The 144,179-nt window shown below is 36.4% G+C and overlaps 2 protein-coding genes and 1 pseudogene across 6 annotated transcripts; 1 reads left to right on the plus strand and 2 right to left on the minus strand.

The window, feature by feature from the left end:
* Positions 1-19,004: 19,004 nt before the first annotated feature.
* LOC121316662 lies at positions 19,005-26,654 on the minus strand (annotated as a pseudogene).
* Positions 26,655-33,655: 7,001 nt separating this feature from the next.
* hbs1l (HBS1-like translational GTPase) lies at positions 33,656-90,430 on the minus strand. 3 transcript variants are annotated; one of them, XM_041252454.1, is made up of 19 exons: positions 90,278-90,430; positions 89,610-89,675; positions 88,425-88,568; positions 86,951-87,145; positions 73,284-73,343; positions 56,065-56,173; positions 47,878-48,131; positions 43,899-44,064; positions 41,984-42,101; positions 41,252-41,398; positions 41,050-41,124; positions 40,516-40,633; positions 39,861-39,929; positions 39,634-39,738; positions 38,846-38,936; positions 38,297-38,405; positions 37,985-38,085; positions 37,530-37,674; positions 33,656-34,553 (listed from the first exon to the last, which is right to left on the minus strand). In XM_041252454.1, the coding sequence occupies exons 1-19, from the start codon at positions 90,318-90,320 to the stop codon at positions 34,542-34,544; spliced, it is 2,127 nt and encodes a 708-aa protein (XP_041108388.1). In that variant the 5' UTR covers positions 90,321-90,430; the 3' UTR covers positions 33,656-34,541. The 3 variants fall into 3 exon arrangements, with proteins under 3 accessions (XP_041108388.1, XP_041108389.1, XP_041108390.1); XM_041252455.1 differs by lacking the exon at positions 73,284-73,343; XM_041252456.1 differs by lacking the exons at positions 33,656-34,553; positions 37,530-37,674; positions 37,985-38,085; ... (10 more) ...; positions 56,065-56,173; positions 73,284-73,343 and adding an exon at positions 83,117-86,158.
* A 16,475-nt stretch (positions 90,431-106,905) lies between these two features.
* myb (v-myb avian myeloblastosis viral oncogene homolog) lies at positions 106,906-119,652 on the plus strand. 3 transcript variants are annotated; one of them, XM_041252458.1, is made up of 16 exons: positions 106,906-107,060; positions 109,306-109,423; positions 109,866-109,937; positions 110,812-110,904; positions 111,122-111,342; positions 111,762-111,993; positions 112,404-112,484; positions 112,849-112,953; positions 114,265-114,501; positions 114,993-115,355; positions 115,963-116,105; positions 116,512-116,626; positions 116,844-116,966; positions 117,055-117,156; positions 117,879-117,986; positions 118,389-119,652. In XM_041252458.1, the coding sequence occupies exons 1-16, from the start codon at positions 107,035-107,037 to the stop codon at positions 118,500-118,502; spliced, it is 2,253 nt and encodes a 750-aa protein (XP_041108392.1). In that variant the 5' UTR covers positions 106,906-107,034; the 3' UTR covers positions 118,503-119,652. The 3 variants fall into 3 exon arrangements, with proteins under 3 accessions (XP_041108392.1, XP_041108391.1, XP_041108393.1); XM_041252457.1 differs by having other exon boundaries at positions 106,910-107,060; positions 118,386-119,652; XM_041252459.1 differs by lacking the exon at positions 114,993-115,355 and having other exon boundaries at positions 106,914-107,060; positions 118,386-119,652.
* Positions 119,653-144,179: the final 24,527 nt, after the last annotated feature.

Below are 144,179 nucleotides of genomic sequence, written 5' to 3' on the forward strand. Positions count from 1 at the left end.
CCACTGTAGACCAGCGTAGTAAATCCGCATGAGGGAATTAATAAAAGAGACATTTTACTGCAAAGTTCAGTAATTCAGTCCCTTGGCAGATTAGACTACGAGAGAGGGTAGTTTTTGAATAGTGAGTTGTTACGTACTGGGTTACAGGAATATTGGCAGATCAAAAGTGGTTACAGTCTAGGCTGCTGTAACTCGAACTGCAACCTCACTACCTATAATGAGTCTGTGAGACACGTAACTACTGCTGCCAGTGTAACAATCCATGTGATTGGCCCCAGCTAATGTATTGAGTTTGTAGTGCCTAAGGCAACTAGTGTGTTGCTCTCTCAAAGGACCAGTTACTTTACACAAGGTTAATTTGGATACACTAAATTCTAGCACAGTTAGGTCCTGGTACTTCTAAACAGGTAGCTGGGCAGGAATGAGGAGGAAGGAGTCTAATGAGCCTACATACTACTATACAGTAACACAGTATGTACATAAGAAGATTTAAGTGTAGTCTAAATATACCAAAAATTACTCCATATAGAGTAATTATCCCTAAATGTTGATACTTGTGATAATAAACAAGCCAATAATCGTGGTCAGAATGTCTTTACCAAGTTTCATCACAAGTGGTTAAGTGGTTTGCTTTATGTGACAAACAACAAGTGTGACTTACAGATGTATAGATGGGTACTACATAACTACATCAAGTAAAAAAGGGGATGTTTTGCTTTCTCTACACCTTAACTCTTGATACAACTCTCCATAATGCCTAAGACATCAACATTCACTCTCTGTCCTTTTGAATTCTCTGAGCTTGTTTTGACAGAAAATGAGCAGACAGCATCAGTTGGTATTAGGCATCAAACACCTAATGAACATATGGGGTTTTAGTCTTTACAATGAAGAAAAGCTGGCCTTGTTCATATACATATACAACGAGAGACATAACACTATGTAACACAATTTTTGTTCCTGGGTAATAAGTGTTATTTCCTAAATGCTTATGCCTCAAAAGTATAGAAAATGACTATTATTCCCCACAAACTTTGCTTTTGTGACCAGGACAGTGATATTTTGAAATTTACCTATTTCCAATGAGAAAACGGTCTTTTCGTTCACATAAAGTCAGAAAAAAACAACATATGAGTCCAAATTAACATGCATTTATACTAAAGTAATACAAAAATGACTACAAAAGATTTAGAAGTGAGTAGTTTTTCGGGATTTACGATTATACTGTAAATCACTTTCACGAATCAGCCCCCAAATGTAGTCTCCCATCATGTTCTCGTTATATTGTCCTTGGTAGCGGCATTCAAAGTCCAGTATATCCTGGTGGGAGCGCTCGCCTTGCTCCTCGGAGTAGTCTCCCATGTTCTCCTTGAATCTATCAAGATGAGCATCAAGGATATAGACTTTGAGGGACATTCTACAGCCCATTATGCTGTAGTTCTTCACCAGAGTCTCAACCAGCTCCACATAGTTTTCGGCCTTGTGATTGCCCAGGAAGCCCCAGACCACTGCAACAAAGCTGTTCCAAGCCGCTTTCTCCTTACTAGTGAGCTTCTTGGGGAATTCTTGTACTCCAGGATCTTCTTTATCTGTGGTCCGACGCAGGTACTGGCTTTGACCTTTGCCTCAGACAGCTTAGGGAAGAAGTCTTGAAGGTACTTGAAGGCTGCCGACTCCTTATCTAGAACTCTGACAAATTGTTTCATAAGGCCCAATTTGATGTGCAGTGGTGGCATCAGCACCTTCCGGGGGTCCACCAGTGGCTCCCACTTGACGTTGTTCCTCCCCACAGAGAACTCGGTCCGCTGTGGCCAGTCCCGCCTGTGGTAGTGCGCCTTGGTGTCCCTGCTGTCCCAAAGGCAAAGATAGCAGGGAAACTTGGTAAAACTGCCTTGGAGACCCATCAGGAATGCCACCATTGCAGCCTCTTGATGCCATCTCAGAAAAATGCAGATATGTATCAACTTAGGCAGCTGGAACTAAACTGAACTGGTGGGCTTAAGGCTTATATTACTGGAAAGTTCTAGAAAGTTCTAGAAGTTACTCCAAGTTTACTCAGCACTGAATCTATCTGGAATGTTCTGGAAAATAGGTACATTTCAAAATATCACTGTCCAAAGTGTGGGGAATAATAGCCATTTTCTATACTTTTGAGGCATAAGCAATTAGGAAATAACTTACTACCCAGGAACAAAAAAAGAAAAAAAATTGTTACACGGTGTAATTGATCACTCAGCAGGTGTTAGGTGGAACATAACCGAATCCCCACATGTGAGTACTGTGCTTCAGACCTGTATGCTTTGCACAATAGGACAAAATCTTTTTTTTTTTTATTTGAGCCACTAAGTTTACTTTTTTCATTTGTATACTGTTCCAGCTGTCACTGCCAAAATAAAAGCCACAATATGTTGCAAAACTTGACATTAGGTAAAACCCAGAAATAAAAAGGAAATATTAAACATTAAAGCTGCCTGTTCTGTCCTAGCTGCCCATTACAACCCCCGGAACCCAGAGTGTTATGTCTCTGCACTGCACCTCTCAATTAATTCTCTCCATTGTACTCACCACAGAGACAAGTCAGATCAATAAGATGTAGCGTTCATTTTTAATGCTGGTGCTCCTCCAGTACTAAATGTTTCAGTGCAACACGAGAGTAGAGAGGTGCAGAGCAGAGCATTGGTGAAGAAAGGCTGAGAAGTTTAGCATGCATACAGGACAATAATTAAACATGCTGCCTTCAGCTAAGCTTTTTTTTTAATTATACTTAATGAAACTTGTTATTGTAGTCATACAGCACGCACAGAAGCAATTTAGAAATTAATGTCTGTGCTGAGTAACGAACCTGTCTTCTTACAGATGCATTTACAAAGCTTGAGCGTGATTTTAGAACACAACTTCGCTTTATGTGGTGAACAATGACTACTGTACAGTAGATTACTATGGTAACAATTACAGAAAATGAGAACAAAGCATTACAAAAAAAACTGTCAAAGCACAGAAATGTAATACTAGAGTTGTTTTTTTTTTCATCAATGAACTCTATTATTTAACTCATGCGAATTGTGTAAAAGGTCAACAGGAAGTTTCAATTGAAATAGTATTTAAATTACAGATTCAATTACTCTATTTCTAAAAGATCAGTTTTCAATGGTCAACTCATTATCAAGTAAAATAACTTGCTTTTTACATAATTTAGAATAGAAAACTACAGAGTTACGTGTTTCAGAACAATAAAACCAAAACAAATTAATAAGCAAAGAAAGGGCACCAATTGTTTTGCATACAGATGGCATGGTCAAGCACCATGAAAAATCAGGCAAGTCAATGAAAAATCGAAGTTCGATGCTTATCCCATCCCCCAGGTAGATGAATGGCTGGAGCATCTAGGCACAGCTCATTTTATGACGACCATGGATTTAACAAAGTGGTACTGGTAGATACCCCTAAGCCTGGAATCCAGAGAAAGGACTGCATTTTCGACTCCCTTCGGTTTGTTCCAATTTAGGAACATGCCCTTTGGGTTGCACAGAGAGCCAGCTACTTTCCAGCAGATGATGGATTGCATTTTGCGGCAGTACATTGCTGCTTACATAAATGACGTGGTTATCCACAATGAGGACTGGCCGGGTCATCTATGTAAGGTAGTGGCAGTACTGCAATCCTTGCGGGAGGCTGGGCTCACTGCTAACCCAAATAAATGTGCCATTGGGAAGAGTAAGTAGGAGTATTTGAGGTATCGAGTAGGGAGTGGCCTGAGCAGACCACTAATTTCAAAGGTGAAAGCCTTGTTTGACTGGCTGATCCCTACGACCAAAACCCAGGTGCGTTCCTTCTTGGGACTAGCGGGCTACTACAGGAAGTTCATCTTGAACTTCACCACGCTCTCTACTCCTTTGATGGACCTCACCCGGAAGGCTGCCCCATATATGGTCCAGTGGATGGAGTCGTGTCAGAGGGCCTTTCTTGCCTGGAAGCAAAGGCTGCAGACGGATGCGTCAGAGACAGGCCTCGGGGTAGTGTTGTCTCAGGAGATGCAGGGAAGCTAGCAACCGGTCCTGTACATCAGCAGGAAGCTCCTTCCCTGTGATAAAAACTATAGTATCATTGAGAAGGAGTGTCTCACAGTAAAATGGGCAGTCAAGTTACTCCGGTACTACTTTCTGGGGTGACACCTGACCCCGGTGACAGATCACGCCCCCTTAGCATGGCTTGACTGGATGAAGGTGCCATTCTGAGGGGGGAGGATGTGTAACAGGGCAAGATCTGTGCTGGCTATCTGATGCATGCATGATCCTGTAAGGGGGGGTCGGGAACCCTGTAAGATCCACCTGTTGATTAAGGCAGTGACATGAAGAGGTTGGGAGAGGGTTGTTGTCTTGCCCTCTTTCTGAGTGGTCGGGAGGTGGGCCTTGAGGGGTTGCTCATCCTATAAAAATAATGCTTTTCTATTCCTTAGCCCTGCCCATCTAGGAAGAATGACAACAGGAGCTCTGTTCGTAAACTGGAGTTCAAACCACCACAGAACACCAGAGACAGGCAAGCAAGGCTGAGGAAGACAGCCGGACTTAAAAGAAAATATTATTAATCACCCATCTGAGGGTGGATGTGTGTAATTAGGGAGGAAAACCCTGGGCAACCCCACAGTGTATAGTAGGGACTAGCAAAGCTTAAGCTAATGACCCAAGCCATGTGAGTAGCGATGGTGGAGGACACTGCAAGAGCAACAACTCTTATTAGTAGTTTTGTTTTGTTTTATTTTACTTTTTGCTTTTGCATTTTGTATTATTATTTGACGCACATGTGTGTCCGCATGAAGTATTCTGCTCCCTCTATTGGAGGGCACTAGCAATAAAGTGCATCCTAGCAGTGTGTTTCATCTCCAACTTTCTGTCTTGTGTCCAGTGAATTCCCACACCCTCCCACAGTCCAAAATAAGGTTGCTTTAACCATTAATGACCTGATACATAAGTATGTATGTTCCCTGGAATTAACAAACGTCACTGCACAGATTGACTCATCCATTCCAGTTCTTTCTCAGAATAGTCTGTCTTCAGTGATTTGGCAACTGTTTTGCAAACGATCAAGCCAAACCTGTCCAACTGTTTAGTTTAGTTTGCGAAGTGGGTTATTTTTCAAGAGATAGGATTTAAATCAATGTGAGAGTGAGGTCAATCACAGAATCAGTTGTTGACTTCTAAAGACAAAAACAGTGAGGCATTACAGGAATGTTTTTACAAAACATCCAACTGAAAACATTAGGCAATATGTGGACTATTTTTTTTTATTTTTTTGTCCAATATTAAAAATATGTTTAACTCTTAAAATTTATATTTGTCAAATATTACAAGGACCTACTATAACCTTTTGTTTATAGTACTGGAAAAGGTCTTTGCAAAGAACAGAAAGAGAAATAATTAACAAGAAAACAAAAGAAAACAACACATGCACAATTCACTGCAATATCTTCTGCTACACTACCTTAGCCTCTGCAAACTAAAGAGAACCTGGTTACAACTGCCTAGCTTTATTAACAGTATTCTATTTTGTATCCCATAATTGTAAAATAAAAATAAAAAATCCAACATATTATTTTATTTTATTGTTTTACTCCATAGGCAGCATGGGGGAGATTTGGTTAAGTTCTGTTCCACCTAGCACCTGATGAATGGATCATTATGTCATCCACTGTATATGTATATGAACAAGGCCAACTTTAAAGTAATTTGAAAGAAACAAAAGCCAACTTTGCCATCAGTCCCAACAAAATCTCTCCCTACTTCACAGAGTTTATTACAGTGTATTACAATCACATGAGCAGGCTAAAAGAGTCAGACATTTCCTGCTACATAGAGAAGCTGTCTGCAAATGTCATAGCCTGCCTTTAGATATTATCCATGTCCAAATGTCCATTCAACCCCCTCTCCTGCCCCCCCCCCCAAAAAAAAAGCTAAAAAAAAATTGTATTCACTTCTTTAGGTCAGTCAGGAGTCAATCTTGAACAGAAACCTTATCCCTGAAAGGGAAATGATACTTCCAGTGTCAGGAAGCTGCTTTGTATCTTTGTTGGCTGATATCCGACAATGCTATAACCAACAGCCTTCTTTTGCCTTTTATTAAATTGTACCTTGAGTAATTACTCATTTTTTTCTGCCCTTCAAGTGAATAATAACAAGGCCCCTCTAAATTGATGAATTGTTGCATGATAACAGTAGCATTCGCTTAAATAGTTGCATAAGAACCTTCCTCACGTTAAAATTACAGATGGAAATAGGTCTTTACATCACCTACCACATGACCTGGGGAAATAGTCTATATATACTTTACAAAAGAACAGCAGCATGGATGTCATGAACAGGCTCAACTTAAGTTACAGTATTAAAGCAGCTTCAGGTTTCTAGTCATTTGCATATGTGGGAGGAGTGTGGTCTTCATTTGCACTACTTTCAGAGTGAGTACTAAACTGCTTATGCAATTGATAGACTTTGTGGTTATTTCACCAGGGTTTGACATATGCACTAATCCTAAGAGGTCAATGGAGGCATATTTGTAATTTAAAACCCAGAGAGCATTTGGGGTTATTTCATTTCCTGTTTTTTGGCAGGTTATATAATAACATTTTATGTCATTTTAGTGCCTGTAATGTAAGAGATTTCAATATACTTTAAAGAAATGCAAACCAATGTTTTAAAATAAAGTGTATTTGCTCTTGTTAGTTTCTGTAACATTCTTATTGAACTAAGAATATGATCATGTATTTCACAAGTGTTGCATTCTGGTACCTTTGCTGTAGGTCACATGGTCTAATGGGAGTGAGTTGTTAACTGTTTAAATAACTTAGCTATAATTTTTCTTTTCATTTTCGACATCCTGACAACTTTTTATACTTTATCTTTAAAGTCTGTTTCAAAGTTCTTTTCAAAATGTCTGCTTAAGGGTTGGGTCAGAGATTTAAATCACTGCAGGAAGAGAGATAATAAATTAAAAAAAAAAAAAAAAAAACAAGTGCTCTGACTTTTCCGCTGTGTCACCTGTTTGACAAGGAGGGCAATAATCCTTACATTATCAGTGCACTAGAGCGGCCATTTTGAAAATAGTTTTTTTTAACAGACTTTAAAGTTATAAGTGTAAAAAGTTGCCAGGATGTTAACAATGAAAAGAAAAATTACAGGTAGTTATTTAAACAGTTGTAGCAACACGTTGGGATGTGTGACGTTATATTTCTCTGAACTCCGCTACTTACTCTTCAACAATAAATTAAAGATATAAAAAAAACAAAGAATCAAAATATAAAGGTGAATTTTAAAGCCTTAGGCATGACTTCTCTAATTGTTACTAATCCATGCTACTGTGTTTAAAACCTGCTTGGGGTGGTTGGGCTGTGGGGGAGTTAGAGGCAAGGTAACCACCAAACTTCTAAGCATGTATCATTACTGTTTTTGTAATTAGGACTTATATCGATCCAGAATCTTATCAGCTTTCTTGTGACTTTTGTAAAGTGAAAAAAATAAGCTATATTACATTTACTCAAGTATTAAGCAATTTTACCAAAGCTTAAGTGAGTTTCATCTCTTTTAGATGACTGACAGATCAGAAGCCAAACAGTTATCTGTCTCTACTTACAATCTGTCCAACAACTGTACTGTCTTGTCTCGATTTACAGTAACTGTCTATAGTACATAGTGTTCATTATGTAGAATCTGCACCTCTAAAAAGCATTGAGGCCAGTGCAAGACTGCCCCTTGAGGTGTAAAAGAGGTAAAGGTAAAACTATAAGATACTTTAGAATTCCAAATGAATTGTTCTCAAGTTATGGAGAACGTAAAAGTGGTAAAGAACATGAGGAAACATTAGCAGCCTCTGTAAGTGCCTGCACATGTGTGCCTAATAAAGTTGTTTTCATCTGATTGTTTATCCCTCAAGCTCCAGTTATGTTTAGATCAATGATCACATCCTGCAATAAATGCCAATTTTGTTACCGGTAGTTGTTTTCATAAAAGACCTGGAGAAAGTCATGACTGCATAATCTAGTTACTGTCTGGATTGAAACTAAACTACATTGACTGAAATGTAAATGGCAGAATTTCTCACTGCCACTGCCCTGAGCCACCCCGTGTGGAGCTTTACTGAGTTCAGCAGCAGGTCTGTAATAAGTGAGGCAAACAATACGTTTGTTGTTACAATAGCACCCACTTGTGTTTTTTCTCACTGCCTTTGTTGCCATTGATAACTTTGTGCTTTAGTATGCATACAGCAATGCTTTGCAAAAAAAAGTTTTGCATCACCCTACAGAATTAACAAATTATGTTAATTCTATGGCTGAATAACATTACGTTAACATATTGAATTACATATTGTAGATTTCCATATACTTAATAATAAACTGAATAAAATAGAAAAATGTGACATTACTGTACTACTATTACAGCTCCAGTAGACTTTTGAGAACTAATTCTGTAGTTTATTTGACTACATGATGTTAAATAAAATATATATAAATAAAATATATATATATATATGTGTGTGTGTGTGTGTGTGTGTGTGTGTGTGTGTGTGTGTGTGTGTGTCTGTGTCTGTGTGTGTGTGATGCTAATCTTTTGACCATAGCTGTATAGTGTAAAGTACTTTATTATATATAAAGCATGTACTAGCATGTTTTATGGTGTCCACATTTATCTAATGTTTACCATACCTTATTTGCACATACAGTATTTAAAATAATTAAAACTGCAGGTCACTAAAACGTAATTAAAGAACACTCCTTTTCTGCTTCCTAAAATTAAAAGAGGTTCCCCCACTGTGGTGGTCAAAAATAATAAACACCTACATACCAGTTTTGATGGTACAATCCAAATCGGAGTCTCTGGTAACCTGTACTTATTTGAAATGTTTGTAGAGTCAGGTCACACACATTTCTTGCTCAAGTGTTTGATTTCAGTCAGTCATCCCTGTGATGCAATGAAGAGAACATTAGGGGCTTCTATTACAAACACCGTACTACTAAGGCTAACACTTTTTTCTAATGAAAATGCTGACAAAGACAACAGTGCATCCTATGACGGTGGCCATAAACACGGGTTTAAAGCTGCTGAATGACTGACCTTGCTTTTAAGACTTAATATATATTACAGCCTTAACCTTACACTATATTATAGAAGCATGAATAACTGCCTGACATGTATTTAAAATAAAGACACTGGTAAGTAATGTTATAAACTACTTATTTACGTATCTGATTTGCTTTTGTTTTCAGGTATTCAGAATTATTGTCAGCAGGCAGTCTTTAAAAATAAATTCAAAAACAATTCTAGTTGCACTGATACAGTCCTTCAATCAGTAACAAATAAAAAACTAACTTAGCGTTTGTGTGATTTGTAATTTTATTGGATGCAGAGCTCCACAAAAAAAGATGGGAGGAGGACAAGATATACTATTGTGGGCATCACAGTGATTAAAGTTCTGTGCTGCTGATGACTTCATAATTGAAAGAAATGGAAAAAGAACATGCACGATAAAAATAGTCAAAAAATAACCAAACCGTCAAAGACAGCATATAACTGTTACATGCTTCCAAAACAAGGAAAATCTGGCAGCACTTTTAAGGGGGAGTAGTCTAAAGTCGCTTGAGAGACGTATGCATTATCTATTACCTCAATTCAATGTACACCACTTGCAAAAATATAATCTATATACTTTTGATAAGTATCTTTCACACCACAGGTGACACAGGAGCGACACAAAATAAATATAATTGAATCCTATTTTTTTTATTTGTTGTGCACAACTAGGGAATTGGCCAATCAGAGAACAGCTTCAATGAACGCGGTCCAGAAGGGTGAGTGGCATCACCTCTGGAGTCTGGAGAGTGGCAGCCTTAACCCTACACTAAGCCCTGAGTATGAGTAAAGATCTGTTCAACAACATGCAAGCATCCTCGGTTTGTAGATTTAAACTGGTTCTTTCTCATCTCTCATATGCAGCAAAGGCTCAAAGTAGTGGATGACATGCTAAAAATATACAGCTGAGCAGGTAGGGGACCTCAGTAGCAGGCCATAACAGCAGGGGGACCTGGCATTGCAAGCCACAGTAGATGACACATAGATAGAGAAAGTGACACATTTATTAAAACTGTTGAAAGTTTTAACTTTATTAAAACAGAAAAAGTTTACCGTAATGGTTGAGGTAGAAAACTTTAGGTACCCCAAATTGTTTTTTAATAGTTTGTTTTATTCTTTTTATAAGTTGATATTACCTTCAAAATCATATTTTTTGGTCTTTTTGTAGCCAAAACAAGAAGGCTTAGATATTACCGTATATAAAACCTCACAAAAAAGTCACAAGGGTAGAACATACAATGTTGTTACCTATATCTAACTCTGCTAGGGCTTCTACTTTCCGTTTCCTATTTCTTCCATTTCCTAGAGTTTTTAAACATTTTCAGGCTGTCATAGATCAGTGTTTTTTATATATATGTTATTATGCAGCCCAAGGTCAATTTACTTGTTAATTCTGATATTATCCAAAATACCCTCCTGGGGTTTCGATGTGTTGAGGCATCCAGAGAACTGCTCAAATCAAATAGCAGCACACATGGGAATCTCTACCTCCTGCAACAAAATACAGTAAATGGCACCATGAACAGGGTTCTTCATGGTTCTTTCACATTTCGTTTTCATAGCTGTTTTACCTGTTTTATTGGTTATAAGCTAAACTCATATAAACCCTACTTATAGTTAATCTAATGGGAATATTTAGACTTTTCAATAAGTCAAGGGTAACCACCAGGCTCGATTGAACTAAAATCCAGAAATACTTAGCTTAGAGGAGCAGTCTGCTCTTCTCCTCCAATAGCTTAAAACAGTATTACAATAGCTTGTTCAATCTTTATCTTTCCTCCTCGACCCAGCCTCCTCTTTTGTGTCTCTGTTTCCACAAAGAGCGTGGTTCCTTTGGAGGAGGATGGCTCCTTTCGAGGTTGAAAGATGAAAGGCTGCTGGGTACAACTATTCTATTAAAGTATTACATGTATTTCTCTAATCATGCTGTTGTCTTGCATCTTACATTTTCCAGATGATGATGATGTCACGTTCTCACTCATAAAAGCCTCGTGACTTTGTGTATTATGGTTCTTATTGCCACAAGCCCAGTAGACAGAGAGTTGGCAGCTAATTATCATCAAGAGGAAGATGACTGTATCGGTCTGACAATAACGTGATAGAGGTTCAAGGATATACGGGAAGACGCTCTGGTACAATATGATAAGAAGTCATTAGTTATCTTTTGTTAAGAGTTAAATTTAGCTTAAACAACAGTGAAAGTTTAGTTATGGAAAGAGTAGCAAGCCTGCAATCAAATGGAAAGGGCCTGTAAAGATTAGACATATCTTGTAGGAATTGTTTATTTTATTGATTTCAGCTAGTCAAAGTCTTTTCTAAGGGGTGGATACCACTGAAATTGGCATAAAAACACCACCAGGCAGAGAACTACAGCGCACAAACATAGTTTCACTTTTTGACATCCCTATGGGCCCTTTTAATAAAAACCACAGCACCAATAATACTGCAGTAATTTTGAACATAGTACAACTGCAAAATATGTGTATCCATAATAATGATGTAATGCAGTTACTGTGTCACAAATGATACCTTAACCTGCAATAAACTTCTTCCAGTATATTTTGTAAGGGTATAACTTAAGAAAAAAAAATGTAGTGAAAGCAGTTTGGTATAATTGGCCGAGTTTCCACACAGCTTCGAAAGTTGGTACACTCTCTCCACTGACTGATTTATGAGATGGAGCACGCACATACCACGCACATTCCTCACTGTATAAGTGTGTAGCCAGACTATGCCACAAAATGCACCTTTGGAATTTTGTTTTAATTTTTTTAATCACCTAAAACACGCACAGGTTCGTTATATCAGACAAAATATTATATTAGACAAAAACAAAGAGAGATCACCAAGAGGTAAAGGTGTAACAATTTATTTATAATAAAATCTCTTTACCAATAAGTTACAGGTTATAGTCTATGCATGAAATGTACAAAACTTGCAAATATCAGGCAGGTCTATTCCATAGACAAGAAGATAGATTCTAATACAGTACAAAGAAACAGATCAAAGGAAAACTTTTACAGCCACTTTCATTTAAACAAGGGCAAGTTATTGACAGAGAGTTATTCAGAACAGAGACCATTAATAACCAAATCAAGAACCAATAAACTATAATCTTTATATAAAATGCAATTACTCAATCAAATATTCTATTAGCAGCAATAAGGTAATTAAAGATAGATTTCAGGATGGAGAGTTACAATTAACAGCAATGAGGTAGTTAAATATAGAGTTCAGCACTGATAAATTCTAATTGGCCACAACTCATGGAATCAGAATAGTGGTTAAACAAGTATTACACTACAAAACCATTACATATTAAACTACAAACCAATTAGTGCACTCTAAACCAAGGAAATGGTCACAGTACAAATGCACACATGTAAAAGTAATAAAAAGTAAATTCAAACCAAAAACCAAAGTGTTTTACAAAAAACAAAAATAAAAAAGAAGCAAAGCAAACCACTCTTCAATAAACTTTAATTGTAAGAAATTGTAAGGTTCACTTTAACACAAAAAATGTAGTCATAATCAATCCCCTTCTAGTAATCTAAACCCAACGTGCACGTTTTCTCCCTAAGAGCAGCTCACAAGGCTTCGGGAATACAGACACACGCATGGGACTCGAGACAAAAAGTTTATAAGCGTAACTCCACCCACGGTCTCCCAACTAAGGTTTAGTCTGTTTACAAACGCCCATGGGGAGTGTTAGATACCGCATTATCTCAGTCTCTTCACACAGCATGTACAGGCTGGTTACAACTCCACATCGCTTAACAGCAAGTACAATGCTTTAAGTTAACTACTAAAAATAGTTTGGGTCGAAACAAAAACTAAAAAAAAAACAATTATGCTACCGCCATCAACGGGGTGTTGGATTGTGTGGAATTCCTGTACCCTCGGTTATCTGTCTGTCTGTGCCCTGTCTGCACTGCTCGTCCAGCTGTTCTTCTTCTGATTAGAGGAAGTTGGCGCATGCCATCTAATAACAGATGATGAGAGCCCTCTAACTCCCTTCTACAATATCTTCGTGTATTGTAATATGGGTCTTTCCTTCCCTTTTTGTTTTCCCTTCCCCTCCTTCAGTATACTCTATATTGATCAAATATCCACCTGTAATGCCTTCGACTGATTTATTAATATCGCTCTTTGTTGTTTGAATTTATTACATTCTAATATATAATGTTGAACAGTTTCTAATCTTGACATTCTCCACATAATCAATTTACACGTCTCCCTATTCTAAACAGATGCTGACTCAATGCTGTATGTCCAATTCGCAATCTGTTCATTGTAATTTCTTCCACCCTATTCAATTCCCCTCTAAATGTTCAATTTTCAATTCCTCGCTAACCTGACCTCTGGCTGTATATCCTAATAAAACCTTCCTGTGTGATTGGGTTCCCATTGGTTTTACCATAGCTCCATCATTGTTTGTTTAGTTGTTGCATTTATTTTGTATTTACTCCTGCCTGGCACATAGGGAGTACCATATCCACTTCCTTTCTCAATAACCAATTTTTTGCCATCAAAACTACCTGTTCATTATCTAGCACCCCAGAATGGCTTGGTACCCATTCCCATTCTAATATATATATATAGTATATAATATATATATATATATATGTCTCTGATTACACATTCATTTATTGCTATTAAAATATTATATATAATATCTTCTCTGACTCCACTCCCTGTCTCAATAGCATTCAGTGAACTCAACGAATCAGTGAACAGGTCTGCTCTGTCTGGTTTTATTTCCATTACTGTATCGCATCTAACAATGCCAGTGCTTCATCAGTAAATATAGACAGGTGATTGCCATAACCACTTTTCCTGACCATGGATCCTTTGATGCTCCCTTCATTCCTTTCAAATATTAATTTGCCTGTTTTTTAATTAATTCTTTCCCACTGCGCTTATCTATAATTTCTGTAAATTATTTACGCATTTTTGATTTTACAAACGTCCATATGGGTATTCAGATAGGATCAACGTTTTCCACCTGCTATAATTCATTTATCTTCAAATCTCCTATCCACTTCCCTACATGAAATCCAAAAGTACCTCCCCTTTTTTCCATTAAATCCATTTATACTGTCAATACTAATTTTCATTTACACAATTTCTGACTGGATGCTCCATACTCAATGCCTGAAGTTTACTCCAATATTTAATATTTAATAATACCCTCCTAAGTTCTAATGGCATTTCTCCCATCAAAACCTTGCAGAACTTTCTACTATAACTAAAGGCCATACCAAGCAATGATTTATTATTTAAAATCTGCTAAAAGTAGTCCTGGCAAACTTATTTAACCAAATTGGAAAGAATAAGCATACAGTAGGAGGGGGTTAGAGACCTCTTCATTCATTCATTAGTTTTTTTTTTTTATGTGACACCATTTATTCAGTGTTTCAGATTATTGCTGTTTGACTCATAAAAAGTGTTTTATAGTTAAGCTGTTTTATAAGCAAGGTTATAAAAAAGACTGAAGCGACTACAAATAACAAAATTACAAAGTACAAAAAACATGAAAAAGGAAAAAAAATGTCGGTTCAACAGATTTGTTGAAAAAGACAAACACGGGACTTAACATCAGCTTGCTGCAAGACTTGGGCTACATAATGAAGTGCTGTGCGAATGTTTTAGACATGTTGCATTTTTCTACGTTGATGCATTACGGGCATCAAAAATTCCTCCACTAGTGTTTTCTACTATTATAACAACCTTGACTTGCATAAAGGAGGAAAAACATTGAGTGTAATAGCTTGCTTCACTTGACTTTCAAGGTGTGGTATCCGAAGCATAATCAACAAGAACAGAGAAACATCATCTGTAATTGACAAACAATCTTTGATAATTGTTCCATAGTCCAGTTTCTGTGTTCTTGTGCATATTTGAGCTTTTTAGTTTAGTTCCCCTATTTTAACAGAGGTATTCTTACTGCAACACATCCTTTATGTCCTGATTTCAAGAGTAACCTTTGTAGTTGATTTGAAGGACAATGACACCTGTGCCTTCTGCCAGTTCTGTTGTCAATTCAACACTTGTCTACTTTTTATTCCTTAAGGATGTTATCTTCAAGTATTGCTCATCCTTGTTAGACAACTTTTTGGATTTCTCAGTTTAAGAAAGCTGCACGATATCAATAGTCACACAAGGCCAAATTGGAACAGACAGAAACATTTAAATGTACCCTCCCGTATTTTAATATAATTAGGTTATTTGCATTTGGAAGGAAAAGGTGATACTTATTTGTCTTTTTCTGTGGAAACTGCCCCATTGTTTATTTATTTGCACTGTACCACAGTGTATATACATACTATAGGGAGCCAGATGGAAAAATTATTGAGACTACTCTAGTTCAGAGTCCTCTTGCTTTGTTCTGATCCTCCTGGCACCAAGACACCAAAGCAATGTTCCAGACCATGTCTTGGGTGGGTCACACTAATAGGAGCTACGTGACACCCCAGCTTATCTTCCAGGCCAGACTAACAAAACAATCATTTCCACTAGGAATTCCCTTACACGTACAGAATAACAGAATATGATTTTATCACGGTGGAGTGCTGTAACTCAGTTCTGATGCTGAAACCAGCACGCCCGCATTCTGCCCTTTTCGCATTTCAGGATTTATGAAAGCACTCTGTTCTTGCAAGTCAACACAAAATTAAGCAAACCACATGCCCGGACATAACCTTTTTTTGAAAGTATTCAAAACTAATTAAATATGGAACTGGGTTATCAGTGGCAGTTCACATCAATTCTACAGCACATGTACAAAGAGCACAAAAAAAACTTAACAGCCACAGTTCCAATACTTCAGGCAAAAACACCAAATAAGAATATATGTATTTATTATACAAATCGCAGATTAAAGTATTGCAACCCTACACTTAATATAAGATAATTCAATAAAAGGCCAAAATACACAATTTCTAGTACTTCAACAAAGAATCTTTATACAAAAAAACGAAAGCACCTCAGCAGTTAGCAGTTCAAATATTTGTTAATGACAAAAGCATTGGCACCAATACCTTAAAAGTCTACAAATTTAATAAAACTAATGAAAAAACATATCAAATTGATTGAAAACCATTACACAGTAACTAAGCTGCTTTATAAAGTCAATAGCCAGAAAAAAATAAGTATTTCCAACATCTGTTGAAAAAGAACTTTTTGAAAACACAGCAAATGATGGTTGAGACAAAGAAGCTGGACTCATGTCTGAGGAAAGCACTTGTAGCAAACTACAACAAAAGAAATGGCTACAGAACAGTATCAAATATGGAATACCAAAATCCACATTCAGAGCAATGATCAAGAAGTGCCACATAACATATTCAACTGAAACACTTAAAAAAGTGGGCATCCAAAGAAAATACGATACAGCAGGTGGGTTAAAAAAAGATTAACAGCCAAGGGCTTAAAGACAGATTGAGATGCATCCGGTATAATAGCGCATGAAAGAACTGTACAAAGGCACCTGAAAACACAAGAGTATACATGTTGACCTCACTGCAAACCTCTTTTAAAGAAAGTTCATAAAACAAACCATCTCAAATTTGCAAATAAATATAAACAGACACTTGAAAAATTTAACAAGAGAAAAGCTGAATTGCCCAATCCCTATTATCAGCACTAAAGCAAATAGCAGGCTTTATTTCTAAAGAAAAAAACAAACTGATGAAAATATAACTTTTTGGACCACAGTATGTTTGAAGAAAAAACCCTACATGAAGAAAATCTTGTGCCTACAGTTAAACATTGAGGGGGTTTGAGCTTGATAAGGGGGTGTTTTAGCAGTTCAGGGACTGAACACATTCATGTGGATGATGATTGAATGAATGCAGCCATGTATCAAAACATTATACAAAGTACAGCGATACCATCTGCTCATAGGCTGATTGGCAACATGACACCGACCCAAAGCATACGACTAAGTCAACTCTGGAATTCTTGAGAAAATAACAGTTCTGGAATGGCCTTTGCAATCACCAAATCTCAATCCAATAGAAATGCTTTGGACTGATCTGAAAAAAAGCTGTAGCCAAGCATTGTGTATCCAATCTGTCTGATCTGAAGAATGGCCTCAAATTTCACCAAGATGATGTAACATACTGGTTAAGAATTATCATAAATGTCTCAAAGCCGGAATAAAAGCAAAAGGAGAACACACAGAATTCTAAAGCAGGGATGCCAAAACTTTTGTCATTAACAAATATTTTAAATTAGATAAGCTTGTTTGTTTTCTACAAAGATTATTTGTTTAATTACTAGAAATCAGGTAATTTGTGTGTTTTATTAAAAAGTGGTTAAAGTTTACTAAATGCTTGTCCTTAATCTGTTACCTTGAATTATGGTATAAGTGTAGGGTGCTAATACTTTTGTCTGCAACCCTATACTCTAGCTTCTGAGGAATTAGTAAGGCAATTGGTTGAATTCTGTGAACAACTATTGTTATTGTAAATTGTAAAGAAAAGGCAGTTCAGTCAAGTCATGGCCCATAGGCAACAAAATGCTTGTACATCCCACATCATATTTGAGAACAGTTGTGTATAGTTTTAAATGCTTTTCTTAGGTGTACACCATACAGTTCAGCAAACATGTTGATGTATATATATATCCTGTGTTGTCACAACACAGATAAGACATTTTCAGCAGTATTCTTCATGTTAGTGACACAGAAGTGATGCCATAGATTGTTTGATTACGTGAGAGAAATTGGTATGCACAACAAGTGAAAGGCCAATCCATGTTTAAACAATGAAACTCACAACAACCTTAGCCCCACCACCAGTGCCAAGGTTGGGTCAACACGATTTACAGAAAAACACACAGTAACTGCAGATTATTTCAACCCACATTCAACACTGTCGCTGATAAACACTACTCTTTGAACTACCTAATGTTACCTTTAGTGCTAATCAGGGTATGTGAAACCATTTGTTAGTTCTAATTCAGACGATACAGATTCAAAGTGCTATCAGGCTTGAAGTGTTTGGCCACCACTGCATTTCTTCTGTGAGCTGTATTTTATGTGTATGTTGCATGTGCTTTTATGGAAAGGGATTAACATGTAAATGAGCAGTTAAGGTGAATAATGTGTTTCACATCTGTAAGCATTCTTCATATCTTACATAATCATAGTTTAAAGTTTAAATATTAATGAGACAATTTTGTAGTTATTATGTAAAGACTTTAGTTTACTAATCCATCATAAACAGTCAATACTGCACCTATAAATGTGCTATAAAGGATGCTATATTCAACATTTAATAATAAATTGCAAAGTAAGCACATATAAGCATTGTAAAAAGGTATGGTAAAAAATCAGAAAACATGTCAAACATGTTAACTACAGTGTAGCCACCGGAAAAGCACGGGGAAACTACAAAATCACTGTGCAAATTTACAGTGGTGAACTCTTAAGAGACTTAGAGGTGTTTATTTTCTTTAAAATCTTAAAAGGAGTTGACAAAGTTAATCCCAATTTAAGTGCACCACAGAAAATAGGAACAGATAAGAGGACACAGCTGGAAATTTAGTGGAGACAGACTCCACTCTTTTACACAGGGCTAAGGTTATTGAATGGGTTACCCAGCCATTTTGTTGATGCTGAATCATTGCAATAGTATAAGACCCGACTTGACAAAGGTTTGAACCGAATAAGTACTGATGGGCTGAATGGCTTTCTTTTTTTTAATGATGAAAAGAAACAAGATTGGATTTGGATCCTTAAGGTTTGACCAGTATTTTTTTCTTCATTAGTTTTCCTTATTGTGGTGTAAGAGGATCGGCACTTTGATTATGTTTGCATTTTCCACCATATCGGACCCCCAGTGCAACACTAGCAATTTAAAACAATTACAGAGCTATACAGTTTAATCACTGGTCCAAGGACAGCCTGACCTCCACAGTGGTTTCTCTTAGGGGGACCTGGGGATCATGAATAATGAGCAAACATTCAATGTTCTTCCAGAGGAGGAAGCCAGTATCACCTGCCCATGCCTTAAGAGACTGCATCAGCAAACAGAGGCCCTTCAGAAGCCACATTAACAGACAACTCTGAAGACCTTAAAAAGCTGACTGTATAAAGTAGTTATCATAGTACTTTAACATTTCATTTTTGCCATTTAATGAGATAATTGGCTAGTTCAAATCAGCCATGTATTTAGTTTAATTTACACAGGGTTCTATTTACAAAATGTGAATGTATGTTATTTAAAAAAAAAAAAAAGTCTGATTTCATAAATTAAATAAAGATAGCTAATCAAGAATGTTTTCTAGACTGCTAAATAATCCAATTACAGATTCATGAATAACTAACTGGATAACAAACTTAATACAAAACAGAAAAACTGTTTTGTGCATAAAGCCCCTCCTCTGGTATGCAATGAGTTTATGCGTATGTGCAGAAAGATGCATGATGTGCCAGTTCTATATGCAGTATATGTGAAACCCTGAAGAAAATCCCATAGCTTGTTTTGTGCCAGTGTGGACTTTATGCCAGCCCTGTATATCCATAATGCCTTTTCTAGGTTCTCCTTGCTAATAAGTGTGCCCATTTTGGCTGTGGTATCCGAGGGAACTCAAGTTTTCCAGTTTCGGGCAGCTTCTACAAACCTCTGCAGGATCTCATTGAAGTTACTCTTCTGTACAAAGATCCTGCTGGTGCATAGACAGACCTCCCCCTGTCAATCAGGTAATACATAATGAATGGAAGCTACATTGAAGAATAGTACACCAACTCCAAACCAATCGAAAGCATTTGACAGCGTAAGACAGGTTGAAATTTGGAGAACCAGTTCTTTGGTTCAACTCATACCCCCAGTCAGGTTTTGTTTTATATTTGCACTAAAGCTTTATGAAATATCAGTCGATATTTTCATTTACACAATAGAATTCATGTGGAAGTACTGCATAAATATGACTACACTGTGCCAAGAGCTCCATCTTGTGGTCATTTCAATTTATTACTCTATGACCTCACAAACATCTTTTATTTTTTAAATTCACAGTACAGTAATATCCGACTGCGGTGGGACCAGAGTAAGGGCTACGTAAAAAGTCGGATGAATAAATCCTGTTTTAAATATCATTAGACACAGCTGTAACAATTACTATATTCACACTCAGCTTTTACTAGAGCCCTCCCCCAAATCCCTTGTTTAGACAGATACAGGGTATTAATGCTTGACAGAGCAGCCATCTGCCATGTGGGTGCCTGCATTCGAGAAGGAGGTTGAAGTTGATACACCCGCTAGGCAAACATGATTTATTTACATATCAACACTACTACTGTTCAATAATAAACTGATGCTGCTGAAGAGGCTAGCCATGGAGGGTAAACGGTTAGGGCAGATACACATCTGATTACTGTATTACTAAATCAGCCATTTATTGGTAAAATATTGGCAAAAGTGATTCTACTGATGAAAATCAGTCTTTTAAAATTATAATTATCCCTAAATAAATTAAGCAAAAATATATACAACTTAGTTTGTTTCAAAGGAATATTTCTATTGGACGATAAGTCACCCAGTTGTATATTCTGTACAATTTTTAAAAGGTATTGTGGATCACTTCTCTAACCTTGTACATAAAAACAGTAAAGGATGGATTGCATTCATTATGTTAATTACATGTGTAACTGCAGCTCTAAATTATCTCTCCTGACACAGAATAGGAAAGTCACACTGCTGGTATTAATAAAAGCATGTGTTTCTTTCTGTACCTTGTGTGTATTTCTGAAGCAAATGTTCCAGATGATATTCTAACTTTTTTAATTCAAGTGTCAATTTTATTGTAACGCTTCTAGATACCCTAAATACCTCAAATCAGACTGCATAGCTGGGCTGAATCTATTTGATTGTGTTTTTTTTTATTGTTACCAACTTTTACATGTAGCAAACAGTACATTAGATCACTAAACTGGGGCCAAATCTTAGAACTGTGGTTTCTTTGAATTGGTTTAAACAGAGCACAAGCAATCTAGTGGATACATTTATTTTCTTTTTTTCAAGGACGCTGAAGATAAATTCAAGTCAGACGATGTCTGCTCTGCTGTAAAGCATCGATCTGCAGCAGATAAAAAACTTTTTGGTTTACCTGGTTAGAGAAGCTGGACCTGACAGTGGTGGGGATGCACTCATCCAGTTTGTTGTCATCAAAGATGATGGCAGGGTTCTTATCCCCCAGCTCCAGGGACAGCCTCTTGCAGTAGGGGGCGCTCTACTGGGTGATGTTCTGTGTAGTGGCTGTGGAGAAACAAGAGCCTCCCCGGCATTGGGGCCCGTCCCAAACACGATGTTCACCACCCCGGCAGGAACCCTTGTGGGAAACAGGCCTTATGTTAGGCAATCAGAAACTACTATTACAGACATATGAGTAACACCTACAGTTATCATTCTGCATGACTGCTCAGTGATCTGAAGTATGTAAATAGGACAAACTTGTTATACATCAAATTAGGCTAACTTTAGGTTTCTAGGTCATCCATGTTTAGCCATGTTTCATGCATTCAAGCATACAACATAGTAATATACAGTAATACTTTTTCTAACATGCTGCAGCAAAAGCATGAATAAAGATCAAACACATAAGCCTGTATGACTATTGTGCTATATAGAAAACTAGTGATTTCTGTATTTACTGTGGGCTTAAAATGTGTCAGCTTTTTCAGAGAAACTAAAGAAGTCAAAGAGTTTAAAGACCCTTTTTTTTTTTTTTTTTTTTTTTAGCACTTTTCCAGTATTTTCAACTATTTTGCTAACCACTCTCCATACAGCTCTCTGAAATCCTCTTCAATAAGTCAACTGATAATGCAACAACACACTAATGCAACAATTTTACTAAGAAAACACTGTGTAACAATTTTTTTTTTTTTTTTTTTTTGTTCCTGGGTAGTAAGTGTTATTTCCTAATTGCTTATGCCTCAAAAGTATAGAAAATGGCTATTATTCCCCACAAACTTTGCTTTTGTGACCAGGACAGTGATATTTAGAAATTTACCTATTTTCTGGAACATTCCAGATAGATTCAGTGCTGAGTAAACTTGGAGTAACTTCTAGAACTTTCTAGAACTTTCCAGTAATATAAATAGTAGTATAAATACAGGGACCTTAAGCCCACCAGTTCAGTTTAGTTCCAGCTGCCTAAGTGGATAGATATCTGCATTTTTCTGAGATGGCATCAAGAGGCTGCAAGCATAGGGCAGACGCATTTTGCTATGTCTGCGGCCAATTTATCAAGACAAGAGCGAAAAAGTACTCCATGGAAGCATCTGCTAAGATGTGTGAGGCCTACAAGGCATATTTCGGGGATCAAGACAAGCCCTGGGCACTTCATTTCACCTGCGAGCACTGCAAAAAAACTCTGGAAGGTAAGATGGACAATTGTTGCTCGGAATTTTATGTTATAAAATTTGTTAACATTTTTAAAATTGTAAAAGTTTTTAATTTTAAAATGTTTTACAATTTTCAATGTTATTGAAAAAATATATCATATATGAAAAATGTTGCGAGAATCTCTTACACATTAGTCATGGGTGAAATAAATGTATTTTTGTAGGATGGTACAGAGGGGAAAAGAGAGCCATGAAGTTCGCTATCCCAAGAATTTGGCGGGAACCCACTGACCACTCAAGCAACTGCTACTTCTGCATGGTGGACCCTTCCAAACGTCGGACTGGCAAGAATGCACCTGCTATCACGTATCCGGACCTTCCTTCATCCATCGGTCCCCGTACCCACTCCTCTGGCGAGAGAGCAGCCGTCTTTAGAAGAGAGCAGCAAGTCAGAGAGTGAGGAAGACGTTGTAAATCCAGATGACAATTTCAGAGGTGGAGCTGAGGAGAGAAACCCATACTACTGCAACCAAAAATACCTCAACGACTTGATTAGAGATCTTGGTCTAACCAAGTCCAATGCCGAGCTTTTGATGTCTAGGCTCAAGCAGTGGAACTTGTTGGATGAAAGTGTGCAAGACGCAGATCAGAGGAAGCGTCACCAACCTTTTTCCAGTTTCTTCACCCGTCAAGATGGGCTCTACTTCTGCCACAATGTGACCAGTCTGTTCGAGGCAATCGGAATCGCCTGTAACCAGAGTGAGTGGCGCCTCTTCACTGACAGATCATCCAGGAGCCTCAAAGCAGTGCATAGGAGACTTCAAAATGGTGGCATTCCTGATGGGTCTCCAAGGCGGTTTTGCCAAGTTTCCCTGCTATCTTTGCCTTTGGGACAGCAGGGACACCAAGGCACACTACCACAGGCGGGACTGGCCACAGTGGACCGAGTTCTCTGTGAGGAGGAACAACGTCAAGTGGGAGCCACTGGTGGACCCCCGGAAGGTGCTGATGCCACCACTGCACATCAAATTGGGCCTTATGAAACAATTTGTCAGAGCTCTAGATAAGAAGTCGGCAGCCTTCAAGTACCTTCAAGACTTCTTCCCTAAGCTGTCTGAGGCAAAGGTTAAAGCCGGTGTCTTCGTCTGACCACAAATAAAGAAGATTCTGGAGTGCAATGAATTCCCCAAGAAGCTCACTAGTAAGGAGAAAGCGGCTTGGAACAGCTTTGTCGCAGTGGTTCAGGGCTTCCTGGGCAATCACAAGGCCAAAAACTATGTGGAGCTGGTTGAGACTCTGGTGAAGAACTACGGCACAATGGGCTGTAGGATGTCCGTCAAAGTCCATATCCTTGATGCTCATCTTGATAAATTCAAGGAGAACATGGGAGCATACTCGGAGGAGCAAGGCGAGCGCTTCCACCAGGATATACTGGACTTTGAACGTCGCTACCAAGGACAATATAACGAGAACATGATGGGAGACTGCATTTGGGGGCTGATTCGTGAAAGTGATTTACAGTATAATCGTAAATCTCGAAAAACTACTCACTTCTAAATCTTTTGTAGTCATGTTTGTATTACTTTGGTATAAATAAATGTTAATTTGGATTCATATTTTGTTTTTTTCTGACTTTATGTGAATGAAAAGACACAAATTTGCCCATTTTCTCATTGGAAATAGGTAAATTTTAAAATATCACTGTCCTGGTCACAAAAGCAAAGTTTGTGGGGAATAATAGCCATTTTCTATACTTTTGAGGCATAAGCAATTAAGAAATAACACTTACTACCCAGGAACAAAAATTGTGTTACACAGTGTTATCATTGAATACAGCTGTGCACGCTATTTAAAAGTGTGTGGTCTGGTCTGAATCATTGACACAGATTAAAATGTTCCATGACCACAACATTGCTGCAATTCTAGGTCACAATATGCAGTTGGCATTTCAAATGGTTTATGAGATATTAGCAGTCATAATAGTGACGGGTCTACAAAATAACAGTTTCTTCACTGGAGTGCGCACTATACAGTGCATAAGCCCATGTGGTCCATCTGAGTGCATTCGGTTGTATTGTGGAGGACAGAGGATGCAAAGATTCTGAAGTGCCTTGCATTGTGATTGGATGCACTCACGATAAGCATCAAATAAAAAAAAAAAACATTATATTCCAGTGTACAGGATGTTAGCAGAGGTTTGTGTTGAACTTTGGGCCCGCAGATTAACCCCCTGAACCGGAGATCAGTTACTGCAGTGATACTTCTTAGTAAAACACCCCTGACCACTAAATATTATTAAGACAAGTTTTACACTGTGTCTTAAAAAAGGCACACGTGAACTGTTTGCACATTTTTGTTTTACAGATATAAGGTATAAAGTGCCACTCCCGCCATCATCTACAGGGAAAGGGCTACTTTATGTGTCATATTTCATTCAATTAATTGATTTTACCTTTTTGTTTCAAATTTCTACTTGGTTTATCATAACTATAAAAAAAAAAAAAATACACCATTAAGTCCACTATTATTAATCCTGAAACACCAGCCTGTAAATGAACATTACTGGAGTGCTCCTGGTACACTAGTGCTTAATCAAGTCTTCTGACCTTGCTCTTTAGCCTCTGCTTGTGCAAACTCTTTCAGGTGGGGGTCAATGACTTTAGCCAGTTTGTCCAGGACTTGAGACCTCTCCTGGGGGCTCTTAAAGGACCAGGCAGGAAAGCCTCCTTGGCTGCCTTCATCGCAGTTTCAACTTTTGAGAAAATTAGTTTATTCACTGTATTCATCATGAATGTTGGAGCACACAACTACAAAAAAGTATATAAGTATTGGGTTATGTGAGAGGTTCTGGCAAATGTGTGTCACATGCTGATCACCACATTAGTGTGAAATACTGTATTCAACAACTCCTCACATTCAACACCTTAATACACAATACAGGCCAGCCTCTATCTTCACTAAGTTTGGTCACTAAAGGAAAGAACATTATATCTGTGTTTCCCAGGTACCAACCTAGCAATATTGCCAAAGAGATTACATTTGATTGTTCAAGTAAAACACTTGGTCACACTTTATCAGAAGTGCACTTGGATTGGATGTAGTTCAAAGACTTGCATAACCCTCTTTTGGGCTTGTGCTATATTTAGTTTGGTACAAATAAATTATTAACATCTAAGCTGTTTAAATATGACCTGTATTCATTCAGTGCACAGTACCAACGGTTGCCTGTGAATCATCACAAAATTTATTTCCAATGATAAGCATACATGCCTATATCAAAAATACAGTTTTTATTTTAACATCATAATATGACTTACTGTATATTTTTCAAAGGTAGATTTCAAAGGGAAAATACAAATAGAGATTATATAAATCTGCATAATTCCACATAGGCTGCTGACTGGCATGTTGGTATTTTACAGACATTCATAATATGCTTATTTAAAAAAAAAAACACACACACACACACCAAAAAAACAGTACTACTGTATGCTTTGCCATCAAAATTGTATAGTTATTTTCTAGTATATTGCTTAATTACAGTTGTTCAAATGCACACACAGCATGCTTTCAAGATAAGGGACCTACTGGGTAACAGATTACCACATTTATGACAGAAACTCGAGATTTCAAACCGTTATGTTGTGATCACGAGATAAATGATCTCGCGATCTAGACATAACCATTTTATTTTTCATGTCCTGAAAGAGCCACTGTATGTTTTAAACTGATCATGAATAAATCAGTTTGAGAAATAAGGCTTATCAAATCAAGCTTCAATTATGCTACCTGGGCTGTCCATACTGTTGATTCTGTTCAGGAAGCCCCAGGCCTCCAGACTTCTAAGTGGACATGTGGCTGGTTTGGAGAAAATATGGACAAGACAGTATCCTATTCTACACCTTCAGTAAACTGCAGTTCTCTACTAAAGAATGTTGCAGTAGAAATGTGATGGCAAACATGACACTCTCTAACAAAAGTATAATGTTTGTCATTGTATGCAACAAAATAATTCCAATACTAAAAATACATGCAATCCCATCTCACCTCCTCTTTGTCACTGTAAGGCACTTTGCAGTAGACCTTTCTAACTGAAGGGTCGTATGTATCCACTGTATATATTTTTTGCAAGGCATAAAATTGCCTCCAGGATAATTCTCCAGCATTAAGTATGTCCTCTGATCTGCCATAGTAGGCAGGACTGTTTTTTTTGTTTGTTTGTTTTTTTGGTATTTACCTTACTAGTAGATAAATGTAGCACAACAAAATGTTATGGCCCATCTAACATACATGTAGTATTAAAACTAAATTAGTTTCTTCCTTGGCTGGGGGCGGAAACTTATCAATGGCTTATCAATTCTACAATTGCTCCAGAAAAGGGGAGGGGCATTTAACACGCTACAGTCTGAAATCAAAGCCTTTTGCATTTTTTTTTTCTTCTAGAGAACAGGTTGAAAGAGGGCATGGGCACTATTTTCATAGGAATTTAGGTTTATATTATTATATCATAAATATACGTACGTATATTTATTTATTGAAAAATAAATAATAATATGTTTAAAAAGCACATGTCTGCTTTTGAAATTCATAGAACGGAGTAGATTTACTCAATCCACTTAAGTTTTGAAAATCAAGCCCTGTGTGCCACCCATCTGTGCAACCTGTTGGAGATTCCAGAAACTGCTGGTGAGAGCATCCAAGTCAGGTATTTGAACAAACACGTTATAGCCTCTTACTGGGCATCCAGCAGGAACTCAAATCCCAGTCAAGGTTTACAACAATTAGTAAATAGAAAACAAAGAGTTACAGTACAGTAAAAGGTTAATGGACATATTTTCTTGGACCAGTATAACCATCTCCTCAAACAGCACTAAGTCTTCACAAATAAATAACAAGCCACATGCTCTGACTGGCATACATTAGTGCTGGTAAATGCTGGAATTACCATCACGGTAACCATAGAAAGTTCCTAAACCTGTCCCCACCTCATTTGTTGTACAGCTGCTATACTTGGTTATACAATTTGGGGAAGGACTTTTATGCAATCTTCTTTTTAAGTTTTGAAAACCACATGCAAACTATTCTAGTTGTTTTCATTTTTTCTTTCTGATTTCATTGGTGTTGGTATGTATAACTTTTGAAGATTCTTAAAAAAAAAAAAAAAAAAGCAACACATTTTCTTTAGGAACGATGATTAATTGTATATTGTAAGAAATGATTTGATTTAGTAGTTAAAAAGTGTTTTGAAATTCCATTGTCAGCACCTTCTGTCAGAACAGTTTGAAGCCCTGGTGCAGAAGCACTACTCTTTCAGCTGGGTTACATTCCATTTCAGGTATCAAATTACATGTATTTGGTCTCCCAAGTTAGCCCCCAGTACTCTTCACAATTGGCCCTGCACATCTTTTCTGGCCAAGATTTGGGTATGGAGGCCATTCTGTGGCTAATGAGGAATGCTCAAAAGACACTGTAGGGAAGCATACATTATCACTGCTTGTTTTACCCCAGATAAAAAGGTGTTTGTAATGAGGTAGTGCACAAGTTGGTTATACAGCAGGTCTGACTGCTCATACAAACTGTGCCTGTGCACTGGGTTGCATAACTTCTCCATTAGGAACACTTATTGTGCTAAATAAGGCTCCACCCACTTTTGAATAGCCAAATCAGGTGTGATGAGCTCCTCCGAAAGACACTGCAGAATGGCTTGCAAGCTCCTCGACATTTCTTTAACGAGAGTTAACAAAACCACATGCTGGCTAACGCTTTCAACAAAAACAATCTTGGTTCCTCTACCCAACATCTGTCTACTCTCAGTTTAACCCTTTAAGGACCAGTCATTTGGGACCTGTCATTATTACTCTACACACTTTTTTTTGTTGTTTTTCAAAGAGCAGCTTATCATTTCATCTTTACAACTGATAATAGCTTTACAATCTTTTTTTTAAATGAATTTACTCATCCTGTTTTGAAGGAACTATATGCTTTTCGTGAGCATACAGTTAACACTGCTGATCTGCAGTTATTTTCTGCCCCTGTAATGATTTTATAAGCATTGCATATTGAAAGCCAGTTAAATATCAATAACTTCTCATGTAGTATTTAACAGTACCACAAACCAGGAACATTTAATCAGTATTCTGCCTAAGATAATGCTCACTAAAGTTAATCTTTTTGTTTCCCAAAGCATTCCGTTCTATTTCCTTTTCTCTCATGAACACATTCATATGCTAGGGGTTGGTTAAGCTGATATTAAGTACAGATATCTGATATTTAAAAACACATGTTTGCAAGTCTTTGCCTTCACACACTGAAACACTGTTCACTTCTTTAAGTATGATTAGCACAATAGCAAATGCACAGAACTATAATTACTGACATGTTAATGCTAAGCCGAAAATATATAAAAAAATGCACTGCTTTTAAACATATGTGTACACAATTCAGCTCCTAAATAGGTCATCTAATATATGGCAGTTGCTTTTTTCTTATCAATGCACATGCACGTATGTAATGCGAGTGTGGTTAATATGAGATACGTCCACTTTAGAAATGAGTTGAAGTGAAATGTGGTCCTTTATCAGTGTTACTGTCACAACCATGTTGATGTATAGTAATGCATAAACATCTCTGCCCCATGCCTTGTATTTAAACTTTTATGGGGTGCTTATACTCGGGGACAAGTGAAAGTTCACATTTTCTTAAAACCAGTGTGGTGTAGCCAAGTATCTGTCCCTGAGCCTATCTGTATCATCAGCACCTGGCATGAGCACTAATAAATAAGGCCCAGTTGTATTACATGTAAACACCACAAGATGGCAGCATAACAAAGTAAAAAGGAATAGCCGTCTTTTACTCGTTAGGCGTTTTACCTAGTAACACAGTCCACATTTACGGCTTTAAACATAATTAATGATGCCTGAGCAAGAGCTGTAAAACTCCATGTATAAAAACAGTTCATACTTTTTTTGGCAGTGAATTTCTGCAGACAATCATTAAATACCTCAATTATCCTAAACTACAGCAGCATAGTCTTACTGCTTTTTGTTTCAGACCATCGTCATATGCAAATTAATAATAATTTGGTATCTTTATTTAGTAACTTTCAGTACTGTTTTGCTTAACAGAAGACAGAGAAAGTTATACTGTATTGCTAAATGACAAACTAGTCTTCCAAAAGTACTATATATTAACTGGAAGCCACGCACTGCAGGTGTTTGAAACTAATTCACCTTCTATACTGGTTTTCTCCAAAACAAACTGAAACATCGCAATATCTTAAGTTGGTTAAAAAGCTGAATTGAATACATTTAAAATATAGCATTTACCATGCCAGAAAATACAAAATTAGAGCCATCCTCATGAATAAGTAAAAATATTGGTGCAATATACAGTAGAAGTATATCCACATAAACCCACAATCTTCTCAATAACTTGCTCTAAAGAATGTCCTTATCAAGTTTCATCCCAATTGGACAAGCATACTGGTGCTTCCACTGCATCTCTGTCACCGGTAATATGCATCTCCAGCAGATACAGTGTGTTACGCTGCTTACACTGTACACACACAGGACAGTACATGGACAAATGAACAAACTGATAGAAGCTACGTGTTTATGTGTTCATGGATCAATACCGGCCTGCACAATAAGTTTATGAACAGTGGCAAGTAGCTCATTTCTTTAACAATGCTGCTAACAATTGAAAAAGGCATGCCGAGTGTGTACAGCCAGATGTGATGTCCTGACACCAAAAAACAATTAAAAAATATGTTAGCAATGATTAAAAGTATACCAAACTTTTTATTTTAAAATAGGACCCCCTTAACCCTTTGCTAATATAACTTTCACTCCTGCCAATGCTGCTGCAGTTTTGTTCGCTAAAATAACTATTGTTATGGTAATGACACTTCAAGATTTAAACAGTGATTTAAATAAATGTATAAAGAAAGAAACCATTTATAATGACACTACACAGATTCCAAAATATGTTTTATTAGAATTCATAAAACTTTAAAACACATTGGTGCTGATGTGAGGATAGGCGTAGTGCCAACAATTGTAGCTGCAAAACGCAAACTGCCTCACGCCCAGGCAATTATTTTGCACTGTGGCCTATATAAACTTAAGAGCAATGAAAATTACTCAACACGCACAAATAATGAGCTTCAATCATGATAATGAAGAGCGCCGCCTGTGCATAGGGCTATTTAGCGGCTGCACTTACAGCCCAGAGGTGAGGCGAGTTAGTAGGGCAGAGAGCAGGGAGCAGAGGCGTTGTGTGAGATTTGTGGAACATGAAAATCAAAGCAAATAATATGTCAGAGGAAAAAAGTTTTTTTTTTGTTGTTTTTTGTGGTGCGGAGTGTCATACAACACATTCGCTTGTCACATTGTGTCCGGTGGTAGAGGCCTTTACGCTAAAAAAAAAACAAAACAAAAAAAGTGTACATACAGTAAAGCGTTAGGCTGTGCACTGCCTGGCCACTTTAATCTGTGCATTTATATCCTTTGGATTTGGTGGGGTTGAGGCCTTTATTGATCATTTCACCTTACATAACCCCCTTAAACTAAATATCTTAGCATTGTTAAATAGAGCAAAATATTTTTTTATTATATATGAATTATTAATAGGCAAATATTTCCATCACAAGGCCATCTTACAAGGGAATAGATACCCCAAAATATTGTGATGACCTGTGCCCTTGATGAATAATCAATTTATTCATCGAAAGAACACTGCCCCTGTTCCTTCAGCTAATTAGCTGATCTCCGAACACATAATATACACTATACAAAAACATATTAGAAATGTTCATTATTGTAACCGACATCTTGTTTACCGCATTTTGGTGCCTCCATAGTAAACTTCAGGAGTCAAGGATGTTTTATGGTTGAAACCAGGAGAACAATTGTCAAATGGCTATCTTGGCACCATGCTGATCTATGTTACAAAAATGTTTGTATTTTAGATAATAAATACAACAGCGCATTGAAAAATCTTCCTGTCATAAGACAATGTTTGATGCATGGGTCCCCACACATCCCAAGAGCACAATGAAGCACTGGTTTTCCACTACATTTTTCTCTTTATTTACTTACATATCTGTGGTGAAAACATTCTAATTAAACTTTACCTTCATTTTAGACCTCTACTTAAACAATTGCTGAAAGTTTGTAAACATCTTCGTTTCACCATCATATTCTGCAAAAAAAATAAATGTATAGTCAAAAACTATGGCCATAATGTTAGGTGAATAGTATCTATGAAGGAATAGTTTGTAAACAATTAGTAAAATGGGCCAGTGACCAATGAACATCTACTGGGAATCAAGTTTCCTTTTGCATTGCTGTCAAAATACACTGGTTGTTCTGGATGGCGCCATCTCACACAACTGTGTTTTTACTTTCCTGATCTAGCCAGAGTTACATACTGTATATGGAGACGGAGAATCTACCAACTTAAGAACTGCACCTGGAGTCAGACAGATAGAAGTGAATAACAGAGTTTGAATAATAACAAAAGAACCACTCAGAAGGACTGCAAACACCAGAATAGGCAAGAGGACATGTTAAAAGTGAAAATGTAATTTGAAGCTTCTCACTCCTTTAGATTTGGTTCTTTGTTACCAAACGACATCAGCACTCTCCCACTAGATGACTTCTCTGTCTTTATTAAGGTCACTGCTCATATAATTTAGTGGAATTTGCATATGGGGCCCAAACTGCATTCCTTGTAAAGAGGGGAACTCCCCTTTAACTAGATGACAAACACCATATAGCCTGTGTTTTTTTTTTCCAATATTGTACCAAGATTAATGTGATAATGAAACCGAACAAGAACATTAAAAACAGGCAATGTTCCTGTTGTGTTGAGATGCAAGAAGTGAGGGCACTGTGGGAAATCAGTGCAGCACATCTCACAAGAAACAAAGTTTGTGTTTCCCTGGAAAGATATGTATTAATCACTACCAAAAAATATTATGCTTGATTTAAACCAGGGCTGTCCAACTGATGGCTCTTAAGCCAAGCATTGCTCACTGACCTCACCAAAGCGACTCTTGATTGAAAAGACTACAGGGGAATCAACAGTCTTTTGTAGAAGTACAGTTAAAATGCAGAAAAAAAAGCTTTGTTTAAACATGTTTAACAAACACAAAACATACTGAAGCTATGTCTTGGTGCAGCCTGGTTAAACCATAAAACCAAAAAAAAACAAAAAAACACTAAATTAGAATCATTTAAAACTATTAAGAAACTTAGTCAAATAGACATGTTTTTGGCTAGTGGCTTCTTCACCTATTTTAAAGTCAACTACAATGCAGTCAGGGGCTTTTTAAATGGAGCATGTTATGCAGGTGTTCAGTGTTCTATGATAGACTGAAACTAGTTGATGTCACTGTACATGTATTTTTGTTTTAAGTGCGTGCTCTCAGAACTATTTTGAGAAAGCCTTTATGAGTGAGGTGTTTGAACACCTTCATATATCCATTGTGTGGCAAGAGGTCAGCTATTGTCTCCTAATCTTTTATCATTCAGTTTGTCTTTGAATACATTTCCAAAACTAAAATCCTTAAAGTATACATCCAGTGCTACTTATTGAAAACACTTTACCTAAGAAAATATACCCTAAATGTAGTCTTAAAGTTTAACTTTACACAATGTTTAAAATACCCTTCCCCACTAGATAAAAACGTTAGATCTAAGGATTAGCAACTGTGAGTCATACATGTACATTCCTAGGGAAAGCTGTATTAGCTCCATGTACATCATTCACATACTCTGTTTGATTAGGAATACAAACAGATTAGTTAAACTGTCAAAGGGAGCATAATAAGAGAACTTGGAAGCTTGGTTCTGCTGCTTGAGGGTGTGGTTCTTGAAGGCCAGTATTCCATTTGAAGCACACTGTAGTTTTTATATGGTATAAAATATGCAGGACTAAGCTGAACATCATGTATTCTAAATTACAGGAATGCTTTAGGTAGCTTCCGAGCACTTCATCCCTTTGATTTAGATGCAGAATGTTATATAAACGGGGCAGAAATTCTATAATCAAGTTAAAAAGAACAACTAACTTTACTACTAGAATCAATCCTGATTCATGAATCAAAGTTCTGAGGTAGGTAATACCAACTAAGTAAATGAGGCATTTCATGTGTGTTATTAGCAAAGTAACCAAAAAGAGACGTTTATGCTTAAACCAGGGTATACTTTTTTATTGTTCATTCATTCATTTCCCCACATTTATAGCTTTAGAGTTTTTCACATCTTCCCCTGAAAGTACATTGAAATTGTGCACTTGCCACTTCCCTTTCTGGCTCCTGTATACACTACATACAATTCTCTCAAACATAGTTTCTTACTTTAGAAATGAACTTGGAAGTAGTCTGACTACCAGTTAGTTAAATATATATATATATATATATATATATATATATATATATATATATATATATATATATATATATATATATACATACATACATACATACATACATACATACATACATACATACATACATACTGAAGAAATATCTGGATTCAGGTAGCCGTTTTCTACTCAAATCTGGGACTGTGTCTCTGAGATAAGTGTCCAGCCAGTTACTTTATGTTTATCTGCAAATTAAAGAACAAAACAAAAAACAAACAAACAAAAAAAAGCAGTCCTCAATTATGCAAAATTAAGTCACACTATCAGAAAACCAAAGCAGTAGCATGGCAAATTATGTGAGAAGCCTAGAGCTAATCTCGAATTACACTGGGTTGATTCGATGTTGCACTATTTCCCATTGCAGTCCTGTTTCAGTGTTAAGGGATCCTTGCTAATAATTGTTTTGCTTTTCACGTGCAGAGTTTTGCCAGAGAGAGCGTTGAAGACTTCAGCACTGAGGTCACACTGGTCAGCTGCAAATCCATAGAGGTACAATGATATATAATATCATAAATGGACAAAATCATATTCACTGGAAGTCCGTTTTGAAGAAATTTGAACAATTGCACTTTTGTTTTGTTAACTGGAGCTCTTGGATGATTAAAGCTGGGAGGTTCCCTCTCACTGAGCTGGGCTGATAAGTCACATCATTCTTTGATCTAGGGGAATAAAATGGGCTCTTAGTCATTTCAGTTAAAGAAGCGGTAAAACACTGCACACAGTACTTTTACTTTTTTGTAAACACACTCACTCAATAGTAGGAGATACATGTTCAGTTACAGTTAAAAAGTCCCATAATCAAACATTCAGATAAATGCTTCATATTGACACAGTACAGTAGTAATACATAGCGCTTATTTTTTAAATAAAAAAGGTTCTGCATAAATTTGTGAAACACGTGGTATAGAATCGTTCATGTTTACCCATTCACTTCTCTTTTAAAAGTTCTACATAGTAATCCGTCGCGTATTCGCCCGTCACATATCCACCATAACCATTCATCGCCATGATCAACCTCTTCAGCAACATTAGTTTATCACTGAACAGAGAAGATTAGTTCACAGTGTGCAGATCTCACCAAAGTTTCCGTACACTGTATTGCATGAACTCAGTGCACTGCCATTGCTGGTGCGCCAGGGCCAGATTAACCTTTTGTGGGCCTGGCGCCAAACAGATCTGTGGGTCCCCATTTGTGGAACCATTGTAAAAGACTGGAGATTGACACAAAAGTTGTCTTTGACCCATCACATTTTTGAGTGCAGCTTAATTTTTTCATCATTTTCTTAGTCAATAGTTCTTCCTCTATGCTTACTCTCCCGCTCTGCCTCTCACCCGCGCCTGCATCAGTGCGTGCACAGGCAAAATGCGCCGAATCAGTATGTTCAAAACACTCATGCAAAAAAGCACTCTACAGTACATTAAGTTCAAAACATTTATCTTGTTTTTTACAGTAATGGTATTACATTTGTATTTTTTCCCCCCAAATGTTTTTCAGCTAAAGTGAACTGAATTAACCAACATAACAATGTACCAATAGAAACTGTAACTATACAAACGTACTGTATATCAAAATACAGAGTTGAAATACAAAGCAAACAAAAATAAAAATTACACATTAAATAAAAACACATGCACGCACACACCCCCAATACAGTAAATTGGAATCTATGGCTAACGGATTACCTTCTTTCAAGCATACTGGTTTGAGTTCTTTTGCTCCAAAAACAACAATCATTCTCGAGGGATTACAAATGTTTGTGTTTTTTAATGTTATCTTGTTTAATTATTTTTTTAATGAACAAAAAAAATGTTTAATTGATATTCTAACAATAGTAACATACTGATGTACATGCTGATAGAATGTGTATTTTGTGGCTCACATTTGTCGTTTTTTTTGTGTACCTTGTTTGTACATTAGTTGGCCATATGTAATGAAAAAACACTGACATTGTCTCAGAAAATTAGCCTTTCTTCCAATGTACCCTTTAAGTGCATCTAGGCATTTCCCATTTGATAAATAACTGAATATTTCTTGAATGTTAGTATCTGCTTTTCCAACACTACTACTACCTATCGAATTGAAAATCTGCACATGGTTGGATTGTGATGTTGCACATAATATCAACAACAAACCCGAGGCAGAATTGCATTGTTTAGTTAGCTAAATAGTAACTAGCGCTAACACCTTTAATCAAATACAGAATGACATTCATTGTTAGACAAATTTAGATTAGCAGTATTATTAAATACGTTTTACTCACGTTTAGAAGAAAATAGATATTGATGAAATAAAACTAATAGGCTAAATTTATTATAGGTAGCTGTTTTTATTTATTTAAGCATTTATTATAAGATATGGTATCTGTATGTATTAGTGTTACGCTGTTTATTGATATGATGGTGTTTGAAGGTAGTGTTTTCGGCTTACATAGCTGTAGTGTTTTGGTCTTGAAAAGGAGTGTTTTGAATGAGAATTCAAAGCGCAGCAGTGTTTTGAACGTACGCTCATTACATTCTAGTGTTATCAACTTCAGTCGCTCCCTTTATCCAGACTGGTTTTCTGTCCTCTCTCTCTCTCTCTCACTTCCCTCAGCGGAATCTCCAGGGGGATCACACAGTGAATAAAATGCTTGGGTAGTGGTTATAATGGTGGTCGTCTCCTTCTCCCCCTCATAGCAAGCTTGTGGCCCTTATTTACTGCCCCACCCCCTCTCGCTTCTGAGAATCCGGTTGGCGGAGACCTCTCGGTAGCCTTCGCCTCTCGCCCAATCAGCGCTCCCACATATTTATGTCGTTATGGGTCTCTTCCAAATGTCAGCCCGGCGCCGTGGCGCCACTGTAAACCCAGCCCTGTGTGAGCTGTTCAGTGTGTTGATATGTAAATAAATCCTGTTCGCCTTTTTGCGAACAGGATCAACTTCAACCTCCGTCTAGCTCTCCTGCCTGTCACTCAGCAGCGAATGCATGCACCCACACGGCAGACGGCTACCCTGTCACAAGCATTAATACCCTGTATCTTTTAAAACAAGGGATTTAGAGGAGCTCCCTAATAAAAGATGAATCTCAAAACAATAATTGTGTGAATATTATTATGGTAATGGTATTTAAAACAGGACTTGTTTAACTGCATTTTTACATATCTGCCCTTACTCTGGTCCCACCACAGTTGGATATGGTATGGATTACCGTACTGCAAATATTGTTTGTTTAGGGAATCTTAAGCTAAGCAAAGGATCCCCCCCCTCACCAAATACACCTTGTTCACATTATAGAAAATCCAACAAAACAATGAACAAGCTTTGGAGACGCCACAACATTTTAGCAGGTATTTTTGAACATTTTTAAGTGACTAGAAATGATTAGTACCTTCACAAACATTTATCAGCAATGCAATTACCGTGGTAATTGTATTTATTTATTTATTTATTACCTTAAAACACATTTTTATATCGGTTGTATACCATGAGAATTATTTTGTTCTTTTAAGGATAATTTGCCTGGGCACTTGCTTAAAGGGTATTCATTGTTGATTTATGTTTGCTATTTTATAAATGATAAAAGGTACCTTTGTTCACCAAAAATGATTACAATTTAAGTGTACAGAAAAGGCAACCATGAAACCTGAAAGACATTACCTCTGTGACAACGCCTGCAGCTATAGTGGATCCGACATAGCGCAGCATAAAGCGTCCTAGCTCTTTAAAGTCTTTGTAGAGTTCAAGAGAAACTGGTCTCTGAGTCTGTAGTTCCACCAATGCATTCTGACCTTTAGTCAAGCACCTAGAATTCACAAGGTACTCATTACTTTTCAAAAATGGTATATTCATGTAAGACACAACACATTTAAAAGGGTAATAGATTAACAATTATTTTTGTTCATACACGAGCCTTAAGTGACTGAATAATAACTACAAAAAACATATAAATATACTAACAGTAAAATGTACTGTGTAAAACTAATGATGGTTATACACAGCTCTTGAGGGAACTTGGAGGTCAAGACAGAGTTTCATTTTTTAAAATGCAGTCAGAAAACACACAACAGTAGCCTACATAAGTAGTCTGTGTTTGTTACGTCCACATCACTTACTTTGGCTTCTTCTTCAGCACTTCTCCGCTACTTTTGTGTAGAACACTTACTAATTTTCTAATAGTGGCGGGTTCGCTGACAGTTTGGTAATGCAACAACACCTAAAATTGGTTTATTAATATAGGAAGAAAAAAAGAAAGGTTAACTTTCAGATTACACACTTTTGGTACCAGAAATAATAATAAAAAATAACAACAAATAAATAAAAGAAAATGTCAAGGATTTAATTCAATAATTTACGATAACTTATTGAATTTCCAATTCACACTCTTGTAGGTATGGCTTGTGTGGATTGTCGTCTCCCAAACTTACAGGAAATCCTTGTGTTATTGGGACTTCAATATTGAACAGGAGGATCCTTGCCCGAAATCGAGTGCATGCTTTAATAGGCTCCTTTGGATCACAAAACACACACCCAACACTGAAAACAGAAAAGGGAAGTATCAGCTGTATGAAACTCAAAGTTCTTTATTGAATTAACTGATAACATATTACTTCACTGAAATCAAACAATAATTTTTTTTTAACAAGTTTAATTTAGACATGATATTTGATGAATGGAGTGGGAAAGTTGTATTTATAGGGGAGAATCTGACATCAACGTTAATTTGCTTGTTGTTCAACCAACACGGCATTATCTTTTGTTTTCACTTTTCCTTTACAGAACGGTCAGTAATACTCACTGATTGAAAAATAGCTAATCAAAAGAACAATATGCTCAAGAGCCAAAGACAGAACACAAGAGAGGGACAACCCAAGTTGGAAGACTTCATGGTTTTGAGACGTTTACTTCAGGATATGCAATGTCATGTTGTTCTTGACGACAAGTAACTAGGTCTGATGAAATGAGTGTGCACCAACTTGATTTTGATGATATCCATGCCAGTCACTGTGAGACTAACGTGATCTCCGGCTGCTGCCCAGTCTATTGGCTCGTCATGCAACGTGATAGCTGGAAATGAGTCACAACAAGAACTGCTTGGTCACCGAATTCAGTTTTCAGATAATGATAGTAGCAGTTTTATACCTGCCAGAGCTTGCTCTGACTCACAAGATTTCACTATGAACAGACAGAAACTAAAAACATGTGGCCAACATATTATGCACATCTGGGAAGCAGATTCTTTGTCTTCCTCCCCACGTAAAAGGCTCATGTTTTTCCTAATTCTTACTTCTGCCTAAAACTAACTGAGAGAACAAAGCTGAGGAAATGGAAAATGCCCTTTCTTATGTACAAATTAACATGTGCTATTAGGACACCTTTCTATCTTTTATATGTGTTGCTGCCCCTTGTGCACTAATATTTTTCTTTGCCTTAATTGACCAAAAGAGGGCACACTATTGTACAGTTCTTGAATAACGGAAGACTGTATAATTTTTTTTTTTTAAATCTATAAATTAGCATTTAACAGTTTTACATCTAGTATTTTAAAATCATGGTATACAGAGAACATTATAAAAAGCACATTTTAGGTCATTAAGACATTTACAATTGAATCAATTCAGTTAGAACTGCAGTTCCATCACATAATTAAAGTCAAGGAATCAATAGTTTGTCTATTGAAAGGGAACAGAGAACAATAAAAATGTAATCGACTAATTTCCATTACACAAGGGAAGGGATATAATTTCAAATTTAACAGGAGTACCTTTAATTGTACAGGATTCATTCGGGGGCATTGCTAATATCCGGTCCCCTGTCTGTACATAACCTGCTTCGATCTTCCCAGTCACACAGAACCCTGATCCCTGATCTGTAAAGAAACTGACAGGTTTGTCACTGTGGAAGGTACCTAAACAAGTACTGTATTACTCAATATATTTAAACCAACAACTTCATCCTGAAAGAGGAGAGTGGGAGTTTTATCACACACACCTTTAAAAACATCAGACACACACAGTCTAAAAGGTTTATCCACTGGTCTTTGTGGTGACTTAAAGGCATCTAAAAAAAACAAAAAAAACAAAAAGAAAGAAAGAAAGTTAGGTTAACATACACTACCAAAGAGAAACAAAAAAAGAATCAATTTTATCTATTACACCACCCCCTAATTTGAAAAGCCCAATTTACATACTGCCTCACTACAGCAACCTACTTAATTTTTTAGAGGACAGAAAATCAGCAGGCTAACTATTATTTATTTATTTATTTATTAGCAGACACCCGTATCCGGGCGACTTAGTTGTTGCCAAAATAAAGCTATTGAATCCTGGAGGCTACACAATCTGCAAGTGGGATTTCAACCAGGCTCTTATGGCTCTTACTCCATATGGCAGTACTACGGCAAGTCATTGGGGAGTCTACAAAATATTTTTCAATAAGCTGTGGTTTAACAATAACTAAAATCAAAATATTGCTCATCCATAAGAGAAATCGTTTAATTTACTACTTTAAAGAAGTACGTTAATATGGTCTTTAATATGGTTGAAGGATCCTGTTACAATCATTATTATTTAAAATATTTTGGACATGGTCACTGCTGCTTAATCTCAAGACATGCATTCACATTGCCACACAGAGACTCTCTCACCAATCTGTTCCAGAAGACAAGGTCCTTCATACCATGCGGTGAGCTTGGGTTCTTTACTCTTGGTGGTCACGTTTTCACCAGAGAGCCCACTAGTGGGGATATAGGACACATCAGAGTCCTACAGGGAAAAACACAAAAACCCTGCATGTAAATCCAGTCTGATTACTGGAACACTTTTCGAAAATACACAAATGAAAAACTGTCTTAGATTTAGGTAAGTTGTTTAAGGTATAGCATAATCAGCCATGGATAGTTAGACAACTTGTTATGTACAGGCAGCATAAAAGGCTATAAAAACATGGGCATGTATATTCAATATGTCTAACTTCTAAGATTATTAAGGCATCACACCTGACATTCCTAGCTAACAGAATACAAAGATTTACCATGTGCCAGCATCATTTTTTAATGTGTTTTTTTTCTTTTGTATGGTGCATTATTAACTTTTGTAATCATCCTGTCTGATCTTGTCCAATGGAAAGGCGGAACAGCAAAAATATAGTATAGAATATGCTTCTATCCTGTGGCTCTTACCTTGAACCCAGCTTGTTTCAAGAACTGTCCAAGTTTAGTGGAAATTTCCTTAAACCTGTCCTGTTGCCAGTTTACCTGTGAACCACACATGTGTTATTAACCCTGGGAAAATACACAGTAGTGGGCAAATGGTGTACATTTTCTCACAAGCAATAGGAAGTTGTGGCGCATCCTGCAGTGCAGAGATAAGCCTTCAGGTTACCTGATCCATTTTATTGACAGCGACTGCCAGCTGGGTGACGCCAAGAGAGCGAACCAGCAGCCCGTGCTCCCTCGTCTGCCCGCCTGCATCAAAACCTGCCTCGAACTCCCCGCGGCTGGCATCGACCACAAGTACTGCCACATCAGCCTGCCGGAGAAAACAAAACACCCTGACAGCACGTGCAGAGGGCATCCTCAAAACACCTGGCAATTGTGCAGAGGGAACCTCTTTATCTACATTAGCTAGGAGGGCACCATGTTTGCAGATGAAGATCCCAATTAAAACAGTTCATAGTTCCATGAGTCGTACATAACTGTGTGTGGCAATATTTTTGGGGGTAAAAAAAATAAAATAAAAATTAACTTTGTGGAATGTTATTCAACTCCTCATGCAACACAGCCAACAGTTATTATCTAAAGGCTCCAAACATAAATTAATCTGTATGAATGTATAATCGTACTTCATAGAAATTAAGAATCATGAGTAGTATAAATGGTGAGATAATTCTAGAGTGATACACCCTTATGGTAATGTAAGATTGCGGTTACATAATCAAACAAACAGTGTGATAAATGTCTGCGTTTGTGGTATTTTTGTGTATGTGTCCATTAGGCAGTCTGCATGTTTTGAATACTGTTAACTCTCCCACCACTTCCCCTAGTGTGTCAACCACCACGTGATGGTAAAGCTCAAATATTATCTTATGAACAGACTGCAAGAAATCTTTTGTACCTGAGCAGCTCCAGTGATCATGTTGGGTATAAAGTCTTTATGACCAGGTGCATCCATTAATGTGATCACTTTTGTCTTTGTCTCAAACTTGGTCATTCCAACATCCATGGTCACACCCCTATGATAACAAAACAAGAAAATCAACAAAAAATATACAAAATACAATTACTCAGTAATGTTTTTGGGCTATGTTAAGAAAAAAAAAAAATACAAAACTGCAATGTACACCTATTAAATGTGTTGAGTTTCATAATAAACAATTTGGCAATGGTATTTTGGTCCAACTAATACATTATTTCTATTTGCACAAAAGTCTAGATGAATGGTTCTCAAACTTCGCTGCACTGCGACCCCCTTCGAGCACTAATGACTACGCGACCCCACTGCCCAGTGTTATTGCAGAATAGTTAGTATTGATAAGTAAAACAAGACAATATAAACACAACTAATGTATAACCATTGGTTATTTTTAATTCATTGATTAAAGAAAAGGGCTTGTAACCAGGAGGTCCCCGGTTCAAATCCTAGCTCACTCACTAATTCACTGTGTGACCTTGAGCAAGTCACTTAACCTTGTGCTCCGTCTTTCGGATGAGACATTGTTGTAAGTGACTCTGATGCAGCTGATGTATAGTTCACACACCCTAGTCTCTGTAAGTCGCTTGTAGAAAGGCGTCTGCTAAATAAACAAATAATAATAATACAAATAGCAAGATTTTTTTTTTTTTTTTTTTTTATAGCCAACAGTAAAAGACATTGTTATTAGTATTTATATTATTATAATAATAATAACAATAATAATATTGTTTACTTAATGGGAGGGATGGCTTGCATGGATGAACCTGGAAAAGGCATGTGTGCTTTCAGAGCTGCAGATGACAGCACTTGGTATTCTTGTCGCAGAGAAATCCAAAAGTAATCAAGAGGTTGTTGAGAAAATATGAGCTTCAGTGTCTCGTCAAATGTCCATTCAATTCTTCTCCCGCCGCACGTGGCAAATTAGTACTTGCAGTCTCTTCTGCAATAAAGGGGTTTCTAATCCACCCCACTACTTTCCAATCCTTTTCAGGGAAGTACTCTCCAAACTGAACCTGAATGCTTCCAGGTGGCTGGTGATAAATGGTTGTAACTTTAACAAGGCACCCTCATCTCGTAAAAAAAAAAGACAATGCTTCCAGGCTGCCACAGTTTATGTGATCGTACCACAAGGACAGCTTCTTGATTCAGTTTTCGATTTGGTCAGTGAGAGAAAGGACAGATGTATCTCATCCTTGGAGTGTTATGAATGTTTATGCAATCAGAGTTTTATGAATATTTAAGCAATCAAAAATATCTGCCAGGTAAGTTAGAAAACTAAGCTTTAGCATCTACAAGCTTTTCGGGTTCTTTTCTTTTATTATTGCTGATTGGGTCCTTGTTGTCGGCACTTCTTTAGCTGCAGTGATACCTGATTCCCTTCATTACTCCCGTCTCCAACACTTCTTCAGAGAACTGTCAAATTTAGACATGAGACTAGGGTGTGTGAACTATGCGTCAGCTGCAGTAGCTGAGCTGGGATTTGAACTGGTTACCTCCAAGTTGGTTGTTAGGTAACCAGTTCAGAACATTCAGATAGGTTTCAGGTAGGATTAGGGTTAGGACAATTTTTTTAGCAGAATTTTTTATTTTTTTATTTTTAATTGCGCAGATATTCAGGACCCCATTTGGGGTCGCAACCCACAGTTTGATAACCATTGCTCTAGACTAAACCGATGTTCATTTTGCACATCAACAGCTGTTGCTTAAATAAACATAGGACCTGACACATAAAAACATGTATATTTTAAGTATATTCACCCACCTATCATAGTCCCACTATCATAGTCACTAAAAAAATAAAAAAGCAAAAAACAGATGTATCTGGTGGACGAAGTACCTGTCTCTTTCTTCCCCAGTCTCATCCAGTACCCAGGCATATGCAAAGGAAGCCTTTCCAGCCTTCTTGGATTCTTGTTCATACTTGTGCATTGTCCTTTTGTTAACATTACCCAGCAAGTAAAGAAGATGGCCCATTAAAGTGCTTTTACCTGCATCTACATGACCTGCAATTAGATTAAAAGTATAACAAGTAACCATAAATGATTTATGCTGATGCACAAAATACGGTAAATACCTGTATGTACAAATGCAAAATAAATGTTCTCTAGGGTGTGGTTGAGAACAAAACAGAGTGACTAATCTGCAGTATGCGCAGGGGGTGTCCCTGCCTGTTGCACTGACAAAGACATACATATCTCCATCAATTTAGCACATTTTAAATATATGTTTCATAATAAATGTGCATATACGAACAATATTACATGACATACTGTATTTGCTCCACATTACTCACTTCAGGAATAGCTAAATACCAGTATTAAAAAAAATAAGTCTACAAAAAGCTTAACTGACCTAGAAAAAAAATGCACTTGCTTTTTAAAGTGTAAAAGAAAAAAAAGTGTCATCAATTTGAAATATTCCCATAAAAAAAGACAAATACAGGCTACTTATACCTTTACATCAACACCTAACACATTATGAAAATACAGCATCAAATTAAACACTGAATATTCTACACAATGTAACGGCAATGATTTAGTGTCCATTTTACTCTGGATACGCGCAGCACACATTAATAAAAAAATATTTCAAAATAATTTAGAAAAAAAGCTTTTGGACTCTAATCTGTTGTTCCCACTATTCACTGAAGAAAGTTGATACATTACTGTCAGTATTTATTACAGGTATACTAAAATAAATCCCTTGGTTAGCATTGGAAAAAGACACTGTTAGGAACAAGACAGTGATCTTTAAGAAAGTATACATCCACAGATTCATGTATAAATACTGTATATCTTAGGACCCCAACCTGAAAGATCAGGTCGACCACATTGAGTTGGGGTTAATTTACATTTTTGGAAGTCCAAAATCTTTTTGTGTTCGGGGTGTTTTGTCTTGCGAATGACACCATCGTGATGCAGAAAATTCACTTAAGCTGAAGATCACCCGAAAACAACGCAAGTCAAGCAGTGAACAGCAACGTCACTGTGCACGTCTTCCAGTTAAAGCTACAGTACCACATTAGCTGCATAGTACACAACAGGGTACTATCATTTTTGCATTACATTTGTTTAGTTCAAACAAATTAACATTAATAAAATAATCTGAAAAGTGCAACTGGTCCAGAATGCTGCTGCTGCAAGAATACTGACAAGCACAAAACAAACGGAACATATTACATCTGTCTCAGAAACTTTGCAATGGATACCTTTCAAATATCAGGTTACTTTTAAGATTCTTCTGCTGACCTTCAAGGCTGTCTGGGGAACCGGCCCTAAATATTTAATCGGACTTGCTGCATGCCTACATCCCGAGGCGTCAGCTGCGCTCCTCGTGCTCAAAACTGCTGGTTGTTCCCTTGACCAGGTGTGTCACTCTGGGAGGTTGGAGTTTCTCCACTAATACTCCTAAACTTTGGAACCTGTTGCCACTAGTTGTGAGAGGATCTCATTCGCTTGAGAAATGTAAAGCACTGCTAAAAAAACTATGGCTCTCAACTAATCGCAAATTAACTTCTGCAATTAACGCATTCATATTCTTGGAAAGCACGTTAAATCACTCCTGTCTTGTCCCTCTTAGCACACCGTAATTTATCTGCTGCAGCACCATTTTAGTGCATGCCAGGGCTGAATGAGTGCAGTGGTCATCGTCTGAATATACAATTGGTCACAGAATGACATTATATAGCAAAGCACTCAAACTAAAAGGACTTGTGAATGGGACTTTTTTTCTAAACTTTGATGGTTTTAGACAAAAAAGGGTTACTTGTATCTATTGTCAAAGTGAGTTCCAGCATCACAGAAGTGTATCTAGTCTGCTGTACCACCTGCGTGCTAAAATTGCTTTCCCTTCTCAAAATATACTCTAGTAGTTTTTCTGCTACAGACAACAACAATACAATAAACAAAACAGTTTAGACAGAGCACTCTTTAGAAATTCAGGATCGCTGCATACCCACAAATCAAACTACGTACGATACTGTAAGTATAACCAGTGCTACTGGATAGCTACCAACTGCACCCCGTTTATATTGTAGCTTTGTTTTATTCAATAACCACATTTATTTATTTTTACAATTATAGACAATATAACCAACTCAGTGAATGTTTTGCTTTATTTAGCCAATTTCAAATTAATATGAGAATCTAAAATTATTAGAGAACACTCAGATGTTCGTTACCCAGATACACGTCAGTCGCGTTTTAGCGCCCTGAATTAAGAATAAAATCAATCCCCATTATATATATATTAGATACTGTGATGTATTTTATTTATTTTTTTATCTGATCTTTTGTTGCTTTTGTGCATTTTCATTTGCAAGTGAACTGTGACATTAGGGCCTTATTGAGCACTACATTCTGAAATTTTGAATAATGTCTTGGGATACTGTTTTAATTCCGGAAACTTTTTTTTTTTTTTTTTTTTATTAAATCTATTGGTTTTGCTAAATTGCATTGCCTTTTATGTTTTACACAGTTCTGTGCATGGCTAACATTTAGATTTCATTTTGCTGTTAGGTTACTAATGGGAAAATTTACACTGCTACAATACGTATACATTTAAAAGTATGTACTGTATTACAGTTAACACGTTGTCTCTAGTTTTGGCAAGTGATACTTTCAGAATCTCATCGTTCTGAATTAAAATACAACTTCTGTTGAAAATATAGTATTGTACCAACAAAACCAATATAGTACATCTAAATGGAAGCCTACTTATACACAACTCTTTCAGATATGTATTTTTGATAATGTCTTTTTTTAATTCCCTGAAAAACGGACAAGGGTTGGAACGGGCCAAAATGAAATAATCAGATATGTGGAACACTCTGTCACTGATGTCAACATTTTATAGGGTTGGATATGTGAGTGCGGACTGTATTATAATTTAAATGGCAATGAAAAATATCAGTTTATGAGTAAAGGAAACCAATTACTGTAAATGCAGTAAGGTGAGTAACAAACTAACTCCATTGGGATTTAGCAGTTGGTTCAAACAATTTAACCACAATGCTGGATTGTAAATGAATATAAAACTATAAAGATAATCCAGAAAGAAAAAAGGGTTTTTTATACTGGGTTGTTTTTTGGATGATGATGATGATAACAACAAAACAAACTTAAATGAAATGGATGCAGTAACTATCAATTAAATGTGCAATTAAAGAAAATAAATCTCAGTTAAATCTCAAGATTAATTGCGATTTATTTTTTTTAATCTCTTGACAGCCCTGCTAAAAACACATTAGTTTTTCCTTGCTTTTGGTAATAGGGAGATTTATTTTGTTTTTTTTTTATTAATGTAAATTGTTTTGTAATGTTTATAGTCATGTTTTTATTTTAGTTGTGAGATTGTACTTTAATTTTTTTTTTTTTTTTTCCTGTAAATCACATTGCCATGAAAGGCGCTACATAAAAATACATTGATTGATTGACTGAAATATTGTAACCTGGCCAAAACAATAGAAAATACATTCCAACAATGTGGAATTGTTACACTACTCAGAATATTGTATTCATGTTATTTGTTAGAATTAAACAAATGCAGAATACTCAGGTTGCTATTTGAGGTGTTATTTTATTCTACAGCAAAAACGATGGTACTAAGTTGTGTTCTTCGCTGCTAATGTGGTACTGTAGCTTTAATTGGAAGACCGACTAGTACTGATGTTGCTGCTGATGTTGTGTTTGGGTCATTCGCAAGACAACCCCACCCTGAACATGAAAACATTTGACTAAAAATCTGAATTAACCCTTTTAAAAAAAATGTTGGGGTCCTAACATATACACAAAGAGACAGACAGACAAAAACATTACCTATAACAACAAGGTTCAGCAGAAGCTTTCCTCCTTGTCTTTTCTCCAGTTCTGCTTTGATGTTGATCTGCTGCTTGGCTTTGCTGGACATTCTGACAGGGGTTGGCACAGTTGGAGACTCCTCGGAGAGGTTCTGGCTGGGGGGAGGTGAAAATGCAACTTTGGACGGAGCATCTGGGAGTACTGGTGGGGGAACTGCTTCAGGAACTTGACCCCTGCGGGAAGCACTGCCCAGTACCCCATTCTCTTCAGTACTGGAATATACAAACGAAAAAAATATATAAATAAATGTTATACCATATCCGACAACATGTATTTAAAAACATGATTTAAATTGTAACTGCCACAGGGAAACAATACTGAACATATAAAAATTGTTGAACATATAGAAAGGCAAAGACTTATCTGAAGTGTTTACATAAAAGTGCAATAAACTATTCAGAAGGTTAATTTCATGACTCAGAAATGTTTGTTTGTTACTACTCAGGTAATACTAAGAATTTTATTTTCTGGTCACAAAAAACAAACATGCATATTTCATTTTGGTGTAAAGATCTTGATAAATCTGTCCCAGTCTATCAACATCTATAACATCTACAAAGAAGAGAGTGAACAATTCTTATATTGGAAATCATACATAACAGGTTGTGAAACAATATAAGTTAATAGAGTATCAAATATTCAATTATTATTTTGCGAGAACGTTTACAAAAAACAAATGCATAGAAGTCTGTTTCTAAATTTCTTTAGCTCACTACATTATAAATAAAATTTATATATAGATTAGATGTTCGTCTATATATATATATATATATATATATATATATATATATATATATATATATATATATATATATATATATATATATATATCCCTTATATAATATATGATAATGACATTTTGCATGTATGTTATTCCATGAAAATAAAGTATGACTGTAAAAATAACACTTAACTAATTATTTATCCTAGGGAATGCCTTCTGTAGTTACTTGGTGCTGTAAAACGTGCATACAGAAAGGTGGTTTATTACTGATCTTTTCTAGTTTTGCTTCAACAATATAAATTATCAGTGCCTCCTAAGCAAGTAAAAGCTTAGGAAAAAAAGTACATTGCAGAAAAGCAACCAGATCAATGCTTTGTCACTGCCAGTGATTTACTTCCTTGCAGCCTTTATATAGATGACATTTGAGGCCCCAAAGACCAAAGTATCTTAAAGAAAAAAAAAAAGGTTAAACTTGTTATCCACTGCTTCCCACACCACTTGAGCAAGAACAAAAGTGAAAACAGTACACAAACCTTTTTTTTAGCCCTTTGCACGCTAGTTTGACCAAAAAATAGATATCAAGCTACTGGGGGAAAAAATGGCCCTACCATATTGAATTAATACCTTTAAACAGGGTTCAAATACTTCTCGTTTTCCAAACTCCACCCATAAAAGCTAATGTTTTTAATTTGCTTAGCTAATATGACTCTTTTTGACAAGTACTTTACTGGACCTTAGTAGATGCTTAAATTGGTCCAATTAACTAATTTAGAGTATGGTTAGAACAAAAACCAGGAGGGACACCAGCCCTCCATGACCTGAGTTGTGCACCACTACCCTGCTAAAAAAAAGTATTAAAATATATAACAATTTCTCCAGCTGCTAATCTGTAGTGTAACCTCTTGCTAACCAAAGAAAATCGAGGCAACTATTTTAACTCTAGTTATACTTGACTAGTATATGTAGCTCAAGTTCAACTGGGTACAAATTCAGTTAAAACAGTCTGTGGGAAAACAGCTTAAACCACAATTTCTTCCTTTTCCTTCCACCAAGGTGCAGTAGCTGGTTATTAATTTACAATCTGGATAGAGCAGTAGAATTGATAAGATTAACCTGATGAAACAAAGGAAATAATACATCTGGTGTTACATTTCTGCACACAAGTTTTTCAGCTGTACTAATTCACCAGGTTTGGTTATTAGATTTACAATTACAAATGTAAAAAGATTTATATAGGACTGAAAGAAACTACACTTTACAGAGCAGATGATAACCAAACATCATGACATCTGAGACAGCCACTTTCTTTCGTATCAGTATTTTAAAATCAAAGTTTTTGGTTAAACCTCAAATATACATGTGTTTAAGTTTATATATTAAGTTTGCTTGATCAATCCAAGCACATTACCTATTTAAAATGTCCTATACAGCCTACATTCATAAAATGTGATTTCCAATCTCCGATATCCAACAAGCTATTAAGATTGTGCCTTATAATACTCGGGAGGAGAAACCTGGAATGATAATCATGTTCTGTAGAAGGTGGCAATGGGAGGTCAGCAGGACACCACCTTACTTATTAAACATTGACCAAGCTCAAGTGAACCTGCAATGTGGACACGGTAACTGCTGGTAAGTGCTTACCTCCAAGCACTGCCTAAACTGGCATAAGAGCTTCAAAAATATAAAATAAACCTACCCTTACTGTAGAACGCCATCAATGAAGATAATCAAACCAACCTTCTTGCGTTAACTCGTCACACTGCTTAAATATAAATATACTACAGAAAGTTTCATTTGTATTATTTCTTGACTTTTACTTTTTTCAAACTTATTTGTGTAGTAATTCACCAGGCTTTTATCAGCATCTAGTTTGTTTGTGCAATGCACCGGCAGGGAAATGTGTGCAGGAAAAAAAAAACAAAACAAAAAAAACTCGCCCTTTGCAAGAAATGTCTCTTTCTGTCACAGCTGATGTGAGGCAGTGATATGCAATGTAACAAAAGAATCATATCGACGTAGCATCACCTGTTTTATACAGAATATTCTTTCTCCTATCTCTTACTGAAATTCACTCCTATTGCAGGTACTTTTTTTTTTTTTTTTTTTTTTTTTTTTTTTAAATATACGTATATATTTACATATCAGTGAGTAAAAATGTTTTTGGTATATTAATGCAGACAGTCTATACTTTACCGGGACCTGGAAATGCATCAGATACTGTGTCGCCAAAAGAAATAATATAATCATGTATAATAATGTAGATGTGTGCTATTGGCACCCTTGATAAAGATGAACAAAAAAGGCTGTATGTGTGCTTGGGGTCATTGTCTTGCTGGAAGATCCACTTGTGGCCAAGTTTCAGCCTCCTGGCAGAGGCAACCAGGTTTTTGGCTAAAATGTCCTGGTACTTGGTAGAGTTCATGATGCCGCTGAACTTAACAAGGGGCCCAGAATTAGTGGAAGCAAAACAGCCCCATAACATCAAAGATCCACCACCATATTTTACAGTAGGTATGAGGTTCTTTTCTGCATAAGCATCCTTCTTTCAACACCAAACCCACCGCTGGTTTGCATGGCCAAATAGCTCTATTTTTGTCTCATCTGACCATAGCACCAGGTTCCAATCCAACTGCCAATGCTGTTTAGCAAACTCCAGGTGCTTACATTTGTTGGTTGCTCAATAAATGCTTTTAACCAAGCATTACTACAATTACTTGCAACCAAGTAATTCTCCAACTGTGGCCCTTGGATTCTTCTTTGCCTTCCGAACCGTCTTCCTCACTGTGCGTGGGGGCACGATGCACTTGCGTCCTGTACTAGGAAGATTTACTACTGTTCCACTGCCTGATTATATATATATATAGCCACACACATAGACATAATGTTATTTACACTTTAAATAGTGAGCATATAGGTTTGTTGATTGTCTGAGTAGTATTGTTCCTTGGGATAACAACATACTGAGCTGAAGTCATGTGATTTCATAAAAACGCCAGGTGCTCAGTGTTTGGTATTTCAATTGATTTAGAACTGCCAAAATCAGTTGATTAAGAATCTGTACAAATAGCCATTTGAAAAGACATGATTTTAATTAAAGCAAGAAGAGAGAACGATACGACCATGCCCCGCTTGAGTAATGAAGATTGCCTGGTTGAAGGCGGTCTGTCTGTGAGAGAATTTGCCCCCCTACAATGAGATGTTCTGCTTCAACAATCAGCAGACGAGTCCAGAGAAACCAGGAAACCGGTTCTGTGAGGAAAGGCCATGTCCTGGAAGGCAGAGGGTTACCTCACCGGCTCAGGACCGTCACATCCGACTGATCCAGGAAGAAATAACCTGTGCATCAACAGAATGACGGTAGCTCGCTGTCTGCATGAAAATGATTTACATGCTCGGAAGCCGTTCTGGGATAACATGTTCACAGCTGAGAGAAGAAATCGCAGCGAGAGTGGTGGAGTTGTTTTATTCACTGATGTTTGCCGTTTTGCCCTTGACAGACCTGACAGAAGACAAAATGTGTGGAAATGCTACAGTGAGTGTTCTGCTGACTGTTGTGTTCAAGCCAACTAGTGTGATGATGTGGGGAGGAATCTCCTTTAACACAAGAATGCCTTTGGTGCAGACTGAGGGCAACCTTACTGTTCAGCAATACATTGACGAAGTCCCTGAGGGAACAGTTTTTCCATTTCTGCAAGCCAATCGAGAAGTGTCAATTTTCCAGCAGGAAAATGGAAGACCAAGCAGTGCTAGGAATACAATTGCAAGACTTATAGAAAACAATGTCGAGATCTTGCCGTGGCCAACTTTTTCTACTGTCCAATAGTACAGCTGTGGGACCAAATCGCCAGTGCCACCCACAGGAGACAACCGCTACCAGCCAATCTTTACCAGTTGGCTGCAGCTGCACAGGAAGAGTGGCGGAACATCCCACAGCAGTCTATCCAGAGGCTGCTCAGGTCTATGTTGCCAGGACTGTGTTAATACACAGGGAGGACATACCCAATGCTAAGTTTGTAATGTTTTAATTTTGACAGTGTGTCATGTTTGATCTGTATTTTTGTTCATATTTTCTAAATCCATTAGACCCGAGTGCTGCGTGTATATATATATATATATATATATATATATATATATATATATATATATATATATATATATATATATATATATATATATATATATATATATATATACACTTATTATGTGTACATCCTGTGTTATACAGTTCCAAAAGACAAAACATTTAATTTGTATTCAATAATTTGTTTTAAGTTTTGTTTGTTGAAATGAAATGTACATTTCCATTTATTGTGAATTTCTGCATTGAAAGTGGCACCTCATAAATAGAGGGCAGAGTACAAGTTGGTAAAGTGTTTTTCTGGGCTGAGTTTCTTGAAATTAAGGAAGGAAATGATGCAGCTGCAATGGAGGCTGGATTCGCATTAGAGCAGAGTTTAAGTTAGTATAAAATTGAACTTTGCGGTTTTGTTTTGCAATGTTGTCCAGTAGATTAGCATACTTTCAGATCTCTGTTTGGTTACACATATTTCCATTGATGCCAGCCCAGCTTCTGAAAATGGATGTACCGCTGTACTTCTCAAGCAGCGTTGCAAGAGGCTTTGTTGCTTAGTTTAGGCATCATGTCACCGAGGAAATGTATTCCCATCGGTTCACGGGAGTACCAGTAGGGTCTAGTGTTCAGGACTTGCTGAGGAGCACTGAGTGGGTGCAGGTAACAGGCTGTTACATCAGGAGGGCATTTTGACAAAAGCTCTGCACCGGACAACTAGGGTCTCCGTACTAAAAAAATTAAGACTTAATTCTGGTCGCCAGTTGAACTTCTTGCACTGGCATAAAATTCTCTCAGAACGTTGTTGGGGTTTTCTGGAAACGTATTTCCTTAAAATGAATGTCCATATTTTTTTATTTAAGACAGTCTTTAAATATATTAAAATCCAATGTTTTCTTTTATTTCATTTAGCTGTGCCTCATGTAATCTTGTGTGGATTACTGTCTTCACTAGGAACCTTGGTGCTGTATCAATTCTCTAGAGTTTCATCCCCAAATAAATAAAAAGGGTGGAATGTCATTCAGTTTGTTGCAGTGGTCTTATAGCTAATCAATAAAATGGCAGCTTGTCATGGAATTTTGTCACGGAATTGTTACAGTGTTGTGCGTATTAGTTGCGAACCGTGCACATACGCTATATATACACACACACTACTTCCCTGGTACCGCTTTCATTTTAAGTTACACTTGTTTTCCATAACAGCAGCAAGTATAATATTGTAATACAATAGTGCTGTCTACAGGGCAGAATCTCATCTACAACATAAGTGCTGGCCAAATACCCAAAACATGTGGCGCTCGCTGTCAGTGTTAAAAGTCTCACAGGACCACCTCAAACAGTGAAACTGCTCAACCAGTTTGGCCATTCCATCTCTTACAAAAGAATTATTGGAAGTAGAAACATCCATGGCTCAAAAGCAGTTTGCGCTTGAAGAAAAATTAGTATTTCTCCCTAGCAATGTTCAGCAAGGGGTCTTTGCAACAACGTGTGGGGACAGCAATGACATTCTTGAGGAAACTTTCAGCAGCAGGAACACCACACCACACTAATGGCATCATAATCCAAAGAGAGGTAGAAATGTACGCTTTCAAGTCCTTCAGAACCACAGACATGGCACAAGCAACGTTCACTATCCCATTACTCCAGTGGATTGCGGCCTTACAGAGCTAGTAGTAAAGGAGATCCACCTGTTTGCACATCTGGCATGCATGCACTGGAAAAACCTCCTCACGCTGAGTCATACAGTCAATCACTGGATTTTGCATGGTTTCTGCTTCATCTGGGTAATAGTGATTCCATTTGACAAAACTATGACAGAACTGCTATTGATAAAACTATGATTAAGACTGGTTCAAATTCATGAACAAGATGTGGAAATTATGACGCTATTTTAATAATTAGTCATTTAGCAGACACTTTTATCCAAAACGACTTACAAAGACTAGGGGGTGAACTATGTCACAACAACTGCTGTTGCAGTCACTTGCAACAGGACCTCTGTTTTACGTCTCACCCGAAAATTACAAATTACACCGGACCATGCTGGACATGGCTGGACGGTGGTTGAAGGGGATCTCACTTTTAATTAGATGGATAATTTGCCTGCTCCAAATGCCTTAATGGAGCTTGTCAACTGTGGCTATTCAGGGAAATGTAATGGAGTCTGTTGCTCCTGCATCACCAACAAGCTGGCCTGTACAGAACTCTGCAAGTGTGGACAGAGCTGTGAAAACTCTACACCACCACCCACTCACAAACACTCACTCTCTCTCACACACACTTGTATAAAAAGAAGATTTACAGTTCAGCGTTCATTTAGAACTAGAGGACAACAGTCCTTTCATCGATTGTGACTCCTTTATTTATTTTGACCTTGCAGCTGCCGTAAAAGGATCAGACTGTTTTAATCAATCATTATTAACTGCTTTATTAATAGAAGTACACATTCTTTGTTTAAAATCAGAGCTTGATCCCAGCGTCCTGCTTTTATCATCTTTACTTACCAGCTGACTACAGTATTTAACCATGAATGCAATTCATACAGTACTAAAAAAAACCTAAAATCAAGAGAAGTAGTATTATTATTTTTATAAACATGATAAATAACATTTGTCTAAGTAAACTGATATTGTAGAAGTTAGCACTGTGTAGCTTGGTAAAACTGAATCCATCATTGAAAATGTACTTAAAAAAAGAAACTTATTTTCAGACACGAAAAGTAAATTCAGAATATACTGTTGCCAAACCAAAGAGACACAAACTCAGCTTGGCAACAGGCAAACATTTCATAGACATGTTAGGAAAAAAAACAAAAAAACTGATAGGGGGTATAACCTGAACATTTCTGGTCTTGGCACATAGACTATGCTATTTTAATAAGATTTAAGTAGCAATCTCTTTAAAAAGAAGCCCGGGGAATCCCCAGCCCCGAACAGTTCACTGAACAGTTCTTTACTATAAAGGAGTGGTTTATAGAAATGTCTTTCTATTTTCACCAGAACATTTACAGGGTTAATGCTGCTTCCTGTGTGTGCAAATTAAACCAAAACACAAAAAATGGGCAAGGATCTCATTGCACAGACTACTCTAGAAAGAGAAAGGTTAAACTTTGGAAAAGTGCAAAATTCACATTCCATATTGCTTTCTTAAGAAGCATGGACATTTCTTTAAAAATAACTGTGGTCACAAAATGACATGTGCTATGTAAAAGTTCTGTAGGTATCCTTTTCTTTTGCAGTAGCTTCTGCTTTCCTTATGGAAAGCATTTATAAAGCAATGAGATAAAAAAAAATGGTTATAGGTTAGGACTGGAAGTATAACATAAATATAAAAAGGGAAACATGTTTACCTTGGAACATCAAATCCCATTGTCTGCTTTTTTCCAGACACAGTCATTCTGGCAACTTTAGGCACGATTTCTGAGTCAATTTCAGTCACCGGTGGATCTCTTGATCTTCCTATAAAATAAGTCACAAACACTATCACTGAATTATCCAATAAAAATACTTTTGGGAGGAATAGATTGTTTGATCAAATGCTTCAAAATTGGGATGCAAGAATCAACGTTTTTGGTCCACACACAAATGTCCCCGAATCCAATCTACCATAAAAAGTAAGCAGCAGGTTTTGAGCAGTTGAAACCGTTCTGTTGAGATAAATGGTAAGAGACCTCTCCAGCATTAGACATGCTAAGAAGAATCTAAAATAAATAAATGTTGGAAAAAATGTTAACAAAAAATATATTGCTGTTGCAAGTTTTATCAATGAAAGTTAATAATTATTTTAACATGGAGACAATAAATAGCTAATTATCTGAAACATCAAGGCATCAATACACATGGGCATCTACAGTAAGATTTTCCCCTTAGAAACAGCTGCAAGATACACTTCTCCTTACACTTGTCATCACAGATACATATCAAGAAGCTTCAAAAGCCGCCTTTGCAAACTGCTTTGCAGAACCATCAAGTCATAATGGCACCTTGACTCATAGTTTGTGAAAAGGTGTTGCTATCTGATCCACAAGGTAGTCTACAGAGGAAGGGGTTAAATTTGCAACATGTACCGACTGTTACTCTTAATGCTGCAATATACAAAAAAAGAACAATAATTGGTATAGAAGATTGAGAAAAAACAATTAACTATAAAGATAGCAGACATTTTGACTTGCCTGCAAAAACATGCAATGAGTCTATGAAATGACTAATTCTTTCCTTTTTTAGCTACACAATTTTTATTTTTAAATTGTGTGCAGTTATTTTACCCCTGATTTTCTCCCCAATTTGGAAGGTCCAATAATTTCTTCTCCTCACTGCAGCAATTCCCCACTCTGCCCAGGAGATCCGAAGGTTCATTGAGCATCCTATCATATTATCCCATTTTATTAAAATTGTTTAAGCAGTTGTAACTTACAGTATGTGTACATAAAGATGGATAAACAGACAGCTATTATCCCCAGATTCTGATACTCCACCATATCCTTGTCACCTGGGATATGCATCTCTAGTATACAGTGTAAATACTGTGGTCAGCAGAATGGTTAGAGAGGACTTCTCACCCTAGTGCTTTTCAGATATAAAGCTGTAACTACCAACATAACTACCAACATTTAAATAAAAACAGTTTGAATAGTGCTAGTGGAACTGCTTAGTCAAAAAGTCAAGAAAAATGCCCAAAGAAATTACTTGTGTTTTGACTCCATTTGCCAATGCATGACTCAGGTACTCAAAGCTTGCTTCAAACACCTTCAAATACTGAGGATAGCAAACTGCTCTACATTGCATTACAATCTTCACATTGACACAAAGGAAATGACTCAGAACCCCTGAGAAACCTAAACCAATATTTAACCATGAAAGTTAAAGAATTGTGATGAATCACTCCATATGGGCTTCCATTTTAAAAAAATAGTATCACAAACAATGGATTATATAATGCTGGCTGAATTAAATATCCTCACTTGACATTGTTAGCAATAATTGTATTATATGGTGCGAGGGAAGAATTGGTTAAAAAAAAAAAAATAGCTTCCAAAAAAGTTGAAAGACCAAGCACTGCATGAACCATATCAACCATATGTCACTGCAAAAACATGTTAGCATGAGCATTTTAAACATAACAGTAAACAACTTGCATTTCTGACTGTACCCAATGAAATACTTTTTTTTTTTTTTTCAGAGTTTTACTTAATATAAGTTTTACTAAAAAACAAGTGTACTGGTAAGAAAACAAAACTTATATTCTTAGTTGTGTGTGCGTGCGTGTGTGTATGTGTTTGTTTGTCAGCCTTGGGAAATTCCAGGGAACAAAAAGAAAAGTGACATCAATTTAAGGGAGTTTCCATGGGGAGGTTCTGGGGAAAGGGACCTTGGAGTATACAGCTGTAAGACACAACATTTGAGCAATAGGAGTCATACAAAAATAAGTGCACCTTTTAAATTAGGTAAAAGATACATACATGTTGGTATATATTTGCTATCATAATAACTGGGTGGGAGATGTGCTCTTTTTACAGCAAACAAAACCAAAAAAAAAAAGGGTTCTGAATAGTCTGGTGAAACATTCAATGCGGTACCTGTTTTTTTTCATTTCAGAAGCCCATGTTTGAGATTAAATGTAGAATACATAGCTACAAAGTAATTCTGCATGAGTAGTGAATGGTATTGCTTTTTAATTATAATTTTTTTTTATACAACCACAACAACCAATAGTAAATCAAACAAGTTTCTTTTTTTTTTTTTTTTTTTAAACAAAGTTTTACTTGACTTGTAGGATTTATAAGCGATAGAGTCCGTCGATGCGGGCTCTACCGTGTGGTAGATGATGGGAATTGGAGTTATGTGCCCTGAGCGGTAGGCAAGGGCGCTAACAAAGGTCAAGGTCATCTACCACATGGTAGAGCACGTATCGAGAGGGCTCTATCGCTATTAGAAAACAATGTATTTCTTTATTTTCTCTTTAAAAAGAAAAACCTTTAAAACCTATATTTACCTTGAACTTCTGATATTTCGCCGGGTAACCATCCGCTGAGGAAAATAGTCCCCAACATAATTAGAATAGAAAAACGACACACACATAGAGAAAACAGTTTATTATTATTATTATGATATTGCCAGATAAATTAACTGTAGGATTGTTGAATACTATATTGTTGTGTAGTACAGAGTCAGACTCAAAACCTCTTGTTGGAGGCGGAGCGTCAGTCAAGTTGGCAGGGAGCGGATTGGCTGGTGTGGGAAGAACTGAAAGCCGTTTGACTGGCTGGTTTTGAGACAGGGAGCTGTTTGGGTCCAGCTTGTAACATAATTGTTGACAAAGCATGTCTTTCTTGTGGTTTGCTGTCCAGCAGCTGCGAATTGAGCCTTCTTTACGGTGTCCTGTCACAGACATGATTTTCCTCGTCTCTAGACCAGCGTCAGAAAGTATCAATGTTTATGTAGCTTTTTATGTTATAAGATTAGTTGTAGATTAGAATGTTAAGAGAAAAAGCTGGTATTTATGTGCGGACTGATTAAAAATTTAATTCACAGTTAAGCAGTTCAACGTTCCAGCAGGCATCTATGCAAAATAGAAGCCCTCTAGATCTGGAAGCTGATTGGCTGTTCACACGCAATCGTTTTCTAATCCTAAACTTTCAACTGGTCATCCAATCTGTATTAAGTTATAGATTAGCCGAGATCAAACTGCCATGAAAAACTTCTGCTAAAGAATGACAATTTTATGAGTGTATATCAAGATATACAGCAACATTCGGACAAACAAATAGACGAGCAACTACCCTATATCCCTTTTAGCAAGAACTAGCATTTATTCAAAATGATTCTAAACTAACAACCATTTGTAGGAATCATTCAATTCATTAAAAGCTGCTGATACAATCTGTGAGAGGCAATCTAGTAGGCAAAGAAACCAATGTCTTTTTTTCAGCAATTGGCAAAGTGATGTTATCTTTCATAGATGAAAAGATGTTCCTTTTATATAATTGAGGGAATGAATCATATCATGCGAATTAAAGCAAATTCCATTGTAAGCAAATTCCATCATCTTCCAGAACACTAATATTTTAAACTCTGTGTACCTGTCATGGGACAGGCTGGTCCGAATCCATCAAACCACCAAGTTGATTGGAATCTTATACATCTCCACTGGCACATCTGACCGTGAGGGGTCACTACGGTACAGGTATGGATGGTTCTCCACTGGCTATTTATCGAGTCGAGCAAGAACCAAACCGTGAAACTCCAGCCTCAGAATCCATCTACATCTACAAAAGATTTAGAAGTGAGTAGTTTTTTTAGATTTATGATTATACTGTATTTACAGTATAATCGTAAATCTCGAAAAACTACTCACTTCTAAATCTTTTGTAGTCATTTTTGTATTTAGTATAAATACATGTAAATTTGGATTCATATGTTGTTTTTTTCTGACTTTATGTGAACGAAAAGACACACATTTGCCTGTTTTCCCATTGGAAATAGTGATATTTTGAAATATCACTGTCCTGGTCACAAAAGCAAAGTTTGTGGGGAATAATAGCCATTTTCTATACTTTTGAGGCATAAGCAATTAGGAAATAACACTTACTACCCAGGAACAAAAATTGTGTTACATAGTGTTATCGATGTTGCAGCCTCAAAAAAAAATCAACCAGGTTAGTTCTCCCTTTCCTAAAACCATGTTGACGGTCTCCCAGGATACTGTTACATATAGGAATTTTCCATTTGGATCTTATAGTTTCCATAAGTTTGCATATAATAGGTCTGTAGTTACCTGGTTCGGTTTTGTCTCCCTTTTTGTGGATCGGTATTACATTTGCAATTTTCTAGTCTGTCGGTATAACCCCTGTGTCAAGAGACTGTTGCATGATCTTGGTTATCGGTTTGTAAATAACTTCTTTCATTTCTTTGAGTACTACTGGGAGGATCTCGTCCGGCCCAGGGGATTTGTTTATTTTAAGAGCCCCTAGTCCCTTTAACACTTCTGCCTCGGTTATGCTAAAGTTATTTAAAACTGGACAGGAACTGGATGACATGTGGGGCATGTTGTCCATATCCTCCTTTGTAAAACTTGTGAAAAGTAATCATTTAATATATTTGCTATTTTTTTTCCTTCATCTACGATTTTTCCATTTGTATCTCTTAGACATTTAACCTCCTCTTTGAATGTTCTCTTGCTGTTGTAATATTGGAAAAACATTTTGGAATTGGTGTAAGCCCCCTTAGCAATGTTCATTTCTATTTCTCTCTTGGCCTTTCTAACTTCCTTTTTGACTTGCGTTTGCAGTTCCGTGTACTCTTTCTGTGTACTTTGTTTTTGGTCCCTTTTAAACGCTCTGTAAAGTGCCTTTTTTTGCTGAATATTTTTTTTAATTGATCTATTAAACCATTTTGCCAATTTAGTTTTACATTTAGATTTGTCTACTTTAGGGATATTATTGTTTTGTGCCTCTAGTACTACATTTCTGAAGAACAGCCATCCTTTTTCTGTGGATGTTTTCTCTATTTTACTCCAATCTACTTCTGTTAGTCTCTGTTTCATACCTTCATAGTTTGCGTTTCTAAAATTGTAAACTTTAGCTTTAGACATTACTTTAGGGGTTTTAAAAAGCACTTCAAATGAGACCATGTTGTGGTCTGAGTTTACTAGTGGTTCTCTGACCTCTGTTTTAGTTATTCTGTCTTTGTTATTTGAAAAGACTAAATCAAGGCATGCCTCCCCTCTAGTCGGTGCCTTGACAAATTGTGTTAAGAAGCAGTCATTTGTCATTTCCACCATTTCAATTTCATCCGTCGTGCTACCCGCCGGGTTTTCCCACTTTATATGGTGGAAGTTGAAATCCCCCATTAGCATGGCTTCTTTTTTGCTACACGCATTTTTAATGTCATTGTATAACAGATTATTTTTCTCACCGTCTGAATCTGGTGGTCTATAGCATGCTCCTATTATTACGCCCTTTGAATTTTTGTCCGTTATTCTGACCCATATTGATCCAGCTTTATTTTCTTTGTCCAGGTTTAACACCTGGGCTTCAAGACTGTTTCTTACATATAGCGTTACCCCTCCACCTCTTCTGTCCTGCTTGTCTTTCCTATACAGTGTATACCCACAAATATTATATTCATCCTCATCACTCTCAGACAACCAAGTTTCTGTAACACCTATCACATCATAGTTAATTGTTCGTGCAGTAGGTTCAAGTTCTAAAATTTTGTTTCTCATACTTCTAGCATTTAGAAGTATGAGAATTACATTTAAATTTAATGGTTGTCTTACCTGAGTTGTTGTCCTTGTTTTGATGCATTCTCCCGTCTGTTTTTTTGTTGATTTCTCCCCCCTTCCTTTCTAGTTTAAATGCTTCTGAACCTGCCTGATGATCTTTTCTCCAAGTAGACTGGTTCCCTTTTTATTTAAGTGCAGTCAGTCCCATCTATACAGATAGTCCTTGTTGTAGAATGTGGTCCAATGATCAAGATAGGTGAAGCCTTCCCGTGTGCACCACGTCTTCAGCCATGCATTTAGATTAATTATTTCCAGCTGTCCATATGGTCCTTTGCAAGTTGCTGGCAGCATCCCAAAAAATATCACAGTTTTGGTCTTGTCTTTTAATTTCCTTCCTAGCTCTCTGAATTTGTTTTGCAGGGATTTTGGTCTGTCTTCCAATGTTGTTTGTACCGATGTGGATGACTACTACCGGGTCATCTCCTGTTCGCTCTAGGAGCCTGTCCACGTTCTCAGTGATGTGCGTGACAGAAGCTCCTGGAAGGCAGCACACTTGTAGTAAGGGGGTCCAAACTGCGAATTGAACTTGCTGTGTTTCTCAGTATGGAGTCCCCAACAATCATGACCTCCCTTCTTTTTGCTGTCTGGTCACCACTGTTAATAGGGTCCTGGATGTTGTTTTCTGATTAAAGCAATTAAAGATGTAATTTCTCCTTACTGCTTCTAAACCGCTCTGCACTTTTCCACATCTGTACTTCTCCCACGCTGTCGCTTCCACTCGCTGTCGCTGGGAAGACTGCCTCGTTTATAGCTGCGTTGTTCTGCTGTGCTGTTGGCTCCTCCCCTTTCCCGTGTCTCAGAAAGGCGCTGAATTTGAATCAACTGCTCCAAGTTTCAGCTTGTTATCAGAAAAAACATACGCAGCTGTTTGACTGAGCTGCAGTGTTTTCCCAATGTCCTGTGTTTTCTGATTAAAGCAATTAAAGATGTAATTTCTCCTTACTGCTTCTAAACTGCTCTGCACTTTTCCACACCTGTACTTCTCCCATGCTGTCGCATTCCACTCGAAACAACCATTGACAACAGGGAGTTCTATTAAGCTGTCCATTCAGAGACGAGGAATGCAGTTACGTGGAGCGGAGTTGTGGAAGCTCGCTAACGCTTCACTTCCCAAACTGTGTGTGGATGAGAGGAGTCGATGCTTGAAAGCTGTTGCATTTAAAACGTGAGTTAAAGAAAAAAAAACATTTACTTAATCAGTTTACTTAAAATAATATATTTTTCCCCATCAGTTATAGCCTTATATAAATACTGTTGTGCAGTCAAGTGTTTGGGTTTTCTACTGTTGAATCCCTAGGGCAGTCTGACACTGTCAATCCAGTTGTTTGAACTGTCGAAGGAGGAGGTGGAGCTAGACAACGACTTGGATAATGACCACTAAACCATTTCTGCTGGCACTCGCATGAGATCCTAATGATAACAGTTATGTGAATCCCTGATAATATGGATTGATCTAAAATCAACACAGTCAGCAACAGTATGTTTATTTCACCTACAGGAAGCAAGAGAAAGGCAGAGGTGTGTAGAATACAGCTCAAACAAGACAATACATCAGCAACTGGTTATTTAACCTTTGATAGGATTTTAACTAAAAAGGTCTACAAGCTCAGAGACAAACACCACACCTTAAAACCACAAGACAAACCCAATGCCCAGGTTGGGCTTGTGGTCAGACTTGTAAAAGATACGGTTCATGCTGGGGGAAATAGAATACCGCAAGTAATTACAGTTCCGCTACACCTCAAGTGCAGAAAGCAAGGACAAACTCAGTTCATGTTACTGTCTTTCCTGTTTTTGATTATAATTAGATCTTTTTTTAATCCAAAAAGAAAAAGACAATGCTTTTTATTGTTAAACTATAGAAATGGCTAACTTGAAAGGATATTAAAAAATATATATTTTTGGTCTTGTCACCCTTTCTAGAAGAGACAATCCCACTCATTTCAACAATATTTTTTACAAATCTTTAAGAAAACAACCCTCCAAAAAATCAAAACAGTCTTGGTATTTCCACAGCTCAAAAACTACACCCACAAAGATAGCCCACAGGGAGACAAAGTGGTTGTCTACACTTCCGCAGCAGCACTGACCGAAAATCAAACTGTTGCAATAGTAAAAGTAGCCAACTTGCACACAACGCTTTCAAAAGTTAAAACTGCAATACCACGCTCGATTTAACTGAACACTTTTCTCTGTGAAAGCACATAAAACAGACACAGACTGACTGAACTACTGGTAAGTGCAGAAATTTGCATTGCAAATGGATGCCTTCTCTGACTGGGCTGTAAATGATCTGTCCCTCAAATGTTCAGACCGATTCAACTACATTGGAACACTAGCTATTTACAATAGTCCTATCCTACCCTAACATTTATCATACAAATCCTTAAAGCGCATTTTAGGCTTAACAAAATCAACTTCACAGGACCTTTTAAACCAAACATAACATACTGTAAATGGAAAGACAGCCAGTGTACAGTATGCATAAGATGTATTATACAGTATATTCTATGAAATCACCTCTTGAGTTGAAATGTTATTTTAACATTAAGTTAATAAGAGGACTGCTGAGCATAGAACAAGAAACATATTTTAACAAAAACCACCGACTTCTAATTTAAGAAGCAATTGCTGGAGTCCGGTTATAAAATCTTGACTGCATACCTGGACTACTAACTTAGAAAAAAGAAATAAAAAAAAGGTGATTTCCTAGCTAACAAACCACAAGCGGGGATTTCCAAGGTAAACATATTTTTGCTCAACTTAATGACTGCTAGTTTCACTTTTTTACATGTACCAAACAAAAGCTCTTTCATAAAAAACATCAAACTACTAAGTTTCTAAAGTACTGATCTGGTGCAGTGTATTGACATCACCATGCACTGTCATCTGGAAATTAGGGTCAGATTAATTAGGCAGTTTACTGTTAAACTAGTCAGTGGTGATTTTAGGAACAAAAATAAAGCTTCCCGGTAGCATTGTGCAAGGGGATGGACAAAACGGCAAAATGGTAAAAGCAGTCAAATAAATGTGGAAAATGGAGTAGCCTAATTGATGCAAACGGAGGTTAAAACGAACGTGAACCGGTACAAATGATTTAAAAAAATAGAAAACTTTTAAAAAGATAACTTAACAGCGTATAGTGTCTCTCAATAAGTTAAAACAATGTGGCAGTAAAAAGCTTATCACCTGTAATGGAACTTGATGCGTCAAACAGACTAACAAAAACTGTACTGTAAAAACCTAAAAAGCTACACAACCCAAGTACAGCAGCCATATTGGGTCAGAGGCCAGTACATCAAACAGTCTCTGAGATATTAGGTTTAGAGTGTAGTGGTAATATCACCAAGGATTCCCCCACAACCTTGCAAGCTGATCCCAAGCATAACCTGAACAGTTTGGGTCCCTTAATAATTGGACAGAAGTGGGTGGTGGTTTGGAACTGGGGACTAATGGCCATTAAGTATGAAAGCCAACACAATAAAACTGACTACTGTAGCACAAGGATATCAAAATATGTAACCAAATAATGTAAAAATGACTAAACTAAACAAGGCTTTTTAAAAAAAAAATGTTGTTAATTATTATTCATGTTGCTACTATTTCCAAATGAAATAAAAATGGAAGGCCAAGTTTGTCTCAATTGTGTAGCATACAGTTTTACAGGGCTGACCCTCTTTCGTAGATACAGTATCACACCTTCCTATGACCAGATGCTTTACAGTAACTTGGATGTTTTTGTATATCTGAAATGTTTTTGCAGATTTATTTTTTAAAAAAAAAACCTTTAGTAACAACATGAATGTTTTTCTTTTTCATTGAAGTAAACTGTATTACCAGAAGAGGGAGTATGTGGCACTTGTACAGTGCCTATAGAAAGTCTACACCTCCTCAAACTTTTTTTCACTTGGAAGTTGTGGGGTAGGATGTGTAGATAAATGAAAAAATATATATATATATTTTAAATTCCAGCCTATAAGGCAACAGAAGGTGAACATTCGGAAAGGGGGTGGACTTTCTATAGGCACTGTATATTATGCAGTTAACTTCCCAGTTGTCCTCAAATTCAACATCAACCACTTAATTGAATCAATATAATTTTTTTATTGTGATTAAACTGCCCCTCTATTTGTGTGCATTTCCTTTAAGTGTGCCCTGCTTTTGCAATCCAACAATTTTCTGTTAAATTATTCCTTGATAAACAAATTCACCATAGAAAAATTATACAGACTGATCATGGGGTAACAGCCTGCATCTACTTGAACAAAAGGAAAGTGCCAACAATGAGGAACTTTATTCATCAGTGGGTTATACTGTTGTACAGAAAACACCTGACTGTTTAAACTCTGAGTCTTATTTGTACATTGTTGCTAATTAAAAATATGCAGTTTTATTGAATAAACAGTGTCAGGTGATGAAAATGAAGCAATACAGTATAAATGCGGTCACATTAAGATCTACGCACATACAAATTATTGTAGTTCAGGATAACATTTGATCATATTTACAGATACTCACTCCCCAAACAATGAAGACCCACTGTACTTGCTTACCACAATTCACTTAATTGGTAGAACTGTTTACAGTTGTTCTACATAATGTCATTACAGCAGTCACTCGCTACCTGGAACAGAACTGCCATAGAGTGCATTGTCAAATCAGATTTAAAAGTCTAAAGCCTTAAAATGCAGGCTACAATATTTTATTCTTTGAAAACATTACACTGACCTAAATAACTATAAAGCTACAGGTGCAAAAAAGTAGCACAAGAAAAACAATGCAATGGCAAATCACACATAAAATGTCATGTTCATCACAAAATGTAGGTTTGTCTGAACAGCAGATGGTAAAGTTCAACAGGATTCTAACCTTTCAAAAACAAAAACTTACTATGTTAATATAAATGTAAAAATAGCACTGCCTTTGCTATGGTCCTATCCTTTCCAATGCATTAACAGTTTACAATATGTACTAGATACTGTATGTTGGCTGTGAACAAGTAGCATGTTGTATCGGAATATTGCAGCTTATCTAATGTGAATGCAACTTTGTAAGGGTAGTGTTTCAGGCAGATATTAAATATTCAAATCTAGGGACCTAATATGCCTTTATGTTCAGTGATTTACTCAACAAAAGTAAAAAAAAATAAAATGCTTTGAAAATAATACCCAAAGTATTCTTTCATATAGAAACCAAATAAGTATGACTGTCATATTAGGTCTGAGGTCAAGATCATTGTCAAATTCCAACAAATGTACATAACACTACTGTATTGTGGGGAGATTAATACTGAGTCAACAGATATTGGCAGGGTTTACAAGCAAGTCATAAACTCCAAATTCTCTCTCCATTGTTTTAAATAAAACATTACTGGGCTCAGGTGAGATTCATCCAGGGTTGCTTAAGAAAACAGGGAGTACATGAAACTGGTTAAAAAAAAGGAGCCATTGTGACTCTGAAACCAGAGCCCAGGTAATTCAAAACGGATTTGGCACTTCTCTGTAAATGGGCAAACTTGTGGAAAATTCATTTAAATGTTAAAACATGCAAAGTATTGCATATTTGGGCATAAAACCCATGTTATAAGTATTAAATAAATCGGATGGAAATAGGGGATGAAAACTTTGAAAAGGATCTTGGGGTTATAACAGAGTCATCATTAAAAGTATCTCAACAATGTGGTGAGGCAACTAAAAAGGCAAATAGAATGTTAGGCTATATAGCAAAAAAAGTATAGAATACAAGTCTTGAGAGGTTATGCTAAGATTATACAATGCCCTAATTAGACCCCACCTAGAATACTGTGTGCAGTTTTAGTCACACTACAAAAAACACAATATTGCACTTGAGAAGGTAGAGAAGGGCAACTAGGTTGATCCCAGGACTTAATGACATGAGCTGTGAGAACAGGTTAAAAAGTTAACCCAAGAAACTACTTCAAGTTTAGCACAAAGAGAAGAACAAGGGGATATAAATAGAAGCATAGTTAAAAAATAAGTTTAGAACAGAGGGTAGAAAGTCCTTTTTTTTTTTTTTTTTTTTTTTTTTTTAAACAGACTTTTATAAATGCATGGTCTAGCCTACCAGCTGAAGTAGTGGGATATAAAACACTGGGTACATTTTTAAATGACTAGTCTGTGCTTTTAAATTAGCTCCCCGTCCCCCGTCCCCCGTCGCGGAGAAAGGTGTGCTAACAAGGTACAAGCCTTGCTGGGCCGAATGGCTTTTTCTCATTCCATAACTTATGTTCTTAAGTAAAGAACAACATATTTTGACTCGATTATTTTTATATCATAAATGCAGGATTTTAACTCTGTTGGGGTGTGTGTCTATAAACACACATTTAGCAAATAATACCTGTATTGTACATAGTGCTTGTTCATAATGTATTTATGTAAAGTATTGTCTGGGGGTTTTTTTTCCCATGCTTTTTTGATTATATTTTATTGGTGGGCAAATGAGGCAGGCTGTACTTGTGGTTTTTCAACACAACTGTGGAAACACAGTTTAAGAAAGCTACATGAAATCAGTAGTCGCACAAGGCCAAATTGTAACTCAGACAGAAACATATATATATGCTCTCCATGTAAACCTGAAAGGTACTACCAGAATAATGCGAGAAAGTTTAGACTTGTTTTTATTTTTCCATGGAAACCCCACCATTGTTGTTACACATAAATCATAACCGGAAATTATGCATGTTCACTGCTAAGCTTTTGGTACTCTCTTTAAAAAGTTAAGCTACATATAATCGTATTTAACCAAATACAATATTGTTGTCCAACAGGAATATTAATCTTATGCTAGAGCAGCTTTATAACCCAGCAGTTATTTCTCTCTTTAATTTGCAGGGTGACCCATCCACATTTTAGAATTCTTCCATTTCCAATCTTTTGTTTTTTATTTATGGTAGCACCTCATACATTATGGCACTTTTTGGTTTATGGTAACAGTCTGCAAAGTAGAGAGAAGCAATCCACAGGTGCAGGGGTGCTCAGATTGCTTGCTGCACACAGCCAGATATATTATCATCGACGAACAAAGATTTTCAAAAAGTTAGACAGGTTAAACACAAATCAAATACCTGCAAAATAACCTAAAGAACGTTTATGGCTTCTGTGTAATTAAATACATCTGAAACTAGTGGTGTAATTGGCAACCTAATTTCTTAAAATCGATTATCAAATACACATTTATTGAGAAAATCAAGAAAACATCAGGATTTTATCAGAAGATCCAATAACTAAAAACGTGTGCGCATAATAGTTAAACAGCAAGACACAACTTACATTCAAATAAGAGCACGCGACTTATCCAACATTCTAGCAACGCGCTCACATTGGCTACCTACCATACTGCCATTAATATAAGCGCATAACTACATAATCAATGTTTTCATGCAAACTGGCAACAGGGCTCTAATTTGCTGCATCAAGTCACCAATTTGTAATTGAAAGCTTGGGAAATTTAGGGATGGATGATCAAAAATTGATGCATCGACTCATTGTTACATCTCTATCTGAAACCTAAGTAATCTAAAATAATATAAATTGTCCAGAAACTTTTCATTATTTGTGTCATAGTCTATTTATTATATGGTCGACAGATCAATGGAACAACATTGTTTGCTGAATAATACACACCACCAATATTCTTTACTTTGTGAAGCCCCTGTATTGAATATACTGATTTTGACACTAGTGGTAAAAACAAATTGTTACCAAGTTATACAAAGTGGTTCTCTAGATGCAAAAATAAATTAGATCAAATCGCCAGATTTCTATACTTTTTAAACATAGGCTACTTACGAAGTTGCTTTTAAATTGTTCTCTAGATTTTTGCAAAACTAACTCTAGCATACTCATGTACAGGCTGCTTGATTTCTCTGATCAATTTGAAAATCTAAAACACTTACTGTTTGAAATATAAAGCTTCTGCAAAGCTATGCACTTTTACACTGTTGGAGTTTAGAGTGTCTTACAGTGCTGTGCCATGGTGTCTTCAAATTTCAAAGTACAGGACTGGATCCCCGCTCAGGGTCATTCTGGTACAAAAACATGCTGTTTAATACACATTCGAAATACATTTGTGATCAGAAAATTAAACAAATACCAACCATGTAGATGTGAACCACAACGTTCTAGCCCAGTGGTTCCCAAACTTTTTCAATGGAGGGACCACCATGGTGTTTGTATTTTTCCAGAGACCACTTGCCACACATTTCTTCAGAACACCATTTTGAAACTCTGTGCGTGTGTATAAGTACATGTAGAAAGTAAAGGTATTTATATAACTTACCTAACAGAAATCTCTCGGCTTGAATATTCGCTACCAGTTCATCAAGGAATGTTGTAATTTTGCACATTGAAAGTTGCTGATGAGCAAGTGCCCGTTTCTTATGTTTAAAAAAAATATATATATTTTTTATTTTCCACATTCTGAATGCTTTGTAGATAAAAGGTGTCTCAGTTTTGCACGTTTAAGAGTTTTGTTTGACAAAACCTCCAGACAAATAATGCACTGAAGACTGTACAGGATGTTTAGCACTTCTGGTTGGCTGCGATGTGTAAATTAAACGGGATCGGTGGCACATAGTCGACAGGATTTATAACATTTTGGTTAACTATGACGGCATCAAAAACAGACTGTATACATTATTTCCCGAAGTAGTGTTAAGAAAATTTCCTTTTGGCATATAGTCTTGTGAGATATTAAACCTGGCAGAATAAACACCTATAAAAACATGATCTGAAATCAATCACACACACACTACAGTACAGTTCACAAGTCAAGCAACACTTTGTTTCACATTAACTTCTATTACTATATGCAGCTAGCCTCTCTAAAAACATTTAATATGGAAATAAAAGGGCTATTCATGTGTTTTAATTTAGTCATTCCAACCATATCAGGAATATTCAATGCAGCAGGCTACTTTTATGCAGAGCGAAAAGGCTGGGACAGCCAGATCAGTTTCTTTTTTTTTTTGGTTTTCTTTCTGAATAGTGAAAAAAAAGCAGTTGAACCAGCGCAGATTAGAAAGATGTGCATTTATGTTTTTAAATAATGCTGGCTTAAAAGAAAAAAAAGAAGCCCGTGATTTTGACATGACAAATGTGGCTTATAACTACGGTATATAGAAGGTGGTTAAAGCTGTTTGTTGTGTTGCTTAGTAATACATTGTAAACAACCTGTGACTGCGTAGAAATGGGTTTTTGCCAGAAATGCCTAACCGAATTTTAGGAATTGTTTGCTTACCACCTGGAGTTTACTCGCGGACCATAGGCTGGGAACCACTGCTCTAGCCAACTGCTACTGCAGAATACTCAGAACCTTTCTTTGTCAATTATTGATCAACTTTACACTTTCAAAAACCCAACTGATTTTGAAATAAAAGCCTATAATAAATTGTTTGACATACTAGATACTATTTGTGACAAATACATTTAGGCGGTTCCTCCTGTAAACCGGGTAAAAAGTATTGTAACCTACATTTTTTTTAAATTATAAAATTCCAGAAATTTAACTTTTTACTTATGCATAAGTTATAAATTAAACAGGAAATGTCTTCAAGAGCCCTTTTATTAATTAAGTCTATAAGCAATAAATAAAATATTTTAGAACCGTTTAGACATTTCAAATTATATAAGTTATAAAATACATGTGTGTTATTGTATATTGCTGGAAAGCTATACTTAAGAATTTCTATTTGAAAAGCTTTTCTGTTCTAATAAGGAGAGAACAAACACAATGGGGGAAATATGGTGCAAGTAACAATGTTTGATTTGGTTGTCACAGAAGAGCAAAACCATGGAGTGGCTCACTTTTTCCAATGTAGGTGGAGAAAAAAGTTATACTGAACACTTTGTATCGCTGACATACTTTTTCTGTGAACTAAACCACTTCCTGCAAAAAGCCTACACAGCTCTTTCTTCATGCAGAGATTAAATTAGCCATGTTGACTTTCGGACCTGCATAATTGTCCAACAGGGATTCTCAGCATCAAAGTTTCAGTGTCCAGCATGAAAAAATAAATAAACCAACAAAACATGAAGTCGTCCCCTCCCCGCACTACAAATGAACAGAAAAAGGTTCATAGGGCTTACATACATTATATATATAATTCAACTCATTTATAATGTTGTATAAAAGCTATTTATACAACATTCAAATCAGTGTAAGAGTCATCAATAAGGGTTCATGCATTCATGGAAACCAGATGAAGAATACTGTACATACCTACAGTTATACAATACAGTGGATTGGATCTCTGCAGTGTTTGTTCAAAAACTGATTTATTTTTTTAGCAAAAACAATACATGATTAATACCCCTTTCACACAGACACACACATTTTGGTCTGCATGAATTGTCATTACTATCATAGAGCCGTCACATTTTATGCGTCTCTGAACCACCTTGACAGGAGGTTCAGAGACGGTGCCGACGCGTCTTAACTCATGTGTGAAAGGCTATGCCAGCACTGAAGTGCTATAGTGAACTTGGATTATCCGCACAGCAGCCGTGAACAGACTGCTTTCTTTCTTTATATACCCTGCACCTGGCTCTAATTTACAATGATAACCAGGTGCAGGTGATAACTGACAAATAAAACAATTAACAAATTTAATTAAACAAAAGACAAATATGCTTCTGGCAGGGAGGATTTTAACCCGCTCCCTACCTTATCACACACACACACACACACACATATATAGTCAGTGTTAAATGTTAAGTTTCTGTATAATAAAAGAATACATGTGGGAGAGATTCAAAACAAAACACTGATGCAGTTCAACACAAACTTGGAAACTCTCACACATTTAGTTAGTAGACATTAGAAAAACAGCATGCTCACATCCACTTCTGCATTACAGGAACAATTTGTATATTCAAAATATTTGAATTTTGTCATTTTTCCAAAACTGTAGCACTAGGCAATTTAAATATTATTTTGGATTTTCAGATCAGTGATTGTGTGTGAACGAGCCATCAATGTGTTCAGTTTTTAGAATGTGCTTTTCAGGGGCTTATTCATGGTTTGAAAAGTAATAAAACCAGGAAATAAGTACTTTTGTGCAAAAAAAAAAAAAAACATCCTTATTCTAACTGGCATGGCATTATCCAGGGATCAAAACAAAACACACCTGGGTAGAATTTTCTGGGCCAGGCAAATGTCAAATACCCCATTTCCACTGCCAGCCCTGATAAAGGGTGTTTCCACGCTGGCCACATCAGCAATGGATCGCCGCGGGCACTTTTTCTGGACTGGTTTGCTATATCGTACCTGATGTGGTCAGACCTGGCCGCAAAGGAACTACATCATCACGTAGCAGGGAGACGAGTGCTGGTTAAGAAACAGACAGGGGAACAAAGTTACACATTTCAAGCTATTTCCACAACTAAAAATGCTGTCAAGAAGAGTTTGCTTACTGTAGTGGCATGTGTGAGAACGAAGCAACGAAAATTGTTAACAATCTGGCCTAACTCTGAAATCTAGAAACAGTTAATGGAAGCTATGCTGTATTATACACAAACTGTATTGTTCCACAAATGCTCTTTCAATTGCAGCATCCATTGCTCGGGCTGTTTTTTTTTTTTGTGAATGTACTACTTTAAAACACAACCCAATACTATTCTCAGTGGCTTTTTGACACAGGACAAGAACTTCCGAGGTTGCCGTGAAACACATTTTTCTTGGCCGCGGCGAGCCCCGGGCCCCCAGTGGAAATGAGGTATTACTTTAACAGCAACATATTATAAAAACATATAAAGCCTCACAGCCTTGGACTAATAGGAGGCAATCAAGAGGCAGGCACTAATGGATTTAAGAAATGTTGTAAATAATGTAAAACTAATGATAATTAAAAAATAAGAAAGAAAATTACATATCTAACAATCAATAATTAAGAGCTGTTTTGCACTCTTTTCTCTTTACATTATTTATGTAATGGAAAACAAGCAGATTACTTTCTTATGAAGGTCAAAGTATTGGAGGGGCTTAAAAGGTACTATCAGGAGTTCAGGAAGAAAGGCTGACAACAGACCACCTTCATGAGTCTGTGGGTTGGGGACCCACAATACACACCTTGACACATTTACCACATGGCACAAGTCCGAAATCAAATTTTATTGCAATATTTTACATAAACTGCAATCATAACACCACATTCTAAATCTGCATAACCAGACATTGGTAACATTCCCTGTACGGTAATACTTGATTTAAACTCATATAATAAAAAAAGGACAAAGATACTACACCTGTTAAGTGTTCGTATTTTTTTTTTTTTTTTAAATGCTCAAAAAGGAAAAACTAAAAATTATATGTAATGAAATACCACAAACAGATCGCTTTAGTCTTGAAGACTCATTATATGGTTACCTAAATGCCAGTTTCTATCATAGCTGCATAGTCACCTGGAGCAACACAACCACTAAATACCAAACAAAAATAGAACTTTCATTAGATGTAGTATTATATTACATTACAATCTTGTTAAAACAAAAATATTTGCCTATTTAGAAACCAGTAAAACTAAAGATTTCAAACAGGTTTGAATTCTGCATGCATGAAAAACTCCAGGTGCCCCTGTACCCCTGAAAGCCTAGGGCTTTAGCCCAGTGTGGTAAACCAAAAGATTACATCAACTGTTCATTATTTCCAATGCATTTGCACCTGTGAAAAGTCTTTCTTTTAAAACATTAAACTGTGGTTTGCAGTCTCTTCTGCTCATCTAATGTTTCCAACCACTATTCATTAGTTTATTTAAACATCTAAGGCTCATGCATATGCTTTACCAGTCCACGGAGCACCGATGAAACATCTTGCTTTTGCTACATTTATGTCAGCTATAGGAAGTCGTATTAAACTATGCACGAATGGAGACACAATAGGAAGATCAATCTCACAATCCATACATAGATTTCATTGACAGTGACAGTGGAGCAATAGGTCAACACTAGAAAGGGAAGATTTTAAAATATCACACAGGGTTAAATTAATGTGCTTCAATGTCTTAAAACAAGATAGAGGCATCATGAGAACAGTAATATTACACATTAGAAAATGGATCAGAGACTTCTTTTAACCAATGCAAGTGCTCTATTACGAAAGCGACTATAAAAAATAGGGATGCACCGAATCCAGGGTTTGGTTTCGGATTCGGCTCGAATACCTACTTTTTCAGCAGGGTTCACATTTGGACGAATATTTAGGATTCGGTGAACTGAATCCTATATCCACCCAGACGCACACCAATTGTAATACATCCCTCCAATGTGTGCAGTTGTTCTTTAAATAAGACAAATCCAGTATTGTGCGTAACTGTTGAATTTAATAACAAGAACACGTCTGATGAACTCTGTTGCAGCTCTCAACTCCCTAAATTACTAAACACGTCACATAGCTGATGCATTGTCTGTCAAATGTGTTCCAAAGATCCTACTCAGATTAGAAAATAAAATAAAAAATATCTGTGCACAAAAATTGTTGAAGAGCATGCTTTAGTAAATTACATTTTACATTACTGTAATGTGCCAATACAAGTCGAACGATTTGGGAACAGCTGTGTTTTAATAAAATAATTTTGAAACTATTTCGTAGCCTATTAGATGTGTTACATACACGATGCATTTAAATTAAAAGATGCAGCTCTCCTTTCTTGTAAAGGTAAACGGTTCTGTATTTTGACGTTTTTGTTGTGGGGGGAGGCTAGCGGTAAATTGTGTAAGTTTCACACTGAAATCTTATTCCAGGATATATTTCCATTCGGTAATAAAAAACACTTAACTAAAAGGACCAAAACTAGATTGTGTGTGTCCTTTGTTAGTAGCTGCCAGTCTGTTTTTCATTCAACAGTTTCCTTCAGTTTTCTCGACAGTTTTTGTACATTCGGTATTCGGTCGAATCTTTTGAGATGGATTCAGTATTTGGCCGAACCCCAAAAACTTGGATTCTGTGTATCCCTAATAAAAAAACAATGCAGGAGCTATGGGCCACCACCAATGTTCCCTTTAAACTGTGCATCAATCTGGCATGAGCTGCTCAGCTCGGAAAGCCTGCTGTGCTATCTCGCTAATGTTGCATTTACTAGTCATTTCTTGATCAACAACTCCCATCAGCCAATAACAATAAATATTTTGCCTTCTCTGTCTGCAGCGTCATCAATCTACACCAAGGTGCCTGCAATGTGTTTATTTTGCAAAAAGGCTGGACTGGAGATTCAAATTGGTGCAATTAAAATTTGGTAAGGTAACGTTAATGGCTTTATTATCCAGAAACGTATATTTAGAATGGTATGTTGCTGTTTCTCATTTGCGTTTGTCACATGTAATTGTTTGCTAAGAATGTATTATGGTAAAGCCAGGTCTGTTTTTTAACATATTACAGCTCAAGTCTTAGTATTACTGAGTTTACTAAAACCGACGGATACGCGGGGGGGGGTGGGGGGGGGGGGGGGGGGGGGGGGGGGGGGGGGGGGGGGGGGGGGGGGGGGGTGTGGGGGGTGGGGGGGGGGGGGGGGGGTGGGGGGGGGGGGGGGGGGGGGGGGGGGTGGGGGAGTGGGGGGGTGGTGGGGGGGGGGGGGGGGGGGGGGGGGGTGGGGGGGGGGGGGGGGGGGGGGGGGGGGGGGGGGGTGGGGGGGGGGTTTGAAAGGGGGGGGGGGGGGGGGGGGGGGGGGGGGGGGGGGGGGGGGGGGGGGGGGGGGGGGGGATACAGTTATGTCGTTAGCAAATCCAGACTAATACCAAATTCTGTTTGACCATAGGCATTGGTATAAAATAAAAATAATAAATGCATTCACGTTCACACACTGATAACCAATTTCAGTTACCTAGGACAGAAAAACGATAACAATTCGGACTGGTTAAATTGTCATGCTGTCAATCTGACTAACATAACAAGTTTTTAACCCCATCCTGAAATTAAACTTGCAACAGGTTCGCATTTCATAATGGGCACCGCCTCTGTAGTTCGGCCAATGTCTATACTGGAATCAAATTATTGTGCCTTTTGCTATCATTTTTAAAACACTGCGCCATGGAAGCATCCCTATTTTAATTATTTGAATATTATGGCTTTGTTTAACGTTATTTTGAGTACTAAATGGTAACAGTATTTTACATTGTATGTGTACGGTGGTGCACCGATGTGGCGAGTGGCATCCTATACGTGTTTTAAATAAATACGTTTGCGAAGATGAAAAAGAAAATTATTACCAGAACGCCATCTATTTTTTCTCAAAGTACCGCGTTAATTCTTGACTAGAACTGAACTTGTACATGCCCACAATAATAACAGGTAAATATATTGCGTAAAGGAATTTTCTTTTTTCAGACAGATAAAAATGTACCCTTACTGTTAGACGTGACAAGTCATTTTAAAAGTTAATGTCGAGCACAGCAATGCTCAGCATATTACAAATGCTTTACGGCATAATGTGCAAGTCATGTTGAATAAATAAAAACCGAATTAGTTTTACAGAAAAAAAATTAAACTGGCAGAATAATGTTTTTGCTAACAATTACATTTATATACCGATTTGGGAGGGGGAGGGGGGTAAAACATGCACTTTAGACTACATTGTTTTCAGAGAATTTAATCTACTCCCTATATCAAATTATTTATTTTAAAAGTGATACCAAGAAACAAAGAGCCAGAAGTCCTGACTGTGTGGCAGCAGAGACATAGAAATACAACTGCAACAAAATGCAGCTGAAACATGAGAGAGAAAAGAATGCTAGAGCAGAAGGGAGTAGTAGAGTGAGGATAGATGGCACACGAGCCACCAAAATGTCAGAGATTTTTCAGCAATAAATCAAGGGTCACTGTCAAGAAAGTGACAGGCCATGCCCAAGTCAAAAAAAAAATGTGAGCAGCAGCACTGTGGCGTATGCAGGATTAGTAACTTCTGATCCAGATGGTTAAAGTAGTGGTCTCCCTTAAATTTCATGACCAAAAAATGTCCATGTTTAAAATACAACTAGTAAAAAAATCTGATGTTTTGTGGGTACTGTCAGATATGCAACAGGTTCGCATTTCATAATGGACAACACTTTTGAAGTTTGGCCAAAGCTGGAACTTGAACTGGAATCAAATTATTATGCCCTTTGCAATCATTTCTATAACATTGCGCCAAGGCAGCACCCTATTTTAATTATTTGATTATAATGGCTTTGTATAATTTTTTTATAATGGAATGTTTAAACTCTAAAGATGTGGTACAACGTTTAATAATATGTTAGACGTATAACCGGTCACATGACGAATGTCACCAAATGCAAATTTTTTTATGTAATCATTTTAGTAACTTATCATCAGTAGTCCGTCGTGTACGAGACTGCTCTAGTGCCACAGTATGGGCGGATATTATAAAAAAGAAGGGGTTTAGCCATTGCCTCCAAGTAGTTTTTCTAATTGGTGAACAAAGATTGACACTGGGGCAGGTTTTATTCTCAGTCGATCTGGCGCTTCATTGGTGCACTGTGTGTGTGTTCATGCCTGTGGTAGGCGACGTATGGTATCAACTCCACGGCGAGGTTAAATAGCGTTAATGACAAGCGTTGTTTCTGAGTTTGTTCTATATTTAAAATAGCAGCTCTAAACAAAAGAAGCCATGTTTGGAAGTATTTTGAGGAACCAGACGGGAAAACCGTGGTATGTAACGAATTATGTCAAACAAAATTGCAATATCACAAAAACACAAGTTCAATGCTTCAGTTTGAAATGAAAACATTCAGAATTATTGTCGATGAAGCAAACATCCATAACAACATTTGCTATAGATTTGGCCGAACATTGGGCGTGATCACGTTATCCCCTATGAGGACAGAGCGTTTGACTTGTGAATACAGCAGTTTTGAAATCGATGTAAGATTATCCAAATACTGTGCCGACCCATAAAACAATAACAGCGAGGCTGGAAAAACTTAAGAAAATCATGCTGCAGCTGTTCATACAAAACTTTCAAAAGGGAAAAAAAGTTTCAATTACCACAGATTTGTGGACCCCACTCCCCAACCTTCCCACAGGTGGAAGGCTTTCTTCACTTGCAATTGTTCTGTAAGTTTTTGGACCGAACGGCCGTTTATGTTTAGTAGTTTTTATTTGTATGTTGGAACTACTGCACTAAAGTAAAGGACCCGCGAAACACAGTTCAAACAGATAGGCCAGGCATCTCTTTTTACAATTTAATGTAAAGCCGTTTGGATACGTAAATTTGAATACTTTACAGTACTTAATAATAATAATAATAATAATATACAATTAACTGCACAAGAGGGCAAATATATTAATTTCTTAATATATTACTTGATTGTGTGTTAATTTGGCATTTAAAATTGGACTTGAGGCAATGTTTCGGAGGTTTATGTACACTAGTACAGTATGTAGAGGAGAGTGGTGTTCGATTCAAGTACTTGGAAATTGTAATGCTTAAGTACTCGTCATGAGCAACAATAGATCTCAAAAATCCCACCACGACTATCAAAGACCGCAGACTTTTAAATATCACAGCTCTTTAAACTAACAAAATATCGTGCTATTTTTATCCTGGCAATTATCTTTTCCAGAAGTGAAAGTATTTCCAACTTTTCGCAACAATTCCAAGCACAACTCGCTTTCGTGCTGTACAGTGGCTGACGATCGTCTCTTTAAATTATTATGACTTTTTTTTTTAAATCATGTAATTTTGGGCAAAGTTACTTATAACAAAAAAAACCCTACAATAAAACGTAATAGGTTCCTGTTTTTTTGTTGTTAAATGAACCTTTAAGAAACACACTATTCTAAAAACATACTATCCAAAAATGTGTTCAATATGTATATAATTATATCTTCACTAGCAACTTTCATTATAACCATAAATAAACATTTCAATATATACCTTTAATGTAAACATGTTTATTTATTTATTACTTTGTAGTTAAGTCTTTGCAATGTTAAAATGTTATTTGCTTATTTAAGGTTTATTTGCTTAGAAAATACTAACCAGGGCTGTCAGTATCAGAATGTAATATAAAGAGAGAGAGAGAGAGAGAGAGAGAGAGAGAGAGAGAGAGAGAGAGAGAGAGAGTGTGTGTGTGTGGATATGGTTTAAATGCTGACATTGCAAAGAGTTTAAACGTTCATAGAAATTTACCAAGAGCAGATCCCTATAATAGGCCCAAATAACAAGAATGTTTTTTTCTGTATTCCATTGCTAGCAAGCAGGGAATACTGACACTGTACTAAAGTCTTCAGAACAGGCTGTAGAAAGGTTGCCTGGCCAATGGTATTTGAGAGTGGCGCTTTTGGCCAGTGGGAGTGCACAGGAGGCTGCGACAGCCTGCCTTGTTGTGGACAGAGAGGAATCAGGAAACGAGCAGTCTGTAGAAACTCGCTGCTATGAATGTAATTTTACTAAAGTTACTAATTTTTGTATTCAAATGCTATATGCTTCTTTGTCTCCTTTTGCAAGAGCATTTTATTTCATATAAATTGATAGCTATATGTTTTTCTTTTTCGTTGTACCAGTTTAAATGTATTGCTCTCCTTTTAATGCGTCACAATCATAATCCAGTGTAAATGATTATTTAATATACATGAGGAAAGTCTGTCGTTTGTGAGGCAGGATAGGCTATCAGGCATTTCCTGTTTCGTATAAAGCTATTTATTATAGATGACAAAACAAAACCAGGTTTATTTAATATTTGCTAACTTTTCAGTGCTCCCTAATGATGTTTTTATTTGGTTGGATAACCCTTAAACTTTGACTTGGTTGAATATGTTACTTTCTTTAAAGAAATGTGTTAATCCTGATGAAAATGGTTATTTAATACTCATTTTACCATTAATATTAATCTAATAATTCAAATTATTTCTAACCACATTTAAAAACAGCACAGTGTCGAATAGTAAGCAAAATAAAATACTCAACCTTAACTTCAAAAATACTAACACTTAGTGACAGAAATGTATAATAATAATAATAATAATAATAATAATAATAATAATAATAATAATAATAATGCAAGCAAAAACGCTTGTTATTGATAAAACATCACAACAAAATGCTGAAAAACTTAATATTGAGATTTTTCTAAAGAAACACATGAGCAGAAGTTGTACTTTAATAGTTATCAAACACATTGCTTAGTATCTTTTTTCCTTTTTCAGAAATGTGGTGATGATTTGGTTAATTCAGCCAAAATGGATATCCCAGGAACTCTAGCTGACATACTGCTTTGTCTTTAAATTCAAACTAGTGGTTTACTACTTTGTGGGAAATAAATATAATTTATTTTAACTGAATCTGTGTCTATAGAATTGAAATTATTTTCAAGTCCGTCAAGTAGAGATGAGTTTTTCATTAATATCGTGACACATATCGTATCATGGCTTGTGTATCGTGATACATATCGCATCGTGACCTTGGTGTATCGTCTCACCCCTACTGCATATTATATTGCAAAACAGGAACTTCCATTTACAGAATTTCAGTCAGATATTGCTTATGAAAAAGAATGCTCTGAGTGTCTCCAAGACCTGTACACTGTGATGTTAAATAGAGAGCAAAGCACATCAGCCAAAAAATGCAAAAACTTGTATTTGTTGGTTTTAGCCACTTCTGTGTGATCTTTTTTTCAGGTTTTGTTTCAGCTCAGCCTGACACTGCAAAAAAATTCTAATTTTGCCACAGGCTATTGCCGCACTCAAGAACTGTATCTCTACGATACAGAACATGGAAGTCAAAACCCTTAGTAATGGCAAATAGAGACTTTTTCACCATTTATGAAGCACAAAAGCAGATATACACAGAACAGACACCCAGTGTAGCACAAGAAATGCAAAGGAAAAATCCACAAAGTCTCAGACTCACCAACAGAGTTCCAGGGTATAAAATTAAAAGGTGCAGCAGTCGCATTTAAACATACAGATCCCAATACACCAAGCTATAACTATAACCTTGCAGGAAATAGACAGACGATCTGGAGATCTTATACACGATTCTGAACAGCATGAAGAGGGTCCCTCAAAAGCAATACACTGCTTTTCTGTCTTTTGTCATAATGCTTGGCCTGAATCTTTTGACAACCTGTCTGATTTTGGAGAGAAGCAAATAAAATTTCTGCTAAATTGGTATAACTATGTACTGGTGAGAAATGGATGCAATCTGGATGTAGTTCCTGCTGAGTGGAAAATGCTCAAATCTCTTGTGAAAAGTCAATTCACGGACAAATTGTGCTCCGGTCTCTGGGAAGTCATTCTAAACAAGGAGCCCTTCTGTTCCAACAATAAAAATGTCTTGCAGTTAGTCGAGTTAATGCTGGTTCTTCCCATCTCTTCTGCCCAATGCGAACATGGCTTTAGTGCACAAAACCAAATAAAAAACAAAGGGTGAAAGTTTTAAATGTTTCCACCCTGGAGGATCTGATCAGTATTAGCTCAGAAGGACTGGAGCGTAAACATTTTAATCAGTAGTCAAGTGTGTAACGTTGGCTAAATTCGGGAAAAATAAGGCGACGACCCAACTACAGTTGCTGGCCCTGTGACATGGACATCCTTTCCGTGGATTACTGTGACTCAGCGGATGACGATTTCTAAGAAGGATGCTTCCTTTTCTATTTTTAAATTGTTTTGGTAAGTACATTGGCAAATGAAATGTTACTGGCAACAAGATTTTAAGTCCTGGCACCCAAAAAATTGTGGTTGGTAGCCAAAGGCTCCCTAGAGAAAAAAAAACTTAGTATAGAGCACTGAATACAAGGGCTTTAATCTCTGATAAAGGAAATAAAATGTTATCTTTCAAACCATGCTTAATCAATCCAGCCGAAAATACGTAAATACAGTATTCATGTACTTTACCTTTTTTTCTGTTTGATGAAATAAATCCTTAGTTCTTGTGCATGCCCTCTAAATGCTTACACAAATTATTCTTTGTCACTGTCCTATCTATCTATTTAAATGCAGTCCGATTATTTTTCAGTAACACAGGCATGGTGCTCTCTTCTCTAACAATAAACACAGACTACTAGATAGGTTTAATTTCTAAAACTTATTTATTTATTTCACTAATACATTTTAGGACCCAACGGTAACTTAAATACTGAAACTTACAAATACATAAACATGCACTCAAATCCTAAATAAAAAATAAGTCAGCTGTACTTTTATTCTTTACATGTTTTACAAACAGTCCACAAATCAAATTCACTTTTCTGTATGAGGTACCTAAACAGCTTCATGCATGTAGAAGCTTTTTTATTTTTATTTTTTATCACTGAGATATTATTTGGCAAATTAAATACCCACGAAGCACCCACTGCTGGAATTATGAGCAAACCGCATTACTCATCAAATGAGAAAAACTTTATTCATTATCAACAAAAACTAGTGCTGCATAAAAAAAAAAAAAAACACTTTTAAAGTTCATTTACGTATACATTTTCTAATAGCACTAGAAACATCTATAAGAGGGCTTTATCATCTGGTAAGGCTCTTCTCATTATGTTAAATGCCCTCACCTTCGGTTCAGGACATTTAAGGACACGATACGGGCCTTACCAGATGATAAAGCCTTCCTTTCTTTGGTTTTTATTGCTTAATGAGATTCAAAACCAAGAGCACTCCAAAGAGTTTGTGGCAGGAATGTTACATTTTAAAAACGACATTATCATTTGGATTGTTATTTAGAAAATACTGTTGATACAAATAAACAATTCTCATAATTTGTTTTTTCCTGTAAAGCACATGCAAAGAGAGCAGCTGATTTGTCCCGATCAATCAATCAATCAACGTGTAATCTGTTCACATTTACAAACTTTCAGCTTTCCCGTAAGTTACTCATTTCCTACTGTATGACCTTATTCCAAGGGAAAAATAAGCTGCTGTCTAATATATCTCTTATTTGAAAAACTACTGTTCTGACTCTAAATTCATGAAGTCTAACAAATTAGGCCTAGTTATTTCATTAAACATGATTCTGACGAAAATCAAATCCAAGGAAGTCACACTCAAGGAACAAAAAAATTATAATTTACAAAATATTTTGGGCTATAAGATGTTTCTTCAGAAAAACACATTTAAAAAGATAGGTGAGTAACAAATACATATATTTTCTTCAAAATTTTAATCAATTTTATTGCACTAAGAATATTTTGGTTCTTAATTTATTTTAATAATTATGTAAATACAATGTTACAAAACCATTTAAATATAAACTTCTGCAACCTGGTACCTTGCAGCTTGACCAATGGATTCAGTGTGAAGGGATTACGCACCAGAGAGCAGCAACAAATCTACATCTCTATCAATAGCTGAAAATATCTGCATATTCCACACTGAAGTCATAAAAATAAAAACCAAATATTCTTCAACACAAAAAAGCGATAAACCTTAGATAGCAATCCTTTAAGTGGATAAACTATTCAATTATGAAACAATTCCTCACAAATACAAATTGAAGTGTACTTGTGAGCATTGCACTTATAGAACTACAATCCTATCAATAAAACTTCAAAGGTTTGTCGTCAATGAAGGATTAAGGTTTTACACTCTTCGTTTGGTTAAAAACTGTAAAAATGCCAGTACCGTACCTTGTTTAAAAAATAAAATAAACTTAATACAAAATTACAGACCACTGAAGAAATGACAGTATAAAAATCCAAGACAAAAGAATTTATAATTTAGCTAACAAAATTAAACTAAAAATCATTTGAATAACTGTCATACTTATTATCTGGTAAAAGCTCCCTTTTGTTGAGCTTTTACAATAACATCTGGAGAAGGTGACTGAAAGTCAAATGGTGGGATTTTAAATAGAGGTCCCTGGTCTTTTCTTTTTACCACTTGCATCTGCTTTCTATACAAGAATGCTTTATGAATGCCAAGCACCTTCTCCCTGAAGCCCCGAGGGGGACATTGAACTGACAAAGCCAAGGCAAATACAGAGGGATTAGCACTTAGGTTTTTCGACCAAGAGAGAGCCATAGTTCGCCTTTCAGACACTGTGTTACCTTTGCACAAGGATTGGTTGTTACCAGGACGGCTTATAATTTGATCTTTTGACTTTGACGATAAGATTTTTGTCATGTCTACTTCTGATGGTTTCTGGACAAGCATACTCAAATCTACATTCAAGTCTAATCCCACAGAGGGCTTCGTCTCTGGGACACCATGCTTATTATTCATTAACCAAGTCTTTGGGGCTCTCTTAACACTGTCTGCAATCAAGCTGGACAAAGACACATTTTCTTGCTCACTGTCTTTGGTAGTTACAGGAGTCAGTAATGAAGACAAAGACTCTGTTAATGGAAGAGAATCAGTTTTGGCCTCATGTTCAGAAGCTAACTGTGACAAGGACAGAGATTCAAAAGACAAAGAAACTCTGTCTTCTCCTGCCATTGGCTTGCCCTTGATGTCAAGCAGGGTATCATAAGGACTATGACTATTTTTTTTATGCTCCTGGATGAGGTCTGTCAGGGACGGGCATTCAATATGATGTATATTATAGCTGTTATTTCCACTATTAATACCTAAGGGCTTGCTCTGAAAAACTGAGTGGAGACTGCCAAATGGCTTTTGGTTTTGCTTTGGATCTTGCATACTTGTTAGAGTGCCCAGAGAGGAAGTCAAGCAGTTTGTATCGGGAAAGGGGGCATTAAAATCATTCAGGCTACCCAGGACAGAGGTACACTTGGGGCACATTTCTGCACTAGTAGCTGAAAGCGACACTTTTTGTGACAATGACAGATTTGATATTTCTGATTCACTCTTGAGCGCTGCAGTAGCACGGCCATTGAAAGCCATATGAGTGAAATGAGTGCCTCTTTGACTGTCACGCTCATCCTCCGAAATAAATTGTATGAGACTGTTTTTCCCCAATGCGTTACCTTCTGTGATCTCTTGTACTGTTTTTTTAAATGACACATTATTCAGTTCTGACAGTGAGAGATTCAACAAATTGTTTTGGCAAGTGTTTGATCCTCCCTCATCAGAACAGTGCATGTTAAGGTTTTTAGAGGAAAGTGTGTCGCTTAAAACAACCACTGGTATCTCAGGTTGTGCTAAAAGGCTGCTAAGATCCAAGGAAGTTGATGTTTCTGTATTAATAAATGTCCTTGCTGCTTTAAATGACCCATAGTGCTTAGATATTCCTAATTTTGATGAATAAAATAGGTCTCCTTACCTTACGATAGCCAACAATATTCAGATTTGATGACAAAAAAGGACCAGGGTTCCATGAAGAAGATTGTGATGGCCACAAATGATTTAGCAAAACATGTTTGGGGTTGGGGGGAGAACAGAAAAAGGCATTTTATTACCAAATGTTACTTGAAATATTTAATTAAATTAATGAATGTGCCACCTCGCCAAAAAAAGTAATGCGGTCTATTTTAATGAATTAAATGCTCTACACTGCTAAAAAGGAAATAAAACACAAGCTGGATAAATAAAGTAAAAAGGTTGACAACATTTACATCTTTAAACTGGACACTAGTCTGTTTGATGGCCTTGACTAGAATGTCAGGGCTGTGTACTATCCAAAAGTTATTCACTCACACAATTACCTAGTAACTGCTTATTATACTCAGTTTTCTACCAGATGAGGTGCCAGTCCAAAATAAAACAGATAAACAAACCAGAATCTCTGCAATTACCCATCAACAAAACCAGAAAATAAGGTATAGACTGATCATTAACTGTCAAATATGGGATAGTCCTGTATATTCCCATGACTTTCTCTGATTAAATGCATTCACTTCTCTATTTTATACACTATAGCAAACACTTTTTTTTAGTTTTAACTTTTAAAAGAAAAAAGATTTGGTTACTCCACTTTGAATTTTGTCTTACACCTTGCATGAGGAAATTCCATTAAAGTTTCTGACACATAATAAGAGCAACCAAATATTCCCTGTAATATGGTAATTAGGTCTCTCTAAAGGAAAATAAAATGGTACATATAAACACACCTTTGGCAGCTTTCCCTGTAGAGACCTCATTGTGGTTTCTTGCACTTGGTGTCGTCTTGCCTTCCTCAGATAACATGAGGTCCAGGGCCTTTTGTAAATCAAACCGGCATTTAATAACTGCTTCCACCAGAATAGGATCTGGGACAGAGTCACCGAGGACCTCTCGCATCTGATCAAGGCACGAATACAACTGAGCTGAAGAGGGGGACAAAAATAAAAATATTATTAGTCTGATTTGATCAATTTTCAGCTGTTACTATACATAATTAAGCACTAAACCACTGAATCAAAGAAATAAAATGAAGTGTAAACACAGTAAAAGCAATTTGTGTTTTGGGGTGACAGCAATGTGTTACGATACAAGTAAACAGAAACAGGAAATCCCAGCTTAGTCACTGACCTCCTTGCTGCCAAGGTATCAAAGCAGGACTCTAGTTGTAAGAAGATATTGTTTCGAATTCAAACTAATTTCTCAAAGACCTGCAAAAAACTGTTAATCTTTCCAGTCTAATGTAAATTTACCGTGGTTATGTAATGAACCACGACAATTGTTTGGGAGAAAATGTTTGTGGTCTTCATCCATAATTTAGTGTGTGCAACCAATTTGTATGTCAGGTGTGAGTCAACGAAAGCAAGATAGTTAACTCGACTGGTGGATAAATCGACAACTTCACTTAATTCAACACAGTCTTGGTCCAAAGATATATAAAATGCATGCATCTTACCTCTTAACTGTTCAGCTCGACAACACGTTTTACTCTTAACCCGACACTTATTACCGGTACCGAATGGATAAAAACTATTAAAAAGACTAATGGAAAATTCGGCAGTTGTCTCACATAACTGAGCAGTTGTCTCACATAACTGACCACTGACTGGAAACTGATTGTTTATTCATTCATTTTCAACTACCATGTGCAGCTGGTTACACTGTCAGTTCATGTTTTTGCATGCGAAACAAGCGACAATGTTTGATTTCTGTGTGAAACTAAGTTGTTTATTATTGTTTTTGTTCACTGAGTAAATTCTGTACAATGTACATTTGTTAACTTTTGCAATTTAAGCAGTCAAATTAACAACCCAACCCGAAAGTATAGTCAACAGAGTGTACATGCAATGATTTATTGTGTGGATGTGTAATGTGTTTGTTGTGTTGCACTAGTGGTACTGGTAGTATTTCATGATTTTACTTTGTCCTATTGTCCAATTGGTCAGGTCTTCCTTAAACATTCAATGTGATTCTGTCCTGCATGTTTGCACTAGATATCCCATTTGTCATCATTTTCTGATATATAACCTTTATAACGTGAACCACTGCATTATCCATTAATACGATAACGGCTTAGATGCCTGGTGCAGCAGCCTTTACAAAATGATATGACATAACACAATCTAATTTATATAAAGTTGAGTTTAATTTTGTGTGTATTCTTTTACATTTAAAAAAAATGAAAATCTGAATTTCTTACAGTACCTTGATCTACTTCACTCAGTTTTTCATGGTTCATGCTGGGAGAGGAAACAGGTACAGCCTGCTCCTCAACCTCAAACTTCTCTTCTTCAAGGGGCTCTGTGAAGACAGAGGGCTTATCGCGCTTGGAATAGATGAACTCGGCAGCTGGAAAAACCAAAAACAGGAAGCTTTACCACAGGCAACAGCAAACCTATCAGGTGAAGATACTGCACACTAAAATACATATCTAGGCATTTAAACCTGCACCCTCCCCCAAGAATGCTACTGCATATTATTGTGTACTGAGCAACCTAGATTGCAGTTACCTTAGAAAAATAAAAATGCATCAAATAAGTCCTATGCTAAGCAGATTTGTAGCAGGCTCAAGCACTGAGGAACCACCCTATTTTTCACAATATACTGGTTATATATTGTACAGGACTGATCATATTGTTGGTGCTACTTTCAACATACTAATATTTTAAGCGCTAGTTGTGCAATTTTTTGGAGGTATGTTCATTCAGGCTTAGGTGCCACCACTTTCGGACAAAATTTCAATTAGTAGACCTTTACCTACCTTTTGATACAAAAACAAATTGTGTAGCCACTCCCTGCTTCCTCAGTGCAACAGATTGCACATTTGCAGGTTTCAACCCATGGACTACACTCAGTTATCTGTCACCCACTGTTACAAGTTTAGGTGATGGTTAAAGGAGTGATATCTGAATTCATGTACTGGACACTATTGGGGGCAGTGACAAATAAATAATGACTGAATTATTTATTTATTTATTTATTTATTTATATATATATATATATATATATATATATTTTTTTTTTTTTTCTTAACATTGCAATCAATTGTACATTAGTTGCTGTATTTGTAAAGTGCTCTGAGAAGTTTCTACAAGCTGCTAGGGCTACATGTTAAGGGCTCCAATAGCATGTTGAATTATTATCACTGGTAATGGTACTTTTGTATTTTGTTTATTCAAATGCAACAACAAAGACATGTTTGCATACATGTAGTCCAAAAATAGGTTTCAAACTTTTTGAAAACCCATGATGGAGGCGTTTGTCTAAACGTACTTCTACTGGGCAAAACATTTTGTTTTCACGTCCTCGATTTTATGAGTCAAAGCTGTGCCTTAAAAATGTCACAACCCCCACCCGCCTCTCCTCAGTACAAAAGGAAAGTACACAAACCTGTAGCCGGTGAAATGCAGTAGTCATCGTCAACAGACTGCCCATATAGATCGTCGTCGTCCAAATCTGTATTAAAATAAATAGTTAAGTGTACTTTGTATCAAATAATATTATTTTTATTGCGGGGATTAATTAAGGTTTTGGTTAACAAAAAATCGCTTCGCATAATTGTTTACAGAAAAAGAAAAACGTAAACACTAAATTCGTCCATAGTATGTATTGATCCAAAAAAAATAATGCGTTTTCAAAGCTCCAGTTAATTGTATGTATCTTCATTTTCAAACTGATTAAATGCAAAAAAAAAAAACACACACACACGCCACGAAAACACATAAGAGGCGACGTGATGAATTAATAGTCAGCACTTAAGTTTCTGCCGGGACAGCTGGTAAATTTCTACGTGGACACCATGGGTATGTTTGTTTTCTTAACAAATATATCATATTTTACATTAACTTACATTGTTCATTGATGAAGTTGACAAACTAACACTGCAATATAAGTAATTCTTCACAAAAGCGTTATCCTGAATGATATTAAAACTCTATAACACAAAGGCCTACAAGCAATGCAGTGAGGGCATTCACAGTCTTAGTATTTCATACACGACAGCTGTTTCGGTCATGGCATCACTTTACATCAGCTTTACAGTAGTGTAGTGTCTCTACCTTCATCGTAGTTATAACCCCGGACATTTCTGTGTCGAGACATCTTTCTGTCTTGCACCTTTCTCGGTGATGTATAATGAAATCACACTGTTGGCTACATGAACTGTTACACAGCACTGGATGCCTCACTCTCCTATCGCCATGTTGTTTTCATTACTGCGCAGCAGCAAACTCCAAGCAGGCGCACTTGTCAAGCTATGGTAGCGCCAGATTGGGCAGGGTTGTGTACTGTACCGAAAATCTGCAATATGTGGTAGCATTTGCTATGTAACAAGGCGCTAATGTAGCCATCTGCAGAATCACGAATTTAAAAAATCAGTTACATTTCCCCTTAGTGACTTAGTGCCTAAAACACACAGCTTCCCAATCAAATCTATATTCCCAATGGAAAACACCTCACATTTTCTTGGAAGGTAGAATAGCATGCATTGGTACCATGATACAATTTTAAAGTAATTATTATTGCTTCAATGCAAAGAAATAACTTAGGTGTGTGTGGACTCAAGCAGCAGCTTATTTTTAGTTTTGAAACAACAGCAGTTTGCATTTCTTAGTAAATCTAGTCATTTGTGTTATAGGTCTTTATACATTTTTGTGATTTCCATATATAGTACAGTAGTTCAAATTAATCAAGAAAATAAATAATATTGGTTATAATTAAAAAAAATATATATATTTTTTTTCTTTTAATATTTAAAAAGTAGCTTTAAATTATTTAGAATTAAAGTCATCATTATCTGAGTTTTTTTTTTTTTTTGTCCCTTTTACGATGTTACTCAAATATTGTGGGATTTATTTAATTTAATTAATTAATTAATTAATTTTTGTGAGATGGCACTGGCTCTTATTATAGAGACTCTGGCTGATTTATATACAGTTTTAGTCAAAAGTTTACATACCCCGATGGAAATGTATAATTTCTAGAATTGTCTCAAACAAATAACTATAGGAAAAATATTTTGTAGAAAAAATTTAGCTTTTGTGGATGAGGAAATTTTTTCTACAAAAAATAGATTAATAGACAAATTTTACAATTTTTTTGCATTTTCTACAGTCACTCATATCAATCTTGCGAAAAGGCTGTTTCAACACCTTCGACGATCGCCTCATGGAAGTCATGTGCTTAACTGCTTTCTTTGGTTTCCTCAGATGCTCCAATTATATACAGTTCCTTCGCTTTTCAGCTTCCCTTCCCCCATCCATTTCAATGACATTTACTTAGTTCCAGATTCTCATTTCCTAATTATGCTTCACATCACTAAGACAGCTCAACTTCATCAAGGTCAATTTATATAGCTTCAAAGATTAATTATCCATTGTGTCCCTACACCTCCATGTCTATGTACATCTACAGCAAGAAGCCTTTCCTCATGACGGATCCACTGTTCACCAGCTTCTCCCGTGCAGTACTTACAACGCATTGGTTCTCAACTCACCTTGCCACTATCATCTCCAAAGCAGGCCTTTCTCCTCATTTCTACACTCCTCACTCCTTTAGAATTGGAGCAGCCACCTCAGCAGCAAAAGCCAACATCAATCCTCAGCAGTAGAATCATATATACGCATGTTTCTGATATAGCTGTAGTTCACCAAAAAAAATTGTTAGGATTCCTGGAATGGGGGCTACCTGATCCGCCGGGACAACTAGAGGGGGGGGGGGGCGTTAAACACATAATTCCACTCTACCCATTCTTTTATCTCCAAAAAAATACCTGCTGTTTGTTTTTTCCTCCTTTGGGGTTATGCGGGGAGCTGGGGGTCCATCCTTTGGGGGTAAGTGAGACTCACTTCCCCCGACCTCTATGACCCCCGCCATCAACGCATCTGCCGAGGGGGTGTTCTCAAGGCGTGAGTCATAGGGGACTCCCGGCCACACACTCTATTCTTTAGCAGCTCCTGCTCTTTATCTTCATCAAACTCTACGCAACTGCCACTCCGCAGAGCTTGTTGTGGACTCAGCCAAGCCAATCTATTTTATGTGTTTTATGGTTCCCGAGGCTACTGAACAGCTTGTCTTCAAGGCCGCTCTCTCTCCTCTGGCCAAGAAGGCTCCCTCTGGTTGGGAAACTCTTTTCTTTCTTATCCTATCCCCTGAGGCCACTCCTCAAACTACCTCTCCAAGTAACGACCTTTCACTTCAGCCCCGGCTCTCGCCCCGTGAATTGTTGATTATGCTTTGGATACTACACCTGCAAGCTATTTCACTCAATGTTTTTCCTTCTTTATGCAAATCAAGGGTGTTATAATAGTAGAAAACACTAATGGATGCTTTGAGTAAACTATTGATGCCCGTAATGCATCAACGTAGAAAAATGCAACATGTCTAAGACTTTTGCACAGCAGTGTATTTTTTTTTTTTTTTTACTTGTTTGAAAAAAATGGAAATGTGTGGCTATACATTTACAAGGATGTGCAATACAGAGCAACAACCATTTGGGTATGGAGGAATAGAAGGATATATTGATAATTATTCTTTAATTTAGGTAAAACTGTTTTAAACTGTTTAAAATGTAAAAAAAAAAAATAAAAATAAAATAAAAAAAAAAAAAATCCAGAATAAACCTTTTAGAAAGGATTGCAAGGAACATGCAAAAAAATATGATACATGCTACACTGCATGGTTTATCTTGGACGAGCCTCAGTCTATATGTAGGTAGCAAAAATATTTAAAATAAAGCTGGTTTAATCTTCAATCAAATTAAGTCAATTCAGTGTTTTGTAAATGAAAAGGCCACAGTTGCTGAGCATAAACAAAGAACACACAGACTTGTGCTTGGAGATAGGAGGAGCATCCAATGATGAACATTTCTCTAGTGCTGTCAATGTTGGGTTTGAATGATGCATCTGGTTCCTGGAAATGCTCTACTTTTTTTTTTTTTTTAGCCATATCACCGGTCCTTGCAAAGTTTCAGCCACCCACTCTTTCTCAGCAGCAACATTTAATGTAGCATTTCAGAGATGTGACCTGCACTCTAACTGGCAGTTCCAAATTCACCAAGAGATTTGAAGCACATCTCTGTCAAGACACTGTGCCGGAAGTTTTTGCACCAGTGCCAAATTCACACAAGTTACAAGAATCAAATTTGCAATTTATTAAAACCTTTAAGGTACAAGGTATATGTCCCACAAAAATGATGCTGCATTTCTTATTTTTAACAATGAGGTGCACGAAACAGGCTTTCAAATTTACAGACAGGTTGGATCTGTTCATCCAAATTGTCAGTTTCCTCATGATATTGAGTCACTCTCAAATGTATTTTAAGAAGAAACGGTTTGAACAACCGCTCAATTCCTTGAATATCTTAAAGGGGTTAGATGGCTTTTAAAATATGGCAAACAGGTGGAAAAATTGACACAAAGTTATTGCTATTTTTTAACATTGTTTTTCTTCTTCCAGAAAAAAAGGGTCAAACCATTGAGGTCCTAGTCCAGAAGTAAAGCTACTGAACCCCTTTTCAAATCAGTTAGTGGGTCCCTTTCTCACGCAAGACGTTATAAGTGAAAGGACCTTTTCAGACCACTGCACCTGTTACATGCTGGATAAAATCACATGTACACCATATAAAAACTATTTAGATACAAATTGATTTACATTTGCATGAAGCGAATGGGCACAACTGATTTGCAGCTCTTCATTTCTTAATTACTGTTACTAAAAATAAATTATTTAAAATGACATGGTGTGTGATTGAGTCATTCCCTTTGTTCTGTTCCCAAGAAGCCTTAATGCATATGTTAATTGTTATCTTATACAGAATGATCCCACAGAACACCTTTGAAATCAAGATACACACCTCAATGGTTTATTTTCTTGGTTGTAAATAAACAAACACTTTCAATATTAAAATTGTCTGTTTTTTGTATCCTCTTGATACATTCCACTCACTAGGTGGGAGTAAAACATGTGTTGTGTTTTTAATTTGTTAGACAAGTATGCTGTATTTGAGATATAAAGAAGGCAGATGGAAAATCTCTTGAGATTCAAAGGAACTACTGGTATCAAAAGAAAATAATCTTCACTGACATTATTTGTTGCTTACATGTAATTCAACCTCTGACCATAAAGGTCAACACCTTTGATGCTTTTATTTGAAGCATGATGCATACAACATGCAGAATTACATCAGTTTTTCCATCACCATTAGTTAAGCATTGTTTGAAAACAAAAACAAGAGTGAAGCTTGATATTTAAAGCAGCTACACTAACCCACCTTGTCAGGGGTCTAGGAAGTGCAATGTAAACCATCTTTCCAGAAAGCACATTCTTTTGCAGGTCTGATTTACTTGATAAAATTAGACCTATGCATAACAATGTGCAGCGTGTGTTCTAAATAACAACCACTAAAAGTATTGCTATACCTGGCTGAATAGTGGTTGCAAAAAGATACAAATCTAATTAGCACATTTGCAAAGGAAGAGCTACACAAGAGTAAAATATTGATCCAGTTAAGGAAAAGAAAAAGTTTGCCATGCTTTTCTCATGGTTATACTATGCTTTTTTTTTTTTTTTTTTTTTAACTATACTTTACCAGACTGTTATTTAAAAAGCTTGCCGTGCTTTACAAATGAACATTTGCTATGCTCTAACCATGATGAGGGACATTTTATGGTTTCCTGGTATAAAAGAAAAAAATCGAACACTGGCAAATCTATCACCATTTAAATGATTAAACTGCTGGCTTTTCTGGCTTTTACATGCTTGTTCAGAAAAAAAAATACCCTGCATACCCTGGTGTCTCTAAATAGATAATTGTTTCCTCTTAAAAATATGCTAAATATTTGAATGAGCAAGACATTTCACAAGTAGCGTGGGAGTTTGTTGCCAGATAACTTCACTCTGACTACTTTCTCACTAAATACCTTGGTATCCCTGCATAGAAAAGTGTCTCAACTTAAAAAAAAAAAATTGTGAGATTTTAATGAACAGTCTCTCCCACAAGTGCTGAGGTCCCCAAATATGGTCCACTTACTGCCAATGTGGAATGACTAGACATGGCATTTGCTCTTCATTTTACCATCAAAAATAAGTTTCTGGCTGAGGACTGCCAAGAACTACACTACATTGAATATTGTACCAGTCTTGGCAGTCACCACTCAGGAAAATATTTTTCTTTGGGTAAAATAGAGAACAAATGCTCCTCGCAGTCATTCAGCATTGTTAGTAAATAAATCATTTTGGTATCACTGAATTTGTGAGCTGGATTACTTACCGTATTCAGGGATACCAGTATCTCTAATACACAAAGAGTAAAATAAAATTATCTACTGTAAATATTTATAATTATAATCTACTGTAAGTATTTATTTCCACCATTGTTTAGATCATTTTATCAGAGCCTAACATCTGCCACCTGGACTCACAAAGCTATTTTCTGATTCAAATAGATTTTCAAAAACTGTTGTTGGACTACTATAAAAAGATGTGTACTGCTTTCCTTCTTTCAGACACGTAATGGTTCCATTTATACGTAGGAACAATCTGTCTGTGGTCAGCAACTGAAACATGGCAAAATAGTGACTGCATCTTGGTAAAAACGACATGGATTTTCTCTTATATTGGTCTTGTTTTTGGCACGTAATGGGTACCAGTGCTGTTGACTTTAAATGGAAATGAATACCTCCAGCCTAAAAACATAAACACTGCTGAAAGCAATTTTGACTGTGAAGCATTACATGAGCATCTCTATGCCCTAGGATTTACCTTATAGGTCATTAAAGTTTCAAAAAGCCACAACCTCTAGACATTGTGCACCCAGACTTTTTATCACTTCCTGTATTTGTTCTTATCATTATCAGATGTGTTAACCACACCTTATAAAGGTTACAAGTGCTCACTCATGTGATACAGCATCCCAAGTTATTGTCTCTGTCAGTCGCAATTCCCCTAGCTAATAGACTTCTTATATGGCTTTAACAGTATCATAAGACAATTATATATGGAATATGTACAGGTAGTGGACAAAAAAAAGGAAACACCAACGTAAAGTCACTTAATAGGGCGTTGGGCCACCACATGTGGCCAGTATGGCCTGAGTGTGCCGTGGCACAGAGTCTACCAGTCTAGCAGGAGGGATGCGGCACCATTCTTCCATGAGAAAGTCAATCAACTCATGTCTGGTTGATGGAGGTGGACAACGCTGTCTCAGGCGTCATTCCAGAATATCCCATAAATGCTCGATTGGGTTCAGCTCTGATGACTGAGAAGATCATGACATATGGATAACATTAGTGTCATGCTCATCAAACCATTGGGTGACCACACATGCCTTGTGGATGGGAGCATTGTCATCCTGGAACCCCACACCCCCCAAAAAGGAAAGAAATGTTGCTACATGGGGTGAAGATGATCACTCAGTACCATTAAGTAGCGGTTAGCATTGACCTTGCCTTCTAAGGGAATGAGTGCACCCAAACCATGCCAGGAAAATGCGTCCCACAACATTACGGAACCATCAGAACCCTTCAATGTTGGAACCAAGCACTCAGGGCTGTAGAGTTCTTTAGGTTGGTGCCACATGTGCACTCATCCATTTGTCGAAAACATGGTGAAGGATTCATCTGACCATATCACATTTTGCCACTGCTCGGTAGTCCATTGCCTGTGCTCTTTGCACCACAACTCGCAAACGTGCATTGCCAGGTGTGATGAGGGGTTTGTTCACTCCAACCCGACTGTGGTATCCTGCTCTGTGGAGTTCTCGGCAGACTGTTTTTGATGAAACTGGCTGCTCATGGCCCAGGTTGAAATTTGGAGTCAGTTGATCTGCAGTTGCTTGCCTGTTTTGCCTTGCACTTCGATTTAATGCACAGATATCACGATCCTGGAGTATGAGCTTCCGTCCACTGTTGCCCTTTGCTGATGATGTCTTTCCCTTGGAGTTCCATGCTGACATCACCTCAGACACCGTTGCTCGTGAAACATCATCAAGTTGAGGTGTTTTGGTCAATGGAGCTCCTGCCAAACACGCCCCAACAATCACCCCTCTTTCAAAGTCAGTAAGGTCTCCTCTTGCAGCCATGCTAGTCATAATTATAGGCAACCAGGCCTGTCCAGCATTTTTATACATGACCCTAAGCATGCTGGGATGTTATTTGCTTAATTAATGCATGAGCTACACTGTGTGTGGAAGCCCTTGCTTTCAATACACTTGGTGTCCCTCATTTACCCAGGTGTTTCCGTTTTTTTGTCCACTACCTGTAGGTCTAGAGTAGATTAGTTCATGTTTCTTTGATAACTGACAAATGAAATAATTTATGTTAGGTGCTTCTTTCCAGTGTGCAAACTGGGTATGTTTAATTGATTTAAACATTAGCAGATCTAAATACCACCACTGTTTAGACTGTTAAAATAAGGCCCTTTGTGTGTCAAGGTAATGAAAATCAAACAGCAAACAGTTCATGTGAAAACTCCAGAGATGGTACTACTTAGATCGGTTGAATAGAAACCTCATGTAGATTTGTACACATACTGCTTGAAGAAGCTATAATCTGGCACACTGAAAGTGCGTTTTCCTGTGGACATTCAAAATGGTTTTAGTATTTACCTTGCTTCACAATGTTTTCACCATGCATTGCTATGGATTTGCCATACTACTGTGTCCTTTACAATGTTTTTGCCCTATAAAAATGTACCATGCTTTCCCCATGATTACAATATGCATTTTCCATAGTTTACTCATGTGTCAGTGTGACATGTTTATTAATATGCTTTACCCTACCTCATTATTCTTTACAATGCTTATCTACAACAGCACTCTACCATGCATTCACTATTCTGTAATATAATTTGCTATATTCTTACTATGGTAAACTTTTACAGTATTACAATTAATGTGTAGCAATTTTCCATGGTTAAAGCTATTTAATCACTATTGTCCTGTTTCTGTCTGCTACACCTATTAACCCAAGACTTAGCACTACTGCTGATACAAGACTCTTGATATTGATACAAAACATGATATCAGTTGACATCACATTATCTACAATTGTAAGAGTCTGGAACCAACTCCCCAGTAATGTTGTTGAAGCTGACACCCTGAGATCCTTCAAGAAGCTGCTTGATGAGATTCTGGGATCAATAAGCTACTAACAACCAAACGAACAAGATGAGCCGAATGGCCTCCTCGAGTTTATAAACTTTCTGATATTCTTAAGGAAGGGTACAATGCACAACTATGCTCTCAAACACTTACAATGAAGTATTTTACTAGATAAAGTTACTTATCCTAGTTAAAAAAAACAAAAACAAAAAACATATATGGCTCAAAAAACTTAACAATGGACATAAAGATATTTTAAAAAACAACTATTCAGAGGTTAGAAATGAAAGGTCCAAAACAGCAACATCCACACATTTTGTTAAATGTACTGAGAAACAGTAATTAAATATGATAGCATTTACGACCATGCTGTTTGCACCTGTTGGTACCATTTGTTTTTAAAAATGTTAGATCTCTTTTTTGAGATTATTTACAGTCATCAAAGTTTTGTTTTCATTTTAAAAACAAAAACAAACAAAAAACGAATGCTTTCAGGAATATAGCCTTGAGTGTTGGAGATTAAAAAATTGTGAAAATATTACAAAAATAGCCAAATTTACATTTTTATTACAATCAAGTTTTATCATCCTGTCAAGAGTAGTGTATTCTAAATATGCATGACCATTCTCAGCAGCAGTAAAGTGGGAGACTATGTAGTACAGTAGGTTAAAAGGTCAGATTCTAGGTGTCTTGTTGAATTTAGTCATTCAATTTATTTGAACTTCATAGACTTCTAAATATAACTCTGTAGACTGGTAAAACAGTTCCACTTACCCTAACCCCCTAAAGACTGACGTATTTTAATTATCTTTATAATGAACTTAGCTGTAGCACAGTTAGATTTTCTTTCGGCAAAGATTTATCATGGTAAATCTACAACAAACTCATTCTTTCAGTGGGAATACATCACCAGTGCAACATCAGTGGTTATTTTATACTGGCCTCAATGAAGACATTTCCCTGACTGCCGCAAGGTGAAACATGCCTAATATCCATTAGTGCAGAAAAAGTAATAATTGGAGATTAGGAAAAAATATCATGGGATAAAAAAGAGAGTATAAAGTGTATCTTCCAGCATAATTAGCCATGCAAAAGTATAATAATAATTAATACAATATGAAGTTTAAAAAAACACAACTTCAGTCATATTTCTAGTGGGATTCTTTGGGTTGTACAAATGTTTAAATGTGTTGGAATTATATACAGTAAACAGTACAACAAATGTATAAGGCGTCTGCAAAAGCATCCAGTAGGACAAGGGTCATGTGCAGATTTCTACCAGTAAAACTGAGTAAAATATAAGGCAAACTGCAAACTGATAAGGTAAACTGCAATGAACTTCCTTTCTAATCCGATTATCTGATTTTTAAGTCATTTAGAGATTGTAAGAAAGAACAGCTCAGTAAATGGATAATGCATATCATAACATACAGACTTTTTAAATAAACTTCTTACAATTATACCATTCTGTAGCTAGAACACATAATGAAACCATAAAACATTATGACACTCACAGTCGGCTATTAACACAGCTGCACTTTCAACACTCTTTAAAAACGATATGATTTGCAGTACTTAAAGTCGAATTATCAGGTGTCCTACATCAGTGATATAATCTTGAATGTATACCAGCTTTAAGTACAGTAAAAGAGCCGATTTAGTAGGTCTACTTTGATTAAGTCTACTTATGAAATATACACGTCCTTGGAATATAATCTCCTAAAGGGAAGCAAAATTGTATTTGTTTTGTAGGTGGATGGGTGACCTCCATGGAAAACCAGGTGCTGCAGGAACTTTTGGTGCCCCAGTAGGGGGCAATCTTCCCTTAAAGAGCTGATGTACTGAAACGGTGTTAGGTGGCACTGGGGTTGATTTTCACAATTTATTAATTTGTTATAAAAAATAACTTTGAAGTAGGGACATGCAAAATAAAGAGTAATTCCATTTAAGAGACATCATTATAGAAAGAATCACCTCTTAAGCATCAATAGTTGTCCTTCTAACTGGGTTTCTGTAGGAAGGACTAGCCGCTAAAAGTCAATTATTAATTTATTTTTTTTTTAAATCACACCATTAAGAAGCATAGACATCAGCATGAAATTTAGTGGTCTTTTGGGTGAAACTATTGACCCACTGTATTGTCATGCTTTCCAACTTTACAACATGTGACATAATATCATTCCTTATTTTACCCTTATAAAAATGCACCATGGGCATTTGCTACAGGCATCTTGCAGTGAGCCATGCTTTTGCCATGCATAGGCAGTTACTGTACTTTATAATGCTTTACTGTGCTTTAATAATTACACTTTACTACACTTTTACCATGGTATTCCTCAGTAGACTTTTCTATACCGTAGTTTATTTTGTATGTTTGTTACTGGTGCAGTTTTAAAATGTATTTAAACATAGACTAATACAAAAAACAGGGGCATATACAAAAAGTAGACTATTGTCACTTTCTCTGTTGTGCAAGTAATACCATGATCGGAGGTTGCTATCACCACAAACTCAGACTTGATTATGGGAGGTAATGTGGTCTGATGGTTGTAGATGAGTGAGGACTAAGAGCCAGAAGAAGCTTGGTTTGAATCCCAGCTCGCCAACTGGCCCACTTGACCTACTTGTGTTTGAGCCCCAGATAATGTAATTGAACAGGACCTCAATGCAAACCGATGTTCTACTGAATCCTTTCAAAATTAGAAATTCATTAAATGTCTCTCACCATTGTTTCCTTTATTTCTTAAGGCCTATTCACACCATACGCGAGGAGATTTGTTCTGCGATAAAATGATACGACACTACCTTTCACACCAGTAGTGACAGACGCACGCGATCGACGTGGTCAATTCCCTGGCTGCTGCACTACAAAATCGCTAAAATAGACACCAATCCTGTTTTTTTTATGTATCATTTCAGCGTCGTTTCAGTATCTCCCTGTCACATCGCAGGCAATGTGAATGGTTCCTATCAAAACGACATGTTTTCTTTTTATGTTGTTGTAGTGCGTTGTCGTACATAAGAACATTCAAATGGAAAGGAAAAATTTAAGAAAAGGGTTTGTTTAGAGGTTTTTTTTTGAGTATTATATGATTCAAATTTACTTTACTCAAGGACATACAGCTACAAATGTCATGTTAATGATATTTTTTACCTCTCTAATATCTACATATCTAAATATAATGAATGTTTTTTAAATATTGTTTTTCAGTATTGTTCAGTCTAATTGGCTGCCATTTTTCTCACAGGCCTGTGTTGTTTTGCCATGTTTTTGGTTTTTGCTTGAGAAAATAATGTGATATCTTGACCTTTCAACTGCTCTACTGTACATGCTTTGTGGTTTGGCATTGACACATGTGGCACTAACAGAGATGAAAGATTACAATATTTTTTTTTTTTATATAACTCAAGTTAGTAAAAATGTAGTTTATAAATTATATTTTACAAATTACAGCAGTTGCTGGTTTGCTTGTGACCTGCAATAGTTACTGGTTTCTTAAATGATTAAAATCATGACACATGTTCAGCAACTAAATGTATTTAATTAATATAACAGCCAATTAACTTTGGAATTTCATACTGAATGTGACTAACGTGTCTTTCTTGTTTCAAACTAGAATAACCAGCTTTGGAACCAGCATAACTACCTCCTTCAACCCACTCATCCAGCTTTAACAATTGGAGAAAGCTGACCACCTTAATAAACATGTAAAACGACATACGGCTATATATATATATATATATATATATATATATATATATATATATATATATATATATATATATATATATATACACACACACACACAACGCACACACGCACACAGTGTAGTAAAGAAATTTGTTTTAATGGGATTTGGCCAGTGTCTTCACAGAGACTTGCATTTTGCCCCGTGGGGGTTAGGTAGATAAAGGGAAACAAAAGAATAGGGCTCTATTCTAAGCCTTGCGGGAATTCAGATAATATTTTACAAGGGATTTGCCCTTTGGCAACATCCATGCTTTAGACTAATAACCTGCCCTCTCAATCTAGCCCTACCCTGTTCCTGTGCAGAATGTGTGGACAAACTGAGGCTTGAATCTCAAAGTTCATAGACTCATTCACATATTTTCATGGCTCCTAATTATCAGTAATGGACTACCTTACGTAAAGTAACATTGCATAGTACAAGATTAGGGCTAGCCGGGGAGTGTGAAACCAGCTGCTATTGCTCCCAGTGTACGCGTCACAGTAGAGGTATAAAATGACAGTGGTAAAACTAGTCTCATAGACAAACACACACACACCTTTTTTTTATTAAGCATTTCTTCATATCTGGTTTTGGCTGTATGTACATTTTCCTATCTTAACAGACAATAACTTTTTTTGTTCTATTATTTGCTTCAGAACCCCTAAATTACAGGGGCCAGGTATGTCTTCAGCTCCAGCTTCCTTCTAAATAGCCAGAGAGGATGGATGAGGCATTGTTGTATGTACTTTTAATTTTCGTGATATCTAGTCTTATAGAGACAAATAAACAATCGTTACTATTTTAAAACATATATAAATCAATAAAACAGCAGTACATTTTTTTCAACTATATTTACCCTTTATACTCAAATGTGTCGGCACGTGGTATTGGAATGTTCTTTTGGAATTTTACGCACAGCATTTGAAATGATTTAGGAACACAAGCTGTTTAAAAATTCTCGCACTTTGGACATCGAAACGGGACGTCATTAGGCCGATACTTCAAATAATTCCCAAGATGGTTTCTTTTATGTTTGCAATATTTTATATCATATTACATTTAATCACAAGCAGCGACGTTTTATTTAACTTGTTGATAGGTCTGCAAAGGGCACGAACAACATTAATAATGCTACTAAAATCATTGTGGAGTTCAAATAAATTGCAGGCTTGTAAAAGTCTGCTTTCTATGTACATAGGCCTAATTTAGGATTGTATTATCAAACATGTATGCAGTTTATTTAAGACAAATAACTATTATGTTCTAATGCCAAATTCAAAAACACAAATATTGACTTATTTAAGTGAAAACCTATTTGTTCGGTGTCTTAAATGTAGCATATCGAAGTGGAATCATGAGTTAAAATGGCAACCAACTTTAACTGTATATGTACAAATGAAAACAACAGCTTTTTTCTATAACAGTTAATGCATTGTTAAAAAAGTGTTGTTTGAAAATCTACCATGAACAGGGTTGGAATTCCTTGCTAATATAACCAGCAAAAATGGAAGAAGAGTATGTTGGTACCAAAAATGTAAACAAAAATGCAACAAATGTTAGAGAGAGGCTAGCAGTAGGAAAGCCATACCTAGCAGTAAATTTACCTAACATATAAGGAAAACCCATCAGAAAGTGTGCAATCTTGGATGAGTCACTTCATTTTCTTATCTCATGTTTTAAATGATTCACAACATAAACTATTGCCACCATTCTGGTATTCTTTAAAGCAATGTATTGTTTGGTTTGTAGAAAGTGCATCCTAAATGTGATATACCATGGTAAAAACATATCAAATTGTAGTAATTTTCAATTGGATTTCGGTCAGGGCTCTGACTGGGCCACTCAAGAACATTTACCTTTTTGTTCCTTAGCCACTCCAGTGTAGCTTTGGCTATGTGCTTTGGGTCGTTGTCATCCTGAAAGATGAACTTCCATCCCAGTTTCAGCTTTCTTGCAGAGGGCAGCAGGTTTTCCTCAAGGACTTATCTGTACTTTGCTCCATTCATTTTCCCTTCTATCCTGACAAGTGGATGTCCCTGCCGATGAGAAACATCCCCATAACATGATGCTGCCACCACCATGCTTTACAGTAGTGATGGTGTTCTTTGGGTGATGCGTTGTGTTGGGTTTGCGCCAAACATAATGCTTTGCATTTAGGTCAAAAAGTTCCATTTTAGTTTTATCAGACCACAAAACTTTTTGTCACATGGCATACTTCAAACGGGATTCAAGGTGGGCTTTCTTGAGTAATGACTTCCTTCTTGCCAGCCTACCATACCGGCCAGATTTGTGGAGTGCATGGGATATTGTTGTCACATGTACATTTTGACCAGTCTTGGCCATAAAAGCCTGTAGCTCTTGCAAAGTTGCCATTGGCCAAGGGATATTCAAAGCCTTTGATATTTTTTATACCCATCCCCTGATCTGTGCCTTTCAACAACTTTGTCCCAGAGTTCTTTTGAAAATGCCTTGTGCTCATGGTTGAGTCTTTTCTTTGAAATACACTACCCAGCATAGGAAACCTACAGGAACTTCTGAATTTATCCTGGAATCATGTGAATCATTACAATTTAACACAGGTGGAGGCCACTTGACTTGGTGCGTGATTTTGAAGACGATTGGTTACACCTGAGCTAATTTAGGATCGCTATTAGAAGGGGGGGTGAACACTTATCCAACCAAGCTATTTCAGTTTTTATTTTTAATTAATTTTCTACAAATTTCTAGAATATTTTTTTCACTTGGAAGTTGTGGGGTAGGTTGTGTAGATAAATGAAAACAAAAACTATTTTAATGCATTTTAATTTCAGGCTATAAGGCAACAAAAGGTGAAAATTTTGAAAGGGGGTGTAGACTTTATATATATATATATATATATATATATATATATATATCTACGCTATACTATATATATATATATAGCTTTGCTTGTCCCAATCTAGCTGCTTTGCTTTCTATTGAAAGCATGATGATAGGCCTATATCTGAAAAAGTGTTTTGCATTCATGAGTGCTTACTGAAGCATGCTCTTGATTAGTGAGAAACCAACTGTTATGATCTGAAGACAGTAGTATGGATAGTATAATAAAAACTGAATATTATTTATTATTTTTTTTTTTTTTTCAGAATACCTAATATATACTTAAAATTGTTTACATTGTTTAGAATTCATTTTTAAAAGCTGGACATTATATTTAAATTGATGATACAGTTTTCCAATGTCACTTTAATTCTAGCCTCCTTTTTTAAGGACAACGTTTTTGTTTTTACCAAAAGGTGAATTGATTACCTGGTCTTTTATATTGCTGTAGGTATATTTGAGAGAAGGAAAGTGTAAAATTGAAATTCAAAATAAAATGGTTTAATTTACATTTGATCAAGCAATAATTAATAATGCTAATATGTAGTGCATCTATGGTTTTACAGGGATACAAAATCTGGAAAATGTTATTTGCTATTTCCACAGCTACTTGTGCAGTAGGTAAACCATTGCTTGGGAAACGCGTGCAGTGATTGTGCAGTGTGCAATGGTTGGACTTCGGAGTTCTGTAAAGCTTTGCTTGCGTTATCAGATAATGACATTGTTTGGCTGACGACTACACTTTTCTACCATGCAGTGGTTTATTTTACTTTGGAAGAAACTTTATTTTTTTGGCTTCCAAATAATGCACTAACTATAAAACTCCCATTTCATGAGCCCTTGCAGAAAAGATGATACACTGTATAAGCTTTTAGTTTCAGCGATTTTGTAATGATCTGCGCCCTCTAGCTGATGTTGTCATGTGGTACACTTGTATTAAAGTTGGTTTTCTGAGCGTAAATCAAGACATTTATTTCCGGTATTCAATACAAGTTTGCAGGTCGATGTTTCAGCAATGTTGATATTACTGGTGACACTCTTTACGAGGCAGGGAGGTTGTATTTATTTTTGACATAGGGATAAAAAAGTGCAGCGAATGCTTACAGAAAAAAAGTATGATATGTAGTCTAATGTATTTTGGTCACACAGTTTAAAGTAGTAAGCTACAAAAAGCCCAACATTTGTATGCGGTACACTGCTGATTGAGATATATGGGGGGAGAGAGAGAGAGAGAGAGAGAGAGAGAGAGAGAGAGAGAGAGAGAGAGATTAGGTAACTTGATTAAAACGTCACGGGGTCAAAATACCAAAATGATGTCAGAAAATATACTGCAATCATTACTGTAGCCCGCGCTATGTTTTAATTTTTTTTTCCAATAAATGAAATAACAGTAGTAGCTACCTAGTGTATATGATTTGATTTATTGCTAATACAAATGTACGTCTATAAAAAAACAAATATTTTACCTGTAATGTGGTTATTTATATTTAGCAATTGTGAAGATGTGTGGTGATGCAGCATTATCACGATTACAGCCATTCACATTCATTATTATTATTATTTATTATTATTATTATTATTATTATTATTATTATTATTATTATTGTTGTTGTTGTTATGCATTAGAATACACTGACTGGTGCTTTGCAGTAGCAAGGTATGGACAGAATATCTATGCAACACATTGTTTGATGTCACTTTGCTACAGGTTTATAGATGTGAAATATATTACAAGGTACACGCACTGAAACATGCTGGTGCCTACAAAGGCGGTCCGGTTACTCTCGCCAAATATATTGACTCATGGTTTACAGTGTCCCGTGTACCAATTTAAAAAAAAAAAAAAAAATCTGCTTGAAACAAATGTATGTAGTTTAATAATTAAGTTTAGCGGGGATGGGGCTGGAAAAGGCGCCTTTGCTCTGCAAACTCACTGTGAACTGCTTGACGCGTGCGCAAAGGCCAGCGGCGCCAAATGTAGCGGGGAGGGAGGGCCCAAGAGGCTTTTGTTTGATGGAATCTGTTTACAGTCACTACTGTTTAATCTCAACCTGCTTCCTCCTATCTTGAGATACACGCTTGTCTTTAGCAGAACACTTGCAGAAGCAGTCACTCCTTCAGTATCTTGATGATGGCTAGACGGCCAAGGCACAGGTACAGCAATATGCTTACTTTAATGCTTTGGTGAACTTTTAATTTATTTACTGCTCGTGTTGTAACGTTATGGAGAGCGTTGTTGTATTTTTATTAGCTAGATTACTTTTGTACTTTCTCTATAGTACTAGTATAACATAAGCAATAAAATACACGATTAGTTGGTGGAAAGGTAGCGCGTAAATTGAATGCTATAATGTGGATTCTCAGAGTAGTATTTAAGTAACCTGTTTGATTTTAGAGCTAGTATACAGGTGAATTATAGATTTTGGTCAGGTGAGCATATGGGATATGCATGTACATTCCAAACTTTGTTTTGTGTCTGCAGGTTGTTCATTTAAATGTCATCCATTCTTTGTGGAGACTTCAAGGTTATGCGTGTCACAGGTGGCAGGTGGGCATTTAGAAGAATAAATATAGATGAACTGGCAGTTAATAACGAAAGGCATTAAGGATCTAAACAAATACAAACTATTGACACGTTTATCATATGTTAATTTAGTAAACAGTGCAGTTATCAAAACTTCATTAGATGTGACATGTGCTTATTTGTTCATTCAAATTGTATATCATCTGATATTCATTGTAGATATATGTATATTGTTAACTTGATTGTGGCGTTGTTTGGATTGCGTGTGTTTTTTTTTTTTGTTGTTGTTTTTTTTTTTTTTATCTCGAGGATTTCACTCACAGTATGATCACAGCAGGTCATTGTTAAAATACTTCCTATTTGTGCTACTTACAATGTTTTCATTCATGCAGTAATTGTTCAATACTACAGTACTCTGAGCGCAGCGCTAACTCCGCTGCCTTTGTTCTCATGATTTCTATAATTTGTCATGGTTTGTTAAGCATACTGTAGTGCATATCAGTAGTTTATCATCTACCCGTAAAAGACAGTGCTGTAGTCTAAGTCACCGTGGAGGTCTAGAAATTAATTAAGAAATACTAGGCTACACATACAGTGTCAAAGTTGCGCTCAGCATGTAAACAAGATGCAGGAGGCAGTAAGAGTACTGCTTAGTTATATGTATTATTCGATCACAGGAATTGAATGTGGCACACAATTTGTTAGTTTTATGTCTAAAATAATGTTAAAATATAAATAAACGTGTTGTTAGGGCTACAGTCAGCGCAAACCTCTAAAATAAAAACGGGGTGTATTAAGCATGCTTTAAAAAGAAGAAGCAATTGTGCATATATTTGTGGTTTTGATATGCGTTCTACATTAGTGGATTTCGTGAAGCATGTCCTCGGTTTTTTTTTTTTTTTTTTTTTTTAGCTCTTGTTATTACTATCGCTGATGGTAGCGGTTACGTTTAACCATTTAGTTGCTGGCGAAAAGTTAAAGCATAAAGTTAAATAAGCATTTTATATTATGCCGGAAAATAGTGTGTTTCACATAAACTGTAGTTTTATCTATATTTAATGTCAACTATTCCACCCTAAAAACAGTGTTTCTTTACTTTTTTCACTATAAGGAAAATGTAGATATCGTATGTGAACAATTCTTCCTTGCTTTTTTTTTTTTTTTAATTATTCGTTTGTTTGGTTTCCTTCTGGATGGAATCGTATTTCACATATATGAAGGATGATTAACTTGAATATAATTTATTCTGTGTAATTACTGGTAATTTAGGGTTAAAGTTCAAACTTTCACTTTTTGTGTACAGTAGTGTTAACTTAATCAACTTAGTGAAGAAAGGCAAATTATACTAGCAGTAGAACTTGTATTGGAAAGCAAATATTATTATTATTATTATTATTATTATTATTATTATTATTATTATTATTATCATTATCATCATCAAAATGTTAATACTAAATTTCCCCCAGCCACAATAAAACTTATAGGACTAATTTCATGTAATACCTGAGAACGCTAAAGGTTAAATACAATACATACTGTAAAGGACAGATCTCAGCTAGAGTTTAGTATCCAGAACATTTACCTGTGTTTTAGACCATCATTAGTTGAATGGTTGCCAGATGTATAATGAACCTGTTTTCTGACAATACAAATACAAGTACAGGTCCCAACATGTACAAATAATTCACAGTGCCAATCCCCTGAGATGTATCTGTGGAAACCAAAAACATTAGAACCAGTTTTTCAAAATATGTACAACTTGTTCCTACACCTGGATCTGCAAGATATACAGGTTCTGTTATTGCACAGTGTTTACTTATGCATTTGATATAATATTATGTTTATTGGCTAAATCATACAATTTTTTTTTTGTAGTGTTTACAGCAGTGATGAGGATGAAGAAGAAATTGAAATGTATGACCATGATTATGACGGACCCTTACCAAAGTCTGGGAAGCGACATCTCGGTAAAACTAGATGGACCCGTGAAGAAGTAAGTAAAAGTGGTCGGTAAAACCTGTCTAATCCGGCATTGTTTGGGAATACTAATACCGTATCTTTTTTTTAACAAGCTATTTAAAATAAACTATTACAATACATACAGTAAAAGTAGTACCCAGGTACAACCTGTAGTTCAAAGCTTGTATCAATTTAAATTTACTTTCTCCATTATGTAAGCAAGGATTTTACTGTAGATTTACCATACCTGCGGACATGTGTTTATTTACACAACATACTTTATTGTAAGTTTATTCAAGAAAAATCACGTGACATGGTGCCAGACTGCCAGATTCCAGAATAGACAGGTTTTGGATTGTAGAGGGTATCACACCATTATTTTTATAGGGATTTGAATTAAAAACATGCTAGTTTACATATACCAAAATAAGTAATTATTTGCTTGTTTCTGAATGTTGGACTTTTTCTTCCAACAGGATGAAAAACTGAAAAAACTAGTTGAACACCATGGAACTGAAGACTGGAAAGTAATTGCCAGTTTCCTTCCTGTAAGTACTACCTGTTTCTTAATTGTGATATATTATCTCTGGCATCTCATACAAACACATACACCAAGTTTTATCTTTTACTCCACATTGATGGGGGGGGGGGGGGGGGGGGGTTGTACTAAACATGCTGGTTTGAACAATGATTCATTTTCTGTTTTTTATAGAGGATAAGTTGCACATGTTGTAAATTGATTGGGAAACATCTTGGTGCCACAAGCACAGCCACAGAAGTGGTGGTTGAATACAAATAAACCACATAAGGTCTTAAGGACGTGTTGATACTAACCTGGGTAACTCTTGAAAAGAACGTCAATATGCATTGTGAGAATTCATGGAAGGATTTAGATCAAGATAGTCTTTTTTTTTTTTGCTGACCTTATTAAATTATGCAATAATATCTAACTGCAGTTCTGGTCTTATCTGGGCTATACATTTAAGAGGGGCTACAAGAAGGATGGGGTTAGAATTGCTTTATTTCTCTTTTGAAACACAAAATCATCAAGTTGGTCTTTCTGATCTTTAAAACCACACTGCACCTGTGCCTTGGTAGAAATAAAGATTTCATTTCTCCAAATAAAACTTATAATACATTTATAAATGCAGAATTGGAAACTAAAATGTTTCATTTCTAATGTACACTGTGGGCACCTGGTATTCAGTAGCACTAACAGCAAAAAGCACCTCATAGTCTTGAATAATTCTCTGGAGCAGCAACAGCAGAACTTGAAATGAGCATGAAGGTGATCATTACTGGATGTGAAACGTACTGCTGAAGATTGCACCCTGTTGTCTCTGTTTATATTGTTCTCAGACATCATGAACTCACGGAAATTAATAATTAAACAATTTTTTTTTAATTTATTCTATTTAATAGAATCGAACAGATGTGCAGTGTCAGCACCGATGGCAAAAGGTGCTGAATCCTGAACTCATCAAGGGGCCGTGGACAAAAGAAGAGGATCAGCGGGTAATGACATTTTATTGGTTTATTTTTAAAACAAAAGGAATACGAAGTAGATGTGAGTGTTTTATAGACGATTCATCATTAGCGTCAAAGTTTGTCTATTGTCCTGAAGTTTCTTTAGTTTGATTGTGATTACAGAACAATGCTGCTGCATTTGATAAAAAAAATGTGAGAATAGCATCGCAAGTTAAACTAATGTATTCTTTCTGTTTTCGTGCAGGTGATTGAACTTGTGCAGAAGTATGGCCCTAAACGCTGGTCTGTCATTGCAAAGCATTTAAAGGGGAGAATTGGCAAGCAGTGCAGAGAACGGTGGCATAATCATTTGAACCCAGAAGTGAAGAAAACCTCCTGGACAGAGGAAGAAGACAGAATTATATTCCAGGCACATAAAAGACTGGGAAATAGATGGGCAGAAATAGCTAAACTCCTTCCTGGAAGGTAGTGAATTTTCTAGTCTGTATTTAACTGAATAAATACATTGGATAACTTGATAGTACCTCACTTGTATCTCACTCAGATGACTGAACATATCGTGCATTTAATGTTTTGTCCCTTTTCTTCCTACTCATGAACTTCCACAGCTGAAACAGGTGCTAGGTGTTGCATGCTTCTGGTTTAAATGCCTGTTTTTTTGGCCCAGAATGATAGATTTACTGAGTGAATACTGAGTTCACTTTGTTTTGCCAACTTTAGCTCATTTTAATACCACAGTGGAGTGGAGTGTAAACAGCTCCATGGTAAACCAGTTCACATGATAAGCACATTTTCAGTACAGCTTAATCCTATGTTAACATGTTTCATAGATAGGATAAAAGACTTGTTTTTATTAGCATATATATTTTTTTATTCTTGCGCAGGACTGATAATGCTATCAAGAACCACTGGAATTCCACGATGCGACGAAAGGTTGAACAGGAAGGTTATCTCCAACTTTCCCCCAAAACAGGCCAGCCACCATTGGCTGCAAATTACAATAAGAACAACCACATAATGGGTTTCGCCCATTCGTCCACACCCACTCAGATACCAACAACACAGCCCATAATGAATGGAGATTATCAATATTACCACATCCCAGAAACACAAAGTGTAAGCTAAGTTTGCAATTAATTCTTTCAGATACAAGGAATAAAAACATATATATGTAGCCTTCTGATTAATAGTGTACTTATTAAAGACTGCTAATTCATGTCATTGTTGCAACTCCCCTTTGTAAATGACAGCATTTTTGGAGCTATTGTTTTCTGACTGCTCTACTTTAGTAATAAAGGAAAGTTTTTCAATGTCACTGTTTAATTTGGTCTTGTGACAAAATAGATTGAATATGATAAATACTAACTTTTTTGTTGGGGGTTTTAAAAAACAATCTGACATAGCCACAAGACTGGACATGCTATTTCTGCCCTATTTTTATTCACTTACTTATTTATTTGTATCTTGAAATACCTAATATATAAGTTATATTGACTGACCCTATCATCTTTTCTTTTCTTGTTTAGATTCCTGGTCCAGTTCCCTTTCCGGTAGCTCTGCATGTGAATATACTCAACATTCCCCAACCTGCTGCAGTTTCAATTCAGGTAAGTCTTTCAAAATAACTCTGTTAAATAGGGATTACTAAAAAGTAGGCTTTTGGGATACTTAGAAAAAAAAAGTAGGTGTGAAGTATTGTTGTAAAGTACTGTTTTTGCACTTCTTTTAAGGAGGAGGGGAGGCGAGACACTTCTGAACTGAAAGATCAGATCAGTTAAATTATTAAGCAGTGAAACTGAAGTTACCTGGTTTGCAGACACAGTTCTACGGTTGTATATTGTTTACACAGCAGAATAGAAACCATTTTTTTTCTCCTTTTACGGTTGGCTTGGCCTCAGCTGTGAGATATATTAAAGCCCAAGTGTCATGCATACACTTTATCTGTTCTTTTCCCTTAACTCTTAATTTCAGAGACACTATAATGATGAAGATCCTGAGAAAGAGAAAAGAATAAAGGAATTAGAGTTGCTACTTATGTCGACTGAGAATGAACTGAGAGGGCAGCAAGCATTACCAGTAAGAATTACTGAGTGGCTTGGATGAAGGGATAGCAGCTTCACCCCAATGCTTTTCTTTCCTCCTTTAAATCTTCCAAAACTGTGGTGAGGCTTACCAGTGATAGTCGCTTGATAATTTTTCAGCCAAGTCCATTTAAAAGTTAAGAGTCCACAAAATTATATTGAAGAAATTTAACCAATAAGTAACATTTGTTATTTGTGTCATATATATGAATGAATCATAGATACAGATAGTGATTACACCAATTCCATTTTAAAACTGTAAACTCATTTTAAAGACAGAAATAAAAAATAAAAAGGTCCTCCTCACAGTTTTGGTTTGCATGCTTGTAGACTTTTAATCATGATTTTGTTTTTCAAAAACTTCTAATTTGTACCAGTGTGCAGTCCATCCTTTTATTTTCAGTTCATTTTGCTTTGTTTAATTTTACCTTTTTGCTTGCCTTACAAAAAAAAAAAATGTCATGGCCATAACCTCTGACGGTGCATTCTCTTGTTTGTAAACGATCCATTACCACTACAGGATAAAAAAAAAAAAAATCACAGCCGTCCAGATCTGTGCATTTTTTGTTTTGTTTTGTTGATTCATTTGCATGTTCTTAATACTAATTTCTTTAATTTAGATTTTTTTTCTTCACCATAGTACAAACTTATACCTATCAATTAGCTCTTCTTTATTCTTGAGTTATACATAATTTACTCACATCTTTGCTGTGTTGGTGTGAGCTGCAGCTTTAGGAAGGTTATAGACAGAAGATGAAAAAATATATAAACCAAAAAAGCCAATAAGGAATATGTTGCGGAAAAAAATATGCTCCTCCCCTCCCCTCAAGCATGTGAACCTTACTTGAAGAGCTGTATTAACCCTGCCTTTCAGATTTTAATTAGACTATGTGCTAGCAATATTCTGTATACTGTGTTGTCACTTGTGGATTGCAAACTTAACAATTTGTTGCATAAGTTTTCAGGATAAAATACATTCTACATTAAGAAAACCTGTAATAAAAATAAGTTAATGGGGAAATGTACTATTAAAAATAATGTAATACAGTGCTAGACCCAGCACTGTACAGGGGTACAGTGGTCGGAAGAGTTTGGTTAATCCTGTCAAGATTTTAAACCAATGGCTCAATTCTCCTGTAGTTCCTATATTGCTTGGGTATTTAATGCAAGGAAACATCTGGGTGTCTATTTCACATGCAAACTGCTCAAGTGATGCAATCACTTTTATCTTGCCTTCAGCAGTGTCTGTTTGCCACCTTGTGCAACTTCACTGCTAAGTTCCTTTTCTCTGCCCTCTTTCTTGCAGAGCCAGGTGCCAAACTACTCCGGATGGAATGCCACAGCGATGGCTGACAACTCAGGATCTCATGGTGACAATGTTAACATTTCCTGTTTGGGAGAACAGCAGCAGCGGTCTGCTCCCCTGGACCACGGCTGTCATCCTGAAGACAGAGCCTCCCCAGCACGCAGCATGGCAGTCAACCAAAATAATGGCATGTCGCCTCTCCCTGAGATTACAGAAACACTCCAGCTAATAGATTCGGTAAGTCAGTACTGCACAAACAACACTCACAGAATGGTTTATCGCATGGTGAACTTTTCTAGTATCCTTAAAATGAAAATGTATAGTAATACAGTTGGTAGCCTGGCTGGGCATTTTTAACATATGGGTGCATGCATCTTGACTCTCTTTGTTACTACTTTTTAATGCTTTAAAACTTTGACATTTGTGTTGGGGTAATTATTCCAACTAAGTGTCGGGTACAGATTTAAAATGCACTAGCTGCTATTTTTTTTTTTTTTTTAAATGCACTAACCATTGTTTTTTTGTTATTTGAGATGTACTTATATATTTGAGAATGGAAGTACAGTAGGCTCGTCAAGTCAAACTGTTAACAAACAAAAAATAAAAACAAAGATACACTTTTTACTCCCAGAAAGTGTTGGGAATTGAGGAATTTTGATCATAATAGGAATTTTATTGAACACAGTGGCACCAAACTCTGTCTTTCGTGCCTCCCCCAATCTTTTCAGGATCCTTCCACATGGGCCGATCTCAGCAGTTTTGAACTCCTTGAAGGTGCAGATGCTTCACCTTGCAAACCACCATCCAGCAAATGCACAGAGCTTCAGCAAAAAGAGGGCACTGTGTGCGAAAGCTCTGAACATACTAACTCAAGCTTAAACAAAAGCGTGCTGTGTCAGGGCTCTCCTGCTTTGCTCAGGTCACTTTCTGCCTCAAAGTTTGCTGCCTCTCCTGCAGTCAGCCTTCACAAACGGAAAGGGATTGCCAACCATTCGGCCAGTGGTGACAGTAGCACCTTCACACTAGCAGACTTCAGCTGCTCCACTCCCAAGCGTTCCCCGGTCAAAAGCCTGCCCTTCTCACCCTCGCAGGTAGTTGAACTGCAGAGCCCAGCTCCTAATTTGCAACAATCAAAAATGGGTTAACAATTTAGAAACTAATCATTTGGAACAAATGACTAATCAGTTTTGCACTTGTTGATTTCCTTAGGTATTGTAACTTACTTATTGCTTTCACTTTCTGACCATTCTCTCTGCATCAGCAGAAAACTAACTTGTGATTTATTCTTCTTCATAGCACCTGTTTTCTGCCTTATTTCCTGGAAGAAGTTTAGATCTATGTTTCTGTTCTTTATAACACATTTGCAAAAGCTAAATGCAAGCTGTTTTTCAGGTAGAATATGCTAGCTCTAAGTGGTTGCTGGTACAAAAGCTATCTCGTTATTTATCATAAATTAATTGGTTTTATTTTAAAAGTTACATCAACTGATGAGCAATGTGTAAAAAAAATAAAATTATATAAAACTAGAAAATATTTAATTTCACCTGAAACACAGCTTGTGTGGCTTTTAAATTAATGCCTGCATTTTAATCAGCTGTTTGCAGAAATCACATAGCGGTGGAGCTCCTTCAATTCTTTGCTTTTGGGGGTTTCAGTGTTCTTATTTAAGTCTATAACTTTGTTCACCTTTATTTACAGTTTTTCAACACGTCAGGAAATCAAGTAAATCTGGAGATTGGCAATCCATCATTAACATCCACTCCTGTTTGTATTCAGAAGTCAATGATTACAACTCCACTACAGCGGGACCACATACCTAAACCTCAGAAAGAGAATGATGTGTAAGTTTTTCAGGATAGAGGGGTGGTTTTATTCTTAAAACATGTTTTTTTTTTCCTTAACAAATATGTATTTTAAAATTATAAATGCTCAGTTCACTAGCAGGTGAAAGCAGAGGTCAACACTATGAGAATTATAATAACAATTATGGAAACAATTTAATGACCTAATCTTTCAAAGCAACATAAATGAAAACAATTACCAGTTACATATTATTTGCTGTATATGTCACTATTTCATATATGTATTTAATTCAATGATATGGTAAATGTTTTGTTGTAGTAACAGTAACTTTTCCCAATTCTTTGTGTTTAAAAAAAAAAAAAATTAACAAACTTAGCATTGCGATCAACCCTTTTTAAGGCCTAAGGGGAAATTCATTGACAGATTTATTTTTTTCACCATCAGTTTCAGAACGCCAAATATCCGTAGATCAATAATGGAGACATCGCCAAGAACGCCTACTCCTTTCAAAACTGCACTGGCTCTACAGGAAATCAAATATGGCCCTTTAAAGATGCTGGTAAAAAGACAAGAATTTAGTACATTTCGTCCATACAGATAATAAATATATGTACTGTGACACTATATACATATATATAATATATATATATAGATATATATATATATATATATATATATTATATATAAATTAGAAATCTGTATCAGCATGTGGAATAGGTCAAATTATAATTTTCTATTTATTACATTTAACATGGAGTGTTGTTGATCTGTTTCAGCCCCAAACTCCCCATCTTGAACAAGACTTGGAAGATGTCATCAAACAAGAAGCTGTTGAGTCTGGAATTGCAACAGGGTTGCATGAAGATGAACAGCCTCTCTTAAAGAAAATTAAACAAGAGGTATTTTCTAGCAACTTATATAAGTTCTGTAAATTATTACCAAATGTTAAATACACAGCCATTTTTATTGAAAAAAAATCTATTTCAGGTGGAATCCCCGTGTGAGAGAATAAGACATGTCCTTCAGTGGGAAGGAGAAAACCTCAACACTCAGCTCTTCACACAAGGCAGTTCTTTGGAAGATGCACCGGTATGTCTATTAGATTTGCAGGCTTTAAATGGGTGCAAATAAAACGTCGACATTAACACCCTTTGAAAGTAAACACATTATTCAAAAGTTATTTTGTGTTTTAGGAATGTGTTAAATGTTTACAAATGTATTGTTTTCTTATAATCAAGTTGCTAATAAATATAACAAATGACCAAAATTGTTTTATTGAGTTGCCCTCAAAAAAAGTCATAAGTGTCTGAAATGTATAACGGTTTTCTAAAAAGGACACAAACTTATAAAGCCCTTAACATTTAATGGGTCAGGTTTCACATAGCAACTTTATCCGTTGTTTAAACAAACATTGAACTAATCTAGATATTTTGATAAGATTGATAAAAGTGTTTGTTACTTACGAGCTGTGTCATAAATCATTTTAATGTGTGTTTGGGTAGATAGTATTTCATTTATTTATTTAGTTATCTTTTTTTTATAAATTTTATTTTGCATTCTTTTTTTTTTAAAAAATTCGTGGGCGCACCATAAATGTATATGAAATACTTTATGACTTACGTTATGTACAGATTTAGTTGATTCACATGTCAATTTAAAGTACAAACAAAACATATATGTGTGTGTGTGTGTGTGTCTATATATATATATATATATATATATATATATATATATATATATATATATATATTTATTTATTTATTTATTTATTTATTTATTTATTTATTTATTTGTTTTTTGCTTGTTTGCAGAATCTTCTTACAAGTTCGGTGTTAATGATGCCTGCATCTGACAAAAATGAAGACAACCTCATTAAAGCTTTTAATATGCCTCGAAGATCACTTGGAAGTCCATTACAGGTAATTGTTAGGATATTGGCAAAGACCGTTTTAAATAGGTTTATCTTGTAGTTTTCATTTAGTAAGTTTTAGGATGCACCTAGATTGCTAAATAGATTCATGTATGTCAATAGATCAATGATTAATCAGTGTTTGTCAGTGTTAATGCTGTTGATGCAGTTATGTACTGATCATGTTCTTCAAGTAGAAAAATACATAATCAAGTGGGTGTTCTAGACAGATGCCAATAATCATACAAAGTGAGATTTTATTACAGCTGTTAACACAAAAATATTATTCATGCTTCAGTGTATTGTTTTCCAAAAAACAAGGTGAAGAACTTAGCTGAAATCAAATAGATGTAAAGCAAATACAAATTGCTTCTAATTAGTTGTTTTTTTTTTGTCTCTCTTATTTTAGCAGGTCAAGACATGGGGGGAATCAGTTGCTTGTGGACAGACTGAAGATCAAATGCTTGTAACAGAGCAGACCCGCAAATATATTAACCCATTCTCAACCAGGACTCTAGTCATGTAAAGAGTTCAAGCTAAGCATTATAACATGTATAACATTTTGAAACACTTCAGGTTGATTTAAGAATCAACGTTCCTTCTTTGTGAAGATAAAATTAGGAGGGGAACCTATTTGTTGTGGTACAACAGTTGAGAGCAGCACAATACAGTTTGACATTGTGCATTCACTTGTTGGATTTCAACCAACCAAAGAAAACTTAATGACAAGTTTACCTGAGTTACTAGGTAATAATATTTTTGTATCACTTAGATGTATAATTTATGCATAATAATATAAAGAACAACCTGCATAATTTATTTGTTTGAATATTGTTGTCCAAAAATTGGCAAACAAGCAGTGTTTTATGCCAGTATTCTTATTTCCCTGTTGTTGCATGAGGTGTGGGTGGAACACATGTACAAAATCACACTATCAACAGTCATACATGGTTTAACTAAATGCACTGATGGGAAGTATTGTGTTAAAGCATTATTACAGACCAAATTAAGATAATCAAGAGTGTGAATATTCAGTAATATTCTGTTTAAGTATGTTTTAAACCACTATTTGTGTGTGTGTGTGTGTGTGTGTGTGTGTGTGTGTGTGTGTGTGTGTGTGTGTGTGTGTGTGTGTGTGCATGTTTTTATTTTTTAGCTTGTCTGATGATAATACTGTATGGAAAATTGTTTTATTTGAACAAGTGTATTATATTTTTTATGTTATAATTTAATTTTTGTAAATGCCAAATGGAAGAGAATCTTTTTGCTGCTAAATAGTTCAGCATGTAGACTGCTAGTGTCAAATGAGCAGCAGAGCTTTACTAAATTGGAGACTCTACTGCACTACCATTGAGGGGGGCAGTTCTTTTTTTTGTTATTTGGAAACACTGTTCTTGGGAGATGACAAAATGGTCTTGCACCTTCACTTTTGGGGAAACACTGTAAAAAATGCAGGCTTTGAAATGTTCTCAGTTACTCTTATGTTTTTTTTTTTTTTTTTTTTTTTTTTTATATTGCACCTTCATTCGACTGCCGTAGCAAACATCAAACTAACACTTTGAAACAACATAGTAAATTTGCTGCCTTTTTAAAGCTTACGGTGCAACTCATCTGCACTTACTTTTTTTATACAAATTTGTATATCAGCTGCCTTGTAAATAAAGTGTGTTTTTTTTATTAGTTTTTTCTGTTTTATTGACATATGGACAAATTAATTGAGTCATAAATGCCATTATCCATTGAGAATACATTTGAAGAAGTGGTGCAAAACTGTGATAAGTGATGGAGAAAGTTAATGTGGGAAAACACAATTTTACAGTTCAAGCATCAATAGAACAGTGCTGTATGTACAGACTAGTATAGAGTATAGCAGTTCCATGTTTAATTGCAAATGGTTCTCCAGTTATATGCACAAATGTAAGTGACATACAGATGGACTGACAGTCTGACACCACCCATTCTCACTAACTTAGGCTAAATCATGTACATAACAAGTTTCATAACAATGGGATAACTTCCAGTTATATGGCGAAATCTGTGAAGTGTGACATGCTGTACATATGTACGGGTGTATATCCTAATTTTCATGGTTTAAGAGCAGTGACAGATATTAGAGTAAGTAGCAGGGTTGCTAAAAATATAGCGTTATGAACCCACAATGTAATGGTTATTACCCACTTTGTCAAACAGGTAACAGCAATAACGATCCATGATGTGCTACAGATTTTTTTTTTTTTTTTTTTTTTTTTCTGCAGTGATTTAGACTAGAGGACAAATCTCAAACCACAGTGCATTTTGAAGAGAGCTTTGAAACAGATTTTAAAGTTATAACTGTACAAAGTTGTCAGGATGTTAACAATGAAAAGAAAAAAAAACAGGCACATTATTTAAACAGTTGTAGCAACACCTGGGAAAGTATAACACTGATATTTTTCAGATTTAATTGCGCGGTGTACCATTCCAGACCTTCACGACTTTGTTCCACCTGTACCTTAAATTACTTCATTGAACCAAGTCTTAATCGGTTAGTTATTTATTGATGCCGGGAAAATCTGCAACTTTAATTCTCCAACACTGTATTTGTGCACCTAAGACTTGCACCCTGTACCTATCCAATCAATATCGTACCCTAGATATTTGAAATGCCAAATTTAAATGTCGCCAAATTACCAGTTTAGCAGAACCTCCATTCCTACTGTCTTTTGTCACCCAGAAGCAGATGTTACCAAGCTAATGAACCCTAGAGGCGATTCCCAGCCTGGGTATTCTCCACCTAGATTGGACAGGTGCCTAACCCATGTGAGCACAAAGATCAATAACTGGCACCACAGCAAACAGCAAAAAAAAATTTATTATATATTATATATATAATATATATAATATATATATATATATATAGATATATATATATATATTGATTTAGGCCTCCAATTAAGGAGGTTTAAGGACGCCCTCGTATTGTCGCCGCAGTGATACATCTGCTTTATAATACAGGCCCCCCTCGAACATACGCTGCTATCAAAAAATAAACATTAAGGTATTTATTCCCCCTCTACTAAAAAAACAACAACACACACACACATACCGTAAACTAATAAACGGGTAACACTATGTACATCATGTAAGGCCCCCCTCCCCCCCAAAAAAAGACGTGAGCCTCAATCTAGCACGTAAATTACAAACTAATGTACACACACACATAGTAAGCACATTTTATTTTATGATAAACTACGTACAGCAGTCATTCTTAAATTCTTACAGGTGGTTTTGTTGTTTTGTTTTTAGTTCAATTGCAATTCCCGTACTCAATCCCGTACAAATAATAACAATGTATTTACTATCCATGAGAAGATTTAGTTTTTGGGTTGTCTTACAGAGAAATTACAAACAAGCAAGTTACAGTGAGAAAAAATAAACAAATAACCGAGTAGGATATACTGAGTTTTTACAGAAATCAAGTTAATATTCTGAGGTCATTTTTGGTGCAGAAAAACATCTACGGCACACTCTTGAATTTATCTGCCACACCCACATTGTCCCGCCCCTTGACAACCAATACACACTCCTGATTCGCTAATACAGTACTTCCTGACCTTCCAACTACCACCTAATAGGCTCTCGATAACGGTTAACGATAAATGTACTGTAGTCAAAGTAGGTTCATCAACACGCTGCTGCATACAGGTAGGCTACCGTATTACAGAAAATAAGCAACCGCGATACTTCTAAAAATGACATAATTCATTTAATAAAATATTGCAGCGTTTGAAAATCGTAGTATTATTAATAAAGGTCGCCCTCGTATAACGGCCGCCCTTTATACACACATACACACACGCAGTATACTTAACAAACCATTCATATCTAACCTACCTTAACTATTTGCTGGACAATTGTAGTTGTTTTTATACAAATTAATGTAGCAACTGGCACCACTGCTTTCTATCCTGGTGCACCCAAACAGTGTCCTAATGTGTCTGTAGTCGTTGCGTTATTTTGCGCCTTTCATTCCGAGGCACCCAAAGCACTTCACGTAATAACAAGTATACTAAAACATTCAAACACCACGTAAAAAAAAAAACAAATCTAATAAAAAATTATATATATATACATATATATATATTATATATATATATATATATATATATATATATATATATATATATATATACTAAAACATTCAAAAACAGCACGTAAAAAAAAAAAAAAAATCATAATAAAAACAATCTAAAAACAGTTTAATACACAATATGACAGAGCACGTAAATAGTCTGATACACAAAACAATTGAATAGACCATCCCAGTCTACAAATAGGCCTTTGTGTAAAAATGTGTTTTAAGTTTAGATTTAAATGTATTTAATGAATCAGCTTTATGAATTTCGAAAGGGAGAGTATTCCACAACGTGGGTGCATAATGACTAAAGGCTTGTCCACCAAGAGAACCACACAACCGCTGTAGACACCAGAAGTCCAGCATCTGCTGATCTCAGCTGACATCTAGGGACATATGGTATAAACATGTCATTAATGTAAGTAGGGCCATTTCCAGAAACAGCCCTAAGTGTCATTAACAATATTTTGAAGATGACTATATTTTACTGGAAGCCAATGTAAACGGTCAAGAACTGGTGTAACGTGTTCAGATTTTTTTGTTGCTGTCAGAATACATGTTAATGCTTTCTATATGTGCTGTAAACGATTGATAAGCTTACAGGGCAGACCAGCCAGGAGGGCATACAGTAGTCAAAATGGATTAATAATGAATTAAAATTTGAGCATTAGATTCAGCAAGATACGAATGGACTTGAGCAATGTTCCGCAGATGGTAATAAGCAGACTTAACTACAGCTGAGACATGAGGCTGGAAGCTAAGGGTGGGATCCAACAAAACTCCAAGGGCCCTATTTAGCAACATTCGCAAACTCCTAAGGCAATCACAAAACACTTTTGCGGACAGTTAGCGCACCAAAATCAGGTGCATGTGTGGGCAAACAGACTTTGCCCACCTATTTGATTTAGCAACCGTGTTTTAGTGCCCACCTGGCAAGTCAGCATTAGCGCTCGACGTGGGCTGTACTTTAGGGGAGTGTCCTCATTCACATAAAATGTAGCGATTTAGCAAACTATCAATAGTGTTAGCATTTGCTTTCATGTTTGAAAAACAGATCTAAACTGTGCACAAATTACATGGTCGACTATAAATCAACACAATCACTAAAATCTGCCAACTGCTTCAGGTTGATCTGGAAGGAGACACGCTGAGAGCACACTGTACCTCCAGCACTTCATTGTACCCACTTTTATGCCATTGGCTCATTCCAACGTACTGTATTGATCCATGCATTTGTGTTTATGTACAGTATTCCCAGCTGTCTATTTGTGTTTGCATGCTGTATGTGTTATTCCCTCCCCACTGTATTCTGCCATTGCTTATTTACCTTTTGTGTGTGTATTTCCGTACCATGTAACCCACTGTTTGTTTTTCTGCCTTGGTTTGTTCTCATAGGTTGATATCTGTGCATTCTCATTGGTTGTCGTTTGTCTGTCTGTGCCCTTGTGTCCTGGTGTGCGGCTGAGGGCCAACAGGATGTGTCTGAAGCCTGGTACCCTATTTACATAAGGGGGTGGGCTAAGCCTATAAAAAGGCGCTGCAGCACTGTTGAAGTGGTTGTTATGCTGGCTGCCATGGAGAGAGCATCCAGAGAAATAAATAGAGAGAAAGGATTTGAAAAAAGAACCAGCATCTCTCTGACACTAGCCAGTCGGCTGTGCATTACGAGATGTACCTGCAGCTTTAGTAAAACTGGCAGGAGAATTCTTCCATTTCCCTGTCTCTCACGAGCTGCAACAACATATAAAGCAGTGTTTTCTTAGGAGGTATGTGTTTCCTGGCGTCCTGGGAGCCATTGATTGCACACATGTGCAGCTACGCGCACAAACACAGAATAGGCACCACTACATAAATCTTAAGGGAACTTATTATGTTAACATGCCAGAAGTGTGTGATGCCAACTACAGTTTATTAGTTTATCCTCGCTAATTGGCAGGTGGCAGCTGCGTTTCAGCGTGATGACAGTCTGAGAGGCTAGTTGATAGGGGACGAAGGGTATCCACTGAAGCGGTGGCTACTGTGCTGCTCAACCCCACAACCCCTGCCGAACAGAGATATCACCATACCTTTAAAAGCACTTGTACTGTAATTGAGCGAATATTTTGAATCCTCAAAATGCGATTCCGATGTTTGGATGTCTATGGGGGAACACTACAGTACACTCCTCAGAAGGTTAGCAATTTCATCCTGGCTGGTTGTGTTTTACATAACATAGCTCTTTGTAATGGATGTGACGTTGAACTTACAGGGCTTAAGGGAAGCAGATGCTGACCTTGAAGCCCCAGTGGTGGAGTAAAAAGTATTCATTCTTCACCTCCAGGCTACTTAAAAAAAAATGCGTAGCCTTGCTTGAGGGGCTTGGTCATCCTCCACACTTGGGTTGCTGGATATTTTTTTTTTTTTAGCTTTTCTCTCCTTTTTTGGGGTTTCAAAATACCATGTGTTCACTATCGCAGACGCACAGGTGCTCTTAAAGGGAATGTTGAATCCTTATTGGTTGTGACCTTACTCCCCCCACTGTGCGTTGACTGGTTGGGCGCATGAGTCAATATTTGATCTGCGTCAGCCCACACATGAGACCCGACTTCTAAATCACGTTTTCGTGTGCTATCTTGGCAGTTTACTAAAGCTGTCATTTTTACCCTAGCGAAAGCAGCTGCGCACGTATTTGCTAAATAGGCCCCAAGACTTTTCACAGTTTGCGAAGAGCTGATAGGGGGACTGCTTAGGGTCAGTAATAGTGGAGTTTTGTTTAGTACTGTTTTAGAGCCAATCAATAGCAATTCAGTTTTATTTACATTTAGCTGCAAAAAAACTTTCAGACATCCAAGCCCCTACAACTGTAAACACAACAGAGTGTTCCCCATGACACGTGGCAATGCATGCATGTTCTGTCTGAAAACTGATTTGGTATGCAAAATAAGAAACCTAGAGAACTTCTGAAAGTGTGTATCTGTCAGTTTCAAAAACAGCGCTGTCGTATCCCAATTCCTCACAAAAAGAATACAACAAATTCTCATGGAAGACACATGATTTCTATTTTTTTTTTCACATTTATGAGGGTCATACTTACTGTTATCAACATTTTCTGAAGCTGAAAATTCATCCACAGATAAGCCATTGTAGTTCCCTTGCACATCTAAAGCTCAAAGAGTGAATTCTTTGTAAATATGGCTAAAGGGGTTATTTAAAGAATGTTTTTTTCAAATTGATTTATAACCTGTTTTAGAATGTTGTGAAAGAAGCCAACAACATTTTAGAACATTTTTATTGTATACAATGATTTGAAAAAAGCTTTGCACATAGGGGCCCATGGTCAATATGTGAAAGTCAGTGGTGACTATCAGGGGTATATATGGTTTAATTGATTCATTTTGCTTAATGATTTCCATAAAAAAAAACTTGACAGAATCATCAATTCAACCATTTATAGCAGCACTATATCAAAGTGCGTGGTGTTTATCTTCTGGAAATAGGAAAATAAAATTACAGTAAATATGGCAGCAAATGGTAAGTGGGGAAGCTCAAGGTCACTGACACATTTTGTCTGATATATTTGTTTAATGTAACAAATTTCAAGTCTGAATCTCAAATGTTTTCTGAGATATTACTGGAGTGTACATCAGTATGGTAATTTTTTATTGTTAAAATACTATAATAAAGCTTATTCATGAAAAAAGCAGCTGTTTGCCAAATGTAAAGAGGTTATTGTGGTCTCTGTCTTTAAAGCGATTGATTTATCTTTACAGGCCAACAATATACTGGACCCTTTAAGCCTAGAGATATGGGTATGGGTTGTGGGTTTCGATTTATACATGTAATGTAATTTATTTGAGAATATGTTTGTATTATAAGATTGCATGTACCTTATTTAAAAATGTAATACAAATATTTGTAAAAAGTATAGGCTATACAGTATATGTGAATCAGACAATCCTGGCCTGTGATTGGTTAAAACCTCATCATAGGAGGGAAAAATAGATTGAACATCCTTACACCACCGGTCAAAAGTCTCTGTCTGTCATGTGATTGGTTAACGTCACTGGCAGTCCCGCCCCCTTTCAAAGGAACGCTTTTCTCGTGCACACTTCACAAGAGAAAATGGCTGAACATTGATTCTGTGAATTAACAGAAAATGAATTACAAAACATACTACAAAAGAAAGATGCTCCATACACTAAAATGGTGATTAAAACATCACTATCACTGTTTTCTGACTTTCTGAAATCCAAACAAATTAAACTTAACAAAAACAAATATGACAGCCATGATATACACTGGATTATGCAGCAGTAGGCAAACCAGACAGAGACAGAGAAAAACTTTTCTAACTATATGGTATGTACTTCAAAAAACATTTTCTATTATTTTTTTATTTTATATATGTATTTACTTATGCTATATCAGCTATATTTAAACAAAATATATAAAGTTGTATTTACTATCAAACCATGCCTCACTTATTTTCTTGACTAATTAATATATTAAATATGTACTGCAGCCATAGAGAAAAATTAAATGGCCCGAGGGAATACTGTTGTTACCTTCAGGGTACAGCTTGTGGCTTCGGGCATTATAGCCCCCTGTCGGTAACAATAGTATATATATATATATATATATTGACATGAAAAGAGATCCAAGATGGTCTCCTGGGAACAATCGCTTCCTTCAACAAGAAGAAGATAGGCCTCGCAGTCTATATTTAAAAGATGCCTGTTTTCACATCCTTGTTTGCCACCTGCCTGCCAGAGAATTACTACATGGTGTGTTGTCCTCATTTTCACTAAATGTTGGTCCACCCATAACTTCAATAAAAAATCCTAATCAACATTCACATTCACATTTATGACCGATGGCTGAAGTAGATCTCCATTGTCAAATTTGAATTTACATGTCCTTAAAAGGTTGAGCAAAAGTCATGGACAATTAAGTGTGGCGACACATTTTTGGAGTGTATTTTATTTCAAATGTTTAAAATCTTAGAAAAGATACTTGGGACAATGTGGCACAGTAAAATACAGAAAGTAATCATGACAGGGTCTATTTTAATAATCTAAGAACTGGTACATTAAAATCTTAAATCTAATATATCGTAATTGCCATTATAGTGCTATTGCATTGCCATTGAAGATTAGACATGTTTGAGTTTCCACTTCTCTCTTCTTGTCTTTTCCTTCTTTTTTTTTAGCCCTCCATTGGAAATTTGGCCAGGGTGAGTTGACGTAGGATTAGTTTGGCTGAGATGCAATCAAGTTTTGGAAAGCACATCCCATATATTAAACTTTTCTTTAAAAGAGGCACCTAAAAAGATACATATTTGGCTTACTTGATCTTGCTCCTTGTTTTTGTTTGTATGTTGTATACTCTGTTCATTAGCCACCAGTCATGCATGTGGACTGCGTTATGACTTAATGGTGTGTTGCACACCGCCTCTCTGATCCCTGGGGACAGGAACCTTATTTTAATCTCCTGGGATGTGTGTGTTTGTCTGTGGACGGGGGAGTAAGAAACAGAAGTTGCCCTTCACAATGGTATTGTTACACTCATCAGAGTCCATGGCTTGCACACCTGCATGCAGAGGTTAATGAAGCAGATGGCTTAATGCACACTTTCTGTGCACTGAGAAGAAATGCCTTGTTAAAAACAAAAACACGCAGAATGCAGGTGTTACTTGCTTTGTCATTCTTGGGGAAGTTCCTTGTTGAAAGCATAAACTGAACTGAAGCCTCTGCACATAAAAACAAAGAGTTAAAATTAGGAAACAAAACAAAACGAGAATTTAAATAAATAAATAAAGTACATTGCAATATCCAACCTATATGTAACATTTGTATTCAAATATGTTACACAAAAGTATACATTTCAAATATCTTGGCTTCCATTTGAGTTTTTTTTTTGAAGATTAATACCTGAAGCACTTTTTTTTTTTTCCCCACGTGAATGTACTGTACTCTACACATCCTCCACAATTCACCTGGGTGTCACTGCTACACTTTCCAAGAAAAAAATCCCTTAGGTTAATCGGGTATAACATCACTGTAAACTCGTGCTTCAATTTTGGTAGGTACAGCATATTTAGTAGTGGTTGGTACAGAATTATAACCAGGGTGCGATATACGTATTTTACCAGCATAATCTGCGTGAGTTAATTGTTGTTAATCTTGGCCTTTTTTCCATTCTGCTCAACGGGTGGGACTCGTTGGGTAAAAAAGCCACTATATTTTATGTGTCCTGTCTTCATTTCATTTTTCTTTAGTATAGTATGTACTTCCGATGATAATAAAAAATAACAGTTTGAAATACAGCAACTGAATTACGTTGACATAGTTGATTTTCATAGGTCAATTTGCCTTTGTACGGTCCATACAGCACTACTATTGGATGAGAATGATGGGTGAGTGGAATCCGAGCCTGGTCCACTTTATACAGCTGAACTTCATGAACCGGCTCCATTGAAAATAAACGCCATTGTTTGTTTTTTTTAAACATGGTAATACTGTGTGCTACTGATATTACAGTCTGAAGTCAGTTTGCTTAAAAATGATGCAGCATACATTTATCATTTTAAATATGTTTAAAATTTCCAGAAGAAATCATTGTCATCCTGATTGTAATGACCCTGGATCTACTTTATTTGTGTTCGGAAAGAAGAGAGAGAAACCAGAGACTGCACTTAGGGGCTGTAACACAGTGTCTTTTTGGACTAGCTCTCTTGTAGCTCTCTTGTAGTCCCACTTCACTTCTGTGCTCTTTGTTTAACTCACTCTCAGTAACCCAGCAGCCAGATCCTGAAAAAATACAACCTCTACAAGTTTAAAAAAAAAAACCTTTAGATTTGGACTGAAACCCTCCAGATTTCTATTTTTACACCATTAGTATGAAATGATGGAAAGGGGCTAAAATTGAGCATTCATTTTTAAGAAACAAATTAAATAATATGCAAATAATCTAAATACTGTAATGGTCTGTAAAAATGGGCTTACTTTGGCGATTATTGGTGTTTGAGAAAAATATTAAAAGTTTGCAAAACATGAATAGACATCAAAAATAAACCCTGAAAAAAAATCTGAACTGAATTATTGTTAAGATTATGACCAGAGTTATGTGAGGTTATAGCATCAACAAGTGCATTAGTACTACAGTAAGACTGAAAATTTCAGCAGTATCATGAACATAATGACCATAGTTCAAACATTTAATTCAAATATAGCAGATTGATAAGATTTTCTAATGAAAAGCATTAGTTTTAAAAACATTTATAAAGATTGAGGAGTCTGCAACTTGACATCAATACTTTGAATTCACTTTTGAAAGGCTCCTCGTCTTCCCAAGCTGGTGAGGGTTTCTGCTTATATGGTGGAGCCATTGTGAACACCTCCTTCTCTTAGGCTCCTTCAAGCTCTAAAGCAGAGATAGAACAGTGCATGTCTCGCGAGTGTAGTTTCCCGGGCTTCACAACATTGTATATTTTCTCCTGGGGTTGCGGCGTTTTCTTATATTGGCACGTGATATTTCACACCACAACCACATCTGCCATGTTTGGAAAAGGAGGTCTTGAGTTCATTATGAACTTGAAAGGTTTTAAATCATAAAAAAAAAAAAAAAATCCAGAAAACTCTTTAAAATCCACATTTACCTTTAACAAAAATGTTTGTTAAATTCTTACCTCCAGATATCCCTGAGTAAGAAATAAAAACCTAAATCTGGAGGGAAAACCTTTGATCTTGCAACATTGCCAGCAGCAGCCCGCTACATATCCCTGCGTCCCGGGCACGTCCCCGGTGCCCAGCCACCAATCCCAAGCAGACACGTCTTCCCACTCTTGATCTCCTAATGGTTGCAACATCTCATCCTTTGGTTTTGCCAACAATGTTGCAACTTGGTACCACTTTGTGGGGCAAGCCAAGCTCCTGATTAGTGGCAGATCTCCTGTCTATGATGTCCCCGAAGACCTGCTGCAATTGAACTGTTGACCCTGGGTCACAGAACCTTCCCGAACGCGGTTACAGCAGACCTGGGGTTGTTACAATACAGAAATTGACAACGTTTATTTGAGTTACTGAGGCTGAAAATTCATGGATTCATTAGATTTTGTTATACAGTAAATCTAAAGACAAAACAACACACTACTAAATCTGAAAGAAACATACAGTAAGAGTATGCACAAATAGAAAATAAAGATTGTTTAGCTACGTATTGTAAATCATTCTGGCATAATTCCGAGACCAAACTCAGTCTTGTATGAACACTTTACTGAAAATAACACTTAACAATAAGACAAAAAATCTGTTGAAAACCACAAAATTAACACCTGAGCTTAGTTGTGAAGAAAGGGTGGTCCATGGCAAAAACTAAAGGCAAGGGTGATAAAATCCACCCTACCCAGTAAGTTAGATACATATTTTTTGACCTGATAGTGAAATTATAATTTTGTGTTGGTCCTCATGATGTTTTTGTACTGAACAAGGTTTTACATAAGACAGACCCTTGGACATGTTTTTATTAAATCTGTGGAGCTGTTAATATATGTCTGGGGATTACTTTACATAGCTCCTTATCCTGTGGTGCTTTACATTTCTAAAAAATGCCAGAGATGCCGAAAAAAAAAAAAAAAAAAAAATTAACAAACAGGTAGTGTTCAAAATAAAAGCTAGGGGGTGAACTATATGCATCAACAACTCCTGCTGCAGAGTCACTTACAATAGGACCTCGGTTTGACGTCTAATCCAAAGGTTGTGCTGGCTTGAATGACAAGCTGTAGGATTGAAACAACTACATGCAATACATACATAATCTTTTTCTGACTCTGTATGCTGTTGGACCCTTTATAACTACCATTACTGTTGTATATTTTTATTACTTAATGCAGTGAATATTAAGAGTTATTTCATAAGCAACACACCATATGAAAAAAACATTATGTAGTGTGACTTTGGCCTGCCTGGATGCTTTTCATTGACGGCTCAACCATGCGCACTTTTCTCATAGTTTATGACAAGTGCTTTGGATCTTCCTTTTTTAAGATAAAAAGTCAGTTATACTTGCCGTCTAAAACTTCAACATAATCACTGGCAGGGTGTGCTGTCAACTGGAGCCTTTAGTATGTTGTTTTTTTTTTTTAAACTAAACTGTACTTTTGAAAGTGATTGTAGAGACATAACAAACCATACTAGATAACACTATGTAACACAATTTTTGTTCCTGGGTAGTAAGTGTTATTTCCTAATTGCTTATGCCTCAAAAGTATAGAAAATGGCTATTATTCCCCACAAACTTTGCTTTTGTGACCAGGACAGTGATAGTCTGAAATGTACCTATTTCCAATGAGAAAACGATCTTTTCATTCACATAAAGTCAGAAAAAAACAACATATGAATCCAAATTAACATGTATTTATACTAAAGTAATACAAAAATGACTACAAAAGATTTAGAAGTGAGGAGTTTTTTGAGATTTACGATTATACTGTAAATCACTTTCACGAATCAGCCCCCAAATGTAGTCTCCCATCATGTTCTCGTTATACTGTCCTTGGTAGCGGCGTTCAAAGTCCAGTATATCCTGGTGGAAGGGCTTGCCTTGCTTCTCCGAGTACGCTCCCATGTTCTCCTTGAATTTATCAAGATGAGCATCAAAGATATGGACTTTGAGGGACATCCTACAGCCCATTGTGCCATAGTTCTTCACCAGAGTCTCAACCAGCTCCACATAGTTTTCGGCCTTGTGATTGCCCAGGAAGCCCTGAACTACTGCAACAAAGCTGTTCCAATCCGCTTTCTCCTTACTAGTGAGCTTCTTGGGGAATTCATTGCACTCCAGGATCTTCTTTATCTGTGGTCCGACGAAGACACTGGCTTTGACCTTTGCCTCAGACAGCTTAGGGAAGAAGTCTTGAAGGTACTTGAAGGCTGCCGACTCCTTATCTAGAGCTCTGACAAATTGTTTCATAAGGCCCAATTTGATGTGCAGTGGTGGCATCAGCACCTTCCGGGGGTCCACCAGTGGCTCCCACTTGACGTTGTTCCTCCCCACAGGAAACTCGGTCCACTGTGGCCAGTCCCTCCTGTGGTAGTGCACCTTGGTGTCCCTGCTGTCCCAAAGGCAAAGATAGCAGTGAAACTTGGCAAAACCGCCTTGGAGACCCATCAGGAATGCCACCATTGCAGCCTCTTGATGCCATCTCAGAAAAATGCAGATATGTATCCACTTAGGCAGCTGGAACTAAACTGAACTGGTGGGCTTAAGGCCCCTGTATTTATACTACTATTTATATTACTGGAAAGTTCTAGAAAGTTCTAGAAGTTACTCCAAGTTCACTCAGCACTGAATCTATCTGGAATGTTCTGGAAAATAGGTACATTTCAAAATATCACTGTCCTGGTCACAAAAGCAAAGTCTGTGGGGAATAATAGCCATTTTCTATACTTTTGAGGCATAAGCAATTAGGAAATAACACTTACTACCCAGGAACCAAAAAAAAAAAAATATATATATATATATATATATATTAATTGTTACATGGTGTAATAAAACACAACAGCTTACACATTTGATGGTTCTATGAAATGAACACAATTTTACAAATCTGCAATTTGTTTTTTTTCCTCTGGTTTATTAGCACGGCTGCCATAATGTTCAGTACAGCAAAGGTTTTTATACTTACACTACTGTATAACACTACCTCTCTTATACTACTGTATAACACTACCTCTCTGTCGCAAGTAGATTGGGTTAGAAATTCAGTTTGCTAGATCTGTCACAATAAATTAATTACAGGATGTTGCAGAAGTGGCATGGTTCCAAAATATACATCTTGCATAGATTAATATAGCTTAATTTCCCCATTTCTATATATTTGTGGTTAAACATGTCCTCAGAAATTTACAGCTGCTGCAAACTACTTGGTGTGCTAAATACGAGAAATGGATATCATTTTAACGATAAGTGCTGGCAGTGTGAAGAGCTCTCCGATAGAGATCTACCAAAGTGGAAATGTGCATCTGCTTTACAGGGGCTTCCGCAAGCATTTACCAGTCCCATCTCCTCAGATATTTTAAAACAAATTATTAAAGTGTGTGTGTGTGTATGTGGGCTTATTGTATGCTAACATATGGGACAGGAGCAAAGGCTGCGTGGAGGAAGAACCCTAGGAACTGATAATAGGAGAGAAGCGCCTTTGACTTAGGGATGAGAACAGGGTTTCCCATTGGCTCGCAAAGAGAGCTGCCCTCATGGTGGCAAGAGGCTGAGAAGCAACCGATTCTTCCCCCAGGGGGAACCTAGAGGTGAGAGAATGGGAAAATGAAAGAGTTAGACAGAGGACAAGGACAGCATGGCTGGGCCTCTAAGGTTGGGTAGTGAACTTCACCTGCCCCCAGAGGTAGACCGTTGCGGAAGTGGCACATTGTAGTAGTAGAGGAGGAGGAGGGGAGGATGGTGGTAAACTAAAAAGACAAGAATAAGGGTGCATTTCTGGGTTTAAATGCAGTGATTCATTGAAATTTTTGCAGGACATAACGGGTGGAGCCCTAGTTCCTCCTCCTTCCAAATCACATGTAAAGGTTATAATTCACGGAACAGGAGCAAGGCCTGTGTGGAATAACAGCCGGGAATTGAAATAGGAATTATGTGCTTGTGACTTTAGAAAGAGAACAGGGTTTACCCTTGGCTTGCAGAGAGCCACCCTCAGAGGTGAGAGCAAACTGGTCAGCCTTCAAACCTGGAACGCAAGCGCTAAACCTAGAGTGATAGAAAATGGGAAAACAAGAGTGTTAGAACAGATTTGGCTGGGGGCACCCTCTGGTTTGCAGAGAACCTCCCTGGCGGAGGATGAAGCCAGTGCAGCTGGGCCTCTAAGGTTGGGAAGTGAGCTTTAATTGCCCCCCAAAAAAAGGACCCCCCCGTCTCCCCACAACTTACCAGTGCAAAGAAAAAAAGGTTAGTAATAGAGGTTCATTAGTGACAATTAATAATAATCAATATACATATATATATATATATATATATATATATATATATATATATATATATATATATATATATATATAAAAAATCACCTTTTTGCTCGCCACAGAGGCTCTCACAGGTTCTTCTCCCTTCTAAATCACGACCCAACACACAGGATTGAACTGAAACAGTGCTCACGCGCGCTTAATAAACAAATGAAATAAACACAAAACAAACACCTAGCTCCTATTTGGCACACTAACTAAACATTCACCAGGAGATCCCCAACTAACACACAGGACAGCTAGGCCATTTACCTGACCTGAACATAAAACTTTCACACAATACCTTATTTTGAATACGACTGCCCCCACACACAGTTGGGCTCTTCTCTCAGCAGCAGCCTGGAACAGACTGGCTGCCTCTTTTAAATACCTGGCTTCCTGCGCCTGGCTCTAAAGGTGCAGGGGATAACTAAACAATAAAACAATTACACAATTAAACCCCATAACACCCAAATGTGCATTCTCACATGGTTTTAGCAGGGAAGGATTTTAACCCCCTCCCTGCTATCTCACAATATATTGAGTAAAAAAAAGTGAGTAGTTTTTCGAGATTTACAATTATACTGTAAATTTACAGTATAATCGTAAATCTTGAAAAACTACTAACTTCTAAATCTTTTGTAGTCATTTTTGTATTACTTTAGTATACATACATGTTAATTTGGATTCATATGTTTTTTTTCTGACTTTATGTGAACGAAAAGACACAAAAGCACCCGTTTTCTCATTGGAAATAGTGATATTTTGAAATTTACCTGTCCTGGTCACAAAAGCAAAGTTTGTGGGGAATAATAGCCATTTTCTATACTTTTGAGGCATAAGCAATTAGGAAATAACACTTACTACCCAGGAACAAAAACAAAAAAAAAATTGTTACACAGTGTAATCATTTTGATTGTGCTCCAAGGGACATTCATGGCCTTTGATATTTTTTTTTTATACCTATCTCCATCTGTGCCTTTCAACAGCTTTGTCCCGGAGTTGTTTTGAAAGTGCCTTGGTGCTCATGGTTGAGTCTTTGCTTTGAAATGCACTACCCAGCAGAGGAAACCTACAGAAACTGCTGAATTTATCCTCAAATCGTGTGAATTTAACACAGGTGGAGGCCATTAACTTGGTGTGTGATTTTGAAGGCAATTGGTTACACCTAAGCTAACTTAGGATTGCTATTACAAGGGCGGTGAACACTTATCCAGCCAAGCTGTTTCAGTTTTTATTTTTATTTAATTTTCTACAAATTTCGAGAATATTTTTTTCACTTGGAAGTTGTGGGGTAGGTTGTGTAGATAAATGAAAACAAAAAACTATTTTAATGCATTTTAATTCCAGGCTATAAGGCAACAAAAGGTGAAAATTTTGAAAGGGGGTGTAGACTTTCTATAGCACTATATATATATATATATATATATATATATATATATATATATATATATATATATATATATATATATATATAAAATGGGGATTGATTTTATTTTAATACAAGGGAAGTAAAATACGCTGACGTGTATCTGACTGTATAAGGCTACTATGAAATGACTGTGCTTTGGGTTTTCTGATGAGGAATTACAAGGATCATACTGACATTTTATGTGTAGTCTTACACTTATAATATACAAGCTTGGTGTGCTGAAGCTTAGAGGGAGTATTATTGGTCTATCTTCAGTAATAATGTTACTTACTCTGCATTTATTATGCAAATGTAGCTATAATATTAAAACAACATCAAAACATTAAAAAATGATAATTTCTAATCGCTGAATGCATGAAATATGGGTGTTAAGTTTAATTTAGTTTTTTGGGGGGAAATGTGTCACTGCATCTTACACAGTTGATAATGATTCATGAGTGTGCTCTACTGTGGGAGGAGTGATAAAAACATTTTTTGACAGATAAACGATTGTCAGTGGAATGACATAAAAATAAAACTTTATTCTTTTTAAAACCAAAACGCACACACACACACACACACAAAAAAAAAACACTTGCCATTTCAAAGCAAAGCTTATAATGTAAAAGCTGAAGATCTCATTGACAACACAGCTTGTGTTTATAAAACAACTATTTGTGCTGCAAACTCTTCCCGCCTTGCACAAAGTGCAGCCCATTCACCTGGGGAATTAGAGCAGAAGCAAGTAATGAATGAAGAAGCTCATTATTAACTTTGCAACCAGATTCTTCAGAATGCAGAACATGCCAGCTGTTTTCATCGGCGTCCAGTACTGCTTGCGTTGGGCCATTGTTAACCCTAAGTGATCCTGACATTCAATTCACAACAAGACAATTGGGCCCAGCTAGTTGATTTAGGCCACTTGTCAACATCAACTTTCAATGTCCATGTCCTCCTGTGTTTTTTTTAGTTACTCCCGGCTTTAGAGCAACCCCCCCTTTGTCAGTTTCAAATTTTTTCGAGAGATATTACAAAACCCTGCCTTTTGGCCTGTTTATAGTGTCAATTCTTCAAAGTGTTTAATCCAAAGGGTACACAGACTCTTACTTTATCCACTCTGAACACAAAGCCCACACTAAACCTCAATTTGTAATTCAAGATGCCTGTATATCCACAAACATATAACTCCACTGATCTGTGTTTTATGGGCAATTTTACTTCTAGAATTATAAAATATGCATAATAGTCACACACTTGTGAAAAGTAGCTTGCACAGTGGTATACTTTTAAGTGTTACTCTTCAAGTTAGATATTTTTCAGAGCATGCAATACTACATATTGAAAATAGTCAAAATATACTTAATAATGAATATGAAAGCCTTTAAATTACTATTGTTTTCTAAAATACTGGCAATTTCATTTAAATTCCATACTTACATCTTAATTTTTTAGTTCATCAGAGAATGTTCATATGCAAACAAGTGTACTGTATCTCAAAAAAAAAAAAAAAAAAAAACACATTGGAAATGTGAAATAGTAGCAAGTTATCAAAAGTGCCCAGCTATTTAAAGTGGTGATATCAAAAACACAAGCCAAGTTTCAAGAAACCATTGGGGCAACCTTGCCCACCACAAAGCAAATAGGCATAACTGTAAAACCGATGGGGGCCAAGGTTGCCCCAATTGTTTCTTCTAACTTGTGTCAGAAACACTTGTGGCTTGTGTTTTTGATATCTTCACGTTAAATCGAAAGCCATTTCTGATAACTTTTTCGTTTTATCAAATTTCTAATATGTTTTTGTTTCAGTTCTCACTTCTTTGTTCACGTAATGGATAACAAAACACACACACACACATTATGGGCATAGCAAAATTGTTCAACCTATATTGAGGCAATGTATTTCCATTTGATAAATGTTAATAGTAACCTAGTCTGTTTGTATATATATATATCTATATATATATATATATATATATATATATATATATATATATATATATATATATATATATATATATATATATATATCTCATGATGCATGAGATAAGGTCAGGAATGCGTGAGAGAGTGAGATAACATGCTTTACTCTCGCGCTGAATGCGTGAGACTTGATGTGTGTGTGTGATAGGTGAGGCTCCAGCTCAACCCAGTCCTGCTGAAATGAAATAAAAACCCTGTAAATTCTAATTAACCCCTTTTACCCACCTTCCACCTCCCAAAGCAACCAATGTGCCAGAATCTATACAAATATACCTGGGGGAAAAACCAACTATATACCGTGAAACCTGAATTAACTGCTCACCAATAGGACTGCACTTTTGTGCTTAAGACATGTTACTGCAAAGTGCATCTGTCATCCACTTGTATTGAAAAAAAAACAACTGTTTTTTATTGGTTGGCAAGAAGAGGGGATGTCTTAGCTCAGGTGACCATTATTTTGCTGTATATAGTTTTATTACACACACTTCCCTGTTATAGCTGCAAACGGATATGAACGTTATATAGAGGCCCAGATATAACTTGCTTAAATAACAAAACACCTCTTTGAATTGAGTAGCAAACTAATAAATAATCGAAATTTCATCATAATATATATATATATATATATATATATATATATATATATATATATATATATATATATATATATATATATAATGCATATTTAATGCATTGTACTACCTCAAATGGATCAAAGAAGTGCATTTCAGAACAACTGGTAAGGACAGCTGCCCATGTGTGTTCTGAGTGTGGAGTCCCACCCTCCTAGGATGTTCAACCTGCAGCCTCACCTCTAAGTGAAGAAGGCTCTGTCGGGACTGAAGGAAATGAGGCCAAATCATATCTTACCAGTCATTGCCCCTCCTAATTAAATACAAATACAAAATCATTTAAACTATATTTCCTAACACTAGTATAATTTTCTGTTTGAAGCTATTTTACAGGAGTTAAGAGCTAAATTATTTTTTCTATAACTGTTACCTGTTGTGCTACTGTATGTAGGTCTGACATTGGCAGCTAGTGATATATTTTGATCCCAAAGACATTGCTGGGGTGAAATTACCTTGTAAGTGCAACTCTAAGAGACTACCTGAAAGTAAACCAACTGAGTGTTCTTAACCTAGTATGGTACCATTTTAATTATTTATCTTTCTTATAATGTAAAGTGCACTTTCACCTGGACTTGCTTATGATTTCAGCTTCTGAAGCAGTTTTATTTTTTTAGATGTGGAAAAGTAAATGGGATAGAATACGAAATACACAGACAACTTAACTCAATAAAGGACCACATCGGAACATGTATTGGCTTTTTCCAGTAAAAACATTTTTGTTGGAAAAATTGTATCTCAATTTAGAAATAAGTTGGGTGTTAAAAAGAAATAAGTTAAATAGAAAATACATTTAATGCAAGGAAGCATGGAAAGCTGAAGAAGGCACAGTACCGTAAACTGGGTATGCTTGGGATGTTTTTTAACGTTGGACAAAAACGAAAACAACATATTGTTGCAATACACTGTTTTACTTTTCAAAGGTGAATAACCTATAAATTGTTTAAAAGCCCTAGTTCTTAGCTTTTCAATCACTGGATTTATTTTATTCTATCCTTAGCTTTACATTCATTATTGGTAAGATTTGTGTCAGGAGTGAAAATGGCTATTTGGAAGCGGTAGTCAAACTTTCATCAGCCTAGCTTGACTTTAAACTCACAGGTAGATCAGCTCCTTATGGTCAGTATGCACAAATCACTGATATGGGGGACATACTGTTTCTAATCTGTAGTCCTTTCCATGGCCAAGAAAATGACTTGTCCATTGTTATCTCCATGTTTCTCAACATATTTGGGGTAACTTTGGACAGCAATGGTATGACCTCTTATATACCTGTTGATGATTTTGGAATCTCCCGCTTGTTTCCATGTTGCACTGCATCATGTGATTTTTGATTGCTGTATATCCACATTCACATCATGTGAGTATACAGCAATCAAAATTCTAGTGATAAGACTTTGAGACCAGTTAAACCTACGACATGTATATGGAGAGAAAAAGTCTTATAGTTTAGAAAAAAGGAGAAGGATGCAAGTGTGCCTCAGAGACAAAATATGTATTTCCACTGGTACTTAAAAAGCTAGTACACAAACTTCCAAGAGAAACGAAATGAAAATCTGAAGGCTGGCTTTGCAAAACCTGGAATATATCCTGTGGATCGATCTCCAGTGATGGAAAGGTTGCCACATCTTGAGGTTCACCAACAGCAAGACCTTGCGAGCTCAGTAGGGTCAACAGTGTCAGAAAGCATGGTGGCGCTCTGCTCTACCCTAAGATCTACACAGACAGGAAGAGAAGGTGAACCTGGGCCAAAACGACAGACACAGGAAAGGTAATGTCATTCCAGGAAAAAGCATCAGTGTAGAGGATCTCAGCAATACATATGCTGGACCTTCCACTACAGAAGAGGAAGTTGATGCTCCCCTGAACCTGGAGACAGCTGGATCGCAGCTTGGGGCTGAAACACAGGAGGAAGAAGAAATGAAGAGGGTGATTAAATAGAGAATGGTTTAGACAAGGAAATGTGACTGGCTGGTAGTGAAATACACTGAGAAGAGCCAGTAATACTTTGTGGGAAGTGTCCTCAACATCTGAAGAACAATCCTCTTCTAAGTGAAGTTTTTGAGAAAGAAGGGAAATGAGATTTCAGACCCACCTTACTGTATGATGACATTGAAACTTGTTCCTCTGCAAAAAAAAAAAGAAGAGGTGCTGTACAGTTTGATGAAGGCCTGTTCATAAGGATCAATGTCCAGTGACTGTTCAAAAGGAGAAACAAGTCATGTATGCCCCCAAAAAGTTGTTTAAAAATCAGCATAACTTTTGAATAGACTAGAACCGCCACGGCAGTCATTTTGACGGTTTGAGGTTTTCAAATTGAAATTACTCTGCATGTCTGAAAGTTATGCAGGTGTCCGTTTATGACTTTTCTTAAACACATGTATTAAATACCCTGATGGCACTTGAAAGGCAGGTTCGCGAAAATAAGTAAGTTATAACCTAGAACCGCCAAAGCAGTAATTTTGACTATCTTTTACAATACATGTTTTTATTTTGAATATAACCTACTTGTATGTATATATATATATATATATATATATATATATATATATATATATATATATATATATATATATATATATATATATATATATACACACACACACACACACACACACACACACACACACACAAGCCTGTTGTTTCTCTACTGGACCTGGCAGCCATCAATTCATTTGTTTCGTACAAGGAATGCACCTGGGAAAATATCAGTAGGAGAGATTTAATCTTGAAGCTAGTCACAACACTTTCGATCAGAAAACTGCAAATGCTGCTGCAGCTCAACCTGGACTCAGGTTGACACACTTAAGAGAAAACATGTGTTACTTTCTGTGACAAAGTGCCCGCCCCTGTGTATGTTATCTGTTATATGCTGCTTGTGGTGTGTTAAATGTTGGTGTATAGTCATTGGTACATGGGATAAAAATGGGTGTGTAACACGAGTGTTTAAAATGTATATTTTTATTTAGGAACGAGGATTGCACAGCACTTCACGTGCAAGTAAAAAGTAATAATATGTGAGCACGGGGAATTGCACTTTATTAATTCACGTGCAGTTGTTCTGAGACTCCAATTGAATTATTGATTAGCAATCGAGTCTTGGTACAGCTGCATAAAAGCAGCATGTTTTCACCCACTCGGGGATGGGTGTTCGGTGAGTGGAGAACGGGATTGGAGATGGAGGTATTAGATAATTGTAAATAAGAATGTAAAGTTAAATATCTGCTCACCATGTTTTGTCTGTGTAATTCGTTTTGTTTATGTCTATTTGTTTTGGCGTAAAGTGCCGTGTCCTGCCTTTTTGTCTGTTTATACTGTTTATTTACAATAAACCGGAGCAAACAAGCGCCTCATCATTTCACTTCATCTGTTTTGTCTCGGTGTATTCCCTTCCTGGTTCTGATGTCACCCACTCCGGCCGTCTTTGTGACACTTTCATTTTAAATTAAAACACAATTTTGTTTTTACAGTTTTGTATGTACATATGCCTGTTTACACACTAGTTTCTTTTTAAATGTTTATTTTATTATAGTTTTTCATTTTTTTAAGTAGTGCTTTACATAAACCCTTTTATGTTTAATTGTTCATTTAAATACATTCGGCTGTGCAGATGTTTGATATGATGTGCTTGAATAAAACTTCTGAGTTGTATCCGAGTTTGTCTTTCATTTTAATATTTATGTTGATTTGTAATAACTTACAATGTTACCAAAAAATGTGTATCACACTATGAAAAAAATAATGTTTTAAAATGCACAAACATCAATACAAAATGTACAAATGGTTTGTTTGAAATGTAAATTTCTCCATGAATACTTACAAAACACTCAAGTGTACAAATGTATCCTTCAATAAACCTTGTAAATAAAGACAGAGTAAAAAATATATAGAACTACACTGAATTAAGTTTGAAATACATATCCAACAAAACAAACACTCTACAGAAAAAAGCAAGGTATAATTTACATATATAAATATCCACATTATAAAAGTGACTTTAAGTGAAATTAAAACAAATTACACATGTCCCCCAAACAAATTAAATGTGCTTGGTAATGTAAACTGCTTTTTTGTGAATTTTTCTCTGCAAATGTTAACAAACAGGAACTGCAGGTAGGCTTTTGGCAAGTCAACAGTCTTCAAATAAACAATCATCCTTACACAAACAAAGCAGTGTTTTTCTAAGGAGTTTCTCAGATAGGTTCAACCTAATCTTTGATTGCCATAACACAAACAAAAGCCAGGTTCTACAGCTATCCATTAGCACACTTCTTTAACAGGTTTGAGGTGCTACAGGAACAGTGAAAGTATTCCCACTTCAAATACAGCAGGTGTAGTGTGTTGCTGATACTGCCATACAAACAACTGCAAAACCAAAAGCTGTTTAAATTGGAGGGAAGTGGCTATTCCTGTCTAAAAATCAAGTTTGAAGTCAACATTTGTTTCTCAGCTTGCATCAGTGTTTGACAGGTGCCTTAAGTATCTTCTTTCTCATAACTTCTCGGGAAGATCTGTGTTCCACTACATCTATGAAGGGTTCAGGAGCGGAGCATCAGATCCACTTCCCACTGCCTTTTTTATTCTTCCTCTTTTTCTGGACGCTACAAAAGAAATGTGATGCACTTCAAATATTTTTAACAACACTTTTTTTATTTCAGTGTTTTATTTAAAACATGTAAATTTAATGAAGACAGAGGACAGACGCTACTGTTTTTTATTATTATTATTTTTTAAAGTAATGTATACTTTACTAGAAACAGCTATATAACTTAAACCGCAAAAATAAAACCAATGCCACTTGATTTTCAGAAAACTGGCTTGTTTTGCGTTTACTTTTTTTTACAGAGATAACAGACTAGCATTTCATTTACCAAGCAAATAACAAAATAAACAAACAAAAAAAAAAACTGTAACAAATCCTATAAAACTACACCCACTATCTTTTGCTGGATTTGAAGGGATACGTCTATAATATAAGAAATGTGCCAATTTAAAAACATGAATGTGTCCTGGAATGTGACCTTAAATCACAATCACTTTTTTAAATTTAGCAACTGTCATACATATATATTATTTGTTGAAAACTGGCAAAATGAACACAGAAAAAACTATTACATGGGACAGTTAAGAGTAAGGTCTGAAGTGGCTTACATCTGGATGAACTGTGGGGACTTGGCCATGGATTGTATGTTTTTTTCCCTGTTTTATACAAAGAGATGGGGGAAAACGACTGGCAGTTGTTGCTGCAGGTGGAGGCTGACCTGCAACTCATGTTTTCTACAGGTGTGGCTCAATGTCACCACCAAGGAAATATTCAGCAGCATGCAAGTTGTAAAAAGCGTCACATTTTCAAGCCTGCAAACCCTGCTTTGCATAAATACATATTCCTGCAGGACACATAATCCTTACTGGAACAACTAAAAAGACGTAGATATATATTTTACTACAAATAGATTACAAAACACCTGCATTTTCTGAGATAAGAATTCTTATCTCTTTGATGAATAGCACTCATAATATGTTATATACCTTTTGGTTAGGTAATAAAAGGTTGTAAAAGTATATTTCTCCTCAATGATAATTAAGATACTGTGTCATAGTCTTAAACTACAAACTCTAAAAGTGGATCATTTTGAATAGAAGTTTTCACTGTAACTTACAGGGTCACAGGTGAGTCTGTATCTTCATCATTCTCCGAGATGATTTTGAATTTCCCTGACTTGCTGATGACTGCTGATATCTGCAGAACAACAAAGGCAGTATACTATTAAATGAAAAGGAAGACAAAGGGCTAGCACTTTCTCTGTGTTCAGGTATGTAAAAACCCACTGGCTTCCTGTATAAAGAGTTCATTCACCCTTTTGAAAAAGCTGTGTATATTGGCTATAGTGTGTCTGTTCTAGTGTGGTTATAATCAACGGTTTAAAAATAAAAATAAAAAACAAACCTTTTCCATTGTAAAAAAACATATCTGCTAAAAACAGAAAAAAAACAAATAGCAGTGAAATAAGTAATTTGGTAATAATTTATCAGCGACAGCCCAAATCTCCCTTGATTGAAGCCCATTTTTTAGCCTAAA

Source organism: Polyodon spathula, chromosome 6, assembly GCF_017654505.1.
Source record: "Polyodon spathula isolate WHYD16114869_AA chromosome 6, ASM1765450v1, whole genome shotgun sequence".
Taxonomy (NCBI): Eukaryota; Metazoa; Chordata; class Actinopteri; order Acipenseriformes; family Polyodontidae; genus Polyodon; species Polyodon spathula.

Excerpts from the sequence above, each read along its gene's own strand:
- hbs1l (XM_041252454.1), bottom strand. The coding sequence starts at position 90,320 with ATGTCTCGACACAGAAATGTCCGGGGTTATAACTACGATGAAG. Across the intron at positions 48,132-56,064 it reads ATGGGATTTGATGTTCCAAG|TACTGAAGAGAATGGGGTAC; the intron begins GTAAACATGTTT and ends TGTATATTCCAG. Across the intron at positions 42,102-43,898 it reads ACTGGGGAAGAAAGAGACAG|GGGTGTGACCATGGATGTTG; the intron begins GTACTTCGTCCA and ends TTGTTATCATAG.
- myb (XM_041252457.1), top strand. The coding sequence starts at position 107,035 with ATGATGGCTAGACGGCCAAGGCACAG. Across the intron at positions 116,627-116,843 it reads ATGGCCCTTTAAAGATGCTG|CCCCAAACTCCCCATCTTGA; the intron begins GTAAAAAGACAA and ends GATCTGTTTCAG. Across the intron at positions 117,987-118,385 it reads CACTTGGAAGTCCATTACAG|CAGGTCAAGACATGGGGGGA; the intron begins GTAATTGTTAGG and ends CTCTTATTTTAG.